General features: G+C 43.4%; 7 protein-coding genes across 13 annotated transcripts in view; all 7 read left to right on the top strand.

Moving 5' to 3' along the window:
- The window catches only part of smad3a (SMAD family member 3a), a 16,708-nt gene extending 3,899 nt beyond the window's left edge, over window positions 1-12,809 (top strand). The window contains exons 2-8 of the mRNA XM_057019810.1: window positions 6,682-6,875; window positions 7,007-7,141; window positions 7,365-7,490; window positions 8,336-8,548; window positions 8,662-8,799; window positions 8,924-9,068; window positions 10,632-12,809. Coding sequence (XP_056875790.1) covers window positions 6,682-6,875; window positions 7,007-7,141; window positions 7,365-7,490; window positions 8,336-8,548; window positions 8,662-8,799; window positions 8,924-9,068; window positions 10,632-10,755 — 1,075 coding nt within the window. The 3' untranslated portion in view covers window positions 10,756-12,809. The remainder of the gene's footprint in view (window positions 1-6,681; window positions 6,876-7,006; window positions 7,142-7,364; window positions 7,491-8,335; window positions 8,549-8,661; window positions 8,800-8,923; window positions 9,069-10,631) is intronic.
- A 13,696-nt stretch (window positions 12,810-26,505) lies between these two features.
- On the top strand, window positions 26,506-56,122 carry map2k5 (mitogen-activated protein kinase kinase 5). Its single transcript, XM_057019341.1, has 22 exons — window positions 26,506-26,944; window positions 27,228-27,276; window positions 28,180-28,247; window positions 30,950-31,019; window positions 31,466-31,506; window positions 32,647-32,705; window positions 32,786-32,834; window positions 33,741-33,805; window positions 37,437-37,476; window positions 37,568-37,636; window positions 37,888-37,969; window positions 38,621-38,682; window positions 39,688-39,736; window positions 39,822-39,895; window positions 40,744-40,794; window positions 40,877-40,948; window positions 42,003-42,032; window positions 44,918-44,944; window positions 45,284-45,316; window positions 47,921-47,982; window positions 48,955-49,000; window positions 54,273-56,122. Exons 1-22 carry the CDS (start codon window positions 26,846-26,848, stop codon window positions 54,372-54,374), a joined length of 1,299 nt encoding a protein of 432 aa, XP_056875321.1. The 5' UTR covers window positions 26,506-26,845; the 3' UTR covers window positions 54,375-56,122.
- Window positions 56,123-59,596: 3,474 nt separating this feature from the next.
- LOC130516128 (SKI family transcriptional corepressor 1 homolog-B-like) lies at window positions 59,597-67,516 on the top strand. Its single transcript, XM_057016940.1, is given in 10 exon segments — window positions 59,597-60,381; window positions 61,276-62,852; window positions 62,855-63,045; window positions 63,517-63,595; window positions 63,797-63,868; window positions 63,982-64,044; window positions 64,842-64,916; window positions 65,553-65,627; window positions 66,194-66,259; window positions 66,737-67,516. Coding segments are annotated over 9 exon segments (2,286 nt in total). The 5' UTR covers window positions 59,597-60,381; window positions 61,276-61,285; the 3' UTR covers window positions 66,835-67,516.
- A 3,118-nt stretch (window positions 67,517-70,634) lies between these two features.
- Window positions 70,635-99,912, top strand: LOC130516135 (E3 SUMO-protein ligase PIAS1-like). Of its 4 annotated transcripts, XM_057016976.1 has the most exons (14): window positions 83,492-83,647; window positions 85,068-85,554; window positions 91,611-91,695; window positions 91,804-91,942; window positions 92,038-92,172; window positions 92,691-92,796; window positions 93,047-93,120; window positions 93,310-93,470; window positions 93,678-93,814; window positions 94,095-94,320; window positions 94,971-95,110; window positions 95,357-95,397; window positions 96,050-96,113; window positions 96,305-96,417. In XM_057016976.1, the coding sequence occupies exons 1-13, from the start codon at window positions 83,540-83,542 to the stop codon at window positions 96,104-96,106; spliced, it is 1,896 nt and encodes a 631-aa protein (XP_056872956.1). In that variant the 5' UTR covers window positions 83,492-83,539; the 3' UTR covers window positions 96,107-96,113; window positions 96,305-96,417. The 4 variants fall into 4 exon arrangements, with proteins under 4 accessions (XP_056872941.1, XP_056872951.1, XP_056872956.1 ...); XM_057016961.1 differs by lacking the exons at window positions 83,492-83,647; window positions 96,050-96,113 and adding an exon at window positions 70,635-70,681 and having other exon boundaries at window positions 96,305-99,912; XM_057016971.1 differs by lacking the exons at window positions 83,492-83,647; window positions 96,050-96,113 and adding an exon at window positions 82,888-83,071 and having other exon boundaries at window positions 96,305-99,912.
- A 296-nt stretch (window positions 99,913-100,208) lies between these two features.
- rxfp3.3a1 (relaxin family peptide receptor 3.3a1) lies at window positions 100,209-102,305 on the top strand. The gene has a single exon (XM_057016988.1). The coding sequence runs from the start codon at window positions 100,358-100,360 to the stop codon at window positions 101,342-101,344; it is 987 nt and encodes a 328-aa protein (XP_056872968.1). The 5' UTR covers window positions 100,209-100,357; the 3' UTR covers window positions 101,345-102,305.
- A 2,061-nt stretch (window positions 102,306-104,366) lies between these two features.
- Window positions 104,367-108,770, top strand: LOC130521646 (mortality factor 4-like protein 1). Of its 3 annotated transcripts, none has more exons than XM_057025366.1 (12): window positions 104,367-104,564; window positions 104,983-105,029; window positions 105,121-105,188; window positions 105,292-105,378; window positions 105,464-105,544; window positions 105,691-105,716; window positions 105,919-106,007; window positions 106,393-106,518; window positions 106,655-106,743; window positions 107,067-107,239; window positions 107,563-107,669; window positions 108,354-108,770. In XM_057025366.1, the coding sequence occupies exons 1-11, from the start codon at window positions 104,525-104,527 to the stop codon at window positions 107,622-107,624; spliced, it is 888 nt and encodes a 295-aa protein (XP_056881346.1). In that variant the 5' UTR covers window positions 104,367-104,524; the 3' UTR covers window positions 107,625-107,669; window positions 108,354-108,770. The 3 variants fall into 3 exon arrangements, with proteins under 3 accessions (XP_056881346.1, XP_056881345.1, XP_056881344.1); XM_057025365.1 differs by having other exon boundaries at window positions 104,368-104,564; window positions 106,417-106,518; window positions 107,585-107,669; XM_057025364.1 differs by having other exon boundaries at window positions 104,368-104,564; window positions 107,585-107,669.
- Window positions 108,771-111,028: 2,258 nt separating this feature from the next.
- Window positions 111,029-135,183, top strand: uacab (uveal autoantigen with coiled-coil domains and ankyrin repeats b). Of its 2 annotated transcripts, none has more exons than XM_057020819.1 (19): window positions 111,029-111,262; window positions 121,597-121,727; window positions 124,296-124,384; window positions 124,847-124,911; window positions 126,386-126,443; window positions 126,624-126,694; window positions 126,881-126,987; window positions 127,595-127,776; window positions 128,107-128,144; window positions 128,546-128,602; window positions 128,781-128,888; window positions 129,054-129,086; window positions 129,526-129,618; window positions 129,744-129,774; window positions 129,864-129,913; window positions 130,037-132,733; window positions 132,883-133,035; window positions 133,151-133,216; window positions 133,325-135,183. In XM_057020819.1, exons 1-19 carry the CDS (start codon window positions 111,215-111,217, stop codon window positions 133,394-133,396), a joined length of 4,149 nt encoding a protein of 1,382 aa, XP_056876799.1. In that variant the 5' UTR covers window positions 111,029-111,214; the 3' UTR covers window positions 133,397-135,183. The 2 variants fall into 2 exon arrangements, with proteins under 2 accessions (XP_056876799.1, XP_056876808.1); XM_057020828.1 differs by lacking the exon at window positions 111,029-111,262 and adding an exon at window positions 120,443-121,106.
- Window positions 135,184-142,703: the final 7,520 nt, after the last annotated feature.

Below are 142,703 nucleotides of genomic sequence, written 5' to 3'. Positions count from 1 at the left end.
GATGTGAAAGGAAGGAGAAGACCAGAGAATCATCTGGAATGTAAAGGTTAGTCTGAGGTTAATGTGGCTTTTACATAAAGAAAATCCAAGTCTGGATGGAACTGGTTTGTTTGCAGCTGTATAACGTTGACAGAAGTGTGTCTGCATGTTAGCATGAGGGCTGGTAGCTGACCTTCTTTGATGCACAGTGTGGACACAAGGCTTTGCAAATTTATAAAAACAGAATGATTTTATTGCGTTGTTGAAATCACGTAAAGTACGATTGGTGCGACGCGAAACGAGCATTAAATACTCACATTAAACGAGACGCTGTGCTCAGCCGATTTAACCTTGTATAATAAAGGGCCGATAAAAGGACTAGAAACCAGAGCTGAAAGTGGGGTGTTATAGAGTGAAGCATGTGCAGAGTGTGTGTTGCGTGTGTGCCGTGTCCTGACGGAGCCGGGGGGAGCGGAGGCTTTAACTCTCTCGGAGGCTGAGCCCGTGCAGGGGAGCGCTTCTGTCTCGTCTGCACATTTCCCTCCTGGGAACAGTCTGATTCCAACGGCGACATGTCAGGGCAGGAAGGAGGAAGTGCTCAGTCCCAGCGAGGGAAATAAATCATTGGAATGTTTTTCAGCTTGACTAATCAGAACTGTCATTAACCTGCGCTGACTCTGATCTAATGACTCAGCATTCGTTTGAGTTTGATCATCTGTGATGTTGCAGTTCAATAAATCAGCTGTCACACATTCACATGAGTGTCAAAGCTCCTAATTTAATTTGGGGGATTTGAAGGGGAAGAACAGACTAGAAAACAAGATAATGATTGACTGTGTCTTGGAAGCTGAAGGTTATTAGACAGACTGTGGTTAATGCGGCTTTTTCACTAAAGGAAAGTCTAATACTCCTGAAAGAACTAGTTTGTTTAGTAGCCAGACAGCTGCTCAGCATCTGCAGAAGGTTGTCTGGCTGAGGGACGACGGCAGACATGACACTGCAGCTATTGTGTCCGGATCAGGACAGGAGCTGAGATTCTACCGCCTCACACGTGCGCGTGTGCTCTGATGTCATACCCCACATCTCCAGGACCAAACGGAGGACAGGCAGAGGAGGGCAAGTGCGTATGCTGCTATTTCCACCCCGTTAGCGCACCATAATTACACATCCTGAAAAAGTGTTGAGTCATCACATTGGACACTCGCTGTTATTTGCTCACGGTAGTTGTTTGGTGGAACGCTGGTGCAGCAGATTTGCTTAACTGTACGTGAAAATGTCAGGGTGAGGAGCCGAGTGTAAGAGGAGGCGTGAGCATTACACACACGCAACCGTCACCTCGGGTGAAGCCACTGCCATTTTCGGATTACTTTGGACTTTTACCTGCTTAAACCTTAAATAGAAGATGGTAAAAAAGCAAGATTTAACCCGACAATCAAGGTTTTCATGTCATTATCACAAACGTTTCAGTGAGCGTTTCAACAAGTGCTACATTTATTGTGCTGTTGTGCGGCTGTCTCTTCTTTTTTAATTGGTTTAAGCAAATGCACTCCCTCACCTCACTCCCTCGCCCGCTCACCCACCCAGGTAGGTGTCACACCTGAGTCATGCGAGACAGCATTGTTCTACAAGGACGTGCTGCGGATCAGAGAAACTATACGTGTCTGCGTGCTTGTCTGCTTTACCAATCAATAACCTAGATGCAGTGTTTGTCCCCCCCCTTTTACAACAACTCCATATTTAAAATTAAACAAGCTTTGCTCTCCTAAGTGCTTCAGGTCTGCACGGAGAAAAAAATGTGTTCATTTACCAGATGACAAAGGTTAGAAGGTCGCGCATATTATATATTTAGAAGATAGAGTTATTGATGTGTGTGTGTGTGTGTGGGCATGTGTGCATGTGCCTGTGGGTTAGAGAGAGAGAGATTAGTCAGCACAGAGGAATGTTCTCTCTGCCGGCTGGGGCCTTGAGGAGGGCGTCGGCTGCTGTTTGGTTTTCGGTGTGCATTGGGGTGGAGGAGTTTAGAGAGACGGCCCCGCTCCAGCCTGGCCCTCGTCTCCTCATTCTCTGCGGGGGAGTGAACATGCGTGCAAACACGCACGCTCATGTGTACACAGCCGACATGTTCAGCAGACAACAAGTCAGCCTTTGTACTCCTCTGGCCTCCACCAGCCACCGCTGCTGCTGCTGCTGCTGTGGGAAAATACCTTCATGTGAATGAGAGGATGAAGAAGGGGCTATATTGAGTCAGAAAGCTAGCTTTGTTGTTTAGAACCAGCTTTAGCTGCTGCTCAGCACCACCAGGTGCTTCAAGCTTGATGCACCGACATCAGCATGAAACCAGTTCTGATGCTGCTATGATCTTTATCGAGTATTTCACTTGGTTTGTGGTTGCGCTTTTTTCTAAATGGAAAGATTTCTGGTATCTGAACAGTGAACACTGTTCCTTTTATCTTTCTTCCTGCATGATCAAAGCAATCGCTCTGTTTCCAACCAATCATCTCCATCTTGCAACTTGGACCTGCTGGTTTTCACACGTGTCATTTGCAGCACATCTGCCTGCTGACACGCTTATAAAGAGCTGAATAAAAATCTGTTCAGAATTATTTAGGCTGCTCTTCCTGCTCAGCTGTGCTTTCATTTAGAGCTCATAACGTTCTGCTTTCTGTGTGATATAGGGTTTTCTTTTGAATGTATATCATGATCAGACTGACTGACCAGAGTGATGTTATTGACTGAATTGCCCAGAATGGTTGACTGTGCAATTTAATGGCGAATACTTGGGGCAAACATGTCAATAAATGACATCGGAACCCTCTGAGATTCTTGCCAAATACGCATTTAGGCTCAATCGTGCGCTTCCGTCAGGCGTCAGAGTTTTCATCAAATATTGTACAGAACAGCATGTGCAGAAACCAGAGGTTCTCCCCTTTACTTGTTTGTCTTTGAGAATTGTTGTTCACCTCTCTGCTGGTTTCTTATTCCACATCAGGCCTCTTCTTGGTCCTCACACTTGCCTTTTCTCTCTCTTGATTTTCTTCCTTCACCACCACCCCCGGCTTTTGTAAGGAAAAGTGAAGTCTGATGGCTTTTCCAGAGGTTTGTGTGTGTGTGTGTGTGTGTGTGTGTGTGTGTGTGTGTGTGTGTGTGTGTGTGTGTGTGCACTGGATAGAGAAATATTTAGACTTCTCCTTTCTCAAAATGCTGAATTCTATATATTAAAATGACAAAAGTCACAAATGAGCGATTAATTTACTCTTTTGAGATCGTATAAATGTATCTTAAGGATGGGATCCCATTAGAAGGCTGGTAGTTATTTATCCCCGACTGTATAGTGTCCTGGTTCATTTTAGAGAAAATAAATATCTAAATGAATATAGATTTTAGGCTAATACATCATAAACAATGCAGCTTAAGACCATTAAAGCTCTTGTCTCTTATTTCCCAAACGCTGGAAAAGTGACGTAAAGCCTGGAAGCTTAATAGGAACATCTAATAATATCTTGGCTCCAGTACACCTTTATCCCATTTTGTAGGTTTGTAATCTACAACAGAACCGTCGTCATTTTAAAAGTGAAAACCAAGCGTTTCCTCTGATTCCCTATACTGTGTTTACGTTAAACAACAACACAATAAGAGGTCAGCAAACCCAACAAAGGCATTCTGGGAGCGTTGAGTGCGTTGATATTAGATTAGATGGAGAACAAAGGAAATATCTGAACCCTTTATTGCTGCGTGCATCATGTTGCAGTTCTGTTAAAGTCTTCAAAACAGGACGGCAGCTCAAGGCTGGGTTTCAAATCTTCTGAAACGGATCTGAATCTCCACACAGTGTCTGAGGACTGCAGCTGTATGCTGCGCTAACGGTTGCTAATCTAACGGCCGTTAAGATCTAAGGACTCAATGAAGGCAGATATGGTCTGGTTACAACATACTGTACAGTGTTATTTTAAATGCCCAATAAAAATCTCAGCCAATTGGCTTAAACCTGAATGTACTTTAATCCGTCCAACACCTGGTGCTGTTTGAAAACCCGGAGCTGACAGGATAGGTTTCTGTCAAGACTCAGACTCAAACTTCATCAAACAATCCAGTTGAACCGGTTGGATGCTTGTCAGACAGACGCAGGGCCAGGTAGGTTAACCACTGCAATGCTGTGTGTTTATTATCTTTATTGCTGCGTATTTGAATGCCGAGATATCGTGTTCACTTGTCCATCGTCGCCCTCCTCCCCGCCCTGACTGTGCGTTCATTGACTGGGATGTTTTTCTCCCCTTCTGTGTCGTCACCAAGTCTCTGGACCGCAGCCTCGTTGGTCAAGTCCGGGTTGTTTGTAGTCTTCAGGACAGGCACAAAGGCCAGTTTGGCTCGACACTCCCACCCTCGCCCTTGGCTGGGATGGAGGCAGGGCAGCAGCATGGTGGGACAGACGGAGGAAGAGAAAAGGGGGGGTTGGAGGGCTGGTCGCAGACACTCTGAGCTGCCCTGAGCTGCTGAGAGTCTGCAGTGCCTATTGTCCAGCAGCACCCTCCTTTCTTTATCCATCGCCCACTTTGTCCTCCCCCTGCTGTTCTCCTATACAACAGATTGTGAGTGGGGGCCCTGATGTTGACATATTCCTCCAAGCACTTCATATGAACCTTTTGAGTTTTAGGTTTTATAAAAAAGGAAGTAAATTGCAACCTGAAGACAAAAACTGAAGCTCCCCTTGTTTCTCAGTTTCCTGGCACTTTCCTGTTTCATTTATTCTTAGTTTTAACTTTAATGTAATGCAGGATGGCCGCGGTTAAGAGTATCTAGATAAAAGTGTGTTTGTTCAGCACTTGTTGCCAGTCTGAACGTACACAGTATATATGCTGTGCGTCAGAGAGTAACGTGATGTTTGTTTTGACCCCACCCCCAACCCCGAGCTTTGTGAAGCTCAATCTGCTGTCTGTGTGTGTTTTATGAGTCAGCCTGACACACACGGGGGCCGTTTTCACCTCAACATCCATCTTGAGTGATACAAGCACACGTGCAAAGCTTTTAGGAGGCTTTTTTTAACCCAGACTTAATATACTTCTGCCAATGAGTTTCCTGTGAGTAGATCACATTTAGTGATGCGAGATGAGCCAAGGACTTGCACAGACGCACTAGAAATCTAGTTCTGCTTTTTCATGTTGACATGTGTTTCATATTTCTTATAAAACACCCTTTTTGCTAAGATGTTTGGTCAGATTAGCAAACATTTACCAGCTCTCCATGGTAGATTTGGCTTATCTCTGTCATGTGAAGTTCAGGTTTAGCCTCAGAAGAAAGAAGAAAGTGATGAGGGATAGCATAAGTCAGTATGTTTAAATCCACAGATAAATCACTCAGAATTGGACTTTGGTATCTTTTGGTCCTTGTCTCAGTTTGTCCAGGTATGACAGGAAGGTGTACTCCTCCTCAGCCCTAGGATCGGCATCTTTTTAGTGGGTTAATACGGCCCACTTTCAGGTTGACCTATTACCTCACGTAATAAACAACTGGAGTCAGGTGGGAGACCGGCATTCTGAAACAAGACGGTGAACACAACAAGCCCGATTACTAATCACGTGTAAAAGTACTGACTGATGTTTAAAAGCTTCAGAAGCTTTCCCACCTGGAATCTGGAAACAGAGGCTGTAGAGCCCACTGTGAGACCCTGGAGGTAGCACCATCATGTGTACATGAAGAACAGCGAATAATTGTTATTGAATTGGAAATGTGGCGTGATTAGATGATCAAATTCAAAGACTGCAAACAATTGTGGAGCTAATGGCTGATGCAGCAATAATTCGATTATAAACTGTGCAAAAATCTATTTATGTTTCATTTTCGTTACGTGATACTCGGGCTCCTCTGAAAACAGACGGGCTCAGAGACCGAGTGCACACACTTCAGAAAAGGAAGTCAGATACTTCTGAGTGCAGAGTGCAATAAGGCAAATGCATATATATGAGTGCTGCCTGTCGTGGGCACATCTTCATCTTAACCTCATGCACAGCTGAAGGGTTAAATTACCGAAGCTCTCGTTGTCGCACCATCCAAGTTGTTCATGTTTATTTGCCCATTTTGTGTCCTGTTAATCATGTGCAGTACACGAATAGATGGCAAGAATCTTTTTTTGTCACTAAACTGAAGGCTGTTATGTTTGTGTGTGAATGGGTCGACATATGTTAGGCAATCTTGATGACATGTAAAAACTAAGAAATCCCTTCTTCCAACATTTACTGTTTCACTCCAATTTTAATGTGCACACAAATAACTGAGTCACAAAAAGTTAAGTCATATGCTGCCTTCTGGATGTCCCAGGGTTGACCTCGAGGATGAGCCACTGAGCTCTCAGCTGAACTCTAAATGACCTTGTTTTTATTAATCAGACATTTATCCCCAATGGCCGTGTTGGGAGTATAACGCGTCCTAAAATAGTCACGATATAGCCTCCGGGTACCATTTCGTAAACATATAAGCATAGCTTGTGACATCATTGTTTGTTTGTTCCAGTGTGTAATTCCAGTGTACACAAAATAAGGACCATGCCACACTGTAGTGCAGTAAAAATATTGATTTTCATTTTAACAACAGCATGTCGGAAAGAAAAAACCATAAACATTAACTTCTAGAAATACAGTAGCAGCTACAAGTGAAACCATGGAATAAACAGACAAATCTATGCGGTCTGTCCCACATCCTTATCTGCAGGTCTCTAGATGGCCGTCTGCAGGTGTCCCACAGAAAAGGCCTTCCCCACGTCATCTACTGCCGTCTGTGGCGATGGCCGGACCTCCAGTCCCACCATGAGTTGCGGGCGGTGGAGCTGTGCGAGTACGCCTTCCACACAAAGAAGGATGAAGTGTGTGTTAACCCGTACCACTACCAAAGAGTAGAGACACCAGGTGAGGCCTCCCACAGTGGGTTACTTCTGTCTTGGGACATATTTTCTGGATTGATGTCGTGTTATTACATGATGATGCCTTTTAGAGGAGACTGCTAAAGGGATGTTTTTGTCTTCTAATCTACGTTATAGTGCTGCCACCAGTGTTGGTGCCCAGACACACAGAAATTCCCAGCGAGTTCCCAGTTCTGGACGACTACAGCCATTCAATCCCAGAAAATACCAATTTCCCTGCTGGCATCGAGCCACATAGCAACTACATCCCAGGTAGGATTCATTACAGGAGTCACCCACTGTCAGGTGCCCCTTTCTAATCATCATTTTTAGCTCGGCTTGCAGTTATTTCTATAGATCTGTTTATTTATTTTTTCTTATTTTCCTCTTTGTGTTTTTGTCAGCTAGCTTCTGTAGGATCCCACCCCCACATGCAACAGATGGAATCTTTCCACTAAAGTGTTTAACAGGATGTGTGTGTTTGCTTTTGTCTTAGAAACGCCACCACCAGGCTACCTCAGTGAGGATGGAGAGACCAGTGATCACCAGATGACTCACAGCATGGACACAAGCTCCCCGAATCTGTCACCCAATCCTGTTTCTCCCACACACAGCAACTTAGGTATGGACTCTGTGTTTGTGTGAACATTCCTCTCCCAGATAAATGTTTGTCTCTGTCCTGTGGGAATCTGCTCTTGGTTTAATTCCATTTTTGTAAGAGGAAATAACACGATGAAAGAAGCCTTTGTTGCCGTTGCACCATGTGTGCTGTATTAAAGGCCCAGACACTATTTTAGACCACACGGACATCACTGAAAACATCCTGATTCTGTTTTATCAGGGTTAGAAAACATGAAGGGGTTTTGGCCACAGATTAACTTGTGGGGGAAAAGATCACATTAGTGCCATTAGCTGTGCTGTCCAACCGCGGTCAGGACCTCAGTGCCAAGGACAGAGAGGAAAAAGAAAGAAAATTATTACCAGAACCAGTTGAAGTTACTGAAAATTATCATGGATAAATCTGCAATTTGACAATTTAGACCCTGGCGTTCCACCAGTGAGGTTCGAGTTTCCACGTTTTTTCTGGTAAAGGCTTCTGGGAAATAGATTTCTTATTCAAGCCTCTGCTGATATTTTCTTTGGTACAGCACCAGGACAGTCAACATTAGGTCCTTTTTTGATCCACGTTTTACCCATTTTATATCTTCCTTGGGTTTTTTTTTCCAATTGAGTTTTCTTTCTCCCCGTCCTGCAGTCGTATTTCACCCTGTTAATGTTGGCTCACATCCTCTTCTGCCTGTTTGATTTCTTCAGGCATTAGATTTATTATTGATTTGCACATTTAAGTCTTCTCACGTCTGTCTTGCCAGCCGTAGTGAAGCACTATATTCTTAAATTGTGGTTTTACTGTATATTTTTTCATTTGCTTAATAGAAATTGCATGTTTCTTTTTCCAATTTCTGCCAGACCTTCAACCGGTGACATACTGTGAGCCGGCCTTCTGGTGCTCCATTTCCTACTATGAGCTGAACCAGCGGGTTGGAGAGATCTTCCACGCCTCACAACCCTCGCTGACGGTGGACGGCTTTACAGACCCTTCCAACTCGGAGCGTTTCTGTCTGGGCCTGCTGTCCAATGTGAACCGCAACTCTGCTGTGGAGCTTACACGCAGACATATTGGTACGACTCCACTCATGTCACCTCTGCAAAAGTCATTTAAGCCCCATTTCAAAGTGCCTCGGTGTGACGTCAGTTTCTAACGAAGTGTTTGTCGTTATTGTGTTTTCCTCAAGGCCGTGGAGTGCGGCTGTATTACATCGGAGGAGAAGTGTTTGCCGAGTGTCTCAGTGACAGCGCCATATTTGTGCAGAGCCCCAACTGTAACCAGCGCTACGGCTGGCATCCTGCCACCGTCTGCAAAATCCCCCCAGGTGAGTCGAACACGAGTCGCAGTCCTTTTAGCCTCTGTGCAGCGTTCCCTCCCATGACTGCGTCTTCTTTGCACACGAGGGTGTGGCGTCATTTACAGTAACACGTGATGTTTGGTCCCCCCAGGATGTAACCTGAAGATCTTCAACAACCAGGAGTTTGCTGCTTTACTGGCACAGTCGGTCAACCAAGGCTTCGAGGCCGTGTACCAGCTCACCAGGATGTGCACAATCCGCATGAGCTTCGTCAAAGGCTGGGGAGCCGATTACAGGTGAGCTGCTGCCACAGGGGGCCTTTGTGTCAGTGACAGTGGTTTGGTTGGTAACTGTGAACGCGGGAGGAGCTACTGAGCTATTAAACCAGGACTCTCAGCAACGTTAGGCGTGTCAGGCAAGGATCCTTTTATTATGAAGATATTCACATAAACACAGACAATTTAAACAAGCAGAATGTGAGTCACATCCCACATCTGCTCACACTCCAACAATTCTGGCGCATGACATCAGCCGCTCCTCGTCAATAAAAGCAGGCCAGTGTTGGTACTGCCGACCTGTTTAAGCAAATACACATGTGCCCTGTCACGACGTGTCAGACTTTCCTTCTTCTGCCCCCTCCCGGTTTTCCATCTAGTCTGACTCACTGATAGTAAGAAAAAAACAGAGGTGGAATAAAAGTGGAGCAGAAAGTTGGCACGGCTCGGGAGAGTTTCCTCCCAAGGGAAAACCTTTGTGTGATTGCTCACCAGTCCTCTCCAGACCATATCCTCACATGTGGAGCCGTTTAAAAAGAGGATTTGGGTTATTGAACCAGCCAGTCTCTCCATCTCCATTTGTATACTCGACTCTTTATAGTCCAGTTATCCTCTGTGGTGTAACAGATTAGATGTGTGACAACAAGGAGGATACAATTTTCTCCTGTTTTTCTCCTCATTAGCTGAGGGATAACAATATGTTCCAGATCTGCTAAGCCTGAAATCTGCCGCCATGTCTACATATCAGTCTACGCGACTGTCTGGTGTCAGACCTGATTTGAACAAAAGCCGCCAGTGGCAGAGAACGCACATGGCCAAAAATGTCAAGGTTATCGTGGGTGAGGCTCACAAACCACAGGCTGTTGTGGAAATACCATCCAGCTTTTTTACAACGCACAACCTAGAATTTGCACTTTGTAAAACAGGTTTAACAGTGTTTTTATGCTGTTCAGCAGTAACTGGTGACGGCTTCAGTCCTTTTTGGAAAAAATGACATGAGGTTTTTCTGATGACTGTATTTAGTGAAGAACTATGGAAATCACTTGGTTGGAATCCTGGAACGTACTGCGTTTTCTATAGCTTTCCAAAAATCATCTGGAAAAAAAAATGCTTTATTCCCTGAAAGTGAACGACAAAAGGAAAGAACATTAGCAGCATTTTTGCACAGTCTGAACATTTTAGAGGACTGATTGCAAAAGAGTTTTGTACATTTGTACATCGAGGTTAAACACACTGATCAGCAACTTAGCTTTATAATTAGCTTCTCCATCGAGCGGTGTCTTCCTACCTGGAAGGTTTTTTAAGGAGGAAGCTGATACACGGATGCTTGTAGCCAAACGGAAGAGGAGGGTTTGCGTTAGCCTATAAAGCACACAGCCTGAGGGGCCGCTGCACCTTCTCTCTTTGATTGCTCCTATTAGCTTTGACTGGACGGAAAATGCTTCTGATTTTCAAACCGTTGCCTTTTTGATCTGAGCTTCACACACACAATGTGACAAGTTTGACCCATATGTATAAGGACAGTAGTGAATTAGTCCCAGAAACACCTGTGTCTGTAACTAACATCTGGTTCTGCTCTCCCAGGAGACAGACGGTAACCAGCACCCCCTGCTGGATCGAGCTGCACCTGAACGGCCCCCTGCAGTGGCTGGACAAGGTGCTCACACAAATGGGCTCCCCGAGCATTCGCTGCTCCAGCGTCTCTTAACCCTTTCGTCCACCTACTTCCTGTCTGTCTGAGATCTCCGTTGCTAAAAACACACAACCTGCAAACAAAACCGCTTCACCAGTACAGAAGATTTCCTCACTGCCCCTTCTCTCAGCCACTTCTCTTCCCTCCCACCCGTAGCACTTTTAAAACCTGTTGGTTGTGTAATAAGGGGACAAGTGCAGTAAAGCAGTGAAATGTTATTAAGATTTCTACAGTCTGTCCAAAAGTTTTCCCTTTTTTTATGTTCTTGCATTAAAAGGCAAGAGAGCCTGCAGCCCTGATCGGAGGCTCTTTTCATTTAAAATATTGTTATTTCATTTACTTTCATTTACATTTTTTATGTTTTTGTACAGATTTTTAGGTGTTTTTAAAAAAGTGTAAAGCATGTGTCAGATCATGTTAAATGCATTTCACATGACATTTTCTCTCTATAGTCGGGCATTTGATTCCTTATGAAGTAATTGAAAATGTGAGGCAGTGTTGATCTAATCATCTCTGCAACCCTGTGGAGAGAAACATGCGTCATGTTCAGGTTGCTGCTGTCGCGTGCAGCTGACGGCATTCTGACCAGACACTAATGTGTGCTGGAATCGGTTTTTATTGCAGGCAGAACTCAAAATACAGGAGATACTGCACATCTGTTGACACATATTTAAGTACTTAAACGTCAGATCTCATGAGGGGGGGGTGATGCACTTTGTGAAATGTTGCCGTTCAACAATAGCGTTGAACTACAGCAGCAGTTGTAGTTCCCAGCTGGAACCGTTCTTGTGTTTTTAATGCTTCTGCGTCAGTGTTATGATGCAGGGAGCTGGTTTTGTTTGGCATTTTCCTTGAAAACATCTCGTACAACTGCACTATTCTGCAAAGGTAGAGAGAAGAAGCTGCCAGAGGAGGGTGGGTCTTCTCTCCCTGCAGGTCATAGTATCAGTCTTACAGCAGCCATCGGGGATATAGACGGTTTTACTCAGGACAGTAAAAAATGCTGAATTATGTGCAGAAAGCTTTGAACAGGACAGATGCACGCGGGTCTTGAAAGGCTGTTTTGATACAGAGTATTTTTATAGGAAATGGAGGCGATAATGCGGCGGCGCCTTCATCCATTTTGAGTGTTTTTACTCGATGTGGCAGAGAGAATTCTGCTGGCGTGAGGAAATTTACCTTGTGTTCATCACCTGTAGATGCAGCGCAGCTTTTTACAAAGGGAAAGATTTAGATACTCGGAGGCATGTAAATAATTGCTAATGCCCTTTTTTTTAAAGCTCTGCGTATGTAGCCTACATACATGTATTATTAAGTGACCATTAGCCTTTATAATGTTAATGGTTTTCTACACAGACGAACAAAAGCTCCAAAATAAACCCCGAGGTTGAGTATTGAGAAAAGCTTTGTCTCAGCTTTGGTCCCGTTTCCTTTGAGCCACCCGCTGATTTCCTTCTGGTTCTGGAAGACCGGACAAAGACTCAGTGGCTGAACTTGGACCAGACCTGCGTTTGTCTCATTGTGCTTATTTACATTAACCGTTTTTTTTAATGCTAAAGCTAGCCCAGCGGTGCTAATCTTTAACATTTTAGGGACTCGAAAGAACCACAAAGCCATATATTTCCCTCTTTCTTTTTTTTTTTTTTTTTATTTTAATTTTGCGTGTGTATAGAATTCCGATCAAAGTTAAATAATTGTGGTGCGAGTTTGTTTCAGAAACAGTAGCATCTACAAATCTGAGACAAGGCGGCTCTGTTGAGCGCAGCACTCGTCATTATAATGGGCTCTTAAATCCTGTGGTCAAAGTAATTACCCAGTTGGGAATATTTGTCATTTTTATAAGCTCTCCAATTTATAATGCTTGCTCTTTCCCCCCTTTCTTTCCACCATCCTAGTCATTAGCTGTGATTAATGTTTCTCTGATCTCAGTTGGTCTTTTTAGATGTCTGCTATGAAATGACGCCCTTTCATTTTCTCTGCCTATGAAATATGATTGATGTGATGCTTTATATTTTTTGTTTATTGTTGTCGTCTATGAATAAAGTATATATCTGTGTGGTGATACCTGAGCCCCGACTGGCCGTGTGTCGCATTTGTTCCCTGAAATGAGTCGGATTCAAATCTCAACTTTCATTTTTGTTTTTGTCACAACAGCTTTTTATCACCTTGTGTACATGTGTATGAAGACGGTTATTACAGACCTCGCTGGAGACGTTTCACTAAGACTCTTCTTCTCTAGTTTGGGGTTTTCCAGGTCTGTGGTGGAGGGTTTGGAGGCGTCCTCGGGAGCAGACAGAAACGGTAATTACAGGCCTGAACCAGACGCGCTCTTGTTTCTAAGCGACCAGTTCATACAGACCATAACTCTCCGTGCTCCCGAGGAGGCTTGATGTGGCTTTGAATATGAATGAAGGCTTTATTGTCGTGTCCTGGAGGACAGGTTTTACATTCTGCAGGAGCGACAATGAAGGAGAACATCGATCGTTCAGAGGAAACAGTTCAAACTTTGTTCCACCTCGGGAAGAGAACGTCTGGATGGGTCTGCAGCCGTGCGCTACCCTTGCAGAGCGCCTCCGCCGTGCGCGAATACATTCAATGAAAGCCGGCTTTACATTACGTCTCCCGCTGAGTTGTGCATGAGCCCCGTTCCAGACGACTCTGGGACTGAATAATTAAATTTCCCGGTCAGCAGGGGAGTCAAACACGGGGCAAATATGAATCATTGATTTAAGTGTTGGAGCTGGTCCTGCTCACACCGACTCAAAGCCTCTCCACAGCAAGTGCGATCTGTCCCTGCTGATGCTATTTGAGTCATTTTTAAAATGTCGGTGCCATTGTAGAATAAAACCCAGAATCCCTGGCTGAAGAAAATTTAACTGGACTTCCTTTAGTGTATCTAAGAGGCTTTTTCAGTTCTAAATGAACTGGTTGGAATCCCACAGTTATAAGTACTGGGCTGGTTTACAGAATTTGGTCATTATTGGTCATTTGCATTATTAAATGTTCATGTTTTACCCAAAGAAGAAAGGTTTGGAAGAGGAGTAAAAGAACCATCACAGAACAGAGGAGGCTAAATAATAAATAATGTGTAAAGTAGAGCAAGGAAGCAACAGTTTAAGCCCAATGCTGCCCCCTGCTGGTCACACTAATCAACATCACTTCAGCCCTGTCAAACATACCAAAAATACAATTTGCGGAGTGTTTTTAAGCAAAGAAGCGTTGACTCCAAGACTAAGACATCAGTAACTCTTCACAGAGTTTGAGTTAAAGTGCATTTAATTAGGAAAGGTGACGAGCATCACCACTGGCCTATATATGTAATAACTATATATTTGTTAAGGAAGAGGTTATTTTAATGTTGGTGAGATCAAATGAAGTTCTGGGCTTTGTTTACACTTCATGCTGATCAGACCCCATCACTTGTGCTCCACTGATGGAACCCAGGGTTGAACGAACCATCATGTGTGAAGGTCACCCAGGAACAGGTGTTGACAGCCACAACGAATCCAACAAAGGTCACGTTAGTTACGTAACCTCCCCTCGTTTCACCTCGTCTTCATGTCTCTCCTCCAACTGTCGCCCTCCCAGCATTATTTGGCTGCAGGGTGATTTCGCCTCAACGTTACAGCTGTTTCTGCACAGCGGAAGCAACATCAAGATGGGCACCAAGCTTCCAAACTGGCTGCTGCTGGCCCTCTGCCTAAAACTCCTCTCTCTCTCACACACACACACACACACACACACACACACACACACACACACACACACACACACACTCTCTCTCACACACCCCTACACATCACCCACAAGTATATTGAGTCCTGTTCATCCATATTCAGTATTACAATGAGAATATTCTCCTCCGCATTCTTCTTGAAGTGGATCTGAAATGATCTCTTAAAAGTAAAGACCTCTGCGGAGAATGTCGACACTGAAGTCCAAACTAAGGGGAGGAAACGGAACGATCGCAAACTGAACAGAGAGGAAAAGAGAAGTGGCAGCGAGGGAAACATATTTACTGACATCCATGGGCTGTCAGCGCTCTGATTAATGGTGGTTGGAATCCCTGCCTGGTGAAAAGGTGTTGTTGGGGTGTAGAAAAAGCCCAGCCGCTGACCTAGAACTAATAGCATTCGACTTGAACAAGCTGTCCGACCTGGCAGAGAACAGGTTCTGCTGCTGCTGCTGCTGCTGCTGCTGCTGCTCTGAAGAGACAAGGAAATATGAAAAGTTAGAGTTTGGAAAAAAGCAAAGACAATTTACCTGCTGTAAACTTTGAACAACAAAGTGGAACACAAACTCCAGATAATGTACCTTCACTGGTTGACTCCAGTGGTCCCAGTAGGTTGAATAGCTTAACTAATCATTAACTGGCAATTATATATTTGCAAGTGAGTCCCAATGCAGTCCACTGTAGTTAGCCTCCCTGTCCCACTACAACAGATCCTCTCTGTCCCAGTATAAACAGAATATTTATCCTCTGTCCCACTAAAACCAGTCTTTTTACCCTTTCTGTCTCATTGTAACCAGTCTATATATCCTTAGCAGTCCCAGTATAACCAGTCCATCACTGCCAGGCTCTCTGAAGTCACCAGTAGAATCAATAATGTGACAAATTAAACAACTCACCATTTAGGATCCAACACTATTTTACCAGGAATCATCGACCAACCAGCGTTGTAAAGGATTGTTTCTGAATAAATAACTAAAACTTTAAAATTACAAAAGCAAACAATAAAAAAAAAACTTGCTTCATGCACAGCTGGTCAACGTGCAGTGAAAACAGAAAACCCCAAAATAAGCCTCAGCTCACATTTCCTGGCAACACATCAATAAAAAGGTCTTGCATCAAGTAATCTGCCGCCCGGCTGCCAGGAACATCATCCTGCCAAGGTAATTTCTGCTGAGGGCCACATCCAGCCCAACAGCTGGGACATAATGAGGCTTTCAGGCTCTTGTTGTCCGCCCGTGTAGTGCCAGCGCCTGTCTGCTTCCACCACATGTTCCTTGTTTTCCCTCCAAACGTCGGTGCCAAAAGTGGGAGGATCCCCCGGACGGCGAGAAGCAGCTCGCTCCACAGTTGATTTGTGATTAGTCGGGTTCATTCCTTTGCTCGTGTCCCGTTTACAGGGCCCTGCCGCGTCGCTCGCTGCCATTTTAGGAGAAAATCAGTTTGACAGTCACCATCTGAATCACACATCTGAGTCCAGTCAGAAGCTCTCCGCTCTCAGGGTCCAAGTCTTCAAGAAAGAGACTAAAAAAAGGAAAATTTAGATTAAAAGGAAATGTACGTTCAAACTAGACCATAAAAACACAAGTTGCTGGTTTCTTTTCCTTATTTTTTAGGTTGCCGTTGCAGAAATACCTCAAATGTTCTTCAAGTAACAGTTTGTTTTAGGTGTTTTTCTCTCCTTTAATTGTTTTGCTTGACAGTGGGGGAGTATTTTTATTGTTTCAAACATGAGGAACGCAGGCCACGACGTTATTTTTATTTATTTATTTTCCGGTAAAAGAGAAAACCACCACGGGCTCTCCTGTCACTGATCAATGCACATGAGGATGTCCTAACATCTGGCAAGCTACTGGATATCGGCTTCTATGGCAACATTGCATCGCCATCATCCTCCCGTCATTAGCTTTCACCATTGCTCCAGGGTTCATAACGTCGTTAGTCTACGCAGAGACGCAGTAAAGAGATGTGACATGACGTTCAGCTCCTTTTACTTGGCCGTGCAGCGCGCTCGTCCTCCTACATCTGCACCGGAGGAGATGATCAGAGCCAAGGCCTGATGACAACAGGGCTCACATTTCCTGCACTAAATGCCATTTAATTTGGAAAATGGGTAAATAAACACACACACACACACACACACACACACACACACACACACACACACACACACACCAGCAGGAAGTGCTTCCCAGCCTAGGTGCAATTCTGGGTGCTTGTGGAAAATTAGAAGTAATGGATTTGCCGTTGAGCCAGTTGGCCCACACAGGCTCCTGTACCCTCCCAGTCACCCCCATGCAGCCAGATATTAATTCATAATGTGTTTCACATAAATTCAAACTTGCAGCGTGTCTGCGCAGATTTAATCGAATGTGCAGTCAAAATGATTAGCTGCAATGACAGAAATTATGTAGTTGTAATTACAAACAGATGGAAGTCTTTATCTGCACTTAAGGCGACTGTGTGCATGGGAAATGCAGTGTGAACAGGAATAATTAAGAAGTTGGAGCCCCCCCCAACCCTCCAATTATTTAAGTTCAGCTTAAATAATAACCAGAGGGTGATGTCATTTTGTTTTAAATTAGCTGTGCGGTGACTTTGACCTTCAAGCATCAAGGTTGAGCGGATACAGAGATTCAACAGAGACAAAACCCATTCAAAAAGAAATATATATACATTCAAAAGAGGTGAAATATGCATGCAAAAGAAATCTGTGCATTTATATCAGGAATCTGAGCGAATTTGATGCATCATGAAATGATCAAACAACTAAGTATGTTAATTGACAAAATCATTTCATCCCAACATTCCCAAAAGAAATTAACTCCATTTTTAAACAAACCAACGGGTTTATATTTTACATAATGTGTTTCTTCTTCTTCATATATTATTAAATTATTATTACTAATACTGTCATACATACTGTCTGTATACCCCAATAATGAATAAATCAATACATAAATAGATTGGTAAATAAATAAATATGGTCTTAATTAAAATTCATTAAATAACATTCACCATCATCCTCTCTGACACTGACTCATATAGATAAATGAAACTATGTAACAAAATTATTTCTACCTAATATGATTCACATATTTTGATGGTGAAATAATGTTAAGTATTAATGTTATTATTTGTTAATAATTAATCAGTTACTGTATAAAGTGTGTCGTGACATTCAAGACCTCTAGAGGCCGCTATCGGGCTTTAAACGTTTATAGTTTACCTAATGAGAGAATTATCACGTTTTCATTAAAACAGGCGGCCGTCTTCTTTAAACTTTAACTGTGTCACACAGCAACAGAAATATGGTAATTTGATCTAAATTCTTGGTTGTGTGGTTGTGCATCTGTCAGCGCCTGCTTGTTAAGGTGGGATGAGCGGTCTTCTCTTCCCTCCTCAGAGGTCACCGCACGCTGCTGTGGCATGAAGCTGCTCCACCCTTCCTGCCTCCATCGGATGTGTCACACTGACCGATGTCGCCCGCTGAAGTTGTCCAAAATGGCTGCAGTGGTAAAACTCTGTCTTCAGGTCGCCATTACCAAACAGCTGGTCTCGCCCTCCCCACCCCATCTGATTCAGCAAACCTGCAAGCACGCGCGTGCGTTATTAATGCTGCTGCATTTAATGCATGACATTTTTGCTGAAAGGAAAAAAATAAGTTAAAAAAACCAAAACAGCTCCTCCTCCCTTCCTCCCCCATGCTTCCCCCATTGATTTTGGTGATACTTTCACGCGAATCTGCGCCAGAAGTGTCACTTAGATAAATCACTGTTAGGCCAAGCTGGCGTAGCTCCACGCTGGTGACAGAAGGAAGAATTCCACACGGATCAAATAAATACAGATGTGAAGTAATTAGTTGTATTCCCAAGGAGCCCTACTGCGGGCATGTTAAAGATGCTCGGGATCAGCTGCCTTCACCACGAGCAGCTTTTATCAATTTAAACAGGAAGAGGAACTACATGGGCCATGACCCATGTGGGATTTCATGAGTCAACAATGTGCAGGCGTAAAAATTAGACAAGGTGAGGAGTCTACCGGGCTCAAACAGGAGCTGAGCTGTGTGATTAGCATCAAACTGGCCCCTCGGAGGCAGTCGCCGCTGTATAAAAACATGACAATTATCAGTGCAACTGAGCATGTTCAGCAGATAAACACTGCGTTCCTGCTCCAACCTTCAGATGTATACAGCTGCTACCATAATACTGTCATTACCATGAATGCCACTTCCACGTAAGATTGAAACCTACCTTTTCTGCCCTCGCAATTACAGGCTCCTTCAGGAGGGGACGTATTTATGTGCAGCAGTTAGCAATGCATTGATTTAATATGTTTCTAATCAGGACATACAGCTCAGGGGCCTAAAATGTTAATTTTTCCCCCCGCTGCTTACGAAGTGGCCTTTGATTTTCTGTCATGGCAGTAATTACACTGTTTTGCCACTAGATAGACGGAGAGCTTTGTCTTGTCTAATTATGAGGTAATCATTGCTGTAGTGCCAGCGTGCCGTTCTCACCTTTTGTCAATTTTATTTTATTTTACAGCTTGTGTCTGATACCTTTCTTATTCACACTGCAGGCGTGTGTGTGTGTGCGTGTGTGTGTGTGTGTGCAGCAGTGATTGTAATTGTTGTGGTATGGGTGCTGTTAATTACTGGAATAAACCACTGAATCATGGCCAGGGCCCTTTGTGGCTGCAGAATGGTGGGCAGGAGAAGAGAGACAGAGGGCTGGGAAATTGTTTCCACCATCTGGGACCAGGGCAGAGAGAAGGGGAAGCTGAAAAGAGATAGAGGGAGAAGCGGCAGGCGAGAAGGCCCGATTGGTGGCCAGAGCCTAAGGGTCTGGGGGTCCATATGGAAGGCAACACTTTGCCTTGCGCTTTATTGCACACCTTGCTGTTTTAATCAATGGCAAGCCTGTTCACAGAGCCTGGAGCAGCGGCGCTTGTTTTTCATTGTCTCAATGCTACCTCCATTTTTCCTGCTCCACTACACCCTGACATTTCTCACCAAATCTCCAAAGAGCTGTACCCCACTTTCCAGCCTCCGTAGAAGCCAGGAGATAAGCCCCGCTGCAGCGATAAAAGAAAGCTTTAGCATGGAGCTAAATGCTTCCGTTTACTAATGATAATTTGATATCCTATTGGCTCCTTCCTGCGCTGTCCTTATTTCCCAGCAACGCGTGTGACAGCACGGATGCCTGCTGCGTTTGGAGTCGTTTCTTAAAATGGAGGACGCCATTCCATCTGAGGGGGATTCGGCGACAAAAGCCGTGTTAGCGTCGAGAGGCCGCGTGTGAGCAAATAACACTAAAAAAGTGGCAGATAGAGCCAGCAGTGGTCCAACTGCCTTGTAACCCCACCCTGGTTCAGGCAGTTCTGGTAATCACCCCCCTCGGTTTGAGCATTATGTGGAGGACTGAGGAACACTGCCCCAGCTATGTGGGAGGCTGACATTTGATTTTTATGACAAGACTCGTGCAAGGACGTTGATATTTCATTAAATTAAACCCATTTTGTTAAGAACACACAGAGCAGCTGCAGCTACCTGTTTGAAATGGAGGCCTGCTGTTTTTACTAGCATCCGTGACGAGGAGGGGATGAGCTGCATGTCTCTGATCTGATGATACATGTAATAACAATAATAATTCCATTTAAAACATATTCTCTACAAACAGAGACTCCGGTCATTCAAGAGCAGGTTTGCCATTTCTATGAATAAATTTGATCCTGAGCTTATAAATTAAAGGAGCTCTATGTACTGGCACAAGGCTGGTACTGCAAACACAGCGTAGATATCGTAAACCTGGTGTCCACCTCCCCACGAGCAGGATTAGGTTTGCCCCGCTTAGCTGTGTCCGAGCCCTTGCCTGTCCAGGAGAAAACTGCTAACTTGGTTTGTCTTCAGCTTCTTCTCCGCTGTCAGCCGTCTCCATCTTTGGTCTCTGACTGTGTCAGGACGTATTTGGGAATCATAGCGAGGCTCAGTGGTAACTGGCAACCTGGATGCCGACTTCGTGGTTGGGTTGGTGGGGGGGGCACAACAGACCAAAACACAAAATGACAATGTCAGCATTATTTGTGGGCTGCCACTTTGCTTATGAAATGTGAAAATTCTGGATGAACGACTGTTGTCAGTCATGTTAACTTCAAATTAACACGATTCCTTATTGTCTGTTGACATATCAGGCTATTTTAGAATTACTTGAGCTTAATTGCCTTTTTAAATTTAATCAACGTAGAGAGGGCTCAAAATACAACCTTGAGGAACCCCCCTGTTTAATTTCTTCTTTATTTTTAACTGCTTGTACTAATCTTTGGACCTGTTGTTCAAAATGAGCAAGAATCCAAACAAAATCTGTAAACACCTTTAAAAGCATGAAGCTTCATATGAAATTGTTTTCTACAGTTGGCCTGAATCATCAAAAATAAATGTAATAATCATGAATGACTTTAACTGAAGAGTTATTCCTCTATTCTTTGTACATATGTTCCCTTATATAAGCTGCTTTGGGCCTTTTATCAGAATATCAAGTGGTGAACTAATGGGACGATGGGAGCGTGTTGTTGTGTCACCCCTGAGTCATCAAAGTGAGCACCCACACACTCACCCTTGAATTACAGCCTTTGCCATTTGCTGGCTTTGTGATTAAATTTAGCAAACTGCAGCCGATAGCCGAATTGTCCAGCCACTCTCAATTACCTTCCAGGGAGGGTACCTGAGAAAGCTTAACACGGCAATTAACAACTTAATTAAGTGCCACAGTCACTGTGGCACTTCTGGAGCTGTACAACAAGGGCCGTATTGATTGCAGGGGATTGCCAGTTGGTCCCCAATTGATTGCCTAATTGATTGGCTTGGATGGGCATTCCTCAATGACCTGAGGTAGGAGTTGACGTGCGGTGTGTGTTGTCTCAGAGGAAGCAGCCGTCAAGCCACTGTGTGACACACTGATAATGACCTGCCAGACCGGCGACATGGCCGCTCCCAATTCCCTCAAGTGTGACACGCATGTTCGGTGTCAATCACTCACTCACCATCTATATCTTTCACATATGGACACAAACACACAGACCAGAGGTCCCAAGACAATACTAAACATGTGCCTGCGTGTTTGGTACACGTGCGGCAGATTACTGCGCATACAGATACAGGGCTGGAGACGTTATTAGAGTTTCATACTCAAATCAGAGGTCTTTTATTTTTAAATGTATTATTCATTACTATAAAGGCTGGGGTGTGTTATTGTGGTTTAGCCCCAGTTTCTAAATCTGAATTAGGTTTTAAGGTACTCAGACATTAAAATGGGAAAGTGAGCACTATGCAAGACACGGATGCACCCAAAACAGACGCACACAAAACTACACACAGTGCTCCCCAGGGAGCAGTTAGGATGCAGGGCTGTATTTAGGGGGAGGCAAGTCATGGTGAGACGTCACATAAACTGTCATCTCTTATTGTGTCAGTGAAGTAATTCCCTTTTAAAGGTTTGACCCCTCACCCCAAGCAGCCCAGCTGATTGAGCGGCGCGTCGGAGGAGCTGTAAGGTGATAACAAATGACTCGGTTGTGTGGGGGGGGTTGCAACGCCACTTTCACCCTGGACCATTTACACCACTTCAGCAGGTAAGGACGTGTCCAAATCAATTACTAACAGCCGGCACGCTGCAGGTCAAGTGTTTGTTTTAGGATGAAAATTTAAAGTTTCTTTATATGTCTGTTGAACTCTCACTGTGGTGATCAAACTAAACTGTGTCCGAACATTAAACAACTCTCTTGAATTTTCCAGTTAAAATGTTCATTGAAACGAGTATAAAATTCGGACTTGGCAGTTTCTCATTTAAACACTAGGGGGCAGTATCACATATATGGATTTTCCGGGTAGCTCAGACGGTCTCTGTGTTGTTATATACATTCAGTCTGTATAGTGTGTGTGTGTGTGTGTGTGTGTGTGTGGTGTGTGTGTGTGTGTGTGTGTGTGTGTGTGTGTGTGTGTGTGTTTTGGACACGTCAGATTTCCTGACAGCCTCAGCTCTCCGTGCACCTACTATGGTTCTTAGGTGGTCAACGTATGACCTGTAATTACATTCCTACTTTACTCTCACTCTCTTGGTGGAGCAAGTTGGGCTCAGACACTTCAATTACCTCCCTTCAATACCTCCGTTGCGCACACACACAAACACACACACTGAAACATCATAATGATCGTACAAGTTATGGACCAACACTAGAAAGAGTAAACTCTCCCCATGCAGAGGTATTTCAAAAAGAAAATGAATGTAAAAAAAAATTAAAAAAAATTAATTAATAATCAAAAGAAAGCCTTTATGATTATATCCCTTCACTGATGGGCTTGTAAATCCTTGTACACCCTTGAATGTGCAGATGTTTTGTTAGTTAAACAAGGATAAACCTGACTGAAGAAACGTAACAAGGCCACTGGCAATGCCAGACGAGTGTTTCAAACAGCATGAATCCATTTGCATTTAAACTTGTAAAATAGAGACGCGCAAAAGATCCATCTACTGGGCCATATTTGAAGGCTGAGTCCAGGTCGCATATGTTTGCCCTTGTGTGGCTCCGTCACATTGTGGTGTAACGGAGCCTCAGCTGCTGGATTGTGGTTTTTAATGAAAATGTGGGGGGCCTCCACATCCAGGTAAGACCCTGGAGCTTGTATTTCCAGGCCTTTGTTATGTCCCACAATGGGGCAGCGTGGACACACGCAACACACGTGCAGATTTAACCAAATAATGATGCCTAAAGTAATGTCTGATAGCGTACACACGCATTTCCATGTGAAAAGGAAACTCTTCAACATCCAAGAACCTTATGTAGATGGTGGATATTCAACTCTAACATTGATTATAGCAACTTTCTGTATCGGATTATTGTAGTTAAATCTGTAAATACAAACAAGCTATTAGTTTTTAGACATAGATGTAAAATTCTATGGTGATCTTTTTATGTAAAATATAAAAATGAGTTAGTTTTTGGTATTCAGAATGCATTAAAAGTCAGGAATTTAATGACAATTGTGATGGTAACCAAAAAGTACTGACTTTCAGTCAGCCTCCTATAATCACTGATTAAATTTATTGTATTATGTTTAAATTTACAGTATTATTCAGGCATACTGCACATTTCATGCCTCAGCAATCACCCACATTTATTGTTACACTGCATTCCTTCAAATAGTTTTCAAAATCACAATATCGGGTTGAAATTGCCTCCTCAGCAGTTCTGCCGCCCCACACACAGCGACTGGACAACTGACTAAATGACCAGCAGAGGAAATCATTGGCGGTTTTAGCGATTGTGTGCTGGGTCTTACATTTTATGATTAATGATGCTCAAACCTGTACTCTTATTTCCGGCCAGCTGTTTATTGCACTGCTGGATGTAGAGAGAGTGCCTCAGTTCCACGGGCTCCACTGAAAGCACCAAAAATAACTTCTGTGACAAACCAAACTGCACTAATAGGTGCATTTTCCATCCTCTCCTCGGTATTTCAATACCATACAGATGACAGAATTCTTTCTCCTTCCCGTTTTTATCATTACTTTCACTGTCAGGTCAGGCTCATACGCCACGAGAGCGCTGACCACGACGGGTTCTTGTCGGCTGCATCGGTTACAGAAAGAGAAGGCCGCCCAAACGCTCACTAAGTCTTTTACCTCATTCCTCATCCATTATTGACACGCAGTTGTCATTAGAAAAGGCAGCCAGACTTTCCGTTGATGTGTTTGATGAATATTTCAGCCGACAAACGGGCCACCCGACACTCAGCACCACACCGGTGTACGGTTACAGAAGTTACACATGCATACACATGAGGCCGTGTACCTACATGTGTATGAGCTAAAATAAATGTTTACCTCACTCTTACATACATTAACCCTCATCATCTTCTGTCTTAACTACAGCAGCGGTTAAAAATATACAGTAAAAGGTCAATCAGCTGCAGCTTTAACACTCAGACTGAGTCCTAACTGAGAATACGTGCAGTGAAATATCGGAGTGGAGAACACAGAAGCCACTGCGCTTCAGCTGAAATGCCATTACCACTGAAGGTCAAAGGTCATAGGCACGTTCAGACTGTTCTAAGGTACTGTAAGCAGTTTTTTTTTAAAATGCCTTGGGGATGTTCTTGCTGCTCTGCCGCATCACCCTCTAGGATAAACCTATTCAGCGCCAAGGTCAAAGGTCACTGGCTGCCGCCTGCAGTCCTGGAACCACCAGATTACCAAAGTTGCAGAAACAATACAATCACATCCTGTATTCAATAATGTTGCTTCACCGGAGGAGGAAAGAAGAGCCAACAGTGGACAGGTGCCTTGTTATTCATGTCAGGCTCAGCCCCGAACAATCCACACTCCATAAATTTTTCTATGGCCCCTCTATTAGCAGGTCAGGTAGACACCGATATTTCCTCTTTATTAGAAACTGCAGAAACAAGGTGTAGCAATAAAACAGACCTCAGCGGTTAATCAGAAATGCCTCAAAGAAAAGAGAAAGCGTGCTGTAAGCAGAGAAGCAGCCCCGCCGCCTACGTATGGGCGCAGTCGCTCATAACTCTCGACCGTGGCGACTCAAAAACTCTGTGCTTTTTCACAGGTCAACTCAAAGATGAACTTTAAAGGAAGGTGTAACAAATGATCACAACCTCTCAGGCAATTCATAACAGCTGAAGTGCCATAACCCACTACATATCCTGACCTCAATTTGGAGTCAGCGCTTTGAAGGCCCATCTGAGAGGAGATGGTATCGATCTGAGGAAGGAATCTGGCAGCAGCAATAAACAACAGGATTCAGACTTCAAGGATGAGGAGGCACATCTCTATTTTAGCCCAGGGGGGCTCACATCTGGAGACCTGAGTGGAGATTTGGACAGTGAGAAGGTCTCGCATCTTTCCTCTGTATTCTCCTCTTAATGTAACTAAAGCTTTCTAAACAGCGAGCTACCAAGTAACAGTCGATGTCTGTCTAAATGACCGGTGCTTAACCAGCAGATAAATAGTATTTCAAGAACTTCTATATCAGCACTACAGTGAAGAAGGATGGTGCTGACTTTGGATCCTTAATCATTAAACACAACAAGCAAGCCAATATATTGGACATGACATAATTAAATAATAATCATCAGAGGACAAGAAAAGGGGGGGATACATTTGATCACAAAACACACCAATAAATAAGAATTCATTAATACTCAGGCCATTGTTTGTTGCTGTCGTTACTGAATTTCCCCAGTTGTTGAGGAGGTTAAATAAGTGTGCCTCATATATTTAGAGCCAACCTGAGCTCACGTTACTCTAAGCAGCTTGTCGATAGCAAGAGGAGAGAAGGTCTGATAAAATAGGTTTTAATTACCAGACAGTGAATGCTGGCCTTCTTTTCCATTTCCCTCTTGCAGCAAAGTCAGGAGTTTGATTTCTGATAATGTGGATTGCTGACTGGGCTTCATCCCATCTGCCCCTAAAGCAGAAGGGCCTAACGTGGAGTCCAGGGAGAATATGTTTGACAAAGTGCCATATAGATCCTCTGCTCTTCATCAGAGGGCAGTGCTGGTGAAGGCATTAATCAGTTCTAGTAGTCTGGCTTTTTGTTTCCCTTTTACTGTTTTCAAAGAATTAAGCAAAAAGAAATAAAAAGTATATAATATATATATATATAAGATATAAAACAAAATGTGTTCAGCACAGGTCTGGGAGTTGCCATTCTAAAATCAATACAATTTATTTGAAGTCTAAATCACTTTAACTGTCATCTTTGTGGCCATAATAACGTTTATTTTTATAGTAATCAGATTTATTAGTCACCTGTTTCTACCTCTTTGCACTGGCATAAGACACTGATAGAAAACTCAATTGTGATCTAAGAAATGTCAACGAAAACGTAAGTGTATAACGATTTTCTTTTTTCAAGTAAATGTTTTTAATCCCGATGAAATATAATAACGATGAAATCCTCTCGGGGAGCCTGAAACAAAAACCAAATATCCGAAGCTTTTGTTTTGAAATGCCAAAAGCGGATGTTGTTGTTGGAGCCGTTTCCTCTCAACCAGCTTCCTGACTGCTCTCCGATAATTCTCTGTAAAACTTAACTTCAGACGTTGGCCAAAAACATTGTTTGTGTTTATTGTTTGTTGTTTGCCCTTTAACGGTGTATGATGTAACGTCAATGTCGGTATTATCAATGTTCTTTAAATCTCGGCGTCACTTTAAACAATGTGTGGACTGAAAAAGGTGCTAGCATGTTTCGTTAGCAAAACAGTGCAGGAAATTAGCTCATTATCGTAGACAGGCAGGTTAATGCTATGAGGGTTACTTTTTCTTCATTGTGATCATAACCGAATGAAAAAACTGGGAAATGGACGCAGTGCCAATTGTGATTCGTATCAAAACGCCGGCAGGAGACATGGACTCGTCCGTCGACTGTCCATTTCTTCTGAACTTCAATGATTTGCTGGTGAGTCCCCAAATGCTACAAGGCTAAAGCTATCTTTACTATCATATTTAACTTTGCTGGATGTTTTTACAGATGAAATAGCCCTACAGGGAAACGTGTCTTAATCTGATATATGTTGAAAATAAAATGTCTCTGTAAAACTGCTAGAGACCACACAGTAATGTAATGGGAAAACTCAACCGTGATATTCAGATGTGATTGGAGTCAGTTATGTCTTATTGCCTATAAATCAGTGTTTATTTGCAGAGGTAAACTTCTCCTCCAAATCTTTCAACCTTTTCAGGTCGCTATTCGAGATGTCATGCCTGAAGCCACTGTGACAGCCTTTGAGTGTAAGTTTGTGTCTGGAAATCGTTTTGTTCGAGAAATTCCTGATATGTTTAAGTCACTGCTTCAGTTTCAGAAGTCCCAATAGAATCTAGACAGTCTGAAGGCGTTGTGAGGACATATCTGTTCAAAAGGAATGTAGTTTTAGTTAACAGCATCCAAATCAATGGTTTGACATTATTTCTGCTCCTTTTCTAGTGCAAAACACACTATGATCCTTTAAAAACATGGCCATTTAACCCTTAATATTTCTACTTTAATGTATAGTCAATAATGGCAGTTGTAAAATACACACTGCACAAAAATGAAGGCAATCTTTATCATCAACGTGCAACTTCTAATCAGTTACACTATAAAAAATTAGGACTGCAAATTATTGGACTCTGATGGCTGTCAGACCGTCCAGGAACTGACTGACGCCTTATGCAGTCCTGGGGGCACATTTCTGATTGTCTTAAAGTAAATTCTCACACGTAGCAGCCTGTAATCTATTAATTCCTCTTTGATTTTGAATATGGTTTTGAATCCAGTCCCCACTGGGTTAACAATTAGAGTTTCCACTGATTGTTCTTACATTATTTTGTTCTCATTGAACTACACTAAGTAATCAATAACACTATGTCAAACTTGATTCTTTCATTTGGGGGCTGCAATGTTTGATTTACATGTTACCTTTATTTTCTGAGCAGTGTAATAAATTGCAACGTGTATAATTTATAGAAGTATTCACACCGTGGAAGGATCTTTTTGGTCACAGCTCAACATTAAAAAGAAAGCAAATCCTTCTGTATATTTACTACACTGCAAATATTAATCAGTGAGATACTATCATCTTAAAATTCAACTAACAGATTTGCTACTCTGAGTTGTTTCTTCTGAAATGATTCAGATCATAATTTATTTCTTAGATGAAGATGAGGTGGGAGACAGAATCACTGTAAGAAGCGATGAAGAGCTCAAAGCCATGGTGTCCTATGTGAGTACATAAATGACTTCTGTCAGTTTTTCTTTCGCACAGCTGACAGTATTAAAACAGTATTTTCGTACGTGATGGAGCCCAAACCGCATTTCCTAACAATGATGTAAGAAAAAAACACACACACTCAGAGGCACTCACACAGGCACGCACACACAAAGACACAATGACACAAAGCTCCCCCCTCCTACTGAAGTACGTTGTGATGTTCCACCATACTTACTGTTCATGCCAAGGACACTAAGAGTAATGGCCTGTAATGGGTTTCTCTATGAGGTACACTGAAAGCTAAATGAACTGTCAATTTTTATTATTTATTATTCAGTACTTAAAGTTTTGCCTCATTAAGGAGTGAGCCCCCCTGGGCTGCAAAATTGTTCAAAATCTACTTTCATCTGTGGATGTCTTTTACCCCCCATCAGCTCACAATGATGCTGTTAGAGCCATAGGCACAATTTACACTTCTTGTTTTTCAGTTCTTTTTTTTTCTTCATGGATTCACTTGCGGTTGCTTTTTAATCATTAAGTAGCGTTGGGCAGCGTGTGATTATGCAGGAAGAGACGTTTTTTGTTCTGGAACAGGGATGAAGATGTGTTATTTTAAAGCATCAGCAATCAGTGTTATGTCCTCAACGAGGAGTGGTCATTTTCCATTGAATATACACATTTGAAAACTGATCAACCCAGTTTTTATATGAGCACAGATGGAGCTATCTGCAAATCATTTGTGCACGGAGCAGGTCCAGCAGTGAACGCTTGGCTACTAGGGTGGTCAGCTGGGTGCCACCCTTCATTGATTTCACTTTTTGTAATCCAGAACACCCCTGGGTGGTAGAGCAGCAGCAGGGACGTCTCCCAGACGCCCAATACAACCAACCCTAGGACCTTTACTCCCCCCCCCCCCCATACCTTGTCCTTTCTTCAGAGCCAAAGCCAAATGCCTCCATGCTCAGCTTCCTCTGCCAAGTCTTTTGAGACCCTCCTTAGTTTGGAGATCCCAAGAGCCTTCAACCCACTTCCACTGGACAGTACTGTAATACTAAAAAAAATTAAATGACATGTTTAAATATTATTTGCTTTATTTATTTCTTAGTAATCCCAGTAATTTATTTCTGACCCTCCTGGGAGATTCAGGAGGCGAATACTATTCTTCCTATAATGTGAGTCTAAATATCTATGGAAGTGACATGAATTTCAGCTATAATTTGTGTTATTACTTATTATAATAAATTGCTGTGTTGCCTCTTTGGCCTTCAAGACCCCTGCAGAGCTGGCCCTCGTGCCTGCGCAGACAGCCACTATATGAAATGAACAAGACTTAAAAGGAGATCTGCTTGTTAAGTATCTGATGTAACCAGTGGAAAAAAAACATGTCCCCTTTTGCTAAAACAAACTCTTGTTCAGATTGAGCACTTAATTACCATCAGTCTGCAGAGGGCATTATTGGGAAAGGTATTCTCCTTCACTGAGAACACTGATTGCTACATGCCCCTGTGAGGCCCACTGGTCTTCCAGGCATCTCTAATCATTGTTCGACACGCTTGAAAGACAGACGCCCTCTTCAAAGTTAAAACCTGGCCCGTGTCAGGTTTTTTTTAAAAGCATGTGACCTCATCCTTTCCTTGCTGTGCTCTTCCTGGAGGTTGCATTTCTAATTCCACCATTCTTGCTCCTATTTCCCCTTGGTCTGCTAATGATGATGAGACCCTCTCTCTGCTCTCGCTCTCCCACTTGTCCCTTAAGGCTGAGCGATGGTATTTGGGATTGGACACTGTTTAGTTATTGGCCAACAATGGAGAATGTCTTTTAATAACACAGCTACTACAGATTAGGTGGTAATTGTGGTCTTAATCGATAAGCTAGCTGGGCGGAAAATTAAAGGTATTTGAAACCCAGTACCCCCCCCCCCCCCCCCCAACACACACACACACACACAAACGTACAAACACAAACCACAACACCGTTTTTGGTAACAGGCCCATTGTTCAGATGTGGCCTAGTGAGAATGCTGGAGGGTGAATGCAGAGGGCCAGAAGCGAGGCGGGACCTGACAGTGATAAATAGACCTTTTAATAACAGCTGTGCCACTTGGGTAGCCATTCTGATCCAGTCCCGTCCAAGCCCCCGCCAGCCCCCCTCCAACATTCAGAGGGGAAATTTACATACCATTGTGATGACTTGGTAGTTCACAGTGACTTCTGCATCAAACACATTAAATGTTTGTGAGACATTTTTAAACCGTTTTGGGAAGGTTCTGTCACTATTTCGGTGAATTTAAAGACTCAGAAAGGGGGGATGCTAAAGAACATTGTAGCCCCTTTCATACAAACACGGGCTCACAGTTTAACAGATGGTTTGGTTAACTGGAACATCAATTATTGCACTGCGTTGGCAAGTGTCTGGGAGGCTCCGGAGTCTGTGTGCACATGTTGGTCCTGAAGGATACGAGTGTTTGGTGAGCTGTTGACCTGCAGGAGAAAAGGGTTAATGTTACACTCCTTCAGAGCAGCCACAGAGGGCATTAGTCCTCATCGGCAACAGATATTAGCAGTCTGCTCACACTGCAGCATAATTGTGACATTTAAATCAACATTTATGTGCTGACCATGTGATGTCGGTTTATTAATTGGTTATTCTTTACTTCACAAAATCTTACTCCTAGTTATGTCTAATTATCACCTCAACTATATTTTCCCATTTAGTACTGCAATACCATGAATGAACAGCGCATGAATGGACTGCTCACAGACCCTCTTCAGATTTTTCCAAGAGGTAATTGACATCTTGCTGTTCAGTGACGCTAGAGGCTCAGCACATCGTCCTTTATTCTATATTTATTCTGTCTTTATTTGTTCTGAACTGGTTTTTGAAGATGTGTTTTGTAGGGATTCATATGTTTCTCTCACCACTTCAAAGTTGTACGTAATTGTTAGACGACCCAGAGGCCATGTAATGAGACTGTTTTCTCCATCTGTCTTACTCTCTGCCTCTTTAGTTGCTTTTCTTAACTGGAAGAAGAAACAGATTCTGTTTTTTTCTTTCTCTGCACACCACCAGCTGTCTCAGGAGCCCAACATCTCAATCACAACTGTACAACTAATTTCAGAATACCCGCTCCTTTCACTTGATCTTTTTCTTTTTAAAGAACTGATTCCTTTTCAGCACATTTGTAAATGGCCCGGTGATGTGTTCTACAATCTAGTCAATTACTGTTTCAGCCGGCAAGACTCCAGGGATCCGGAACATACATGGCCTGAAGGTACCTATCTCAATAATTGTTTCAGCTGCTGTACTCAGAGAACAAGGAAAGGGGAAGGAGGGGAGTTGAGGCAGATAGATTGGTAACGCTGTGTTCCACTTATTGAAATGTCAATTGAAGTCAACGCTCCCCTTTTCTTTCACTCATTTTGTTCTGCTCATGTATGATTGAATGTAGGAATGTCTAGATGTGCCTTTTCTGGAACCTCTTCTTTAAAATGCATCAATAGCCTTTTAGTATCAAGAGGGCGTTCTAAAAACCTCGATACTCACAATCCTCTTATTCTATAAGATAAGAGCTGTTGGAGCAGAATTTGTCATTCTCTGACCATGAAATTGCCATTACATGCCTCCTCCCTGCCGTTTACATATGGCCTCTCACAGACTCTCATTATAGGTCAGGCATATGTCGCTATTGCAGTGCCTCTCTAATTACCAAGGGTCAAATGACTTGACACGTCTGCCATCTCTTCACATTATCTATATTACAGTCATATCTCAATCTTTCCTGCATTAAAAGCCCTTCAATCAGTGCTTCTTCCACAGAGTGTTTGCTGCAAAGACTTATCTGAAGATGTTTTGCAAACTCTTTAACACTTTAGTAATTGTTTCTCTATTTTCTCCAGCTTTAATATAAAAGTAATTGGCTAATGGGAGTCTAGAGCACTTTGTAAATTAGGTCTTCCTGGGCACTAATTAAAGATAGAATCCTCTTGCTTTAGTGGACCCAACACACTGGCATTTTGACCTCAATTAGGAGCTATTTTTGGAATCCTATTTAGTGGGTCTTCTCTTTTGTGTACCGTATCTGGGTTAGGAACCAGGGTCTTTGGTGTAAACACAAGTACCACACAACAGATGTAAAGAACTTTGTCCAAACTTTTAAACTCTTATCTGTTTTGTCTTTTGAGAAACTGTGTTTAAACGCCATGTTTTCTGTATATTTTCAGCTGCTGCTCCAATCTCTGCTTTATTTTCTGTTGTCCTTCCTTTTGAGTGGACAACCTCTGTTTTCCCCACATAAACAAATTAACCTTCAAATTAAACCAAGAGGTTGGGGTTTATCCTTATTTATTAGGGCCTCTGCTGGCTTTGACCAGTATGTCTTAGTCTGTGTATCTGTGTGTTTGCTCTCTCTCAGGTGAACACAAGGCCTAATCCAGAGTGTAATGCTGTTCCAGAGTCCATAACCAACAACAGGTGAGTTCTTCTACTCCTCTGTAAAATTTCATCTTCACGATAACTCTGATTCTAATACCACTGTAACTGTGCTCCTCCAGTTTAAAAAAATCATCTGCTGAACTGAAGAGGATCCTTACAAATGGACAGGTGAACCTGCGCTCTCTGTTTAGAAATAATTTGACTTCTGCTTCACACCTGGTTCATGGTTTTCCCCGACAAGAGCTCATTCTCACTAATGGTCAGCTTCTCTATTGATTTCCTGTTCTGCCAAATTAGGGCAGGTGAAACAGAGTGTGTGTCTCTGCTTTATGCGGAACAGAGGCTTTTACTATCTCACTCTATCTGCCTCTCTCTAACACACACACACACACACACACACTTAGTGGCTTGTGTGTCAGAAAGACAATTAAGTGCAGTCTCTCAGGTTTCTGCTGGAACACAGTTAACTAATAGAGCTGTTCCTTCTCTGTTCTTCCCCACATTTCTTCTCATTCTCTCAGTCACCCTCATCTAACCATGTTATCCAATCAATTTATTGAAGCGTGGGTGTGGACCTCATTCGTGTTTGTTGTGTGCATGCCTGCCACTTTATAAAACCACAGACCATTTTCCCATCATCATTAAACAGACTTTTGTGTACACTTATGTAAACATGTTTTTGTGTTCCGTTAATAAATAAAAAAAATTCAAGCTCAAGAAATTTGACCTCCTTATTGACATTAAAGGCATTATAGTATAAGTTTGTGGCAACAGAAAAGTATAGCCTGTGCAGCAAATGAATGGCCATTAAACCCTCTATTACAGCCATTCTCCAGTTCAGGCCAGAATAAAGCCCTTTAATAAATTGGACAGCAAATATATTGATCCTGGTTCAGTTGTTTTCTCCTCTAATGCTGTTGAACTTGCACTGACCCGAATGCTTGCCTTGTTTATAGGCATCTGTGGCAGCTTACTCCACTGTATCTCTTTCACCTGTGTAGTTACACACATCAGCCTTCAATGGATCAGCTCTTACTCATAACAAGCACCTTTTTGTTGTTTGTGGCTCTGCAGATAAATGCACAAGATATCCACTACCAAGAGCAGCTCGGTCACGGGAATGGAGGAGCCGTTTACAAGTAGGTGGAAATGGTCTCACTGCCTCTTCTCGCTATAATTCTAAGCATTTATCCCTCTTTTTTTGGTGCAACATAAATCACTGGTTTTATCTGTCCCTGCATTTATTTATTTTAGCGTGAAGGTTGCAAACATATACGATATTGATTTGGGGCTGTACCTGACAGCACTGGGCTTAATCTGTCTATGGTATGGAATATTACCTGCCACGAGAGAGGCACTCTATTCTTTCTGGAAAAATATATTGTTGGACTGCCAAGGGTCTGACAATGTTGGCATTTGTGGTGTTTATTCTGACCCTCTTTTTCCCCATTTTGTGTTTCTGCCTCCCCATCGGATCTTCCCCTTTGAGCTGTTTTATTGAGATTGAAGTATTGATCACTGCTCAGGCTAACCTTGAGTTGACAGAGTGTCTGCGACATGGTATTCCCAGGAAACCCAGTAAATTTCCAATGAAATGCCCAAGACCGTTCCTCTTTTATTTCCTCAGTGTCTTTGCAACCACCTTTTATCATTTTATGATTCAGAAGAGAATCAGGACCTGAAAAACTTTTATAATTACCACTGATTCTCATGCTATATACATTACTATTTAGTATATGAATGAAACAGCCAATTAATGAAGTTAATTAAGCCTGTGATTCATGCAGAATTCAGTTTAACTCCCATCTTCATACAGGATCTCTGGAGCTCAGCTGTAGTAACTATTGGGTTCTCGGTCACGTCTTTTACCAGGGCCGTTTCCCCAAGATTGCTCATTTTGTAGACTCTGGGAATAGTCCTGGTCGTTCCAAAGTTCTTTTGCTCATTTTCCAGATCTGTGTCGTGCTAAGGTCCTGTCTGTGCCTCTGAGGGCAGTTGTCTTGATCTCATGGTTTGACCTTCAAGTGTAGACAAATCTCAAAGGTTATCAAGAGGAATAGAAGGCACACTTTATAGTCAAGTGTTTCAGGATGGCATTTTTCATTTCATTCATTTTTTTCATTCTGTCAGTCCAAGGTGTGAAACATGATTAAAATGCTGTAATCACACATACAAGTGACCAGCAAAGAGTTTCATTTTTTTCCCTTGGAAAAAATTCTGACCTCTTCATCCTCTACCCTGTGGTCCAGCTTATATTTGGCTTATCTCATATGGAGGCGCTACCACTCCCCACCTTTTAACCTCTTAGCCCATTTATGACCTACAGCCATTTAGACTCAATTGGATGTTAGCAACACCTCAGCTCTCCATAGCCGCACACTGACCCAGCAATCCATCACTGTCAGCCTTTGTTTTTTATTACACACTCTCTCAGAGGTCCATCTAGTCCACCGGTTTGTGTGACTCGGTGGCATACAAACAATTACAAGGACACACAGGCTACTTTTTTGAGCAAGATACATATTAAGACGACCACATTTGCTGTGTTGTGATATCTGTTTAATGCATCCACAATTGTTGGTTTCACATCAAATCATTTGGTCTTCAGTTGGTCTTGTTTTTTGGGGGTGGTTTAACCAAAATGTAGCAATGGTGAGCATCTTTGGCTGAAAAGGGATCAATAGTTATTTAATGCAATGAGCCAAAATAAAGGTAAATTACATGATCAGCAGCATGTCAGTAAAATGACTATTAAGGAGGGTCCATAAAATGGCATCATCAGATAAAGGATGAATCAATAATAATAATAATAAAATTATTTTTGTATTAAAATGTAATCAAAAACATTACACTTATCTGTATCATCTCCAACTAATGTTCCCAGACTAATATTACAAACACATCCTCAATTGTTGCTGCAAACTCGGATTTTTGGACCATTTCAGAGAACCACCCCTTTGTTTCAAAGGAGGGAAACCTTTCATTTTTAACAAGGCTTTTGTTCTGAAAGATTAAAAAACAAAGCCGTGGTCAGTGCAGCATTGTTTTAAAAAAAATCCTCTCCTGGTTTTCATTCAGTTACCGCAGTCGAAAATTAATTATTGGCCAAACTGCAGAATCACACGTGTCAGAATTTCTGCACTTGTGTCTCAGTATTCTGCAGGAGTCTAATTTATTCATTGAAGTGCGCAGTACACAGATTGTTTGGACTACAGTGAAAGGAGGGACTGCTGACATGACCAGTCCTGCTAAAACTTCACAAAATGGTTTGATTTAATTTGAAAAAAGAAAAGCCTTAGGCTGAGGCATGCTAGCACAACTGTGATTGTAATCCAGCTTGCTTATGCTTCAGGTTCTGCCTGCCTCTTTCATTAAGAAGGACCATTACAGCAGTTTCAGGTGACCGAGTCGCGGCTCTTCACCACCCGTCTTCCAAGTACGACGTTAGCCCTGATCTAAGAGGCCTGTGTCTCTAAACCTGCAGCCCTGGAGTCTGAGACAGAGAGAGGCCGTATGAATACTGCATGATGGAGCTTTTATTACAGAGTGAGCTGGAGTGTAAATAAGATCCAGGCAATGGGGCACGTTTACTGGGGTCACATCAGGGGGAAGTGGCTGGGGGGGTGGATACGTAACCTTGTTCCCATGTCTCCTGCCGTCACGGGCCTGTCATAGTAACTCATACGGCGATGCTCGGCCCTGGGGTGGTCAAGGGCAGTCTGAGAATAAAACTTTACCCAATCAGCAGTCCAAACATATCTTAATAAATATAAAATGGATGTAGGAAACACTGAAGAGTGTACTCATGTGTACATACACCTTGTATCCAGACACCTGCTTGTAACTGTCAGCTTATCTACAATTCCTATCTTTGCTTAGATTAGTACAGACTTGATTAAATCTTCTTCTGGACTGTTTGGCACTCACGACCTGCCCAGACACGGTTTGATATGTCCATCACGGAGATCTCCCCCCAATTAACATCCTCATCTTAATCAAGTGGTAACAGTCAGGCTTAACTGATATTGATTGTGTTTTAAAGGAAGGCAAAGAATTCAAAATGGAATCCAGACAGTCAGCCTTATGCAGAGATCTTTTACAGAGAAAATTAGACTTTAGCTTTACCAGGATAGTAACCTGGTAACTGTGCTTTTTGGGGTTAACCCCTGAAGGCCTGTTCTGGTTAGGAGAAAGTGGTGCAGAGTGAGCAAAGGCACAAGCGTCACACCTTACAGCACAGACATTTTTCTCTGAAGACTGACTGACAGGTGGGCAGCTGGTGTCACATTGTCTGAGGTTAGCACCAGCTGATGGTGTGCCATCCTCTGCCTCCGTCTCAGCCTCATCGGCACACAGCTGTTGGGCAGTATGCATCCTTCAGCGGTACAGGTTCAGTTCCTGAGGTAAACAAACCTCTGAGTGGCTGTAACTAAAGCCAAAGTTTGGCATCGAGCGGTTTGATAATTAAATCATTATGGGGCCGTATCTGATTGCTGCTTCACTTGCAACACCAAACTCCGTCTGAAACAAACTGTGATGGCCTGGTTTGATCTGGTTTGGGGTATTGACCTCTGACATTTTCACAAATGGCAACAGCATTTAGTCGAGGCTAAAAGCCAGCATTGCTCAGAGATGCAAAATATAGGCAGTCTTCTCAGTCAACATTCAGAACCATGGTTTCAGCAGATCAGAACTGTGTGTACACATATAATACCCATCATGATTTATTAAAAGCCCTTCAAACTTTATTTGTTTTTTCTGTCCCTTCAGAGCATACCATGTTCTTACTAGGCGGGTTTTAGCAGTCAAGGTAAGAGTTCTAGTATTTCATTAGGTGATCATCATTACAATATTGGATTAAACTTAATGATTGTTTGTTTTACAAATGTATTGAATTTCAGGTCATCCCTCTGGATATCACAGTGGAATTACAGAAGCAGATCATGTCTGAATTAGAAATCCTTTACAAGGTCAGTTTTGTGGTTGTTTCCTACAGTACACATGGTCCAGACCTGATTTCACTCAACTACAGATCAAAATATAAGATTAACTCTTTCCTGGCGAAATATTTTCAAAGCTCAAATCAATCTTTAATAGTTGTTTTTTTTTAATATATGGGTATTTTCTGCTGTAGTAGCACTTCTTAATGAGGCAACATTCCGACAAATTCCTCTTGAAGGATTTTCTCCTTCGTAATCATTATCTTTTCTTTTGATTGCAGTGTGATTCGCCGTACATCATCACTTTTTTCAGTGCCTTTTTTGTAGAGAACAGGATATCAATATGCACAGAATTTATGGATGGTGAGTTTTCTCTGTGTGTGTGTGTGTGTGTGTGTGAACACAAAATCATGTTGTTTTTTCTTTCCTAGCCAAAGCTGTGTAGCAGAGACTTGTGGGATCTCTCCTATGTCTCTCTGTCATCAAACCATTTACACTTCTACAGATCAACAAAATGTCTTACTGCTGTGTGCTGCTTAGAATGCTCATGTGCTAAAAGCTACAGGGGTGTGAGAAATCTTGACTTAAGTGCACATGTTTTTAAGTTTGAGTGTCGACATGTGTGTTGCAGTGATTCCAATGTCTCACACATTTGATAGCTTTTCTGAACTCTCTGAACTTCATAAAACTTATTTTGTGCAGTAAATTCCATTTATGTTTCATCATTGTGGTGGAAGAAATTACCACAGAAATGGCAAAAATGGGGCACTGGAGTTGGATTTTAGCATTTCTGTGATAATGGCGGTGTGTTTCAGTTCATAAACTGAGCACATGTGCTGTCATTTAATAATACTTTGGTTCGTGCATAAAGCAAATCTGCTCAGGATTAGGACTGCAGGTGCATTGTTAAAACCCTGTAACAACAAAAAAAAACATTCAAATGATATATGTAACATAATTAGAGCCTCATAGCAACCCAACAGTACTCTGAATAAATTATTTGTCCTATTTCAGGTGGGTCTCTGGACGTGTACAAAAGAATCCCAGAACACGTACTGGGGAGGATTGCAGTGGCAGTAAGTTTAAATCTGACGTGGTTTTAGACTTGCATACATAAACTCAAAGTCCTCGTCGCTACAGGACTGACTCTGTTGAAGATGAATAGCTTCAAATGTCCTTTTTTTCTGGGGTTTGCAGTATGACTTAAATCAAAAGACAGCAAATGAAACAACTTTTGTGGGGTTTTTTCACAAGTGTGTATAAAAAAACACGTTTTTTTTATATCTTGTTACTAATTTGGTAGACAAAGCACAGGTCTGTAGAGAAATGTCAATTTAATAAGTCGGTAAAAGTAAAGAGACCCACATGTGCAAATTTTTCAATTAGCTTCTTTTGAAAAAGTGACAAAGTCTGTGCTCCTCTTCTTTTATCCTCCCTCTGCTTACTCCTCTGTTTCTCCTCAGTTAAAACTAGTATCTTCACAACTGTAGCCTTGGCTTTGATAAATACGCGTATCTTTTAAACACCTATTATCCCTCCCCTGTCTCACCTTTAACTTTGTCTGTAAGCAAACAATGACAGCTATTTAGTCAGTGTTAATTCTAATTTGCAGCTTTTCCTCTTTTGTACCGTCACAGTTGTTAATTATCACAGACAGAACGCGCCCAAGAGGGTGTTAGTGAAGCTGCCTACTGTTGTTCCTCTCTCAGCGCCACCATTTTTGATTCAGCAGGGCTTCAGACAGCTTTTATGAATGCTTAATTTATCTCAAAGGGTAACGTGCATTACAGAATCACAAAAGGTGTGTGCAGGTTCAAATCAGCTCTTCCAGTTACACTTTGCAACATTACAGGGAGATTTGTAACACATGAAGGACACATTTGTGTGGTTTAAATGGTATTTACATGTAAAAAATATTTCCAATTTTTTTTTAACCACATTTTCAGCCTTATAAACTCTAGTTATTGTAATTTTATGACTCTCTACATACCTTTCCGTCACATTAAAGTGAATCTATAGCTTCAGATGCAGGTTAAAATGTGAGACTATGTTGCCAAGTTTATAATTATCTACATCTCCAGGTGGTCAAAGGCCTGACGTATCTGTGGAGCCTGAAAATACTTCATCGAGGTGAGTAAAGCGGCGTGCTGGTGTTGATAAATAATGGCTGCGCAGTGCTTGTGTTGCAGTTCTATCAAGCAGTTTGTCTCCGCAGATGTCAAACCATCCAATATGCTGGTGAACACCCGGGGACAAGTCAAGCTCTGTGACTTTGGTGTCAGCACGCAGGTACGCTGATTTGTTTGTGCGAGCATGACAGCGAGAGAGAGAGAGAAAGATGGAGAGAGGAGGCACAATTGTCTGGAGCTGCATCACAACAGCGCTGTGTGCGTGTGGTCAGCCTGTCAATCACCCTTTTCCTTTTCAAGTCAAAACATTAGCGCCCTCCCGAGGGTCTTCCACTCATATTAACTGCCTCCCCCCACCATTGTTCTGCAGCCTCAAAAAAAAATCAGTTATTATAATTATGGCCTACACACACAAGAGCAAAGCCTCATTGATATGTATTCAGTAGATATGGGAAGAGCGGGGGTAGCAGACAACTATTGTCGTGTGTTCGTGCATGCGAGCATGTGTAATGAAATCATTTGGGACAACCTTCAGCTCTTCCCAAAAACCTCAACCCTGCCCTTTCAGCACACACACGCACACATAAATAAATAACTACTGTGGCAAATAGTTTTTCTTTCTTAACCTCCATTTTCTCTGAGGCTCCAAGGTGATTTTTTTTTACACCTTGTCTGTGTTACACACTCGATTTTTCCAGTGTATCTCTCTGCTCCACATAGACCATCCTCCCCTCACTCTTCAGGGCGTTCTACTAAAAAAGCCATAAGGGAACAGGCACTCATTATCACGGTCCTGTCATTGATGGCATGTGCCATTGTAGACACACACGGACACACACCACCTTCTCCTTGTCTTACCCCTTTTCCCTTGTGTTGGGAGTAGCCCAGAGTAACATGACACAACAGTGGCTTTAGATAATATGTTATGGTTCAGCTCCTGGCTTGTTTTATTTCCATCGAACGACCTTATAACATTATTTATGCGACTGCATCTTATTTCATTTGCAGTTGGTGAATTCTATTGCCAAAACATACGTGGGGACAAATGCATACATGGCGGTGAGTCCTTCCTTTAAAAACTCCTCCGTGAGTTGTAGAATCTACCTTTACATGGGTTGACTTAATGGTTTTCACTTCCCAGCCTGAGAGGATATCAGGAGAGCAGTACGGCATCCACGCAGATGTCTGGAGCGTGGGAATCTCTTTCATGGAGGTTGGTTGTTCTTTAGCTTGTGCTACATCCACCTGTACGTGTTATGCACGGCCTTTTCTTATTGACAGAACGGAATAAGATGCATGCTTGCGTGCAGCAGCTGTATGACAACATGTGTTTCCAAATAAGGCTTTAATTTCAGTCTCACTTTTCCTGCTCTCTTGTCCTCCCACTGACATTATTGATTTCCCATCTGTTTCTGACTGCGGCTGTCTCTCCGCCGTCTAACAAATGATGTGGGCCTCTGCCTCAGCTCTGTTTGTCAATAATGTTTGATGTTTTTACAATTATAACAGTAATGGATGAGTTCATGTCAAAATTATTGACATGATCTTTAGGTGATAAAGAGAGACTTATGTAGCAATGGTCCCTCTGAGCCTGATCTCTTTATCTCTAGCTGTGGATATGTACATTAAGCTAAATGAAATGACCTGCACTTCCACTCCATTTGGATTGATCTGTACCCCACTAGTTGTTCTATTTGTGTTCAAGGAGAGACGTTGAACATTTTGACATTTTAATAATGTAATGTTGCCAATAATCTGCCCTTGACCAAGATGAAAATGCCCACCCCACCCGAACTGAATTGCCAAATGTCAGGGAAAGCTGTCACCCAACCCCCAACCCCATCCTAAACATGTAACCATCCCACAGTCTTGCCCTTCTCCTCCTGATCCATCCGTTTTGCTCTCCACGGGGGATTATCGTAGAGGGGTTACTAGCTAATCGCTGATGTTGTTTGATGAAGAAGTGCTGCTGGCAGGGGGGTGCTGAGCTTACCTCAGAGACTAAAAGTCTCAGGTTCTGCCAGGTTTGGGGCCTACAGCAGCTTTCCCATTCTTTGTCTGCTCTTGTTTTCCTTCCCTCATGCTGTGTGTGTACAGGTGCATGAGGTGTGCATGCACCTGAAATGTTCTGTAAGCCATTTTGACTCTTTCTGAAATGAGAATGTAACCGTATGTATGTATTTATTTGTTTACATTTTGTCTTATATAAACAGTTCAGAAAACTTTAAAAATGTGCCATAATATTCGTTCCTTCTTTCTTTTCACAGTTGGCCCTAGGCATGTTCCCGTATCCACAGGTGAGTCACAATTTTGTACCCTTTTTCCATCCGTCTGTCTTTTATTGGTTGGTTTAGCTTGATTAGCACTGCAGCATCAGATGGACTTGTTCCTTTTTTCATGTTTTCTTTGACGATTAAGGAACTTAACAACATTGAACATCGGTTTAGGAAAGATATTTTTCGTACCTTTAAATCTTTTTTTAAAGACAATTTTAATATACCGTTAAAAATTCTTGTGTAGTTTGTGGATCCCTTGATATATATTTTCCTCTCTCATTAAAAGGAATTCCACTCAAATGTAATTGCTGACAACAGAAATCACTTCCCAATCCAATCATGTCTTAATTGGCCTCTTAAAATGGGTTTATCTTGATAATCTGGAGCTGATCTAACTAAATCTGGTTACCTCATGTTACCTCCTGGCTGTTAACCTTCAGAGGAGCAGATATTGTTCTGGGAAGAAATAAACATGTCATATATGTAATTGTCCAATGTTAAACCAGCAATGTTTACCAATGGTCGTTGAATAAAATTGGTCATTTTCTGCAAAAGGTTTAAAATACATTATGTATTGTGGAGTTCACCATTTAATGAAACTGTTAATTAGATGAGTGTGATGTAACATGACCTGTCTGCTCAGACACGGTCTAAAGATCTTACTGCTGTCAGCCCTGGTCAGGAGAACTAGGTCATTAAATGTCAGGCTGGCATAATATGTAGAAAGTAAATGATAATCTTATAACAATCCACTGGTTTCTTGTGGCTGCCCTACTATCTCGTTCTGCCCCCCTTTCGTGAACTATCTTCAACCCTCGTCTGTCAGATCAGGGGCAAAACTCAGCTCTTCCATGAGCACCAGCTCTCCTAAAAGGACTTATCTTTCTTCTCCAATCCCTCTCTCCAATCTGTAGTTTTGGACTGTAAGGTAGTATTTAGTAAATAGGTCTCAATTGCATGGTGGCTTGATTGTGTTTCACTGTAACCATCTGCTAAATGACTAAAATGTCAATAAAATGTTCTACAGACGTTTCAAAGTTTTCTAAAGTCCATAAATTAACCAAGTGGAATTGTAGATGAAATGTTAGACGCTCTCCTCCATCGTAAGCTCTTCGGTGTCGTGCAGCATTCCTTACCTTAGTGTTAATTTTCCCCTGACTCCATATGGGACTGCAGACAGTTCACCTGGGGGCTGAATCCGAGCTGTATGGTGGGAGAGCTCGGATTCAGCTCGTCGGGCGCAGCCAGCCGGAGTCCTCGGGCAGAAACTGTCATTTTATGCAGACGCTGGCACAGCTGTCTGAGAAAGCCCCCCTGCTTCACTCTGCAGAGAGCATTTCAGTGCAGGCAGAGGGGCAGAACTTTCTGAAAACTAAAGAGATTTAAAGGAAATAATAGACGGAAGCCGGTATCTTTTAATTCAGCTCCAGTTGTTTAAGCTGAATTTACCATTGTTGACATTTTTACACCCCGGTTTTTGTCATGATTTGAGAAGGTCTCTTTAATTCCTCTTTGCCACATATCGAGATTCATTTGCATCCCGTGACAGGAGTTAATGAAGTTTTTGCACATCTCGCTTTGAAACTCTTTGGAGACGCCAGATCAGTGATGTGTGTTCAGCTCGCAGCTCTGCGATTATTTTTTTAAATGAATGGTAAAATTGCTTTTGAGTATTTGTTCCATCACATTTTCACAGTTCAGTTTGAAATTCTGGCAAAAACACAATCTCACTGTCCCAGTTATTTTATTTTCTAAATTCATCTACTTCATAGCTGCCGTCAAAAGCAAAGAAAATCAGGGATGCTGAGGAATAAAATAAAAAAATCATAAAAAGACAGTCATGAAATCATCTTATCCCCACTGGTTACATAGAGACCTTTCCTGTATCCTCACCACGAGTGTGCACATAAGGTCAGACCTGATCATCGGCCGACAGTAATGAGAGACCGTAAAAGAGAAAAGACAGTAATGGATTGTTTAACTTCTTTTTAATATGTGGTCACTTTAACTAGTAGAAGAAAATAAGTCCTCTACTAAGTCTCTGACTATCAGTCTCTGGAGCAGTGGGCAATATTGTTCTCCTAATTATTTCTGAACAAATTAGTTTCCCATAGTTGCTCTTAATGTGTTTGAATCATGCAAAAGTGGTTGTAGAGGCGGTTTAAAAGTCTCTTGATATTTGCATGAAAACCTTTATTTAATTGAGTGAATCAATAAGTGTTCTAATGCAGCGTCAAGGACGGGGAGAAATGAGCAATTTATTTATGCGCTTTATTCGACATCTTGCTAAGCTCCGCTTTAAGGGTTTACAGTCGTTAACTTTATGTGGGGAAGTTACAGATCGGTGTGCAAGAAGATAATGATAAATCTGTCGGGATGAGCATTTTCAGTCTTGGAAGGTTTAGTAAAAATGTTAACTTCCTTTTTTGGTAGATTATGTAATACAAACGCTTGTAGTTTTAGCTTGTTAGTTAACAATTTCTAAAGTAAAGTGACCATTTGTCTGCTCTTTAGTGGCTTCTTCCTTTTTCTCCACAGTCGAAAATGGGGATTGTTTGTGTTGGAAGCTAACGTCTCTTCACCTGCGTCACACTGATCCTCACAAATCTTTGTGTTTGCAAAAATTTATCCCGGCACATTTCCACAACCTGGAGGGCAGCAATAAAACGCTGCTCTGAAAAGCAGCATTAGTGCATCTTTTTACCCCCATTCTCCACAAATGAGAGCGGGACCATTAACATTTGTGTGTTTTCATTATGTAAATGGTGTTAGCGCATACTCACAAATTGCCAACAGGAAAGCAATCATTTTCTCAGAGTGTTCATAATGTGTCCAAGTGCATCATTTTGATTATGACACGCTAATTACATATCGCCTGATTCCCTTTTCTATGTCTTGCCCTACAGATTCAGAAAAACCAAGGATCTTTAATGGTAAGTTTTATTGCATTTGAATAGCAGAGAGGAAAATTGAGGTCTCCCACACTGTAGTCTGTTACTCTTGGCTGGCTCTCTCATTTAAAAAAACATTCAGATTGCATTTTTGCAATGAAATATTAGATCATGTTTAAACAGCTGGTATTACATTAGCAGCCATTATGGAATAGTAGGAACAAAGCTGAAAGAAGGATCGTATGCCAGACCTCACCACACTTGATTAATCTATGCATATATCATTTTATCACACTATTGATTGTCCTTATTGCTAAGAAATCTCATGCAGGCACTGTGTTTTTTTTATTTTTTAATCCCCCTATGTTTCTTCTCTTCCAGCCTCTCCAGTTACTGCAATGCATCGTTGATGAGGTGAGTCGTCGTCTTATGTGCTTTTGCATCTAAAGTCAGTCCTAATGGTCCGGAAAGCTTATATTTTGTTTCTTAATGAAGCAAACCACTCAGGCGGCTTTGTTCCCCACTCCCTCAACCCTCACCCTGTCTAACTGCCTTAGGGAAGTACACATATGCACACACACACGCGCACACGGCAGAGGTTAGACCTTCCATGAGTGAGACACATACGCAGCAACCTGGCTGCTGCACAATTTGGAATGTTTCTGAACTATAAAGGCAAAAAGTTTAATCAGGTTTTCTCCATCGTGGCTATAAGAGCACGAAGCTCTACAGCTTCGCTGCGCTCAAAATGACAACACAATTTAATCTCATCAAAGATTTCTTTTTGAGCAGACAGGTTGCCCAGATCATTTAAATTGACAGGGTTTATTGAATAACTTCAACAAGTCAGCAAATGGAACTCTCCAATCCAAGGTTTTACCCATAATCTGGGATTATTCTACAGTAGGAAATCCGTGCATGCAGACTAGTCACGTATGCTGTTGTGAAGTGTTGTCACACCTGGGTTGGTGCATGTGTCTGCTGTAGAGGCGTGTGTAGTGGGAAGAACAGGTTGTCCTTCACACACAGATTCAAAAGACCTTGGAAACACGGCTCCTGCGCGCTGCTAAAATTGCTGAGTGTGGTTTGAAGGTTTGGGGATTTACATGTGTCAGCTCACAATTATAGTTTCTACAATTGTGCTCCTAGTGCATTAACTGATGCCACTTCTTCTACATTTATTTGATAATTGCATTATTAACAAAATGCCACGTGATTGTAGTCCAAATTACCCCCCACCCCCAGTCCCATCATCATCATCATTACACATTAAACATGCGTCGCTTGTCCTTTTCCGCCTATTGATTGTCCGTAATTAATAATTAAGTGTTTTTGGTTGTAATGGATTGACCTGAGCTGAACTGTTCATTATTCCATTACATAGATTCATCAGTCACACTTTTTTTCTTGGGCTGTTTGCTTTTCCCTATGGAAAAAAAAAAAAAAAAGCACTTTCCCTCTCTTTTGTCTTGGTGAATGCTGCGATTTGGAGCAAAGGATAAGCAGAAAGATGTAAAACACAGAAGTCACTAGCCTGGGAATCTGTGGTAGAACACCTGAAAAAGCACCCATATGATGCTGAGTCAGTTCAAGGCTCGTCAAAGGATCAGGTTAAAATATTTACCGGTAATGGTTTAATTCCTTTTCTTTATAAAGTAAAAACAAATGAACTGCAGCTAAGAGAGGAGCCACTGCATCTTCCAATCTAAACGGACATTAGAGCTCAGGGATCTTCAGCAGGAAGTTTTCAGTAATGGTTCCTCCATCTGTTCACAGTGCACGCTCATTAATGTTCCTCTCTCTCCTCCATTTGTTGAATAGCAAGTGGTTTCACTAATAAAGAACTCCCACTTTGTTTTCAAGCCTGTAATTACTGCTCTAATTTTGCCTAATAATTACTTCATGGCAATCACATGTATATTTACTCGTAGCCCTGTACCCTGGCGGTGTGCGTTGTGTCTCCTAGCAAAGCAAGATGACGAGCGGAGGTCTAATTCACACAGACCAGCCACTTTCATCAGCCTGCTTGTCTTTTGTGCCCGTCGCCTGCTGCCACATCAAAGCTGCAGCAGCGCTCCTCTCAGCTGGAGACATGAATACATGCATAAACGTGTGTATTTGTGCTGCGTCCAGGAAGATGCATGCACATGCTAATATGTGAGGAAATTGCAGGGTGATTTTGTACCAGTCTTAGGCTGTGTAAGATGTAAATGTATTTGCACAGCCCATGGGCCTATCCCATCCTAAGTGTGTATAATACACTGTACTATAATAGGCTCTATACGAAAGGAATTACTTGGTACTCTCCTTCTGAATGGGGCGCACGCTGGTGCTGGTGCTGCTTGATGCTCAAGGGCATTTGTTTGTGCGTGCCTGTGTATGTGTACGTGCATGTGCTATGATATATTGCTCATCCGAGCGGTGGCGGTACAGCGAAGTGCAGTGAGATTAGGAAGGAACCCATTCCTTTGTTAATTTAAATGGGTTCATGCATCATGCTTTGCGGGAGCCCGCCGATCAGAACGCCGAGGAATGGCGAACACTGCCCAGAGGTGTTTTTAATGGCACAGCAGGACTTCAGATTTCACAAGGTTTAATTCTCTGCAGTTGAGTAAATTCCTGGTTGAGGGTTGTTGTTTTTTTTGTTTTTTTTAAATCTCTGTGTATCATTGGCCCACAGTGCTGTATACACTTAAGCCTTTACGTCATTTGGGTCTGATTTGATTCTTTTAAACATTGCTGTGTGTGTTAGTGTTGAATATTTTAAATGATCTACATGTTGCTAAGACCAAACTGTACAATATTAGATATGTGAGAGGGTGGAATTATTATTGTTTGAACAATAGCAGAACATGGTTCAAAGGTCAATGATAGCACACAGCATGTCTGGTTTACACACTTATCTTATGACCTTTGTGGACAACACATCGTCAGGAGTAACATGTACGCTTGATTTAAATGTTTACCAGAATGAAATCTTGTTTTTTTTTAATCTAACTGGTCTTGTGTTCTTCCCAGGATCCTCCAGTGCTCCCAGTCAGCCAGTTCAGTGACAAGTTTGTTCACTTCATCACTCAGTGGTGAGTCCAAATGACAAGCAGAAAAGCATCTCTGGGAGTTGATCCACTTCCTCCTCTGATCTAAAGGGACATCACTTTTATCAGTTTAGATCGCCAGCAGTTAGTTCTCTGCAGTGGTTCTTCCATCTTTTCACTGTGCACCTTCATTAATGTTAAAGAAATTAGATTTAATCGACATCAAATCAGAGTTTTGGATGTGGAGGCTGACAGCTTCTGGTTGCAGTATTTAACCGGACTGTGAATTACTGGTGCATATTTTAGTGAAAGTGTGACCTAATAACTTTATCCTCATCCACATCTCTCAATGGCGACGTGAACGAATGCATCCAGCACAATAACATCAAACAGGGTGAACTAAATGTAAATGAATCGGTGGCGAACAATAGCACCAGAGTGCATTTACAGTACCTGTGGACTGTGTATTAATGCCTTGTGGTCGCAGTGGTTTGAGAGAGAAATTTGAGTTTTACTGAAGCTGCATATAAAGGATTGATTTACCTATTGCAACAGGACAAAGACAGTATTTACTCTGCATTTTCCTCTGACTCATTAGCCTCTCGTGTCCCTTCTAAACGGCTGCCTACACCTCCGTGTGTGTCCGTGCGTTGGTCGCCAGCTGTTGTCTATCCCCCGCGGCAGCTTTATTTACTCACGTCTCTCAAAGGACGGGCTGAGGTGCTCGTTTCCCCCTCTGTCTCCTCACAGACTGAGCAGTGATGCGTGTCGCTGTTGCCATCGGTAACAGCAGAAAAGTCCCAGCTCAAGGCCTCAAAAATATGTAATACGTATAGTTTTTACAGACTGGGTCAAAGTCTACACAGAGGGCACTCTCACACATACTGTATGAGTATAATAAAGGTAATTTAAATTGAAAAAATCAGTTTAGTTTGCTGTGTTACTGGCTATGATGTTCATTCATCCATCAGAACTCAGAATTAGGTAGCTTAAACCGCTTTTATCGTCTTCTTTCAGTATGCGGCGACAACCCAAAGAAAGACCTGCCCCGAATAACCTCATGGTAAGTTAAAGCAATGCAATATAGATTACAAAAAAAGCTCCACTGAAGGTGATTGTCACATTCATGCATTTATAAATCTATTAAACTGTATTATGTTGCTAATGCATGGAATATACAATTTCTTTTAAGACTGAAGGGTGTTCAGGTCAGGGACCCTTGAAGTCGGCCTTACTTTTCAGTGAACAGCAGTAATGAACTTTCTGCAACCAATTTAAGATGGCAGGGAGGGTTGGCGAGGGACCTTGATGGGGGGATTGAAACCTCTTCAGTGATAATTTGTTAAATCTCGCCCATTGGAGCCAGGCTGAATAATTCAGGCCACTTTTTTGTCCAGGTGTCAAATAATTCCAGTCTGCAAATATGTATTTTTACAGCTTAATTAACAGAACAAAGGGGAATAAAAATGTGTGACTGCCTTTGTGCACAGAGCAGCAAAATTGTGCCCAATTGCAGATTCATTATTTTGTATGTTGATGCCCAAAACATAATTAATTCTGATATAAAATCAGCACCTTTGGATCCTTCAACCTAGAGACATTGAAATGGAATTTGAAAGAGCAGTTTTGTTTCTTTTTTATTCATAGACTTAAATCACTGAATTATTTTCAAAAAGATTTCCTTTTATATTGTCATGGCCACTTGGCTCAGAATGACCACAACATAAAAGGGGAGACCACACACGTTTTAAAGATTTTAACAAAATGGGATTTATTAAATAACTAAAGTGCAACATCAGTGCTGAAGGTGAACCGAAGGATGTAATGCAGTATCAGTAAGGGGAGAGTGTAAGGTGCAAAAAGGTCTAATGAAATTCCAAACAAAGGGGGAAGCCAACGAGGCTTTAGCAACCAGACTGGCGCTCTCAAGCACGGCCGCAGCTGACCCTCGCTCCGATCAGCCCGATCTCCGTCTCCATCACCACATCAGAACAGTGGTTTTAAGCCATCGCCTGGCTCATCGGGTCAACGAGCCGCACCTGGAGTGGTGACCTCCAGACAGCTCCAGACAGCTCCATCTGCACGCCATACACAACACAAGACCAAGCGCAGCCAAAAACACCATTCCCAAATATTGACCCAGACGTGAGGCCGCCTATCCATATTTAATTGGTTAGCAGTTACCATCAGTTACCATTTCAGGTTTGACTGGGCAGATTTCATACACTCTCCCTTGTTCCCTCTTATGGAATGTGGTCGTAGTAGCGGCGAAGCTTTGGCGGTTTGTACAAACGGGGTTTTAAAAGCTGCGACACGCTCCGGTCTGTGTCCCCGGATGGTGGACAGCAGGGTCGGGTCCACAGAGAGAGGACGGAAGGTGTAAATGCAGAGCTGCTCACACTCGGCATGTTCTCGGTCTCTCACCAGGCAGGAGGCGCACAGGGCAGCGCCGTTTAAAGACCGGTTTAGGAAAAAAGCTGGTCCTGAGGGAGAGGACACTCATTTTATTTTGAGAAAGTTTTTGCTTGGAACGCTGCTTTTATGTTCTATGACTTCAAGTCAAATGTGTTTGTTCTTTTATTTAGAAATGGGTTTGGTTTCTCCTCTCCTGTCCTGCTAGACCTTTTGAACAGATGAGCAGGCACGTACGGACCCCTGCTGATTGTCTTTGCTCCCCACCTCTCAGCCTACCTTCAGCTACCCGAGTACATTAAAGCTCTTTACCTTTTCGGTCTGTATGTTAACGTGCCGAGCCGCCGGTTTTGCCTCTTTATTTCCTCTCTGTGCTCTACAGAAAATGCCACCATTTTGAAACTGCAGGCAACGAAAGCCAGTGACATTTTTCTGCAGCCATGTAAACTTTCCTGCAGTTTGAGGGGTTTAGGGTGTGTTTTTCTCACCGCAGAAGTGATCAGAATTCGACAGGAATGTCGCACAAGTGGCATGAAATGATCTTTTATCAAGCGATTCGACCCTGGAATTGAACAAGATTTAATTTGAACATTTCTAGACAGAAAAGTAACACCTATACCCAGGATCTGTCCTCTTTTCACCACATTTTGTCTGAATTAAACTTACTAAGCTTAGTGGTTTGGTTATGGTCTGTCTTATAAAAAAAAACAACACTGACATTATTTTGAACCAATTTCATATCCAAAAATTCCTCTTTATTTTGTCTGTTCTATTTAAACTGCACAATCTGTGTCTACTTCAGAGAAAACAGTGATGACCCTCACTTTAATTTTCTTTGACTAAGATTTGATGGACATTTGGCCCCCGTCCTGCTGCCCATCCCCGTTCCCCCGCCCCTCTCCGTCCCTCACTCCCCAGCCAGCAGCCTTCACGCAGCCTTTTAGCACCCTTGTCAGCACCCTTGTCAGCACAGCCTTCCTATTCTGCTTCTCTATTCATAGGCACAGATACAGACATTTTTACCCCCTCCCAAAACACACACACACACACACACACACACACACACACACACACAGAGGCACCAGATGAGCCCCATGGATCCTGACAAAGGAACCCCTCCCTTTTCACCCCTAACCTGCGTTGCTTAGACAGATTAGTGTTGCAGAACTCCTCATCATGCCTGTATCAGCTAATGTGGATAAAGGAATTTGTTACCTTTGCTTTTCCCACCTCTCCTTCTTCTCTTCTGTCCTGCCTTCCTTCTCTTTGTCCACTCAGAAGTCCATGTCTCCTTTAGAACTCCTTGTGTGCTAAAAGCCTGTTGGGGCTCTGGTCAGTCTCTCCTCAGACTTCTGTCTGATCTCTTTGTCTCTCTTTCCATCACTCAACATCTGCACCTTTCTCTCGAATAATCTCGACCCTTGAGCTTCACGTTTTGGAACCGATGGCCCGTTTGGTCGTGGTTTGTACAATTTGAGTGTTTGGATATTGAAGTTTGGGCACTTGGGGTTGTCTCTTCTGTCCATAATCTGCAGTTCATCAGGCTCCCTGGAGGTCACTGCAGCCCAGGAGATGGTGTGTGTGGCCTAATCTGCCACCAAAGGCCATAACAGGGCAGCACAGAGAGAAATATAGGAAGGCAGCCATGTGGTTGCTTTGTTTTTGTATTGCTGCTGTGGCTTTGCTTGAGATAACTGATAGTACCACTCACCGCCAGGGTCGGGCTTTGGATCTGTGACCAACAGTCTGTTGAACAACATGTTATGTTGTATTGTGACAGTGGTTCTACAGAACTACCAGGTCCCTCTCACACCGCCGTCAGAATTATGTCAGCAGGATCTTCTTCTGAGTTATCCTGCAGAAACCAACAGGTTTCCAGAGGTAACAAGTGATTGGCATGATCATCTTTAAAGACCCCCTTTTTCTATCCATCCTCAAACACACACAGTGACAAACACACTGCATTTCCTCCAACACTATTCAAATGAGGAGACGGCCATTCTCTTGTTTTAATTGCCTCTAACTCGTTTTAATTCCTTCTGAGCATATTAATCATACACTGAGTTATTTAAAATCGCATAAATTAATCTTGGATTAAACAGAGCCACACAGGCTTCAAACAATTAAAGACTGGGATAGAATTTCCCCTGGGTTCAGGCCCTTTCTCTTAAAGCGGTGCAGTTTCAGGTGATTATCCGGTTTTGATGCGGTCAGACAGTGATTAATGTAACTTCATCTCACGTCTGTCCACCTTCCCCTGCAGCAGGAAGACACGACACCTTCAATGACCCCCGCTACGGGACAGTTATTCATACTTCACAGGCTCCGCCCTCTTCAAGTTCCCAGTAATTGAATTATCAGTTGAATGCAGGTTTCAGCAGGCAAAACCTGTGTACATCTGCGCTTTGATTGTTGGTGTGATAGAAGGGGTGAAGAGGAGTGGTGCGGTTTGAGTGAGGCCCTTTTATGCCCGTCAGTTTCCAACAGAAGCCTCTGGCCAGGCTGGGTCTAATTCTGGAGCAGCAGCACCAAGTTGAAATTAAAATAACGCCACTCAGGACGTCCTTTTTTATTTCTCTTATTCCCTCTCTGCTGAAGAGGCAGAGAATGATTGATTAGATGGGGTTCAGGACAGAGGGGCACCCAGGAGTGTCCACATCTAAAACGCACACACACACACACACACACACACACACACACACACGGATATGAGAGTAATTAACCTCAGACTGTTTTAACCCAAAGTGCCTGTTAGAAGGACAACAGGATTGATGGAACTCCCTCAGCCTTTAAAAATCTCTGTAGTTTCTGGAAGATTGAATATCTTATATATATAAGATATATATAATATATCTTTTTTAAATATTTAAACCAAATTTTTAGTATTTACAGTGAATCTGAATTCTGAATGTTTCAATATCTGATCCATTACCAAATGACTTAAGTTGAGGACTTACTAACTAAAAGAGCAGCACCTTTAGTTCTTAATGTATTAGCGCCCTAATCAGGCTAAGCTAGCTGGGCTAATCAGTTAGTTAAATGCTCCAGGCTAATGATTAACCAGGTTAATTACTGGCACTCCTGCCGTAAATACACAGAAGATGACATCATGACATAATCTGATTAAGGATTTATGACGAACAGGCTTGAGAAGGATTCAGTTTTCATTTCTTGTCAGATGTGGAGATGAGTGTCGAAGGGTTGGTCTAGCCGGCCTCAGTTTGTTCTTTATGGAATTGGACGACAGAATCAGTTTGTTTGAGGTGTCTCATTTACCCCCCCCCCCACACACACTCACACACACCCCCGCCGCGGAGACCTCACCAGCCTCCTTGACCCCCAGCTCTATCTGGAGGATCCCCCAGATGAGCCTCCTGACTGAGAGTGTTGTCGCTCAGACGTCACGTGGGCGCGACAACGTATGATAATAAACTTTACGAGCTAACTGTTGGTAAAGTATCAGAACCTTCCCGTTTTATTACAGGGGCCATTTTACAACCTGTGAATATTCATGTTGATCATTAAGAACACTTATTAAAACATCGCTGATCTGGAGAACGTAAACATTTAAAGACATCCCCGTTTAGTTTATTTGTATTTTATTATTATTTCCTCGACCATGTTTAGAATAATTGTAGAAGATGAATGCTTTTTATAGAATCCACATTCAAATGTGATAATGTTTGTGGCTCCAATCTGTTTGATAATAAAAAATGATATTGTGGATGAGTTAAAAAATCTTGTAATGGCCTTTCAAATGTCGCCTTGTTGTTTTTACGAGAGCTCGTTACGCCGGCTTTTACGTCGTTTCAGCCTTATTTTCCATCCTGAAGGTCACACGTCTGACGACTCAACTGCTGCAAATAAACACATAAAAACGCCTATGAAATATTGATTATTTTCCTGTTTGTTTGGCTTTTTAGGATCATTCCTTCATCGTGCAGTACAACGACGGTAACGCGGAGGTGGTGTCCATGTGGGTGTGTCGCTGTCTGGAGGAGAGGCGCGCTCAGGGACATGCCTGACGGCGACCACGGCCACGCCTGGAAGAGCGCCCCCAGAGGCTCCAGAGTGAACTCCATCTGTATGCACTGCTCCAAACACGGGCTCAGAAATCACTAGATGTTGAAAACTTTATGGGAGGAACTCTCCCATAAAGTTTGGCTGTTTTGTTGTGTGAAACCAGGAGCCAACTTCCTCCAGATTATCTGATCCAGATTATCTGATCCAGATTATCTGATCCAGATTATCTCCATCCAGTAAAGTTTGTTTCAGGACTGAGCAGAACTGTGAAGGTTCTCGCCTGTGAGTTGATGTGTGTCCATTCATGTGTAGAAACGTAGATCACAAGTGAACATGTGCCGTTTGAAGCAGCTCTTCCCGATATAATCCTCAAAAATATCTTCTTTTTTTTCCCATCTCTTGAGTAATTTGATCATTGAAAAGTTTCTTCAGCAAAAACCACAGTTCCTGGATTATATTTATCAACTTTTTCCACTTTTACTCACAGTAAATCTGAATAGTATTGCACTTTTTAAAAAAAAAAAATTGCCAAATAATGAGTTGTAGCGATGAGACACGAGTCCCCACCAAAGACAGCGGCGCCGTCTAACACGCGCACAGACTACATCCTAACCTAAATCTACATTATATGAAGAATTTCTTGGACAACAGTAGCATCTTCAAAAGTATTCGAAAGTCAGAGCCCTTAATTCAAGTTCAGGTTCATGTCTCTGCTTAGTGATGGTTGCCAGCGGCGTCCCTTCACTTCCTGTTGCACACTTCAGCCTCGTTTCATAACAGTTCAAATTCCATCGTGTAAGATTTTCAATTTATAGTCTATTATGTGTAAAATAGAATGTGCAATAATCTCAGAATACCAATGCCCATTAATCATCACTCGGGGCGTTTCTATGGTAACCTGAAATGGACAAACTGATTTGAATGCTTAAGTATTCATTAATGTCACATCCGCAGTTGAAAATCTAAATTTAAAATTCTGACCTCTGAACGTCCAGATGTGGGACATTGTGTTGGTCCCCCGGCAGATGTTGTCGTTCCTCTGACAGCTCGCTTCCTGCGATACACATTTCCACCACTAGATGCTGCCAAATCTTACACACTGGACGTAAAATGACCGACAGCCTGAATTTACTGCGGTCTGTAGATGAACATGGAGAGAGATCCGGTGTGATCCCCTCGTCACGGAGGGTAACGGTGAGGCGTCACCATCGAAGCGCCCTCTGCTGGAGGTTGCCAGAACTCTCCGCAATACACTTTGACCAAATTTGCAAGGTTCCAGCGCCGGTCAGAAACACGTACACGCTTCTCTCTTCAGGTTGTCTGAGACATTCGTTTGACCTTAAATGGAACTGATATCAGCGTAATTTTCAACAAAACCCAACCAAAAACACGCGTTGTTCTTTAGATGCCTTATTGTTTTGTTTTTTTAACCTATGTATCTGCAGTATGGACTGAAATATTTATTACCTTTTGTTTGTTGCATCTCTAGTCTTTAACAGTTGATTCCTGTGGTCTGTCCTTTCTTTATTTTTTTTTAATGTTTTTCTCTTTTTTTTTCAAAAAAAAAAAAAAACCACAAAAGAAAAGTCGGCGAGGACCCGTCAGAAATATCGAGGTGTGACATTTCTGACTGGATCGCCCCCTTTTTTGTAATTGTCTGTGTGGGCTCATATTCCAAACATACGCCAAAATAAGAATTTAAAAGTGCTTAAAGTGATCATGTGATTAAATTCTGAATTCATCACATAAACGTTGCAGAATCGTTTTGTCGGCCTCTTCGTGAGTTTCTGAGGAGCGTTTAAACACATCCAGCAACCGCGAGCGGGTTTTTAGTTTTAAGTTACCGCAACAAGATCTCGACAACTTCAAACCTTTGTGTGTCCATAAATGCACACCAGCCATGTCTTTTGGTCTAACATTTCCCCATTTTCCCCCAGAACCTGGAAGCAGCTCGTTATCCTCACTCCAGTAATGATTTGCTTTATTAATCATAGTCAACCTTTAATTAACACCAGCCTTTATTAGTTGAGCATTAAAATGTGAAAAGTTCAAAGTGCAACTGGAGTATATGTTTTTATTCCAACAGGTTAATGCAGAAGTAATTGTGTACATTAATTTAGAGGAGCTGAGGTTGAGATTCAACCTCAATCTAATTTGCTAACTGACTGTTCATCATAGCATAACGTGCCAAATTAGTTTTTTAATGTAAAAATGGTATTTTTTAAAATTATTTTTACTGCAGTATATAAGCTCGCCCAAATGATGTTGCTGGATATTTGGATTTAATTTAAAGTGGTATATTGATGTTTTCACCTCACCAGATCCAATTTATTATGAATTTTTAACCGACCCTCATATTTACTCGTGTTTTGAGGAGCCTCACTTTATGTCAGACCCATTTAATTAGAGTCCCACAAAGCTGTTATTTAAATTTTTTTTTACATGTGCGCGGCCCACACTGTGATTCAATGCTTTGCTTTGTGTTCATATCTTTTTTCCAAAGGGGGATTAAGGACACACTTTGAATCCAAAGGTTGTTTAGCTTCATCCTGAATTTCAGCGCGGTGATGTGAAGGGCCCTGCAGCGGATTGTTGGCTGTGGCAAATGAAGGAGTTTGAGCACCAATTATTCTTCTGAGGGACATCCAGGTATTAATACAGCACATAAGCACAGAACGCTGTGCGTCCTTGTGTACATTTTTTGAAAGATAAGTCTCTGCCACAGCGTGAGCTGCTCTTTACTCCATGAACCTTGTGGCAGCAATGTTCTGAATAAGCGTCTCAGAAAGTTTGATAGAAGTTGAGAGACGGACTGTAGCACACCACCTACAGGCTGCTTTCTGGTGTCCATTTCTGGGGGAGGAGATGCCCGTGAGAAGGGCATCACCTGCCCTACTGAAGGCCTTCATACTCCAACCCAGCGATGTCATCAATGAGAGCCATCGAAACCAGTCGGGATCTTGGGTCAGCGATAGTTTTACTGATATAACTTGCAGGAGATTCTGAGTACTTGGCTGTTTAGCTTTAGCACAAAAAGGCAAGAAAGAGATACCAACGTGGCAAAATAATTAAAATGATGGTTGCGCACATGTGCACGAAAGTCATATTCAGTTATGGATGAAATGGCCAGTGGAGACCTTTACAAGCTTGTTTTTAACGACATGTGCCGCCTAGTGGCCGTGTCTATAATTACAGCCTTGTTGACTTTAACCACATTAGCGTGCAAAAAAGTCAGTTGGTGGAGCTCTTTAAATGTGAGAGGTGAGCTGCTCCAGCAGGGAACACATGGCCAGAAACTGGACCTTTTTCTTTTCATGTCAAATGTCCGTTAACCCCAACCCATCCATCGGAGGCGCTAATGTAGAACAATTACCCCTACGGCTTCACCAATGAATTTATGGAATATATCAATTTTACTATCAGTGACACGACAATGAGACCACAAGAACCAGAAATTTCTAATGCTCTTGTGAAAAAGTGAAACTTGCTTTCCGAGCCAGTGTGACGACAGAAACTCACCCGTTTTACCTCTCAAACATTATTGTGTCCATTTGATTGCTGATAGCCTATTTCAAATCATTTTGAGGGCTCCGAGGTTCGTCTGTGATTTGACCTGTGTCAGGTGCAGATTTGGATCTTCTCCCCTCAGCCAGGGCTGCTGCAGCCCGCTCTGACTCTTCTTAGTGGCGTCCGATGATCTATGGCCACGCTTCCTGACCTATACTGATAATATGTTTGGAATGAAAACCCGGCCGCTCCATGATCTCATCTGGCGGGGCTCCCCTCGGGATATTGAGCGCGCTTTGTTTGGAGATGTGTCTTCATTTCTACCAGTCCGGGACATCCATATTCCCAAATTCCCACCGAGCTGCGTCTCCTCTTTGTGTCGGCCCGGTGACCTTTCCCCCCTAGAGCAGTCCCACTTGATTAGCACATCAGGCGGGACAATGAGTGGTGGCCATGTACACAGCCATTACCCAGAAGCCTTTATCAATGTCAAATATCAATTTAAACCAAGGTTTAAAAAAAATCACCTGAAAACTTGAAATAAAATAGAGATTTTCGTCATTTTTAACAGCTGAATAGAAATTCCGTAAATTCGCCCGTTTTCTCCTCAGCCGGTGATTTTTAGACAGTCAGGTCATCCTTTAAACTTGAATGAGTATAAAGATAAAAGGCGTGGATGTCCTCGTGTTCAACTTCATCTAAACAATTCAATGCACATCAGTGAGGCTGCGGGGAGCTCGTATCCCGCACTAATAACGCACAGCTCGCCTGAAATTACCGCTGAAATGTCTCATTAGAAATGCGGGCACGTCAGCTCACGTTTCCCGCGGAATCAGTCGCGACAATGGCTGCTTTCAGTCGGGGGGGGTCTAAATAATTAAAAAGCGAGAAATAATTACAGTATAAAATTGTAATTATTGGCGGGGGCTGCGGGGGAAGCCTCTCCGTGCTGAAAGGAGAGAGGTTGCGTTCAGGATCGGGTTCAGCATCAATATTGCAGGGAGGTAAAACTGGCGAGAGCAGGTTGCTGACGGGCTGATGATGCTCCCACACACACACACACACACACACCACCTCAGCTGTTCGGTCGTTAGTAGACGAAAAGGAATTGATATGACGTTTCATTATTACCATTAGCTTTTGTTTTTGTTTATTCATATCTGTTTATTTGCGAAATTATAATGACCCATCAGTTCCAAGACTTTTTAGGCATTTTACGCAGCGCCTCCTATCGGCCTTTTTTCAAAGCCGTCATAACTCTCCGTCTGGCGGCCACATTCCCGCACTGAGTGAAAGGCAGTGGTTTCAATATTTCACTGTAACTATTAGTGAATATTCACAAACGTGTTTGAGTCGAGTCTTCGGAAGCTAAAGTGCCCACATCACCGGCAGATTTGTTGTGTCCTGAACACAAGCACGTCCTTTTAAAATGCGATATAATGCAGAAAAAAGGATTTTTAAATTGTTCTTCCTCATCAACCTCTTTATTCGGGTAACGAGAGATGCCGCAAACGTCACTCACCCAAATCACAAAGAGATTTTACGCAACAACATCCAAACACCTTAAACCCAATAATGAATCCCCATCTCTCTCTCTCTCTCTCTCTCTCTCTCTCTCTCTCTCTCTCTCTCTCTCTCTCTCTCTCTTCTCTCTCCCCCTCTCTCATCTTTCTGTGCCTCCCTCTCTTCCTCCATCGTGTTCTGTCGTTCAGGTCTCCGATTGATTTGCGTGAGCTGCGTGGAAGCCTAACAGATGGCGGTGTAACTTGATAAATGAGTCCGGGCCTTTTGTTGTTCTTGCTGCCCTCTGAAGTGCCATCGCTGCTCGGCAGCTGCGGGAGCATCATCCAACCAGCACAGCTGAACTTTGAAAACACACAAGACCGGTTCGGGCAGCGCTCTACACGATGCGTGCGTGCGTCCGAGCCCGAACCCCCACCCAGACCGTTTTTTTAAACATTATTATTGTTGTTATGTTTGCAGACACCTTCAGAGTTTGACTCTTGATTCAACCTCCATGATCACAGATATTATTATTCATCACAGGACCCTGGACCACCAGCCTGCCTCTCAATTTGGGGTCAGCGGGGACCTAATTGTGCGTTTTATTTTTCTGCTCCTGTTTTTGCGCACCGCAATATTTCTCCACTCTTTGTGTGTGTGTGTGTGTGTGTGTGTGTGTGTGTGTGTGTGTGTGTGTGTGTGTGTGTGTGGGGCGAGAGAGGGGAGGGGAAAAGAGAGAGAGGTGCCATGTGCTTCCTGTCACGCCATTCACCTCCTCGACATGTAACGGGATGGAGGTCCTGTTGTCTGCTGCCGCCCGCGCTCACATAAAGTGAAATAAAAGACTCCACCGAGGAGTTCTAATCCTGACACACCGTCTTCTTCGTGGGATCTCTGCTTGGACTGGCAGTCTCTGTGTTTTTGGCCTCTTTTTCTTAATATTTACATTTTTTTCAGATTAAACAGGTTTTGGAGAGCGCCGCCTTTTAATCAGAGAAGGTAAGTAAGCTTTTGAATAACTCTTGGATCCAAAATGCCCCAGCAGGATCTTTTGGTTTTATTTTTATTTTTTCTCCTCATCATATAACACTAATAATTGTGTGGTTATCACCCGTTGGAACTCGTCATTTATTAACAATGGTCTTTCCGTGAATTTACTTGGAATAAAATTCACGCCAGCGGCTCCAGGCTGCGCTGCTGAAGTAAATATGCGCAGGTGAACGTGAGATAGGCCCTCTCAAACCTAATTCCGAGCAACTGTCCCAGGTTAATCTGGGCAGAAGCTTTAATTATATATAGGGCTAGTCTTTTATTAACAATGGGAGGACGCACGGTTAGCTCTGTGTAATTAGCAGCAAAGCTGCTTACAGTTGTTCTTTTCCTCTGTAAGCGCATTGGCGCAGCTCAGGCTGAGTTTTCCTTCTGTCATTATCCGCGTCTAAGAATCTTACGGGACTCTTAAGCATTCGGCCCAGAAGTGCAGATCCGATTTGCAGATAAGAGGAGCAGGTCCACCTCCGCAGGAGCCCGGATAACCTGAGAGAGGAGGCCGAGAGCAGGGAGACGTAATTAACGAAACCCCTAATTGAGTTCACTTTTCAAGAAAGCATAATAATAATAATTATTGTTATTATTATTATTATTATTATTATTATTATTATTATTATTATTAGTAGTAGTAGTAGTAGTAGTAGTAGTAATAGTAGTAGTAGTATATGACGTGCGTAAAATATCGTATAATTAGCATCGTATTCATTAATATATTTTTTTTACTCGACCATCAAAAAAAAAAAAATCCGCCCTGATTTTTCTGCATAGTTTCGCGCTGATGTCTCTGTCTCTCTGCCTTTCTGTGCGCCCACGCGTGACTCCACTTTCCGTTTTGATTGACAGGTCTCCCGGGATGGAGTCGGTGTCCGGACAGCATCGAGACGCGGGACGAGACCCCAGCACACCCCCCGGTTCAAAGCAGGACGCGCAGGGTTTCTCCAGCCCCAGTTCCCTCAAACCAAATCAAGTGAGTGAGACCTCCCTGTACGGAGTGCCCATCGTGTGTTTGGTCATCGACGGTAAGGAGAGGCTGTGCCTGGCGCAGATCTCCAACACGCTCCTGAAAAACTACAGTTACAACGAGATCCATAACCGCCGCGTCGCTTTAGGCATTACCTGCGTGCAGTGCACCCCGGTCCAGCTGGAGCTCCTGCGGCGCGCAGGAGCCATGCCGATCTCCTCCAGGCGCTGCGGCATGATCACCAAACGGGAGGCCGAGAGGCTGTGCAAGTCCTTCCTGGGGGCGCACAGCCCCCCGAAGCTGCCAGAAAATTTCGCTTTCGATGTCTTCCACGAGTGCGCCTGGGGCTCCAGGGGCAGCTTCATACCCGCCAGATACAACAGCTCCAGAGCCAAGTGCATCAAGTGCAGCTTCTGCAACATGTATTTCTCCCCAAACAAATTCATTTTTCACTCCCACCGCACCTCAGAGTCCAAGTATCAGCAGCCGGACGCGGCCAACTTCAACTCGTGGAGGCGCCACCTGAGACTGACAGACGTGAAGTCTGATGATGTGACCCACGCGTGGGAGGATGTAAAGGCTATGTTCAACGGGGGTAGCAGGAAAAGGACTGTGCCCATGGGCGGCTCGGGGATGCCCTCGTCCATGAAATCGCAGTCCTCCCCCAGACTGAGCCAGACGAGCTCCCCGGAGGTCCCCCTCAAAACTTTACGCTGCGAGGAGGATCAGGGCAACAATAACCTGAGTTTGGCAAGCGGCGCACGGACCTACCCAGTCATCCCGGTGCCCAGCAAGAAATTTGGCATGCTCCAGAAAATCCCCCCTCCCCTGTTCCCTCACCACCCCTATGGCTTCCCCACCTATGGACTGTGTCAGAAAAAGAGCGACGGCGCGCTCGACGCCAACAAAACCAACGTGCCTGGCCTGTTTTGGCCTGGCGCGAAAGACACCCTCTACCCCGCTTTCTCCATGTTCTGGCCCGCAGCCGGCGGCCTGCCAATGCCCCCCTACCCGGCGTCTCCGCCAAAACCTCCCCCGGAGCTGTCGGGCGTTCGGCAGAGTGAGCTCGACCTGTCTGACCAAAGCGAGCGCAGCGCAAACACCCCCAAAGAGAGCAGCCAGCACCCGCACCACCAGCAGGAGGGCGGGGAGCGCTGCCCCAGCTCCCACTCCTCCACCGCCAGGAACGACGAGGACAATTTCGGGGACGAGACCCCCCAGAGAAAAATTAACTATATTTCTGCCTTCAGACCAGTGGTCAAAGACGCGGAGACCATCGCAAAACTATACGGCAACCGGGACAGTTTCGGGGTGCGCTCCGGCTACATGTCCCCGGATTTCATCAGCGAGAGTTCCAGCTATAGATCCATGTCACCGGAAAGAGAGAGCGTGGTGGACGAGGACGACGACGACGATCCGGACGTGGATGTGGAGTCCCACCGAGGGCAGGACGAGGATGAACGATCCACATCCGGACTGGGGGGAGCTACCGGGCCTCTCCCGTACCGGAACGGATCTCCGTCGGTGCCGAGGAGGGCCAGGAGCAGTCTGACGCCCCGAGCCCCAGAGCGACGGCATTGGCAGCATCTCCGGAGCGCGCTGGGTCACCAGAAGATGACCGGCGGATGCGTAATGGCTCCCCTCTTCATGAAGTAAGATTAGGTTAAATGAAACTTTAATGATCCCCGCAGGGAAAGCTGAATTCGCAGCGGTGGTGAAGATGATTTCGTGGAAGAGAGGAGAACAATAAGGATAATCAGGATCAACTAGCCTATCATTGTTATTATTATTGCTTTAACGTCCCAATATTCATGAAAATGTGGGATAAATAAGCTGCCGCAGCGAGACCGAGATAGTAGGAGAGAAATGTATCATTTTCTTTACGAGAGCTCTATTGAAAATAATTTAACCTAATTGGTTTCTTTATTCTCAATGAAATATCCTAAATTTGACCTGCTTTTGAACCGAAACCACTCAGGCTCCTTCTCGGACTCAACATCTCCACCTATAGAACAGCAGCGCTTTGAAGGAAGAGAAGAGGCATTAATTACAGGAGAAATTGCAGTAAATGACACATAATTGATCTGCGGTATTAAACACGAAATTTTTGCTTCGTTTTACAGGTGTACGCGCATGAAAAGGGCGCCCTTGTGCTTCTGACAGAGCCTCCGTTTGAGACCAAACAATCGACCAGATCTGAGGGTGACTGGATCCGTTTCTGATATGTTTATTAATGTTAATGTGAACAGTTTTTAACAAGCCGTGTTTGCGTCTGTGTGTGTGTGTGTGTGTGTGTGTGTGTGTGTGTGTGTGTTTGTGTGTGTGGTGTGTGTGTGTGTGTGTGTGTGGGGGTGGGGGGGGGGGGGGGGGGGGGGTGTTGTTGCGCGCGTCCGTGGTGTTCAGGTGTCCATCACTTGTCTGAACCACAGAATCAACGCAATTTGCCGTCTCAGCAGGAGCCAAATGACAGACCAGGTTTATAAATTTAATCCTTAATAGATTTAATCTTTACTTGCTGAGTTCAGCTCGTCAGAAGCTTCTAATAATAATAATTTACAAAAGATGATTTTTCTCGTCCTTTTGTGCAGCTGATGGATCTTTACGCATCGATATCAGCGTGCACGAACGAGATCTGGAGAATATGGCCAAAGGTGAGAGATTTTATTTTTCAGCATTTAAACATGTTAAAAAATATTATAATAATTTTCTCATCTCTTAAAAATGAAATGATCACCACGGAAATCTCGTCAACCTTTTGGTTACCGCATTTAATTCTGTCATATTTATTCTCTCGAAACGAGGCGACTTTGTTTTTCTTTTAAATGTTCACATGCAATTCAAAACCGATTCGGATCCGTCCTTGAAATAAACTTGAATTTACCTCGTGCTTTCGAGTAGTTAAATACCCGATTTTCAATTAGATATCCTGCACCATTTCAAACGCTAAAGATGAAAATGCGAATTTACATTTGTTCAGGCCTACAGTGTTTCCCCAATTTGTTAACCACTTAATCACGAGATGTGGGTGTTTTGGCTTATTATTGTAAGAGGAAATCGTTTAGAGGCTATTAATATTTTAACGAACTGAGCCATAACCCCGAGGCGCAGCAGCTAATTATTTTACAACGCTTGGAAAAACCCTGGGACTCCATTATTATCGTCTCAGGCTCCGGGCGATGCATGGCAATTACTGTGGCAGCGGCGAGAGGAAAGCGGTTAAATGGCTGTTATCGCGGGTGTAAACGCACCTGAAGTCGGTTTACTGAGCTGACATCAATCTCAGAAACTCAGTGTTTCACTGACGGATGTGAAGCAGCGGAGGGAGGGAGGGAGGGAGGCGCTGAGGCTCGGCAGCATCCTCCTCTCCTGCCTGCTCCTCAGCGCTGCTGGGATGGAGCGACTCCTGCAGATGAAAATAATGTCCTGTTTTTGGTTGTGGCGCCGCCAGAGGAACTGCAGAAGCAGCTCGTGGAACAAGTTGAGCTGAGGAAAAAGCTGGAGCGAGAATTTCAGCATCTGAAAGGTAAGGCTAGCATTCATGTGTTCATTTATTTATGCAGCGTTCACGCAGTAGAATGTCTCTGTGGAACCGGAAAGAAAAGATTTCCACACACAACTTTCTTGGATAGAATGGAAATTTAATACAGAGTGTGCAGCTTAGAATATCAGAGATGGTCAAAAGATCCAATATGAGCAGTAAAATATGGGTCTGAAATTAAAAAAGGCTCATAGAAATAGAGGAGAAATGGGGTCATGATAGCCAGGGTGTGTGTGTGTGTGTGTGTGTGTGTGTGTGGTGTGTGTGTGTGTGTGTGTGTGTAAGAGAGAGAGAGACCAAAATTCCGATCCTAAATCAAACAACCTTTTGTAAGTTTCACCACCTAAAAAATTCCTCCTGTTCATCATCTTGTTGATTCCCTTTTTCTTTGCCAGCCGACAGATTCATGATCTGTTCCTCTCACTAAAGGATCAGAACCTCGTGGTGCCTTATTCAACCCTATTTTAGCTGAGGATCTAAAAAAAAGGATAATTGTTTTCACGTTTAGTTTAGTTCTGCGCCCAGTTCTGCAGCTTAAAGCTTCAGAAAAGACACATTCTGTTAATGGTGACTTGTGTCTTTGAAAAGCCTCCATCTGATGTGGCCTTTGCTACTCTTCAGATAATTTTCAGGATCAAATGAAGCGTGAGCTGTCCTACAGAGAGGAAATGGTCCAGCAGCTGCAGATCGTTCGAGGTTAGTCTCTCTGTCTGTCTCTCTTTCGGTTTTTAAAGCAGATGTAGATCGATGCTCTTCAAAGATCTGCCCCAAAAACAGTTTCAGTAACACAGACTTCATCAATCGGCCGTAACCAACGAGCTTCTAAACTGTGGGAGCAAAAAAGAAAAGTGACACTTGCATATTGAGACATTGGCCATTGGTGTCCAGCCTGCTTCCTGGAAACGCCACATTTCTTTCCCTCCTGCAGCCGAGTGGATTATTAGATATCAAACGGTGAAACTGAAGCTGTGCTGTTTTGTTTGCAAAGGTTATTTTCTCCTAAATCATCCTCTGGAAAATTGAATAGACAGACCATAATGCAGGGCTGTATCGGTTACATGCAGTAGACAGCAACTAATGCCACCGGCTAAAGGGCCGGTGTAACGTTACAGTAGTTTAAATACAGGGTTCAAGTACACGCAGGGGTCAGTCTGAATACCACAGGGCACAGGGCGTGCACGCTACACTCCTCCACCTACTCACACTCACCCTTTTTATCCCCTCTTTTAACCAATTGTCATTATTATTTTATTTTTGGATAGACACTTTGTGCAGCGAGTTGGATCAAGAGAGAAAGGCTCGTTATGCAATACAGCAGAAGCTAAAAGGTAACATTTATCTGCTACCGCCTGGCAAAACCCCCCCAAAACATAACACACGCCCCCAAAAACACGTATGCAAGTGCTACTTTTTAAACACGGAGCCGTTCAGTGTGTGTGCAGAGGAGTGATAGATCCCCTGATGCTGAGCAGAGCCGGTGAAAGACTCCGGCTCTGGTTCTTCCATCTGGACGTTCTGGCGTTACGCAAAGATGCAGCAGACAGAGATGAATGAGTGCAGGTTCCGATCAGACAGTGAAGCTGCAGCACACGTTAGCGTTGTGCTCAGCGCTCTGTGGCCACGCTTCATTCCTGATCTCTCTGGGTCAACAGTGTTTTTTCACCCCTTTCATGGGGCGTCCACTCACCAGCACCGGCACCGGGCCCACGTTCCACTGTGGGCTGTTGTTTTACCCTGAGTGATTGTGCGTCAGTCGTTGTTTGTGTCTTGTGCACGTTCTCACTGATGGATCCGCTCCTCCCCAGAAGCTCACGACGCCCTTCACCATTTCTCTTGCAAGATGCTCACCCCTCGCCAGTGCAGCGGAGCCTGCGCCTTCAAACCGCCGCTGCTGCCTCCGTAGCCATCCGGCACGACGCTGCGTCTGACCCCAACACAGCCAAAAAATACACACGCGCACACACACACACACACACACACACACACACACACACACACACACACACATGCATAGCAGCATGGAGAGTTCAGGAGTAATATGAAAGATTATTCTGTAAAAACACACTAAGCACTTGAAATAACACTGGACCAAAAAAAACTAAAATAAAAAACAGGATTTGACTGCTGTTAATTTGATGTGTTGAGTCAAAGGAAGGTGAAGGTGCAGAGCTGGAACCAAGAAGTCTCTTCAAATCAAAGTTCCCTGATTTTTAGCTAAAAAAACACTGAATACATATGCGTATATATGCTGTATATCCTGTGACGATGTGCAATGACTTGTATAATTGTGATATTGAGTTAAAAATCCTCATTATTTAGATTCATTTGCTTGTTTGAATGTCTGAGTTTTTGCAAATATCGCTTGTTTCTCTGTCCCTGCTTTAATTTATTGTTTAGAGTACTGATTCCAATGTTGTGTTTGTTGTTAAGCACTTTAAACGGGCGACCTTTCTAAATTGGATCATGCCGTGTTAAACCAAATTCCTTGTCAAAAATGTTTAAAGGTAGAGGAAATTATTAATTAAGCACTTGCTTCAACAAATGTGCAGGTTTGACATCAAGAATAAAAGCTTCTTTTTTCCGCCCCTGCTATTGTTGTTATTTTGAACCTGTCTTAAGCCATTTATCAATGTACATTTTAAATGTCTGACCTAAATCCCACAGCATAATTTTCCCTGTCACGTTCCTGTCCATCACTCTGTGTATCTGTGAGTCCAGAACTCTTTATCACGCACAACGATCTGATATAATTAGCTTTGTAAATCCACACCCAAGTACTCACAAACCCCGAACAGTTGTTAAAGAAATAAAAAGATTTCTTACACAATCCACCCGTTCCTGTATGTATCCAGGTCAATAATAAAACGTGAAAGCTATTTTTCTGCCTCGTTTTTGGGTCCCCCGGCGAGCGACCGCCGCCTATCGGTTGAATCCGGTAATGCGCCTGCTTAGCCTGCTCATATTTCATCTTATTGTATTTTAGTCCAACATGATCTCTTTCATTAGGCGGTTCCATCAGTGGATGACATGTCCAGTCAACTTATAACGTTTGATGTGGAGTCAGGGGAGCGAGCTGATCTAATTGTGAAATCTAATTCTTCTGATGGGAGGACTAATAGATATTGATCACGCGGCTCTTGCTCCATACTGATGCACACATAATGCCACTGCTGCACAATGAATGTTAATTTTCTGTGAATGTTATTGCCCTCTTCGACAAAGCTGCTTCTCTTCCAATATTAACAAGAAGCTCGAAGCCTGAAAACAACTGAAATGTGCTGGCAATAGGGGTTTGGTGTTTTTATTTAGCTGAGAATGGAGGCAGCGATAGGAACCATTGTGTAGGCACAACTGTGTTCCACCATTTGTGGTTATTTCTGTGGTTTTATGGTGGTTTTGTTGATTTGAGCTAGAACTTTTATTTATTTATTTATTTTTTTGCAGCGTCCTTGGATTTTATACCATTTTAATTTTGTTTTATTAATATGTTGCTCTTTCTATCCCAGCTCTGCAACCCTTTTAGTTCATTTTTTGGTGATTTTTATTTGTTTGTTTTATTTAATCTCATTATCCTCTTGGCTACTGTCTCCTTTTGATTTTATTATGGTCAGATTTGACATTTAGCAACATTTGACATTTTCGTGTAGATTTCTGTTGCTGTGGATTGCATCCAGAAATAATAATAAGTTTGTTTTATTCACTTTGGGATTGTTTCTGCTTCCTTCTTTGGTCACTTTCTGCTCTTTTGTGTCTCCAGGTTGTCATTTTGTCTCGTTGTGGTTAGATGTGTGTTGTATTTTTGTACCTTATGTGTGAGTATAGGTTTCGTTTGGGTGATTCATGATATATTTCAGTGAAATTAGAAGCTTTTATTCTCAGTGTTTTGGGGGTTTTGTGCCCATTTTTTGTAAATTCTGTCATAATCTAGTGGTCACACAGTAGCTCTGCACCCTTCAGTGAGTCTCTGTCCTGACTCATTATTTTGTGATAATATTAATTTCATGCCACGTTGTGAAATCCAAGAAGGTGAAATCCATGCATTGCGATATCAGGCCTGTTTTAGTTTGCAGTTTCCACATTGTTCTGCAGTATTTGCATCACTACTTCATGCCTTGTGTGGTCAGACAACACCTGTCCCATCGACAATACAACAGATGGTGGTGATACATAATGATAGCATAAAACCTCCATAATTCCCTCTGTATGTAACAAGCTGCAGAACTAGTTTGTCAATAGATTCTTTGTAGGAACCTCAAGGGATCATCCATTGTCCCATAATGGATTTGGGCCTGGAGCTTAATGTGTTTCTTGAAATAATGATTTTTGTCCCCTTTTTAATTCTGTATAAAAGCAAGATACCAGTGCTGAGGAAATAAATCAGCCTGCTTAAGATGAAAGATACAGGCTCTTAAAAGTGTGCTTGTAAGATTGGTAAATAATTTTATGAATAGATAAAAATGGATATATTTTTCTTCTGTGACTGTAAAGACCACATCTATTCACGATTGGGAGATTTTGTAAAACACCCCTTTTCGATCTGTTCTATTCCGTCGGATTTTTTTTAATCTGCGTGAAATGCTGCATTTCTTTCTGGCTTCATTTGAAGTGAAATGCTGCCACCTACCGGCAGTGTGTGCACACTGTTGTCCTAAACGCAGGAGTGCTCCACAGTCACGTCACATTTTACAATGAATTTACCTTTTGACAACAAAATAAAAAATAAATGGAATCAGAGAAAAATAATTCACATTTAATGTTGTTCTGTATATGGTTAGTGTGAGTGTTAAATGGTTTCCTTTTTAACTAAACATTTAGTAATAAGAAGTAACATGACGTCAGGACTTACCATGTGTGAAGTGTTATGCCTGTTAATTGTCTTAAAACGACACAAATGAGTACTGATTATGATGGTATTGTTTTTGTTTTTAAATTTAATTTAAATTTGAAGCCTACAGGTACAACATACAGTACTGTGTCTCCATGTTTAATACTCGAGTCTCAGGTCAGTTTTAGTATTTGGAAATAGAACGATTGAAGACTTTTTGGTATGACCGGTCTTTTAAATTACCTTTTCCACAGAATAAAGAATGTATTCAGTCGGTCAGCTGCCTGACTATGAGCCATGATGACCTTAACTCTAATCTGGATCTGCTTTGGAGAAAGTAGGGCTTCCAGTCTGACCTGGGTTCATTACCAAGTTCGCCATTTAGGCAGAAAATACAATATCTGTTTATTTGTCATGTCAATTGAGATGATGAGTAGAAACAAAGAACAGACATTAATTATGTGCGATAGTGTGTTATAAATATATTAGTTCAAACTGCAACATGCAAACAATTGAATTTAATTAAAAGACTATTTTACTTTTGCGACAAGAAACTGGAATTATTGTGAAAATCGCTCAATCGCAAGTGAAAAAACCGACATTTTTAAATGAATGGATTCTAGAATTATAGAGAAAGAGCTAGAAAACGTCGTTGCATGTGGAAATAATACGAAAAGAAGTTACTGAAAGAAGACATACATTCAAATAATGGACTGGGGGTTCATTCTATTCAGTTCCTTTCTATGACTTTCCGTCACATTCTCGGACGTTCTACATTCTGTAGCTTTATTTTCCAATCATCGCTAATGCAATTGAACGCACCCGGTGCGCGTTCTCGCGGCCCTCCGCTCGTCCCAGTCATGTGACAAGTCCTCAGCACGCCTGCGCAAAGAAATACAAGATGGCGGAGAGTGCGGAACTGAAGGTAAGGCGCAGCCCGAAATCATTACAAATTTCTCGGTTACCGAGGCTTTGGGTGTCATGTCGCACAGCCCGTCAATGATTTAAACGTCAGGGCACAGAGATGTTGTCGGAGCTGGAGTTTATTGCTTCAACAAAGCAGCAACTTTGTTGAATACGGGATCGCCGAAGCTGGCGCGGGCATGTTTATGTTGATATTGAGACGCGCTGGTTTGGTGGAACGGACCGTTTGCTTCACTCCAGCCGCTCCTGACAGGACGGGGTCCGCTTTGAAACCACCCAGCGCAGTTGGTTTAAAGGCGGAGGCAGGTTTTTCCTCCGCGGCATGTCATTTGTGTCCGTGCTGGCTGTGGGGAGATGTTTTAGGCTGCTTTTGGACTGTCGCATCGTGGGTCCTCAGCCTGTCGGGTGGTTCGCTTCTGACAGCAGCATCAGGCGCGCTGCCCCAGGTGTGACAACCCTCCCGCTGGATGCTGGAGCTTGTTGACACCTGGAGAAATTGATGTCTGACAATCTCGCCCTTTTCCGAGCCACATCTGGATTAGTATGCGTTGAAATGACGTTACGGGGCTGTTCTGTGAGGACCCGCTTACCTGTTGATATATTCTTGATGAAGATGCGGCGCTTCTGTCAGTGCATGATTCCCGTATCTGAATTAATTAGATCAGTTTAACAACCCGACCACCGCCTCAGTGTTTAAACGGAGACCCGGTCACATTAATCCAAAGATGCGTAATTGCGCATGGTCGCTGATATTGATGGATCGGTCTGGCGCTATTTTTAGCCTTTTCCCTGGTGCGTCTCCCACCCAGGATCTGTGGATCTATACGTGCTGCTTCTGCCAGCTGCTGCTCAACAGCCTGTAATAAAGAGATTTTTAGCTGCACCTCTTTTGAAGAGCCAGATGTGGTCTTACAATACACCCACTTGCATGTATCATGCACATCTTTACTTAAGGTTTAACTACGTTTAACGTTGGTGGAGAACAATTACAGAAGCAAACACTTTATATATTTACAGTTTCCTTTGCATATATGCATATCTGTGTATGCCCTTGGATAGTGAAACAACAAAGGATATAAAGCAGATTTGGATAATGTGCTGCGTTTTAAGTAAATGTCACATGTTCCTTTTGCAGCTCAGTGGGTTTTAGTTTTTACTCATAGAGCAACAGCAAACCTCTAAAGATAGTTTCCACACTCTCACTTTGAATAAGCGCGACTAGAGTCCTCCCTCATTTTGCATTCCACCGACACCTTCGCTGGAGCACGATCTCGAAAACAGGTGTGAAAATTACATTTTCTATAGACGATAAACCCGCTGATTTTGTTTCGGGCCATTTGAAAAGTGTTGGTGTGCATGTGAATTGTGTGTGCCCTGCATGGGACTGGGGCGATCTGTCTGGGGTGCCCAGAAAAAGCTGCACAAAGGCTCCAGTGTCCCAGGACTCTGATTAGAATTAGTTTTTGCATTTAACAGAAATTGCATGGATGCATGACGCATGTATCTGGAGACTCATACTGGAGCCCTCTGAATAAAGCATTACTTTGAAGGGAGGAGAATACAGCAGAGCAAAACTTTTTAACTAGAATAAGAGCATTCAAATTGATAGTTAAGCCCGTCTGGGTTGTACTACCAATAAACACTGTATTTTGGGACCACCACCTTAGCAATACTCAAACAATTTCAAGAATAAAAGCATCTCGAGTCCAGAGAAAACTCAGTGTTGGCATTTCCTCAATATGCAAAGCTTCTCTGTAAATATTTAGGCTTTAATAATAAAATCTCCTCTCCAAAGCTTCTAGGATCTGGAAAAAACTGGAATATCTCCCTTTTCTGGTTTCAGACATGCACGCCCTTCCTCACTTTAAAATCATGCCATAAGCCTAATGTTCCTTTTTTGATGTAGTGTCACTGTCGTGTTTCTTGTCATTACTGTCACCCTTCCTCCTCATCCATGTCTATCTCAGGGTGTGCAATGTGAAAATTACACAATCAAAAATTCATTATCAAGCTTCAAATTTCTATTGTCTGAGATTACGGAGCTGCAACACAATAGTGCACCCGGTTGTGCCAAAACTCCCCCACTGATAATATCAGTCTTTATTCTATAACAAAGTCTTTATTTTTAAAGCGTTTGTTTCCAAAAAAGCTTGTTTCCTTCGTTACATGTTTCAAGTATTGTAATAACCAGCGTTTATTAAAAAACGGTCTCAACCCACAAGTATAGAACACATTAAATCCTGAGGTCAGAAATAGGTCCTGACCTGGAAATGTAGCCTGTTGGCCATCGCAGCGCAGCATCACGAGTTAAATGTGGACGCAAATTTGGAAAAGTTTTATTCAAATTTCGGTATTTCAGCCACACTGTGCAGATATTCAACACCCTGCAGCTCCCTCCTGTCACGGACGTAACACATTCATATCTGCTCAGTTTGGTTCATCAGACTGAGAAACATGAGCAAATGTTGGTAATTCTTTTGGTGCTGCTATAATTGCTAATATTTTATGCCTCCTTAATTATGATTTGACAGGATGGGAGTGACATCAGCTGGCTGCACAGTGTAATGAAGTGGTTTAATTATTCCATACATGGATGCAGGCAGGCATGGATAGGAACCCCGGAATGACGGGCTTCGACCAACACACGTGAGGTAGAACATGCCGCTGAAAATAGGAAACCGTGTTTGTCAGCATCTCAGGTTGGTGAAGAAGCAAAATCCGAATGAGGTGAAGCTATTTGGGGGAAGCTGTGGGCCTTGTGTTACAGCATTGTGTTGCCATGGGACACCAACACCAGTTCAACATTTCAGCGCTGACAAAATAGCCAATAATAGCTGCCATCCACAAAGGTGGTAACAGAAAGGCGTGCTCCATGCCGACAAGGCCCGGCCACTCTCGCTCAGGCCAGATGGCTGCTTTCTGGGTTACTGCCTACCCCGCTCAAAAGAAAACCATCTTTATGATGCTGCAAACTTTTGGCTCAACACGCCCGGCTGACCCATTATTCTCACTCCCTGGTGCACGCCTGAGGGCATGAATTAGTGTTTGAGAAGCGCAGGGTGGTGCCAGAAAATGTTGTGCATGTGAGAGGGAAAAAGGGGCAGCTGTTGAGATATTTGTGATATGGTGCCAAGGGATGTAACACTGGAGACGGCGGAGGAGTGAGAAAGGGAAAAAATGTCAATGAGCATTAATTGTCAGCGTGGAGACGACTGGATGCTCGTGGTTCGCCGTGTGGATCAGTACCTGCCTGCAGGCTCTGGCCTGCTTCGTTGTGGGCTGCAGGGCCCACGTGGCTTCATCCTGCTTCACTCCAACTACTCTCTTCCTGTCACTCACCTACTTCATCCATTTTGTTAAGCTCTTATAGCGCATTAAAGATTGGACGTGTTCAGTCCCCGGCTGTTATGGTTGGTTAAAGGGGAACGATGTTTGGAAGAGTTCCTTCTCCACACAGATCATCAAGAGAAGATAAACAAGGAGATGACTGTAAACACAACGGGCACTATCTACACACTCTGAGGAATAATTTACCCGCATGTTTAAAGAAGACAAACACTCCAGTTTGGCATGGATCACAGTGGGGAATTAAACATTTCCTAATCTACCAGGCTTGCACATAACTTCAGACCAATGAACGTAGACACACAAACTATTGTAATTTGTTTGATAGTCTTAGTGTTGCAGCCTTTCACTTAAAAGAACACGTTTGGAGTGTAGGTTCAGCTCAAACGGGCTGCAGAAACTGACCTTTTTATATTTCTAATGAGTATTATGCTTCTAAACGTGTGTATGGATGTTTTGCAGACATATAATAATAATGAGTTGATACAAAGTTATTGATCAGGCCTTTTGTTAATCCCTCCCATCAGGTTTAGTTATGTTAAATATGCTTCATAACACATTTACAGAAGATGGTATTTTCCTTTACAAACTCAAGTCTGATAATAAAAGAGACAAAGTCTGATATACATTCTGTTAACTTGCTCTCATGCTGCAGGTAAAATACAGTAGTTTGCATTTGTTTGCACTTAATCGTATTCTTTTAGTTTTTTTTCAGGCTTTAGATTGTGGTGTAGTTAACATTAAAAACTATTTTAAATAGACCTTAAACTCATGCTGCACAGAGACAGAATAAAGATTATTGTAATGTTCTTAAATCAATGAATGGCTTTTGATGATTCTGTCTCAAGTTGAACTCACACTGGTCCCCAAACTGGGCTTTGGGGATGGAATTTGGCCTGGTGGGTGAAGGCCACTGTAGCCAGCCCCCCGAGTGTGTCCCGTTACACTGAATTTCACTTCAGTTCAGTTCCAGTCCTCTTCGCTTCCTTTGAACTGTCTTTTGTTCTGCGTGGAGCTGCAGCAGCGGCAGCCTGGCAGAGCCAATAACGGTGTGTGTGCTGGCAGCTTATAGGCAGAGACAGTCTATTTGTAGAGCCTGTGGCTAGGTTAATCCCTAATGATACAGGTCCTGTCCTCTGCCCCCCCACGGCCTCTCTGCACCTGCCTATTTGTCCTATTGTAAGTGCTATTATCGCTGCATTTAATAACCAGTTCAAATTGAAATGTTCCACAGGAAAGTAGCCAACTCAATGATGATGTTTCTCTCTCTCAGATATTCAGGCTGTTGTCTCAGATTCCCAGCTGTGGGCTGAGGTATATGTTTCAGTTTAAATTTGGGAACAGATGCTTCATCTTTCGATATCGGAGGTGTTTCAGAACCAGATCCCCATCTGGGAGTGTTTATTGGCTTGTTCTCTGCATTCATTTCAAATGTATTTATAAGAGATACAAGCACCGGCGCAGGATGCTGCGTCCATCAGCGCTCCATCTTCAGAACCATGAATCTTCTCTCAACTGCTGTGTGGGGAATCCTGGTTGCCAGGATGGTTGTCTGGTTGCCGTAGAAACGTCACATTTGAGGTGAACCTGGGTAGGTAGTTATCGAAGGTCAAATGTAGGTTTTTGCCAAAAGGCAGATTCCACCTTCCTCCCTCCGGCAAGATGTTTTCACATAGTTTCAGTGTTCCAAAACCAGTGTGAACGCCATAATTCCAACAGGTACGGGCCCATGTGGCTAAAAGCACCTTTGTTTAAAAAACATTCCTACTTTTACCTGCAGTTTATTCCAGTTTATAGTCCTGTACTGTATTTTGACAGTGAAAATCAAGGTAATATTTATAGTCTGCAGCTGTGTGTCTATATATTACTCATATTAGCTCACAGGAGTTTGGATTTTTCAAGAAATGAAATATATGTATTATGTTTTATGTTGTGTAACACGCGACTCAAACAGGCTTTTGCCGCGTTACTGCAGATCTAACAGAAGTCCAACTTTAATTGTCATACAGCCTATAAATGAAACGCGCTTAGAAGAGTCCGCAGCCGTAAACACGGCCTCCTGGAGGATTCCCCAGTGAGACATCTTCACTGGACAACAAACCTGAAGCAGGTCTGGCTTAATGAGTTACACGGGGAGGCTCGCTCTCCAGCACGGCTGACTCAGTGCTGCAGGAAGCAGGTTTCTTCCATTAAAAATTACCCCTCATCACCAGTTACCACTGGGACGGGGTCAAAACCTCAGTGTCAGGCTACGGCCCCTTCAGGGCCCTTTCATCAGGAATAAAAGCTTAAAGAGGACAACTTCCTCTTCCTTTTCTCACTGGTGCAAAGGAATTTTGGTGTCCGGTGTCTTTATCGCTGTGGCTTCCAGGGTCTGCGACCACGTCCTCTGTCCAGCTCAGGTGGGGACAGCGATTCAGGGAGAAGCGGCAACATTTTGCTCCTGCACATTTTGCCTCCGTGCTTTTCCATCACAGGGTTATTTGGCTGCTACCGAGAAGCAGCCACATGCCAGTAAAATCTGGTGTTTGGTTGCAGCTGCCGGCACTGCCAGCGCTTTGGCACGGGATTGCGAAACGCTTTTGTCATCACAGTTCTGCGCCGTTCAGCACTGAAAGGCGCTGGATCGGATTCACGATCTGCCTGTGGCAAGCTCAGACTAGAACCATGGAGCACACATGTCAACCTGGAGACCCGGAGGCTTATCTGTCCTCCCAGATAATACTACGTTTCTGTCCGAACTGGCACCCATTGTATAGCATCTAACAAATTAATTCACATAAATAATAGAATGTTTAGCTGAATATTGTTGGCCAAATGTACTGGAAGTCACAGAAAGGTTATTGTGGTAATATCAGCTGTTTTTGTGTTTCATTCATGGAAAACTATCATGTTGATTTTAGTGGTTATTTAAAGTAGACGTTTTTTTTATTTTAGATGTAAATTATAGTTAATTTGTTGTTAAATAGCTAAGAAATTATGTGACAGCGCTGCATGTTTTCTGCATCAAGTCATCTTCAGGGAATGACTAATGTCATCGGTATTTCAGGGTTTTTTTGTTTTATCCGTCATGTATACTGTGATTTTGATACTACAGCTGCAGGAGGAAGCAACAAAAACACCTTAAAACAACAGGCGCACAGCTGAGCTGGAGTCAGTATAGCTGGAAGGCTAATAGGTTGGGGGATGGGAGGACAGAGGGGGAGGAGGGCTGGGCGGGCGCTGGCACTCAGTACAGAGACCTCTAGCAGAGAGTGGGAGCTTTATATAATGGCCAGGTAGTGTGCAAGTTCCCCCTCCATCCGCCTACACGACTTCCAGCCGCCCACAGACAAACACACATCTGAAACGGGCTGTCACAGCATTATTAGCCTCACTGTCTGCAGGTCCCAGAGGACCAGAAGAACCGCACTCAACTCTGTTAAAAAAGCAGATTTTTTCACACCAAGCGGCTCAAATGGTGTTGGCTGCTCAGATGTGATCCTTTGGCCTGGTGTAAAGGCCAGCACGTCCTCCTCTGGACATTATTTCCTTCAAACTACCGTGGTCTCTGCAGGACTCAGCGTGCCGCATCACTGACATGAGAAACAAGAGTAGCATTTCAAACTAATTTGAAAGATATTGAAATATTATTCTAAAAAAACGGAGCTGAAATAGTTGAGGTCCTTTTTCACTTCGACCCAGTTAAAAAATGATGAGACACTTCTGCAGACTTTGTCACTAAACAGTCCTTGTCTCACGAGGAAAGGTTTCTAAACTGGGATCCTGTCGAGGGACTTAGCATTAGCAGCACCCTCAACCTCACTCCAGCAGCGAAGATAAGTGGCAACTGCTCACTGACAGCACGACCTGTTCTTTGCTCAAGGCAACTGGGCCATTTCCTGCCGTTCAGAAACAAGAACAAATGTATAGCATCGGCTAGCTCTTAGCTTCTCATATGTGCTTCCTCTGACGCAGACTCTGCTTTCTGGCCAATTCCATTAGCTTCAAAGGCCAAGGACATCCTGTTTGACACCTGGCATAAATTAGCAGCAGGGGCTGGGGTCTGAGTGGCACTGCCTTTGTGCTTTGAGACTTAAATTGGTATGTATGTAGGTATTGTATAAATTGGGCAAGAGTGGACACTGAAATACTGTTAGCAACTGTCAGCCATGTTGTGGGGGGGGGGGGCTGAAGAGTGCCGGTGGTCGGTGCACGTGTGTGACTACGCCGGTACGTTTGAGATGAATTCTTTAGACGTCATTGAGCAACATACTGACCCCCAGTGTTGCTTCCAGTGGTGCATCTTTGGTGCATGATCCGTTACTCCTTAAGAGCAAGGTGCATCCTGGGAGTTTCACAAGGGTACAACCGTGCACTGTCTAAGTCACACATTCTTGCCAACAGGTAGACCAGGCTGCCCACTGATCACATGGCTGGTATTTTAATATCCAGCTGGAGTCGTGTCCTTAGGCACCACATTGATGCCCTAATTGGTTCCAGTGACCACAGCAGTGCCTTACATGCTAGTGAACTGCATTATACGTGTGTGATATATGTTCATACAGTAATAAATGTTGGTCCTTTTTGCTAATAGACGGTTCATTTTGCCCACGTCTGATGTATTCATACTTTTCACTACTGTAAACAATTAAAAAGCTCATCAGGAACATTTGTTGTGCACATTGTTTGATTCAGAAGACCTGTGAGAATCTCTAAAAATCTTTTCACACGCTAGAGATCTCACATGATGGTCGTGTGAGCAAACAGTGCAGTTGAGGTTTGATTCAGGCAGCCATTTGGTCAGCACGTGATCACTTAAGATCTGAGCTGTGGCACCCGATGCTTTGTGCAAATGTGTGAGTGTGTGCAAATCTGCTTCCCCTTGCATGCTAGAACTTTTGTGTGCAAGAGCTCCGGCATGTATACACAGTCGAGGGCTGCAGTTGTCATGCAACTGAGGCATCTTGCATGGTAACTGTTAAGTGTGTTTGTGTCTGTGTGTGTGATTAATTTCTGAAATGTCTAAAAAAAAAAGTCATTTTCGACTTCCCATTGGTTGTTGTGCTTGTGCTTTTTTGGTGATTCAAGAAAAGAAAGGCTTTTTTCCTCCTACAGAGGACGTGTAAGGAGAAGGGGCTGTAAATAATGTAGAGATGCAGCTCCTCTCTGCAGCTGTAGTGGGCTTCAAGACTCCCGTCTGGCTGCATTGACCATGCTGTGTATTGTTATTATTTTTTTAAATGCTGAAACAATGCTGCATCCAATGTATTAGCAGAAGAGAAGAGAAGAAAATGCCACAATCACTGTATCATTTCAAGCAACAAGCAGTGTTTAATGTCTCCTGATTCATCAGAGGCTGAATAAAACAGGCGATGCTGCGGGAGTTTTCCTTACTCAGGAAAAACAGCCCACTCAGCCACTCACACACAGCCCACAAACAGCTCAGCCACTGGCCAGTTCCAACTTGTCCATGCTGCCTGTTTCCTTTTATTAAATCCAACTTTCTGTGCGATCATTAAAAATGTTTTTAGATCTCACAATATGTCCACACAGATGCACTTTAGCAAGCTTATGTGAACTAATTTGAATTATGGGGAGAATTGGTTCATTCCAAACACACAATTTTTGACCTGTTTCAATTCTGTCTCATTTAAAAATAGATTTTTAAAAAAACAATTAAACATGTCCACAAATTAAAAATGTGATGTGCAGTTAGAAAGAAAAGTATGGTCATTTCTGCCTTAATTGGTCATAAAATGTGTCTGATGGGGGCGCTGGTCATGGGGGAAGGTGCCAGAACAGGTGAGAAGGTGGACAGGGGAAGGTGGCACAACACAGCCTGCCTAAATCAAATCAAATCAAATCAATCTTTATTTATATCGCGTCTTTTACAATCAAAATTGTTTCAAGGCGCTTTACAGAATCCCAGGGCCCAACTCCAGACAAGCAACAGTGGCAAGGAAAAACTCCCCTTTAACAGGAAGAAACCTTGAGCAGGACCAGGCTCATGTAGGGGGACCCTCCTGCTGATGGCCGGCTGGGAGAGGAGAGGAGAAGGAGGAGGAGGAGGAAGAGGAGAGGAGAGGAGAAGGAGGGGGAGAGAGGAGAAGGAGAAGGAGAAGGAGAAGGAGAAGGAGAAGGAGGAGGGAGAGGAGAGGAGAAGGAGAAGGAGAAGGAGAAGAGGAGAGGAGAAGGAGGGGGAGAGAGGAGAAGGAGAGGAGAGGAGGAGAGGAGAGGAGAGAAGAGAAGAGGAGAGGAGAAGGAGAGGAGAGGAGAAGAGGAGAGGAGAAGGAGGGGGAAGAGGAGAGGAGAGGAGAGGAGAGGAGAGGAGAGGAGAGGAGAGGAGAGGAGAGGCACAGAGCACAGAAACACATACAAAAATACACCATTTTTGCCTAAACCAATCCAGGTACCAGAAATGATGTGTTTTAATGTTTTTATTAAACACAACATGAACATTTAAGTGCAGGGTGGAAAATGTACATGAACCCCGAGGCTGATGTTGTAAATTATCCAGGAGATGCTTCGATTTGAGCATAGAATGCCTTTTTATCTTCATACTTAAGGGAAAACTATTACAACCCCCCTCCTTCTCTCCTGTGGAGCTGTGGAGGCTGTGCTGCTCCGTCTCCCCATCCCCCCTCCCTTTATCCCTCTATCAGTCATTCTCAGCAGCCCTGGATGCTGCAAATTATTACCCTGCTTTTCTACTGTAGTCTGAGTGTAGTCACAGAATTCTACACTGATCTGACTTGTGCTGAAAACATGCTGTTGTCTGTATTCACACTGGAAGAAAACCATTTCACCAGGAAACAAACATTCTGGGGTATGTTAACTAGTCTTTGTGTGTGTGGCCAGTGGGTTTTTTATGTTTGGGCCAGTTTGAGAGCACATCAACGACCCTAATGAGAGCGAGATGTGGCAGCGCTGCGTCTAAGGAGCTTTTACCGACTGTAGTTAGACCAGAAATCAGAGGATTTTGTCTCCTTTTTAAGGTTTTTTGTTTGCTGCGGCTGTAGTTGATTCACAATATTGTTTGTTTTCACCAAGTTTCATTTTCTCATCTCTGCTTTTATGAGTAGTTGCACACAAGGTTTCAGACCTGTTTTTACTGCCTGCATCACTTTAGAAGGTGAAATACTTCCCCCAAATATTAACACATTCATGCTGATAAGGTAATTATCATAATGTTCTGTAAATAAGTGAGTAACTGGAAATTCCGAATGCAGACCATAAAAACAATCTCTGAGTAATCTAGTGCTACAAGCTCATGGCACTATTGGTCACACCCACCCAACCCAAGTCTGGAAAATAAGGACAGCAAGACTTGGCTTAACTTCACAAAAGAGCACTTCCGAAGACTCGGGGCTCTTTTCTAGTCCTTTATTTTAAACCGTGGCTTCGATCAAGCAGTAATCAGCAGGTGTCTCTTTGTACATGGTCTGCACAGCTCATTTCCTGGACAATAAAGTAGTTCTTGATAAGCATCCATAGAGCAAAAATGAATATTATGGTTAAGATTTTAATTAAATTAAAAGAAGAAACACCTGCTATTAGCAGAGATGATTGAGAGGGCTTGGCTCTAGTGGTGGTTCTCCTGTTGGATGGTGGCTGGTGACCTCGGTGACCCACAGGCACATCGAGCGAATGACTTTTATAGTGGAAAACAGCATAAAAAAGCAGATAAATGCAGTGCTAGTCTGTGCACTAGCTTCATTAAAAACATCCCATTACCTTCAAAATATAATCACACACTTTAATATACAATTAATCACTTATAAAGGATTAGTGACAGTTGGTTAACGGGGTGTTTTTGTGAGTTAGATCATGACACGAAGCCATTTAACCTGCTTGAGTCTCTGGTGACGACGTTGATTTGTAGTCAGCGCACGGAGCCGTGATGTGGAAGTTAAAAGTTAGACAGGCTTAAGACAGCAGGAACTGTAACCCCAGGACGCGCTTTTTAAAGGGGCTTTGCAAACTCCTGCTGTGGATGTGGACAGGAAGATAAAATTCCGGTGTTCTTGGCAGCAACTGACTGGTGACAAATATTTATTTGCATGTTTTTGTTAGTTGGGTTTGTTCTTCTCTAATTTGGAAATAAAACCAGCACCAGCAACTCTTCCTTCTCATCCTCGTCACCTGTGTCCTTCCTCTGTCACAGCGTCCCTTTGCACCCCCACCTCAAGTTAAACAATACAGAAGAAGCTGAATGAGGACACAATAATACTATGCCAAATTTGTATGATTAAAGCCCTAAAGAAATCCCTTAATGTCCTAATCAAGCCCACTAATAACAGTTATTTCATCTTTAATATCGTAACAACGTGGCAAATCTCATTGCACCTATTTAAATGTGAGGAGTTTATAGTGTTTCCTTGGTTCAGAAATGTCGTCCTCTCTTTACTGTGGACTGAAGATGGAGGCTGCAAAGGAATGATTGACGTTTGGACAGGAGGACAGAACATCTGTCCTCATCTGTCTCACCTCCAACACCACCTATGCTTGCTTTCTTTTTTGGAAGCTAGAGGAATGTTACACATCTGCATTATAGGGAGAGGGAGAGAGACAGGCAGGCAGACCGACAGACAGGCAGGCAGGCAGACAGGCAGGCAGACCGACAGGCCAAGTGTGTTTGGTTCTGCCAGCGTTTGTGTATCTTATCAGTCTCTCTTCATTGTGTATATTTCCCCAAATGTGCGTTTGTGTGAGCTCAGTGGTCTCAGCTGTCCAGCTCATCACCGTTTTATGGTCTGTGGCTCCGCCCACCTCTGAAATAAAACACTTGTTCTGTGACTTTGGTGCGACACGTTTTTACACGTTCCATGACAACGTATTGCTGAAGCCCCTTTGAACTCATTCACAAGCTCAGGCAGCAGGCTGGAGAGTTTAGCTGAAGCACAGAAGATGTGTTCGATTCATCCCGCCATCGCCCATAGCAACCTTAACCAGGGAGCACTTCTGACAGCTGGACCCACTCGCACAACAGCCACAAATAACCGGACATCCATCTTCAGCTGGGCAGGCTGGTAACGTCGGGTCACCCTTGTCTCTTCTCTGTCACGTAAGAACCTAAAACAGAAACTGCACCACAGCGTTTGTTTAATCCGGCCAACTTAGTTCCTCATCAACAGCATTGTTGTAAATGACATGTTGCACTGTTGTGTTGCCATAGCAACGTTTCCCAGAAATGCTCAATTACGTTAACCAGCACAAATGTTTGTCAGCCATACTGAAAACTGTGTGTGTGTGTGTGTGTGTGTGTGTGTGGTGTGTGTGTGTGTGTGTGTGTGTGTGTGGTGTGTGTGTGTGTGTGCACGTACCCTGGCCGCGCTGAGGGATTCTGATGAATGGGTATTATGGGATTATATCGAAATGATTGCTTTCTTGAAATTAGTGAGACAGCTGTTGTCTCCCTGCCGGCCCTGATTGTGGTTCTTGCTGTAAAATCAAGTCTGACCAGCGTTTTTATGTAATTGCAGAGTGATTGAGGCTGAGGCGTTCTATCAACATGTGGGTTTGCCACCTGTGAATGCGTTCCCATGCACGCGTGAGCCGTCCACACGCCTGCACATCTGTGGCAGCAGTGCAGAAGGAGCTGTGTCTGGTACTTTTGCTAGCATTGGTCAAGGTGTTGGAGGTAGTTACTACAGCAGCCTTCTCCTCTTCCTTTTAGAACCGAGCTCTTCCACATGAACCGACGTTTGATTCGCTTGAATTTAAACACCAGGAGATCACTGCTGGACTATGTGTATTTGCATTATTAATGTCAAAGTGGATCAAGATCTTTAGGTCCAACCCACTGATATCAGGTGCTGGCCTGATGCTGAGGAGTGAGCATTAGCGATTTATTACTCTTCTCTGCTCGTCTCATTCATAATGTAGTCGCTCCATCGATTGTTGTTATACTGTACAGCGGGACTTCCTCCGAGCATTAGACAATCTGGATGTGCATGTTCACCTATTCTGGGGTGTCATTTATATGTTTTAAAGGGGATGGAGATGAAGGTGAAAATGAAATATTCGCTTAAATATAAGGTGAAAAAGAGCTCAAAAAATAAACCGAATGCTCGAAGGTGACAGATTTCCACTTGTCTATGAATCCGCATTTGCTTTGATAATTCATTTGTTGCTTCTCCAACAGATAATCTCTTGTAAAAAGCTGAATCGTTGAGGAAAATTGACGGTGCGGGGTTGCTAATGCTAATGCTAAAGCTGATGCTTTGTTCAGGTCACACAGGATCGGTCATTTTAAATGTCAGTTGAATGCGATACCACATTGTTCGCTCAAAAATGGCCTCATTAGAAGGAAAAATAATGATTTCACAAACATTGAAGCCTTTGCAGAGAATTGCTGAGGAAAACATCAGATCTATTTTCTTTAAAAGGTCACCATTAAACATCTTTGTACAGGTGGATATGTGGGGTAGTAAGATTATCACTCAGAACTATATTTTCCAGGTCCCTAACCTTATGATAGGAAGTTAATGATCTTTTATAAAGAGTTTACACCTCTACCTCAACATAAAGAACTTTTGACTTTAATTATGTCCCTTTTCTTAAAGTTTCTGCTGCAGCTAAAACATGTCTTTTTTCAATTTTGCCCAACATAATGCTGTTTATACATAAAAGCTCAGTCTGCTTAGGTAAATTTTGATGTAGGCTGGGGTAATTCTGCTCCATTTGCTCCTGGGAGGTTTTATTTGATCCTCCTTGTGTGCTGAGCAGCATTTGCTAGAGTCAGTCCCAGCAAACTGCACGTGGACAGATAGTCTAGACAGTGTTTAATTTAAAGGCTGTGTGCACATTATAGTCAACAAAGTTGCTAAATAACCAAAATAATTGTCATGGCTTTGAGTCCCATATGGAACGTTAGTTGTTGATGCTATATCTTCAGGGTGAAGCTATTGTTCTTGCTCTGGTTAATGGGTTAGTGTCATCACTGGGTTAAGGCATAAAATGCTTTGTAACTACATTCGGTTTACTGTTAAAGATTTTAAAGTGGCAGCAATATTGCATAAAGTTTTGATTTTCCTCTGTTTTATTTCTCTCCATCACAGCAAATGGTGATGAGCTTGCGCGTGTCGGAGCTGCAGGTGTTGCTTGGCTACGCTGGGCGCAACAAACACGGACGCAAGCACGAGTTGCTCACCAAGGCGCTGCATTTGCTAAAGACGGGCTGCAGCCCTGACGTCCATATGAAGATCAAAGAGCTGTACCGACGACGCTTCCCCGCCAAGATGGTGTCTCACTCCGAGCTGGGCATGCCTGGCCCGCACCACCCAGCTACAGTAGGAATGGTCGGAGGGGGCGGCGCGGCGCTGCCCGCCGGGCTGACGCAGCTGACCTACGAGGGCCACGGTGGGGCGCCTTCGCCTGCTGCACTGCTACCACTATCACTGCTTGGCCCCGGGAAACACGAGCTGACAGGGCTGACGCACCATCTGTCCACCTCGGCCACGCTGCACCCCGTCCATCCAGATGTGAAGCTGCAGAGGCTTCCGTTCTACGACATGCTGGACGAGCTCATCAAGCCAACCAGTCTAGGTGAGCCAAGGTGTGAGTGTGTTGTTCGGAGGGAATTAATGTGGAATTTCAATTCTCCAATAATGAAATATCTCCAAATTTGGTGCAGACGGAATGTATTATTATTGTTGTTGTTGTTGTTGGTGAAGTGTGTGGGTGCTCCAGTACCATAGAATCCATATATAAATAATACACACTACCAATACACACACTTTTTCTCTTGTTTATCTCCCTTAAATAGAGATGGCATCTGCTTTACGTTGACGCAGAAGACGAATCATTTGCATCAAGTGTTGCAGTTTTGTGGGTCTAAAATGAATTTTAAGAGGGACATTCAGGCAGTGAACCAGTTCCAGTTATTTCACAGATGACTAGTTGCTTTTATTTTGATAATTATACTGTTACATATGATCTGCCATGCTGGAATTTGTTTTGGATGGGCCCAGGATTGCTGTCACGAGATGAAATATAATGTTTCCCCCATCGCCATGAGACTAATTTTACATCATTGACAGGCGAAGAGATAAACAAATTCTTGTAGATCTGAAATCCTAAATATGTATTCAGCTTTGCCTCCTTTTAATAACATCAAGATATTAGACAAAATGACATAATAAAGCAAACTTGTAGTGGTTGGGTGCACAGTAGTGGTGTGTATATTGTGCTTGAACTGGAACATATAGCCACCAGCCGTTTAATCACAATTCAAATGCAGCGTAATAGTGATGAAAATGTAGGAGGCATCCCCTGTTTTTTATTGGGTTCCACTGAATTTACAGCTTGTGAAATGAAAATAAACTGCACAATACATTTTTTTGTAACAGATTACTACTGAAAGACACTAAGAAAAGAGCAATACTCTAACAGTTAATAGACTTTTGGGCTTTTTCCTTGATCCAAACAGCGGTTTTATTTGGTGTGCAGTCAAGATCCAGCTGCATTTAGCACTGAAACACTCTGGGACTTGGGATGTATTGCAAATATATGGAAATGTCTAGATTTTCCTACATTAGCATTTTAATGGAGTGGGAGACCATCTTGCGATTAATTTGCCTTCAGACGCATGTACAAACACAGCGCCTTCAGCTCTGTCATCACACCTTTTCCTCTTCTTCCTTCTCCCTTTCTCACTCTGTCCATTTCCTGCCCCCCCAACCCTCCATCCCCCCAACCTTCCAACCCTCCATCCCCCCAACCCTCCAACCCTCCATCCCCCCAACCTTCCAACCTTCCAACCTTCCAACCTTCCAACCTTCCAACCCTCCAACCCTCCAACCTTCCAACCTTCCAACCTTCCAACCTTCCATGGAAATTAACATAAGATGTGATGAAATGGTGCAGGCATACATATACCTGTGTGTAGCACACTCCCTCCATCCATCCATACAGTAAATCTAAATTATACATTCATGTGCACACACTTGTACACATAATAGCTCACAAACATGCCTCTCCATAAATAATGCATATTGACTGCATTGTTCTGAGAAGTATACAGTATGGGGTGGGGGGGGTGGGGACTGGAGGATATTGTTGCTAAGCCTGAAAGCTAACTATAGCTTTAAGAATATAATTCTATAGTAGCCCAGCAATGAAGATACTTTTATACATCCTTAAAAGTAAAGATTGTGAGGCGTTTCTCCCATTTTGAAAATGTGGTAGTCTCCTTCCTCCGTGCTTCTCCCCTCTGATCTTTAACTGCTCACTGGCCTTTCTCTCCCACCTTCCCTCCATTTTTGTTGCCCTCAGTATTTTTTACTGCCTCCCTTCCCCCGCTCGCTCACTTACACTCCAGATTTGGTGGATTCGTTCTCATGCTGTGGCTGCAGAGAGCCACTGAGGCTTTTGTGAGTGCACGTGTGATTGGCAGGGTACTTTTAATAGACACCACAGCGTCGCGTTAACAGAATTAAAAACAGGATTTACCCTTTAAAACAGTCTGCCATAAATGTGTCTTTGTTAACTGTTCCTCATCAGTCCGGGTTGCAGCAGCTGCACTGTTTCAGTGTTTTTAGGTTCTCTTTGTCAGTCAAGGAACCTGTTATGCTTGTTAACATAGTTATCATTCCTCTCATCTACCCCCCCCCCTCCTGTTTTTATCTCTGTTCATTATATTTTCCTTCTTCTGCTGCAGAAGTGCTGTGCTGTCGGTATCCAGTTTGTGGCATAAAGGTTAGTCAGCCCAATTTTAGACAGCGTTCTACCAAACCCATTCACAGTCCAGACTGTAGCGGGCACATAGTTATTGCCATGGTGACCTCACTGGAACTCCAGCGCCATCTCCATCATTATCTGTCCTTCACAGAGAACTCTCGCTCTGTCCTCATTATGTATATCATTATGTGGTGCATCCATTATACAGTACATGATTTGATGATCATATCTTCTGGAAATGGATAGAAGTCCATTTTGCATTTGTGTTTGATGAGCTTTTCACACATAATAGCGTCTTACTTTGGGTGGTTGCTGTGATATTCAGACCGCGGCTATCAGATGGAAAATCATGTGGTTCTGATCTAATCATGCTTTTGCAAAGATCACCTCATTCAAAGCGGGAACGTTCAGTCAGTCAGGGATTTTTGGTTGTGAATCTCAGCCAGTGAAATATGTGATTTTGTTCTACAGTGTATGAATGTGGCACATCATTCTTATAAACATGTAATGGATGAGACGTTTCAGCGGCGTTGCTGGTGTGCTCCTGTAGGTCTCTCTGTCCAGCAGTCAACTGATCTGGAAATCAGGGTCACCCACAGGTCCACTGATGGCAGCCTCTATCGACCCTGCTAGAGAATCCTTGAACAAGCACACTTAATCAGTACAAAGCACTGGCTCTGTTTGTTTTCTCTGCCCATGGCTCGACGACCAATCGTTTATCTCCATAGGGACCTGCAGATACACTGAAACATATCTCTCCTTTAATATGGGGGTTGATGTTTAAAGGTTGTTGTCCAAATGGCTCCTCTCTTATTTAGCCACAGCCAACAACAGTTTCCCTCAGCGCTGTTTGTTTGATTAGCTCCTTTGTGCGCTTCTCCTTTAATTCCGTTGCCCCTGGGGAGATTTGGTGTCTAAGCCTCCACCCAACCTTAACCCACAGTCGAAGAAGAGGGCTGGCTCAGAGGTTGGCGGGTGGTGGGCGACACAGCCTGTGCGCTGCAGTTTATGGTCGAACTGTTCCCACACGGGAGTGGCCCAAACCTGTCTGGCAAAGGCAGAAATGTCAGGAGCCAGGAGTGAATCAGCAGCCTGAAAATTGTTCTTGTGTCTGGAGTCAACTCAACATCCCAAAATAGCCAAGGTCAATCCGCCGGGGCAGGTCATACCTTCACAGGCCTTGCTGTGAGGCTGCTGTAGGGGCATCGATCTCATCATGGCTCATTATTTCTATTCTGAGACTCACAAGAATAAGACAGAGGTTGATTTAGCTCTTTTACCACCTCTGATCAGATTGTTCTCCTGAACAGGCAACTATGAACAGCACATGACAGAAAAGAAGCACAATGAAGTTTAGCATTTGTTTGCACCAGTTCTTTTTTGAAAATGACGTGGTTTTTGTTGTCACTCTCCCTGCTTATTTTTAATGTTGTACATGAATTGAATTTTGTGGTTTGTAATCAAAAAGATCCTTGAATTTGGGTGTTTTGAGTTCGGAGAAGGATTGGTTTGTTGGGCCTTTTTATACTTCCTGGCAATAGGAGATATAGGGGAGGATAAAACAGCAGTACAATACTGTATGTGTAGGAATTCTTTGCTTCTATTTAATATTTCAATTGGCAAGTAAAGTAAAAAAATCTAAATCTGGCAAAACCACTCAATGACTGTAACATTTCCCCATCTTTGACTTTACTCATGTCTGTCTTCCTTCATACTCTTGCCTTTATAAAACAATGTCACCTCCAGTATGTCTATACAGGGCTTCCATGCCAACGCCGAGCCAGTGCACCCTTCGAGGAGCGTGGTAACATTCTGCCTGGGTTCCCAACAGCCACAGCGTGGTAACGCTCAGCCTCAAAAACACCATCCACCCTAATCTGCCGAGAAGCGTGAGCCGTCCTCGGCGAGACTTTGGAGGGAATAGCAGTGTTAGAGCTGAGCTCGCCTGCACATTAAACCAGAAAACAAATTCTTATTAACCCTGATATTTACACGACTCGGGCCCTCCATGATGCATGGTCGGGGAGCTGGAAGAAGCAGCCGCTTATGGCGATTACACACGGTTCTCTAAATGATTGTCCCATTGATGCATCGCTCTCGCTCTTCTACGCATTACCACTGAGCAGAAATAAGATTACACGCAGCAGCAGAACTGTGTTTAATAATGGTAATTACAGCTCTGTTCATTGTGTCTTTATTCTCCCCACTGAAGTTTGATGGAGGCGTGTAAATGAAGTCACTGTGAAATGACTTTCTAAATGTGATCAGTTCAGCATCATCCTTTATATTGACTGGCTTCAACTAGCAGGTTCTCGCTTGAATGTGATTAATTCCAGAGTGGCACATTTCAGTTGGGTCACACTTCTGTGGGCTGATTTATGTTTACATTAGACTATTGAATAGAATAGAAACATTAGCTGGTTGGTTTCCCTCGCTGTGTAACCATATTTGTCCCTGGGCAACTGACAAGAGGATGTTTTGGGTTTTTGCGGGTCAACAGAATAAAACTATTTAGCAACACAGAGTAATGTCACTAAATCATTTTGTGTGGCAACACTTGGGGGATGTGATGAAACCCGATTATATCGGAAGGTAAAGAGAGGAAGTAAAACAGACTAAACAGGGACAAAGGATTACAAAATAAAAGAGGATATGACACAAGAAACCTGAAACAATAACACAGGAAGTAACACAGGCATGTAAACCAGACACTTAAATAACAGGAAATAACTGTAAACAGAAAAAGTGGTTTAGACAAAATATACAACAAAATATAAATATTTCATTGACCATAATGATGGTGGTCAAATCTGATGTTGAATGCTGCATTTAAACCTCTAAAGTTACAGAATCTACAATTAAGGTCGTGATTTAAGAAGTTGACAGAGCTTATCTGACACACACACACACACACACACACACACACACACACACACACTCACTGAAACACCAGAAACAAATCTGCTGCCAGGGAGAGGATGGGTTATAGAGTGATAGAGAGACAGGGCGAGAGTGAAAGAGGACGGGGTGAGAGAGTGAGTATTTTCTATTTATAGACTATGTGCCCGGAGAGGAAGAAGACTGTTGTTCGGTGCTCCGAGTGCTCTGATTTTACTGTGCTGAGCACTGGCAGTTTTTCAAACAATGAAAGAACGGAGACATACCATAAATACTTCAGGTTAAATTATATACTGTGTGGGTGGTAATGTGGGCCATTACAGGCAAAATGAATGAGGATTTGAAAGAGTGATGAGAGGAGGAGGTGCAGTAATCTGCAGCATCTGTGGACTTTGTCCCCGTCAACACCATACATGGAAAAAAACACAATACATGGAAAAAAAAGTCAATATGTTCTGGTCATATCGTGGTCATTATCCCGTGTGTGCACAGATTCTCTGCAAACAGCATTATCAAGTAATTAAAATCCCAAATCCTGATTCATTATGAGCGATTATGCACCCTAGTCCCCCACCCCCCCCCCCAACACAGGCACAGCCTCCAGACCAAATCACCCCCTCCAGATCCTGCAGTTACGTGACATGAATGATGTCGGGTATCCTGCTAGAGTGTTAGCACATAATAAGATGAGAACATGTCAGAATACCAGGTGGAGCCTGTGATTTTAGACTCCCGTTTTGTATTCTGGAAGATATTTCTGACATTATCTTACAGCCCCACACAGCTCAACCTTTAAACTTGGATGAACATATGTGAAACCTCAGGTCTCAATAACCAGGCCTTGGTTATCAGCACCATTTATTTTTGGCATTTCTCAGAGGGCCTATAAATAGTGCGCACATGTCTCCTCTACCTCTGTGTGAGGTGCTCTGGTGTGATAACCAGGTGCTGTCTGGTTTTTGTTGCATGGCTTTGCAGTGGAGCACCTCCCACCATTAAACATGTTGTCTCTCTCCCCCCTCCAGCATCAGACAACAGTCAACGATATCAAGAGACATGTTTGGCCTTTGCTTTAACGCCACAGCAAGTCCAGCAGATCAGCAGCTCCATGTAAGACGCAAGCGGGTGCTCGAAATGTGGGATACCGAATAGACAATGTATCAATTAGCACGGTTTGTTGAAAGAAGTGGTGATAAATGTTGTTTTCTATGCTCGCAGGGACATCTCGGGGACTAAATGTGACTTTTCAGTTCAGGTTCAGCTTCGATTTTGCCTGTCCGAGACGAGCTGTCCTCAGGAGGACCATTTTCCACCCAATTTGTGTGTGAAAGTCAACGGGAAGCCATGTAACCTGCCGGTGAGGAGCTTGTTTTCTGCCACAGATGAGGAGTGACCGACTGTGGAGTAGATCACTATTCCAGATTTACTGTGAGCTGTCGTTGTGCCGTCCAGGGTTACCTTCCTCCAACCAAAAATGGTGTCGAGCCCAAACGGCCCAGTCGACCCATCAACATTACCTCACTGGTCAGACTGTCCACCACAGTTCCCAACACCATTGTGGTGTCTTGGACTGCTGAGATTGGAAGGGTAAGAACCAAAATATCACGATCCGAGGTTTCAAAATCACTTCCTTTTAAGAAACCTGTTTTATAGGTTCATGTTTTAATTTACAAGGAGAGCATTTTAGGATTTGGGTCCTACTTTATGAGGTTCCTAATTCATCATATAAAGCTGCACAGTTACCCCTGGATAATGTGATGATGTGGCCACTGTTATTAGATCCAGACATGCAGTTTGGGCTAATTCAAAGACAAAGCTCGGAAAATAGATTTGAATCAGGACTTGAATTTGCTAATTTATTCATATTTGTTAGTTTTTCAGTAGTTTTTTCCTGGTTGTCTGCTTACTCTTCGTCAACCTCTTAAGTATGACAGACACATGAAAAATTGAGCCTTATGTTTTGAGTCATGATTAGAAGTTTCACTGAAGTTTCTGCTTTGATTTGTTCTTCACTTCAGAACCTAAAGACTTTCTCCGGCAGGTAAAAACAGATCTAAGAGTTTGTATTTTATTACATTGGCATGTGGATTCTGTTGTGCACGCAGAGTTACTCCATGGCCGTGTATTTGGTGAAGCAGCAGTCGTCCTCAGTGCTGTTACAGAGACTACGAGCAAAAGGCATCAGAAACCCAGACCACTCCCGGGCTCTCAGTAAGAACCGCCAGCAGCTGCATGAGCCACATGAAAAACAGATCATTTAGAAAAAGCTGCATTTTCCTCACAACTTAGGGGCAGGAATTGTGTCTCACTGTGTGTTGCTGATGAGCTCTGTGGAAGTGATGTTAGAAGTGATGCTAGTTGCTTTAACTATGGACAAATCAATCAGAAAATGAGCATATTTGTATGAAGAAATCCTTGAGTTTGCAATTATTTCATGTTGTGTGTTTGGTTTCATCCACAGTCAAAGAGAAGTTAACTGCAGATCCAGACAGTGAAATAGCCACGACCAGCCTGCGCGTGTCGCTGCTCTGCCCGGTAAAGAAGCCGTCTGTGAATTTAAGCCTGTCTTTACAGGCCGGCGCGTGCTGACACACGTCTTTGTACTTTTAATTTGAATTGTTGGCCCCCTTCGGGCGTTTTTCCAGGGGGGGCTTGACATGTTTGACCCTTATTTCCTGCATCTCTGATGCCTCTGCGTGTGTGCATGTGCGTGCGTGCTTGCAGCTAGGGAAGATGCGGCTGATGATCCCGTGTCGGGCCCTGACATGCTCCCACTTGCAGTGCTTTGATGCCACGCTCTACATCCAGATGAACGAGAAGAAGCCCACGTGGGTCTGCCCTGTGTGTGACAAGAAGGCGCCCTACGAACACCTCATCATCGACGGGTAAGCTGTCAAAGCCCCGAATCTCTGGGGAGTGGTATAAAAAGATCTGTGTATCATTTATTTGGCCTTAATGTTTTAGATCTTACCACACTTGGAAGGCATCTGTTGTTTTTTCAGTGGACCTCCTGCTCTTATTTTGCGTAGCTGCACATCCCCGTGTGTACATTTTTAGGTGCTTTGGAGCATGACATGGGCATGTGTTTGCAGGCTTTTTGTGGAGATCCTCAACAGCTGCACAGACTGTGATGAGATCCAGTTTAAAGAAGACGGCAGCTGGGCCCCAATGAAATCCAAGAAGGAAGTGCAGGAGGTCTCCACTGCTTCCTATAACAACGGGCTGGACGGTGAGACATGTCATGATGGGTGAAGGTCGGCTCAGACATAAAATGGAAAGTAATAAAATTAGGATTAAAGCGACGTGGCAGGGTAGAGACAGTGAACATGTCACCCGCCTCCCTTTTGTTTATCTACTGTCAGTTTCCATTTGATAAGCCATCATTCACTGTGGCGCTGAGCAAACTGTCACCATAGTAACAGTATTTCACTGAGGAAATATGCATTCTATCACGCTCCTTCCTTGGCCATGTTGTTTAGTCATAAAAGTCGTAATCACTGTCTACGCAGACTCGTGTCAGACGTCCACGGGCCCTGATCACCGGAGCCCCTTGTCATCCAGCCACAGCAACAGCAGCAACGGCAAAAAGGTGGAGGTGATCGACCTGACGCTGGACAGCTCGTCCGAGGACGAAGGACAAGAATCCCCGCAGCCGCCTCCTCCGCCGCTGCCGCCTCCACCTAAACGAGCATGTCCCTCCATGTCGCCGACCTCCCCACCTGTCATCAACAAAGGGTCAGACATTGGCGCTAGTTAAATGGAAAACTGGAAAAATAATTGACTTAAAATGAAAAACTGTCATTTGCAGCGAACAGAAATGTGCTCGAAGGTGTGAGGCACTGAAGACACACACAGCACAAATACTAGAAATTACATGTCACTTTGAAGCTACAAGCTTTTAAGCATTTTGCTTCAAACCGCTGAAATTTCTTCTCGTGCTCTGCGTCTTCATGGTCCTACACTTGCAGCAGGATTTCCAATTCCTCAGAAATAAGTAAATCAAAAGGTTCATTCCTGTTTCAAGCTAGATCCGTCCAATCTGTGCAGACTGGAACTTTCTCGTATTCAAGTTCATGTGAAGATCGTCAGGCTTTAATGAAGACCTAAAACTTTTAACAGTTCCATTTTCTCTCACATTAAAATTCACGATGTTAAAAACTGCTGCGGCACTATTGGACATTAATGAAGCTGTCGCGCGGCGTTCAGGTTCAGCAGAGGAGACGCCGCAACGCGTGACCGAGCAGATAAATAAGTCATGAAATCAAAGTCTAATTATTGAAGTGACCCATCTAAATAATCTCAGAGTAGATCTGAACTATAATCTGTGAGGCTTCAAACACATTCATGCACTTTGTTGAATCCTCTGCTCGTGTTTCTGCCTACAGAGTGTTAAACATGCACCACCAGGCTTCTCCTGTCAGCCGCACCCCCAGCATGCCCACCGTGGACACCAGCTACATCCCTCCTGTCCCTCCGCTTATCCAGGACTATAGACCCTACTATCACACCCCCAACGACCTGTCAGGTAACGAGGAAACCCGTCACTTTGATACATCAGATTTAAATACTGCGCCGCCACGTTTTCCATAAAGATAATTCAGAAATGAGTTCTATGTGCCCGTATAATGAGCCGTCTTCTGGCTCGGCCAGGCTTCGCTGTATGGACGTGTCAAAAAGACATTTCCTGTCTGATTTTTCACACTTTTTTACGGCTTGTTTGTGACACTGAAGTTGATTTGTGTTGTTAATGGCTGCCTGTTCTGCTTTACAGAGTTGAACTTCTTCTCTTTCCTTCAAGGTGACAATCATCAGGTACGTAAATTACAAGGAGGTTCTGAGTTTAATTTATCGGGACTATTTTAAACGTTCACTCCGGCTTGAATGTAAACAAACTTCGGCCTGTGTGAACGGTGATTCGAGCTCACGCATGCTCACAGCTGGGTTTATTTATTTATTTATTTTGCCAACATTAACCCTAATAAAAGGTTCTGCAGCGTGAGGGCGGAATGCTGTGTGGTTTACACAGTATTCCAAAAATTCAGGAACAACCACTTTTGCGGCATCGCCACCCCCGATGCTCTGTAGAGTCTGTGGAAACCACCGTGGGATCGGTTTCTCATGAAGGAACAGTCACAGTCAACAGGAGTCTGGTGCATTTACGGCAGCTGCTGAATATTTTAAATCCTAGTTTAAGAGTGCTGAGAACAGAACTGGTTCAGTGTCTTGTCTTTAGGACAGAGCACCCTCCACCTCACAATATGCCTCTGAAGCATTTACGCAGTTGGCGAAGGCAGAAGGGGTCAGTGAACAGGCTGCGTGGAAGAGGGATGTGTTATTTTCCAGCCCATTAAACAAATGTTTGATTAAATCTACCTGTTCCCTCATGCCTGTCGAAATATTTTAAGTTACAGCTAAATAGGCTCATTAATGCAAGACTTAAATTCACGTTGCTCTTATTTAATAGATGAAACATCTCCACCCATCCCATGACCTATCTTCAAAAGTGCAATTCCGCCGATGACCACTAGGTGGCAATAGAGTCCACACACTGGAACACTGTGTTCCAGACAAACTTACAACAAAAGTTGATCATTTGTTGCTACTTGGTATTTACACTCCTTAAATAGTGTTAAACGTGGGGGAGAATACATTCATAGTGACCTGGTGATTTTATTTGGCTGGTTTTGCTCATGAAAACTTCTAATTTCTTTGACGTCAGCATTATAACATGGTGATGGCGGCGGCGGCGGCGGCAGCAGCTTCATCCTCCGACGACCACGAGTTGCTCCTCAACCGCTTCCTGCCCTACAGTGCCACATCCTCCTCTTCTTCCTCCCAGCTGTACCTCAACCAAACGGGGGGTTCCTCGGGCACTTCGCTGAATGCGCCCACCAATGGGGCGGGCAGCTCGGGCGGCGGCGGCCTGGTGTCTTCCGGGAACCTCCGCGACGCTCACTCCGCGTACTCGTCCCTGCACTCGGGCTCACACTCGGTGCACACACACCCTGGAGTGGTGGCCAGCAGGAGCAGTGCCGAAGCAGCCGTAGCAGCTATTTACGGTGGAATACCCGACGTTATATCGTTGGACTGACTCAGCAAGTTTCGAGATTACACTTCAGCAACTCTCCTGTAGGAGGTTTTGACCCCAGGGTAACCCGTGACCCGGCAAACCGAGCACCCACAAACCCCCAAACTGGGAGAGACGATTTTTTTAAATGGTTTTCTTCACCAGAAGTGACAGGAGAAGAATTTAAAGCGATGACTTAAAGGGAACAGCTGTCGACGTTGTGTTTGGAAAAACTAGTTTTGGACGGGTAACCGGCCCAGCGCCTGAACCTACTGGTGTACTGGTACCAACGCAGCACAAGCAGCAGAGACGCTGCCTGAGCAAAAACACAGGACGAAGGTTTTTTTATACAGACACGAGGAGCGACGCCATGTACAGAGAACAAAATCTATTTTCCTCTTTTACTTTTATATGTAAAATTGGAACATTTTCAGTCAAGTGAGCTGCTTCAGTCGCTGTTTCGAAGTGCAAAACTGGAGGGTTTGTTTTCCACAGAAGCTTCAACATACGCCTGTTGCCATGTGGAAATCTCCTCTTTGTGCTCTGTCCTGACCAAGGTTTCTAGCTGCACTTCCTGTTTCTCTCTGTTGCTCAGACCTCTTTATAAACTTGTGTTGTATCTTAGAGGCTGAATTTACCCTTGAAATTCTGTTTACTTGTACTGACAAATTTATTGTGCTTTTAAGGGTTTTAAATGGATGCTTATTTATACTTATCGAAGCAGAATCTTGAGCTGGAGACTTTTCTTTTTTGCTCGATGCCAAATATCCCAGCAGTCTGAGTGCAGTTCCGTCTGTGCCAGCATGCATTCACTCTCGTCTTTGGGTCTCTGCTGGTGTTTCAGTCTCCGTCTTCTGTTTTGTTTTCCCTTTCATCACATTGACAGTTTCAAAGGGAATCGTAGAGGAAGTGGAGCTGTAGCAGCATCCCGTTGTAGCTTCTCAGTGTGACCGCGTCTGTACCAGTGCCTGTTTGCGTGCACACGTGTCGCGCCGTGTGTGGAGAGAATGTCTTAATGTCACCTATGAAAATCTCCCTCTCCAGCGACCGTTATCAGACATGAAGCAATCATTGGCGCGTGTCGGAAGTCGTTCTGCACCCTGGACAAGGCATTATCCTGACCGGGGGGGGGGTCACTTGGTGGTAGCCTTCACAATACCTCAAGTCTGTCGCCGTTCAGCCGAACTTTCCTCATGAATGTATCGCACAGTTGTATATTTGCTTTTAGCCTTCAGTGTCATACGAAGGACCTGAGACGGTCTGGACATGTAATAATGCCCTCTGACAGCAGGTTGGCTCTCCTGACATGTCCTGTCCTGTCCTGTCCTGTCCTTCAGCAGCTCATAGGACACCCAGACCTAAACTCACCCCCCTTCCTCACCCCTCCGCCTCCTCTTCGCTTTTCTTTCGCCGTCTTGGTCTGGAGTTTCTGCTCTCCTCTCGGGAAACCATCCTCAGCTCTAAAACAGACTGTCAGAAAGAAAAAACCTTGTATATTTCCTGTGTTGTGCAGTATTTTATTTATTCTGTATCTTTATTTCTATTATATATTATATTTTTACATGGATGAGTGTATGAGAGTCATTGTCACTTGGGATTTTATTTAATATGCATTTATTATCCTCTCAAATCGCTTTCATGAAAGGTACCATTTAGTTATTTAACATGAGATGCGTGTGTGTATTTTATTGGGAGCCAACAGACATTTTTAAGGCACACATTCACGATAAGGGGGACAACTTCTTGTTTGCTACTCAGTCATGTTTTAGCCCTTTTACTCATTTGTCATTTGATGATAGTTATTAACTCGTGTTAGCTGGAATTCAGTGACATTAATCCAGAAAAAATAAATAAGGTGACGCTTAAAGGCTTTATCATATGATGTCATAAGCCACCCTTATTTATTTTTATATTTAATTGAGGAAAATAGTGCAAATATGCTTACATGAAGGTGTTTTTTATTTCCAACTAGTAATCAGCTGCAAACTGACTGAGACATCAGTTGACTCAAGTTCTGCTGTAGGTGGAAGGTGGTGAAACAAGTCTGCCCATCACTGTCAGCATTTCCACTTTACCACTTGACCAAAGATTCTACATAAATATTAAGATTTGTTTGATTTTTTTTTTAATCATTCTGAAATAATCTTTACCGGGTACATTTATTCTGACAAGGCTCAAGAATAATAATAATAAAAAACAACTTACCTCTTAAATTAAATAAATCCCCGTTTGAGTATTCAACAGGAGAGGCATAGAAATGACAACATACGAATGTACAGTTGCATTCAAGGCAACTTCATTCAGAAAGCCTGGTGATCAAGTGTGAACTAATCATTTAAACTGTTTGAGTTAACCAGATCTGTTCGATGTAATGATAACGGTTGTCTCCACTTACTCATGAAGATTTTTCCTCCATGTTAATCTGGATTATTGGTCAGGGTGAGGGTCGGGTCACAACTGGTACAGTAAGGAGTAGTTTGGTTTCCGGTTGACAGGAAACTACCATGTGGATTTGATGTGTCCTATTGTTGAAATGTCACCTGTCTGCAGCTGCACACGGTGCATTTCCTTCTCAACGTGTCATTATTCCCTCCTCATTTTGAGGTGTAAAGGTCAGACAGCGCTCAGCAGAGGGTTCCAGAACAGCTTCACAGGTGATTAACAGGATTTCGTTCTATTCAGTGTATTTGCTGCAGATGTGTTTGCTGGTAGATGAAACTGGGCCAAAAACCAGCATGTGCTGGTGTTACACTGCCACATTCGTCCCCAGTGTTTCCATTTAAACACACTCAGCTCCCTGTCATGTCTTTGCTTTAAAAGGGAAAAGTTAACAGTGACATCTAGTATGTCTGTATGAAACAGTGCAAACTGAGATCCAGATGTGGCTGTTTGATGTTCGTCTCTATGTTTTGTTTTGTTTTTTGTCGGTTCAGAGTGAAAGAATAACTTAATTTATATATTTTTCAGAAAAGTTGAACTATTCTTTAAAAAAAAAGTGCGACCAATAAAGAAATAATCTCAAATTCAGACTCCTGCACTCGCTGCCTTAAAACATTCACAGGTTTTGTTTTACTTTTGAAAAAGTCATTAAAACAAGGCTTTTCATGCAAGGAGACATTGTACCATGAATATTCATCAATTTGTATAAAACTGATAAGTAAAAAAAATATTTATTACCTGCATTGGAAGAAATTGTCTACTTATTGAATGTTACCTGTTTATGTAGAAATTTTAGATGTAATAAAAAACATTCTCTTGCATCCTTGTGTTTGTTTTGGTTTTGTTTTTATAAAAAATCTGTTGGCTGAATTGTGATAAACTGCAGATCTTCGGTGTTTCCACGTGGTGGCAGCAGAGACAAACTTGAGCGTGTTGACTCTAAAAAGACAAAATATTTATTTTCTGAGCACGTTTTTCTGTCCAAACCGAATTGTTTATTTGACCATTTATACTGTGACCAGCCTCCGATGCGCATTAAATATTTTCTGGAAAATATAAAGCTTGGGAGGCGCCGTTCCTGAGAGCCGTGATGTTGGATGGTGGTGTTTTGGGGAGGAGGGAGGTGGCGGGAGGATGGGGTGGATTCAGACCAGCTTGAGGAGTTGCTGTAGCATCATGTTCCTCTCATCTCTAACGCGATGCTCTTATAGCTACTCTCAATGCACTTAGCACGTCCTGTTTATGACTCCGTGAACTTCTGAGAGAATGGATGACAACAACGGGAGCGTTTATTGGAACTGGTCGCTGATGGACGTGGACATCTTCAGAGAACTGGAGGACATCGACGTGACAGCTGACGGGAACCCGATTTTGAGGTTCCTTATCTGCGTTGTTTATTCTGTGGTTTGCGCTGCGGGGTTAGTTGGAAACCTGCTGGTGCTCTTCTTCATCAGGGTTAAACAAAAAAGGAAAAAGTCCAAGGTGGACTTCTTCGTGCTTAACTTGGCAGTGACGGACCTTCAGTTCGTGCTCACTCTGCCCTTCTGGGCCGTGGACATCGCGCAGGACTTCAGCTGGCCGTTCGGGAACGCCATGTGTAAAATCATCCTGTCGGTCACCGTGATGAACATGTACGCCAGCGTCTTCTTCCTCACTGCCATGAGCGTGACCCGCTACTGCTCAGTCGCCTTTGCCCTGAAAAGCAGAGCCCCGCATAAGCTCTGCTCCACCAAGTGGGTCTGCGCCATCATTTGGACCCTTGCGACCTTGGCCACTGCGCCAACCCCGATTTTCTCAACTGTTGGAAACGTATCGGGAGAGAAACTCTGCCTGCTGAGGTTCCCCGGAGGGCAGTACTGGTTAGCAGTTTATCACATCCAGAAAATCCTGGTGGGATTCGTCATGCCAATGTCCATCGTGTCCGTCAGCTACATAATGCTGCTGCGTTTTATCCGGAAACGGAGCATGAAAACAAGCAACCGTAAGCGCAAATCCCGCGTCACAAAATCCATCACCATCGTCGTGTTGTCATTCTTCCTGTGCTGGATGCCAAACCACGCCATCACCTTGTGGAGCGTATTGGTCAAACTCAACGCTGCCAACTGGGACAAAGCCTACTACATAGTGCACACGTACGTGTTCCCACTGACCGTCTGTCTGGCGCACACCAACAGTTGTCTGAACCCCATTATTTACTGTCTGATGAGGAAAGAGTTCAGAAACAAACTTAAAGAGCTGCTTCGCAGGGAATAGTTGGCTCCGAATGATGTGACGCAAAAATAACGCAGCCGAATCGCAAGAATCGTTGAACCAACTTACGACCTTTTACGCTTCTGATGTGTGGACAAACTGTTTTGAAGTGTTTAGTCCGTGTTACCGTGCCACCTCCGTGTTTTCTTTGGCGTCGCGTGGTGAAAAAGTGACCGCTGGTCACACAATTACATGGAGACCTCGTGCGTAATTACGCATAAAAATAATCGCTTGGTCCAAATGTATCGATGGAGCAGCTTCGAGCGTCTTTAAAAAAAAAAAAAAAAACTAAAAAAAAACAACTGTCAACAAGAAAATCAACGCAACAGAGACTGGCTTTATCGCGACATATGTGAATGACTAAATGTGCAAAAGAGGAAAATAATAATAATGTAAGAATATCGTGTGTAAATAATGTTCCGTTTTATGTCATGAACTCTGAGTGCCGCCCTGATGTTAATTGCAACCTTATACTTCAAACTGTGACGTTCTTGATAAGTTGCCTCACGCATGCTTACGCGCAGAACCACTGCGCGCGTCGTAAGATGCACCACAAACTCTCCAGTAGAGCCGTCAGCCTTGGTACCTGAACGTCACCTTCAGTCAGGATGGAGCTGGCTTCTGTCACATGTCATCCAGTGCGGAGATAATGTGATGCGGAGATAATGTGATGCACTGAGACAGAACAATCTGAGCTATTTAATGCTGGTGTGTCACAAATGTTGATGAGAAGCAGCCAGCATCCTCCCGAGGTCCCGTGGATGATTGATTGTTTGTTCCCGTCAGCTCTCAGTGGGTTTACTGTCGATGTTGATTAGTGAAGCTTTATTGGTATTTTGCATTATAGGTGATTTGACCATTCGTCGTGCCATTGCTTTTTGTAACAGGTTACCCTGGAAAAAAATGCTTGGAACTTAATATATCTAACGCTGCCAAATAAAATTCAATTGAGAAAAATGCAAAACAGCTCTCCATTTTTTAATCTTCCAGTTGACTTGGCTGTGTCTCTTTTGTTCCTTTTAATAACTCGTGTTTTACAGAGCTGCAGAACCCTTTGTCCTTTTTTCTGTGTCCGCGTCAGCAGCGCTTTGCTCTGGACCCGCGCACAGGTTTTTTCCAAGGAAAACGCACATGTTGAGCTTCCACAAGGTAATTATTGAACACCAACAACACTTATTTTAATCAATATTGGCTCGTAATATTTTTTTCTAAGGATGTATAAAAATCTATATCTATATCGATCCATCACTATCTATAAAATCTTGCTATTTATCTTTTTAAAGCTCTTCTTCCTCTTTCATTCTTTTAGTCCATTAGTGCAGTCCCCCATTTCCCCTAATTCCTTAAACAGTGTTTTTCATTTTAATTTTAAATGCTGGCGCAGCTGACACGCATTATTTAAACAGCTGAAAGATGTGTATTCGAGTTGAAAGGATAATACTTTACCATGATGTTAGTAGACAGCTTGAAGTGACTTTTTAAAACTTTCCTGCGTAAATATAGCCCACCACAGCAGACTGAAACCACATCTTTAACCGCTGCAGTGCTGACTTCACATCGTGAGCTGCGCCTGTGACTATCTTGACTTTATTTGTCCCAAAATGGGAGAAAAATGTGGAATAAAGAGGAAAATGCAATGCGGCGCTATTTAAGATTGGAGATTCTCAAGCATCAGTTTGAGATAATAGAAGATAAATACCCCAGTACCACGCAGATGTCCCAGATGAGTGAAAACTGGTAAATTGTGATGGACGCAAAGACATAAATGTCACACGACGATGCTGACCGCTCTCTGGGTTCAGAGTCCATGAGAAATGTGTGACCTAAAAATACGGCCAGAGAACGGCTGAGAAACTCGGGCAGAGGGAGTCCAGGAAAAAAAAAGCTTGTACACTTTATTTTTCAAAAAAGTGGTCAGACCTCTGACACGGAGAATTTGCATGACAGATCTAATGGATGGATGGATGAACGAATGGGCGGATGGATACATGGATGGATGGATGGATGGATGATGGATGGATGGATGGATGGATGGATGGGTTGGTTGGTGGATGGATGGTTGGTGGATGGATGGATGGATGGGTGCTGGATGGATGGATGGATGGGTGGGTGGGTGGGTGGGTGATGGATGGATGGATGGTGGGTGGGGATGATGGATGGATGATGGATGAATGGATGGATGATGGATGGTTGGTGGATGGATGGTGGATGGATGGATGGTTGGTGTGGATGGATGGATGGATGGCTGGATGTGATTGCTGGGGTGGTGGGTGGGTGGGTGGGTGGATGGATGGATCCATGATGGATGATTGATGAATGATAATGGGCGGATGGACATACATGGATGGATGGATGGATGGCTGGATGGATGGATGGTGGCTGGATGGCTGGATGGGGGGTGGGTGGTGGATGGATGGATGGATGGATGGTTGATGGATGGATGGATGGATGGATGGATGGATGGATGGATGAACGAATGGGTGGATGGATACATGGATGGATGGTGGATGGATGGATGGATGGATGGATTGATGGTGGATGTGTGTTGGTTGTGATGGCTGATGATACATGATGGATGGATGAATGAATGAATGGGCGGATGGACATGGATGGATACATGGATGGGTTGGTGGATGGATACATACATGGATGGATGGATGGATGGATGGATGGATGGATGGATGGATGGATAAATGAATGAATGAATGGGCGGATGGATACATGGATGGATACATACATGGATGGATGAGTGGATGTGTATCAGTTTCCATGAGATACAGGCAAATATGAATGGCTGTCAACATTCAAAGTTGCTCGTTTCTCTTTTAGTTGCGTCAATGGTTTCCTTCGGGATTGGCCCTACACTCCTTCTAATAAACTATTAAAAAAAACTAATAACGAAGTTGTTTGAATATGTCACATTAATTTAAAAACAATCATATTAAATTCCCGCGCGTAAGTGTCGCAAAGGCATTCAATGATCTATCTTTTTCGAGGTTTTGGGAGCCCTTTGAACGCACCGCAGCGCTGGATATGTCGGTCACGTGACGCAGAAGGAGGCAGGCCATACTCGGTTCCTCCACCGTTTTGGCTCCGATGTCGGAGGGGTTCCTGTCTGGAAGAAATGGGCACTGGCAATGAACGGATTTGATCATTCAGGGATCCGATCAGCTGAGTCTGTGAATGGCGCCAAAACAGGACCCTAAACCTAAATTTCAAGAAGGTCTGTGGGGTAAAAATGAGCTGGCCATCGCCTGGAAGGGGGCGGTTTTGTTGTTGTTGTTGTTGACGCTGCTGCTGCTGAACCTCGAATATAGTCTCACCATTGGAGCAGACTGAGTCCCGTTGACTGCATAAACATTAGAGTTTTTAGAGGAAATATGTATACGTTGCCCCAAATTCTTACATGTTAGAGCTAATGGCCACAAAACAGAGAGGGGCGGGTTGGAGAGGCGTTAGCGCCAAGCTAGCCATCATTGCTACACGTGTGAACTGTCATGCACACAAAAGAGTGGCCGCAAACCCATCTGCAGACGTTTGGATTGGACAAACAAAGCTCAACAACAAACAACATTAAACATTCACGACGATAAATGTTCTGTGTAGGTGTATTTGGGGGTTGATTGTTCATGTATTTCCAGGTGAAAGAGTCCTGTGCTTTCATGGGCCATTGCTCTATGAGGCAAAGGTGAGTGTTCACAGGCGGCCTGCGTGGAAACCTTTGAATTGTAAGTAAATCTGGAAAGGTAAAATGATCTTTATGTTTTCATTTTTTACAGTGTGTCAAGATTAATATAAAGGAGAAGCAGATTAAATACTTCATTCATTACAGCGGATGGAACAAAAAGTAAGCAGTTTTACCAGTATTCTGTGTGTGTGTGTGTATGTGTGTGTGAGAGAGCGAGTGTGATAGATTGTCATTTAACAGTGTTGTGTTGTCTCTATCACAGCTGGGATGAATGGGTTCCTGAAAGCAGAGTTCTTAAATATGTGGACAGCAACCTTGCAAAACAAAAAGAGCTTCAAAAGGCTAATCAGTAAGTTTGATATTTCTGGTAACGTCATAAAAACATATAAATCTAAGTTTAAATTCAAGTTCCTAATTTTTTCCTTCTTGCACAGGGATCATTATGTTGAGGGAAAGATGAGGGGTTTAGCACCGAGCAAGAAGATGGCTGCTGTGCAGCAAAAAAATGTTGATCTGTAAGTACCACAGTCTTTAATGGTTTATATAATATTGGCCCAATAATATGTTGTTTGGATCATTGAACACATTAAGGCATCCACCATGGAGGTATATAACACAGCCATCTTGGGATTTAATTTCATCTTATCTGCTTGTATTCCAGGAAAGTGAAAAAGGCAAAGCAGAAAAGTGAGTAAAACTACAAGAATCTTAAAAGTTTACAGAGACTGAATGTAAAACATATGTTCTTCGATTTGTCCTCTCATTTTTGTTTGCCAGATGAAAATATTGTGATAATATGTGTGGCCTAAAACAACTCCACACTGTTGAGCAATTTGCTGTGGTATTTGAATCAGGCAGTATTTGTAAGCCTCACTGGACATGTCTTTAGCTCCAGGGCCGGGTGAAGGAACCAGCAGTGGAGAAACGCCGCAGGGACCTCGGAAGAAGAGAGCCCGAGTCGATCCCACAGTGGAGAGTGTATGTATCATCCTTAACTGGTCCAAACCAAAGATGGAAACACAGCTGTCTAATTTGTAGCTTGAAGCTCCAAAATCTGTGTAGTTTGCATACAAGAACATCAGGATAGACCATAGCCATCTTGTCTTTAGAAGATCTGATCTCAAGAACTGACCCTTGAGTTTTAGGCTCTCCGTCTAGTGGTGAAGCAAGGAACTGCACCCTTTCGTTGCTCGTTCCTTTGGTGATTTTCCCCTCCAGGTTAAAGCATTCCTCTGCCCAGTTCTTGTGTCCAGTTTATGTGTGCAAACAGAGCAAAAAGAGTGTTAATGATGTGATTGTCTCTAACACCATATGCAGTCCAATCAGTGTGACAGAAATAATGCCATAATATCTCGTTTTAGAGAGTACAATAATCATGTGTGTCCAGGAGGAAATGTTCGCCAATCGTGTAGAAGTAAAGGTGAAGATCCCCGAAGAGCTGAAACCCTGGCTGGTGGACGACTGGGACCTCGTCACCAGACAAAAACAGGTAGAACAAAGACCCCACGCACCTGAAGCCACTAAAGCTTTTGCTCACCTCAACTTTTGCACCCTGTGAAAGATCAAAACAGAAAATAGAAGTGTTTAAAATTCACATCACTCTTTGCCTTGGCTTTCTCTTGCAGTTATTTCATCTGCCTGCCAAGAAGAATATCGAGACAGTCTTAGAGGATTATGCAAACTATAAGAAATCAAAAGGAAACTCTGACAATAAGTAAGAAAAAGACTTTAGCTCAAGCAAAGTTAATATCCGTCCAAGGTGCCCTGTATCCATATGACTCAAAGCTACCTCAGCCATTATTGACGTTTGAAAACAGTATTTAATTGACTCTCTTTTTAAAGATGTTTTAAACTATTTGATTAATCTGCATGAATTGTTATAATTAAAAGCAGTTATATTAAAATTTGCATTTATCAGCGTAACGCAGCGCTACATAGTGGCATTCTAAACCTTATTACCTCCCTGCATTCTCTGTACACTTGACAGTTCTAAAAGCTGTGATGGCTCCCATGTCTGTGTGTTTACTCCCAATACAGAGAGTACGCGGTAAACGAGGTGGTAGCAGGGATCCGGGAGTATTTCAATGTCATGCTGGGCACTCAGCTGCTCTATAAGTTCGAGCGGCCGCAGTACGCAGAGGTCTTGACTGAACATCCAGAAATGCCGATGTCTCAGGTGTACGGCGCTCCACACCTGCTGCGGCTGTTTGGTAGGGAGACAAACGCTCATGTCATACCCTCAGTTCACAATCAGAGGCTAAAGATGTTATGCTGTGTTAAAATGAACATTAACGCAGGTTGCTTAATAATTTTAGACTAACTGTATCAATATGTGATCTGTGTTTGGTATTTCTGTTAACCTTTTACTGGACTTTGTCTGTAAATGTATACGTAACGGATACGATATTTGATCCATATTCTCACATTAAACTGCCAGTAAGAACAATTTTGGTTTAAAAATTTTACATTATCTGGAACTTTGACTTGTAAATAGATATTGTCTTTGCTTTGTTTGGTAAATTTCCACCTGTAGTTAGTTTGTCCCTGTCCGACAGTTCGTATCGGAGCCATGCTCGCCTACACTCCACTGGATGAGAAAAGTCTGGCCCTGCTGCTGAGTTATCTCGAAGATTTCCTCCAGTAAGTTTTAGCATTATTGCGCTGCCTTGAACCACATTTGGCTCAGAATTTCACACCACATCAGCCTGCGTTTGGTGCAGCCGAGCTTACTGCAAATACTCCAAAACAAGAGCCAGCAAATTGGTTTTCTGCTCCGGCTGGCCAGCGTTCGTGTAGAATAAAGCTGGCTGACAGCTGATTTGTGTGGGATGATTGACGGACACGTCGGCCTCTCGGGGAGTTGAATGGAAAATTGCTGGGCTGGATAAATATAAGAATTTAAATTGGCTCACTGCAGGAGAGGTGCTAATAACACACTACAAAAACACAGTGTCACATTTTTAAACAATTCTAATGCGGGAAAAAAACGAAAGCAAGCAAATTTTCATTCAGAACTAGTAATTTAACTTTACTGATAATACATTTACGATGGAAGATACATTTTCACGCGATACATTTTGAACGAAAGAACAAAACTGTGATTTCAAAAGTAATTTCAGTGTTTTTTAACACACTGATATGAGGATATGGTCTTTTCTTGTCTCGTTTGTGCGTGTGTGTATGTGTTTGCTGTAAAGCTGACAGTTTGTAAGAAGTCCAGAACAAATAACGTTTAATTCCTCATGTTGGATTGAAGCTGGAACAGTGGAATTTTCAAACCATATCCAATTTCCAGTCTCACGGTCGCTCCCATGTTTCCCTCAGGTACCTCGTGAAGCATTCATCCACGCTCTTCAGCTCCATTGACTATGAGGTTGCCCCCCCTGAGTACCACCGCAAGGCTGTGTGAGACATCTCGCCTGAATTACCGATCTCCACCCATTTTTGGGGTCAAGGCTGTGATTAAATCTTTCACATGAACTGACAAAAGGCCCCTTCGGAAGCTCTTAAGAGTCCCAGCTGAGAAGAAAACAACATTCTGCTCTTTTCCTCTCACTTCTGCTCTTTTGTGTCCTTCTTTTTTACATTCTGTCTAATATGTTGCATGTGTGTATTTATTAGTACTTCTTTTGCTCAACTGCATCGTCACCACATAGCGGAAATGTTTTTTGTTACTGTATCTTGTGTATTTGTATGAGTTTGTAAAAAAAAGATAAAAACAAATAAAATGTTTCTACAGTCTGTTTACTATCTTTGGTTTTTCTGAGGGGGCTTTGTCTGAAACTTCCCTCAATAATAAAATAATGAAACTTACCAGTTGAAAGCCTGGGTGGATGACTATCACGCAGCAGAGGGGACGCTGTCACAATTGCCCGACAAGACATCATTCATGCGCGTGCATGTCAAGAATAGGAATAATTGAAAATTGCAGCGCTGCCTGAATGAGCGAGAGTGAAGACAATTTTGTCTGGTAATAACTATAATGGTCGTATTTTCAGGAACAGATTAATTTTAAATTCAACTTTTGAAGCATGAAAACATGATTTGCAGGGAGTTGCGCACACAGACGCATTACTGAAATATCCCACAGCTAAATAAACCTGTAGCACTAAGGACTATGATAATAAGTACCATATTCACTATCATACGCATTCATCCTGGATGCAGCAGGTATTCTGGGAGTACTGTGGACGTTATCTACCGCTCTGCTTAAAGTTCTCATGTTTGGCTCGAGAACAGACAGTGACTTTCACATCATGTATGATTTATCAACATTTTATCTTATTCTAGATTTTAAGAAGCTTTAGATGGAACAACCACTGATTTAAGTACATCTGAGATTAGATTATTCTGCCTACATTACTCACATTTTGACTCCTGCTCATCCGGGCCTGTGACTCAAGCAGGCAGCAGATTACAGAATGTTCTTTTTACTCTCTGTGCACGTCTGACTATACAATCTCACAGTTCCCTGAGTATTTGTAGTTTAGTGGTTCTCACTGCCTGGAGCTGGAACAGCCAGCAGTGATATCGTTAACGTTGCCATGGAGACATTACGATGCTGACAGTCCGTTGGAAGGTGTTATACACTAATGGCCAGGAACAGTGTGTGAGTCTTCTTTAGGGAAGAGATCTCGAATCAGATTCCCATCTGGTCACATGACTACAACTAACGGTGTCCAACACGCGCACCAGCATGTCCCTGCATGTGGGGACACGCACAGACGCCCAGGTTGGCTGTCAAAGCACATAACAGAAACACAAAGAACAGAACGCTGTAAAAGGGTGTGACTTTAACGTCCCTTTCTCCACCAGGATAGTAAATAACTGTTTTCTGCTATGTCATATTCCAAAATCAGGCACTTTTGTAGTTATTGCTGTGTCCAGAGAACTGATGGTGGCTGAACATTGTTGAACTGATAAAGATTTACTCTCTATTGTGATAAAAGCCCATCAGAGGGCAGCACTTACCCCTCTCCTTTACTCCATTTGTTATCATGACATACAACTTCTTCACTGTGTTTGATTTGGAAGACAAAGTGGCTACATTTTGTTATGACTTTAAGACCACTCAAAAACTAAAACCTAGTCATGTTCACTATTCCTAAAGTAAAATAAAAGTTGTTTTTTGGTTTTCTTTTGGTGAATCATGACATTAGTAAATTGTGTTTTAGATTTTTGATGTTTTCTGCATTTTACCTACTTCTGAACATTGGATTTGAGCCTTTCATAGGAAAGAACATTAGAAATACTTCAAAAGACCAAAATGAATGGAGTCTACTCTGTGTATTCACGCTTTCAGAAAATCCTAGTTTAAATTGGCTGTGTAGTCCCACATCCCTTTGTGGAGGTTGTGTTTGAAGCTACACATGTTACTCACTGGATAAGCAGGGTGGATCCATTATAAACACTCAAAGAACTGTGGAAATGTTCTCTCCACATGTTCTGCAAAACACAGCCAGGCTCCCAAAATGGTACAGATTGTTCTGAATTTATGAAATGGAACAAGTTCACTTGCTGGTTAGTCTGTTTGTGATATAATGTAGGGAGTTATGACACTTTCCCCTTTAATATGACTCTTTTTCTGGCTTGAGGGCAGACGTCGGGTCGTGCACTGTACACCTTTAACATCCTGGCCCGTCTACACTCCAGACCAATCATTTCTTGGACCTTCATGACTTATAATTAACCTGCAAACAGAGTATAAGGAAGTCCAAAACTTAATGGGTGGATTTGATGTGAGTTTCACCTAGAGATAGTACAATTACATAAGCAGTTTCTCTCTATTTCGAATCTGATCCAGATTAATGCTATACTTTCTGTATTAATCCCTGCCTCCAGGTGTTTCAGTCTTCAGGTATGTCTGTCGTCACGCCAGGTTTTCCTGCCCTGTCTCAGGACTTCACCCAGTGAGCCTTTTCAAGGAAGTCCCGCCCTCTGAGGCCTACTATTGGACCACGAACCGTCCGGTGCGCGCATATTTCAATCTGATTGGCTGAGGTAGCTGTCCGTCCAACAGTGGCAGCAGACTTTGTGGTGAGGCGTCAGGTGAAACTCGCCTTGTGAAGAAAAAGGGGGCAGAAAAAGGAAAAAAATCTTAGTTTGAATTTTCTGGAATGACTGTTCAAACTCTATCCACTTTTATCAGAGGAAACCTTTGACAAGAGAATCCGACACCTAAGAAAATGAAGAGCCTCAAGTATCGACTGAAAAAGCACGAAGTTACCATCACGGTAAGTGAATTACCACGAGTTTTGGTTTTAAAGTTGCGCTGATTCGGCATTTATTATTGCCACCTGCTGCTGCTAATGCTGTGATATTGTGATATAGATATTGTGGCCCTGCCTTCCGTCTTCCATAACATTTTAACCTCACTCATGTCCGCTCGGCGCTGTTGCGTCGGGAATTTCACCGCCACCCAGTTTGAGCACCTGCTGGACGTCCCGACTCGGCCCGATGAGTCCCGACGAGCTCAGCTTCAGCCCTTTCCCACGTCCTGGCCTAAACCCAGAGCAGTTTCGACTCTGTTAGTCACTTTCCCCATAAAATCCACCATAATCAGTGCAGCGGACTGGGATTTGGCCCCGGGACACTGCAGGGCTCCTGTGATGCCTTGTGATGGAGTTTCCTTCTATTTCTTTAAACTTTTGGATTCACACATGTGGGTTGAATACACTTGTCAATGCACACAGTTGGTGTTTACACCGTTATAATGGGTCTGCTTTTATTGAGCTTTTTGGTGCAGATGCTGCACAGCCTTGTTGCTTCATTCAGAAATGTTTTCAAACTCTGATCAATAATTTTAGTTTATTGGTGAAGCCAGTGAAGTAAATGACAATGCTCTAAATGCATTTTAGCTTGATCAATCCCTTAGTGAATTCTAAAGCAACTGTATTTGTGTTTTTAGATCACGCGCTTATCTTCATCCTTTATAATAATAAAATAATAATGATCTCTTTTGATAGGTTGGATAATAGGTGGTGAAAACTTAAAGTTGAATAACACAGATAGTTCCCTCATATCCTTTATTATTTCTCCAGCTTAAGTCAAAGGTCATTTAATGTTATCTAGGAGAAAGAAGCTGACACCTCAAGTGTGACAAATACCAGCCTGTTCACTATCAATATATGACTAAATCAATTCACTCTCTTCCAGACGCCAGTCATGACCTCAAACATGAGCAATAAACAATAAATGTGTTACACAACAAATAGTTTAAGCTAACCTTACCAAAGGTCTGATTTATTCCAGGCAGTTGCTCTGTGGTCACGTCCATTGTGTACCTAATGAACTGGTGTGGCCTTACTTTAAAGAAGAGCAGCAATCCTGCATCCAAGAAGGTTATAGAAGGTTAATGGGCAAATATTACAGTAAAGAGTCTGATACGAATTGTGTGTCAAGCTGAATTTGTACCATTAATAATAGTTAGCAGTTAAAATTGCTCACTACATCTTAGTGTTTTCTGCCCCTGGTGTTTGTGTTTATTAAATTCAGTCTCAAACTAGTGCCTTTCATGGTTCTCCATAGCCGTGCACACACTTGCTTTCAGTCCTTGCTGGCACCATGGAGACAGCTCAAGTCAAAGCAGGAATGTTTCGCGTTCACAGGCTTAGTCTAAATGTGCCATTACCAAGATTGCTGAAAGAATAGAGTGGCTAAATGGCAGCAATTGATGTAGCACGCCATAGGTGGTAATATTAAAGTAAATACTGGCTCATCTCGCAGCAACCTCTGAACTTCTCTTACATTCCTGCACAGTTCCACACACAATGGGTGTTTGGCACAGTGCTTTGTATTCAGGATTCAACCATTACCATGTGAAAGGCACAAAGCCAGAGAAGCAGTGTGTGTTTAAAAAAAAAAACCAAACCCAACCCTTCAGTAAAGAAATATCATTGATGGTTGCCTCACCTTTAAGCCTGAGGTGGGGGACGAGCCTTTAAAATTCAAGCTAAAGACTGCTTGAGATTTTGTCTTTGCCTCGCAGCAGCATTCGTTTTCATCTCCAACTAATGCAGTCTCCCGAGGAGTCCTCGAGCAAGATTCTGATCTATGAATATACTGTATGTCTGACTCAGTCTTGGTGAGGAGCAGGTCATTTTTTTTCCTTCTAAGAATCTTCTTTTTATTCTTCAGTAATATTTGTTACAGAAAAGGTCACCAGTGCACATCTGAGTGATGGTTCTTGTTGCATTACTCTGCTGTTTCATATCAAAGAATGTTTGACAAATGTCTGTTCTTCTGCATCCAGCAGCAGGCCTAAGAGTCTCCCATTAAATGCTGAGAACATATGATGCTTATGCTTGTATGTTGCCAGCAGAAAAGCAGAGCTACCAATCATGACATGTCTGCCCATCACCGCCTGCTTCCAGATGATCCTGAAACCTTTGATGATAAACACAGAGCCCAGTCAAAGCAACGGTGATTGCTCAGTGTGGTGAACACAAATGATGTCTTTTTCTGTGCAGTGGGGGGAGGCTTTAAAAGAAATGTTCCTGCATTATATGAACAACGGAGAAAAGGTTTAACCTTTTGCTCTCTGTTCACTGCGTGAATCTGTAGTTGAAACGTTTATGTCCTCACAAGAATGCATTAAATGGAGCTGAAATAGCAACTAACTGACTAAGAAGCAGTTGAAGAATGCCATCAAGCAGTTAAGTCACCTTAAGGCAATGCAGCAGAACATTAAAGTGATCCATCATCTACAAAGATGTGATGTCAGTTGTTTGTTGTCTCAGTAAAACCTTAGTAATGCTATAGCATGGGCGTAAGCTGCCTTTAAAAGGCATATTTACAGATGTATGGACCTGGAAAATGAGAACTAGGTGATCAAACGTGTTGCACATTGTGACCTGCTGGAATACAGTGAAAAAACTAGTAGAAAACTGATCTAGAGGCACCTTGCAGAGGTGAGAAGAACAGAGGCTCCTCCCCGGTCCATTCAAGATCAGTCAGTGTTGTTGGTAAATATGAGACTTTATTGTCATGTGGGTGTGCTGAAGCCAGGGTCACGGGTTCACACACTGGCCGAGCCACTGCTGCACAGGCTCCATCCCTTTCTGATTGAATAGTTAGACACAAAACATTTTAAACTTCTTGAGGATTTTCAAGTGCAGCTCAGCCACTTAATACAAATGGGATGTGCAGGCTCACTGGAACAGGACACACTACGTGATAGTGTTTCTCTTCAACTAGACAGGAGGCCTGGGAGTGTCTGGGTCCCAGTACTTCCTCCCAGATAATCTCACCGCCCAGTGGGAGCTGGTGGAAAAGACTTTGTCCGAGCTCCGTTTGAGGAATAAACGCCAAAAATAAGCCCCCCCGATTAACTAATGTCATTCATTTTGACCCTCTGAAACCTCTAAAGTAACAACAGAAACACAACAGAAGGTCTAATGGCAGTCACATGACTTTAAAAATTTAAAACGCCTAAGCTGTGTGCAATTCCAAATATATTCTTTTTTTTTTTTTTAATTGTTTTTACATAAAAGTGCTGTTGGCTCAGGGATGATTAACAGGGCAGCAGGAAGATGAGAAAGAAACCCAAACTTACTGGTTATTTTTGGAACTAACCTGACCACAGGGAGGAACGTGACTGATCTCTGACGTGTTCTGAATGTAAAAGTCCAAGAAATAACAGCTACTGTAAGGTTGTGAGTGCTAGAGGTCTTTGGCCATGAGCTCTTCTACATAGGGTTAACATGTATTATTATAGAAAATGAAGAAATAAAACACTTGAGCGAAGATAATGTGATGTTTTCTTCACTGATTAAGGTGATTCGATGGACTTAAAGTGTTCTGCAACTATTTCAATCAGTGCTGTTCATTTCTCCACCTGCTGAGACCTTTTTAGCGCCAGGAAAAAAAACCAACCCACCAACTCGGTGCAATCACATAACCCACTCCAGGATTTTCAAGCACTGGTGGAAAATGGTGACCTCAGTATGAAAGTGCCATTTCTGTAACTTGTTTTTCTTTTGGTGCTTACCTCTGCGGATTTGCTTTATTTGGGGAGCGGTACTGCTGACTATTGTCAATAAAACTAGCATCAAATTTCCTTCTCAGGAACAGGGCGTCATTGTGATTGAGGTGAGGGTAAGATGATTCCTTGTCTAGGTTGTTTTCTGCCTCCCCATTATATCCCTGCAGCCTTGTGCTGAAGTGTTATTATGCTGTTAGTCTTACCAGCACAATGAACATTAATCTGCACCCCTTCAGTATTCCATATTCTTCTCCCACGCACATGTCGAATCCATCCTATCCTTCCTATCAGAGAAAATGTGCTTTTACAATGAAATAGTTGAGCCTCATTCTCATTACAACACTGCACAAGTCCCCCAAGACCTGCATTAGAATCTGGGAAAGAACACCGGCTCGGGTGAAGGACTATTGATGTCAGGGGCAGGTCTTGTCCACATAGCACTTTAGAATTTTCAAAATGGCAGGAAAGCTGGGAAATTAGACGTATACAGTCCAATAGGAAATGTAGCGGTGTGGTGTGCTTTTACAGCTTCACAAGCCCTTCAGGGTGCTTCATTAATCTGTTGAGCAGCCATCAGGGGTTGATTAACTGTTTCAGCTTCTTGATACCCAGCAGGAGTCCTTACCCCTCCTCAGACGAGAGGATTTATCATTTGAATTATCCTGGTTTTTCTCCCTTCTGTCATGGTCAGAGGGTTTCTGGCTAGACTTTTGGGTTTAGTTTGGACAGACCTAAATTAAAGCTGCGTCATGAATGTGTGAGACATGGTGATCTGGAGCGTTGATGAATCAATGCAGGATGACCTGATGCTTGTAGCTTGTGTGTAAATGGACACAAATTTCAGCGGCTTATGGTAATGGGCACAAATCAAGGTGCACTCATTATGATGATTATAGGCCTACAACATTACAATGACTCAGATACACTGTCAAGAAATTACACTGTTCAGTCTTCCTGACAAAGAACAGCAAATAATAATAGAGTCCCAGCAGTCCTGTAAACTTCCTCGTTTAATATCCGATCATAAACTGTCTAATCTTATATAATGGTAATTTTCTGCCTCGTTAGCAAAACTTCTGACCAACGTGAAGCATATTGTAGCCAGGTATGACATAAATATTCACACAGAGACACACAGCCGTGTATTTGGAAAGTTTCTCCTTTCTGCTTCTGGTTTTCTGAAAACATACATTGTGTCTTCTTCACCCTGTGTTTGCGTCACAGATATTGAAGTGCTTTTCACTGCAGGAGGCCAACTATCAGGCCGGATCAGCACAGTGTGTTTTGGGCTGTCGTGTTGGCTGTGAAGTAGATGTTAGCGTGACTGGCTGTGTTTATAGGATTAACGTCTGGCCCCACGGGGGCAGCCATGAGGTCATCGCAGCATATTTGTTCCCATGCTGCACCAGCAACAATCTGCATGCAGAAGGGTGATCAGGTTTGTCCTGTGAGCTGGGCAGCCCATGTAGGTACTGTGGTCTGACGTAACAAGACGGTCAGGTCAGTGATCGAAGAATTACCGTGTTCATGGGCACTTAATCATAATTATTATGGATGATCTGGTGGTGCAGGCGACATCATGCATGCGCGCACACAAGCAACCTACTGAGCAACAGGAGCTCAAAGATTCTGCTGAAGAGACAAACTGCTGTGAAATGGCTCCGACCAAGCTCTTCCTGCCAAATGCAGCAAGATCTCGTCATCCCGTTCCATCTAATCTTTTCCTTGCCAGGAATGTATAGATTTGCATAAGTTTAGGTTGAACGCCATACTGAATTTAGACGTTTCACTGTGAATCACGGAATTATCTGACTTGTTGAAGGTGAAGAAAAAGATTGTGGACTTGTTTTGTCATTTTAAAGCCATTTTTTAGTGATCCTTCCCACTACGTTCCTGGCTCTGTGTGGGGTGTGGCCTGCAGCAACATCAGCAACTATATCTACACAGGTTTAATTCTGGGTGTCGGAGCATATTTTATCTTGCATCATTCTAATTGTTGCGCCCAAAGAAACCTTTGCACCCTTCTGTTTCTATAATATTTACTCTTGTTTTAGCCAACAACATAATGATATTACAGACTGATCTGATGATTATCCTTATAGCCAAGTCCCCATTATGGCTGAATTGAAGTCAGCCTGATGTTTTTATTGTTTTTACCTAAATGACCATTGCTCTTTTTTTTTTTTTTTATACATAACTTTTTTCTACTGATCCGAATTCCTTTTTTTTTTTTTTTTTTTAAATGGTGCAAACCATAAGCAGCCTGATTGATTTAAACAGGTTCTAGAGAATTGGATTATCCAGGAATTCTTTTTAATTAAATATTGGTTCCTCAATCCTGAACAAATGAGTCATGTAGTCATTATTGATGTCAGACCACCTCGTCTCTTTTCTCTTTCCTTGTCGAAGCTTTGTCAGCTCCCAGTCGACACCAGTTATCATAATTTTTTTTTTGAGCATCTCTGCCAACCTTAGGTGACAGATAATAGTGTTTCTGAGAGGTTTTCTCTTGGCCTGTCAATAATTGTCTGAAGTAGAGAAAAACAGATGGCAGCTTTGCGTTCTGGGTCAGAGGTCTTCAGAAATGGTGTGAAACTGCAGTGTGATGAGAAATGCTGCAATAATGGCGCTTCATTCAGACGAAATAACTGGCACCATTAGCTGTCCGAAATTTGCCTTTGCACAAGGGATTTATTATGATTTTGTGTTCAGTTGTAGCTCCAATCTTCTTGCCATTTAGAAATGATTTTATCATCATCAGATTTCATTAAAAACATTGAAATTCAAAAATTTCTGGTGTCTTATCCTTCTTGCTAATAAGTAATATTTCTCACTAATGCGTCTTGGGTAATTATTAAAAGCCCAAAATATGTACAAATGGATTTTGTAGGTCACGGGTCAAGGTCACGTCATTGCATTGTGATTCATAATTTTTCAGTCCTAAATGCATCAAAAATGCTGCTTCACCTTCCCAGGCATCAGTCGTTTGGATTTGCGCTAAAATGAACAGTGCTAACAACAGGGGTCACTGTTCCCTCTGAACTGTCATGACTCCCTTCACCACTAGTGTGTGTGCGTGTGTGAGTGTGCGCGGCTGTGCATGTGTGTGGTCTGCCCTCCATACGGTCCACATTCTGCCCAGCAAGAGTTGACCTGTGTTTAGCAGCAGAGCAGATATGCCAGGACTGCCTCGTGTACATACCAAAACCAGAGCGCCTCCACACCTGGTCTCAGCCGTCAGTGAAAGCTCAGCTGACTCCAGGCAGCACTTCTGGAACGAAGCATCAACTTACCTGTGGTGACCTCTTATGACCTGCTGACCACGAGCACCATGTAGACTGTCCATATGTTCTTTATATTCCCACTCTGGTCTCTTAAGTTTCTCTCTATCCTCTTTTCTGGCTTTGGTTCTCAAGGATTTGTTTTGTAGTCTACGTGCTCAGACGGTTGCACAATTTAGAATTACATGCACTGAGCTGTGGTCGCCTATTAAAGAAGGGCTATGAATCAGGGAGGATCTTCAGATGCTTCTGCATCCAGCAGTCATGGTAAATGAACCCCCTGAATCTAAGGAGTTGCTGTGTTGTAATCCATGAAGGCTTTATTATGAGTCAAGGATGATATGATATATAGGATTACTGCACTATATCAGCATAATTTTGTTCTCCCTGTCTTGTTATTGACTTTCAATCTCTGTTCCAAGCCGCCCCTCATGGAATTCTCTAGAAATTCTGTGGCAGCCTCACTGGTAATTCAGCTGATTCCTAATATTTGCTCCACAAGAACACAGCAAATGTTCTGGCCTTTCGTGTCCACATTATATTTCACCAATAAAACTGGATACTGTGATATTCTTGCCACATTTGAAGTCACAGCATTACCACATCATTACACTCTTAGGGATAAGGAAAATTGTTTTTGATGGTAGGCTGACCTGAATTTGAGTTTTTGTCTGGCTGGGGCTGCACTGGCCACCAAACCTATTATTATCTATCTATTATCTTTATATTGTGCCTTTTGTCTTCACCTCTCTTTGTTCAGTGTTCATCATAGATAGTGAGGCTTCAAATATATGGAGTGGTCAAATCTGACTGCTAGGAACACTAGCATTTAGTGCAGATCACAGCATTTTCAAGTGTGGGCTAACCCCTTTCAGATGGTCATGATTGAATATATTGACTGTCTGTTGCACTTCCTTTTCTGTTGTGCACTGCTTACCTAAAACTGAACAGCCCGTCATTGATCACGCCACCACGACCTGGGCTAGTGACACGTTTCATCCCTCAGAAACAAGTCCAACCCATCCTGGCACCCTGCTGTGTTGAGGCTCCTGATGCATCACCTTATACTATTAGCTCCTCTCTCATTTGGAGACTCTCAAATACGTCAGAGGTTTATATTTCATGACTCCGTGTCTGTGTTCTAATGTGTCTGACCGTACAATCGCAATCAGCTGAAATCACGCAAGTGAGAGGCATCATCTTTCAGCCATATTGTAAGCACATCTAATCATCATTATTCTTGTTTAATAGAGACGTTACATATATTTTTATCCAGCTATATTGTTGGCAAACATCGTTGGTAACTATTGTGGTAAATCCTGCACCCTAACAGCTCCCACATTAACTAGGACATTAACAGATTCACAAACAAATACACACAGCAGTTTGCACATGGCATTTATGTGAGTGCTGTTCACCTTCTATGTGGCTGGATGCCATTTTGGCGCCTTTGTCTCCATGCTAGCAGGAGCAGCTTTCGTAAGTCGACACCTGCTTCTTCATATGACATGTCATTCGGAGAAGGTCTTCTTGTGTATTTGAGGTGATCGTTGCTGCTCGGTAAGCAACAGCATGGTAACAGTCACCCGGGTGCAGACGTGCACCTAAATTATCCTTGGATTTAATTCATTTGCCTAATTATTGGTGTACTGTGGCGAAGTTGGAATACAGATTAATGATAGTTGTTTTTCTGGAACATAAGAATCACTAGAAGAGCATATTAACTTGCAACATTATGGTAGCGTCCATGTAAACAGGAGCCCCCATGGCCCGACCCTCTTGAGGATCATTGCCATGAGCATTTTAAATGTGCAAACCGTAATCCAAATCCTCCTCTAAACATAATATTTTCTGATGGAGGCAAGTGGGGAACACTGCGAGGGAGTAGCTATGTAAGCAAGGTCTTTTTGGTTGGCCCGGTTTCATGCTGGCAGCGCTGATTGACACCAAATCCATTACTCACGGTACAGGAATGTCCAGAATGTATTCTTAGCCCCCGTCTTCCTATCAGTCACTACAGAAAGGTTGGCGGGTCAAAAAATAAAGAGGTAACTAGTCTGTACGGCTGTCTGCACCGCCACTGTTTACCAGGGAGGGGGGTGATATTTTAAAACTTGGAGAGCTCACATATTTACCCCGTGCAGCCTGCCTGACTGTCATTGGTGGGGTGAAGGCACTGAAGACCACTGAGAGAGCGCAGAAGCAAAGACATAAGCTCCTTATTGCTCCTTGGTAAATACCTTTTTTAGTTTTCCAGTTGAGATCGGGAATAAGAGGGAGAATTGGAGAAGACTGAGCTCAAAGAAGGTTTCTGGATAAAGGCAGGGGCCAGAGGTGAAGCAACTGGGGGGAGGTTGGAGGCAGCCAGGCTGAGCTGACTTTTCCTCCAGAGGAGGAGTTGCAGTTGCTGGCCAGGGCAGGTCCCAGGGCCAGCAGGGCTGGTCCTACTGCTTCTCCACCTCTTTCCCTTTATCCTTAGTTTTCCTTCTCCTCCCTTCAGCCATCAACCAAACTGCTGTGCAGTGATGAGCCTCCAGCCAGAGTTCAAGAGCCACACAGGAATGTGCAGAAAACCCTGCCAAACGAATCATTTCTGTCTTAAGTGAGGAAAAACATCTGCTGCAGAAGAGGCCGCCTCTGTTTTGTCGTCCTGTCCAGTTTTTGTCGCGCTCACCGGTTGAGTGCTTTGCTTATTTTCGCCAGATTTTTGCTTTGTAAGCCGCCACAGTGGCATCCTTTTCAGTAGCGCGGTGCAAGGACCAGCTCCACTCGCCCAAGATGAGCCGCTGGCTGAAATGCACCTCCATGCACTTTGTAGGTATTCCTCGTTAGTCATGAACCGTGTGTGCTAGCTGTCATGTTCTCATGCTTTAGGCTGTTGTTTCAATTTGGTGAATGATGAGAAATTCATCCTGAGACAACTTGCATTGGTCATAATTAGTTGAATGCTTGAATTACTGATTGTGTTGTAATTGTGATGTCTGGTCTTGGTAGCCTTCATTTATTCATTTTCGGTACAATGTGTGCATGTTAATCACATGTGTTTAGAATACTCGCTTCCTCATTATCTCTGCATCGTTGCCCTCAAGTGAGAAACTGGATTTAAAGGAACGTCCCTGAAATCTCAGCAGTCCTCTGTTCCCTTGATATGCAGCATCACTTAAGGACTCGTTAAACAGTAGAGCCAGGCAGCATATTCTTAACACATGTTTTAAGTCAGGTCTATTATTGCATCAGGAAAGTGTGTGTGTGCTCGTGTGTGTGTGCTCGTGTGTGTAATTGCTGTCACTTTTGTCCCTGCCAGAACACAGACTGGAACAAGTACGATGACCGGCTGATGAAAGCTGTGGAACGTGGTGAGGTGGATAAGGTGGCTGCTGTTCTAAGTAAGAAGGGTGTAATCCCCACCAAACTGGATGTGGAGGGACGCTCTGCGTAAGTACACACACAGAAATACACTGAGGCAGAGCTCTAAACCCTCTGTGTAATTGCATACATGCATTATTTTGTATACCTATTGTCTCTATCCTGGTTATTCCTAGTCTGTCTAGAATTGCTGAGCTTCACAAATTCCAAACATTGTGTTGGTCAGACATTCCTGAATGTTTCCCAGATAAGACAGAGACGGGGATTCTTTAACTATGAGGTCATTCTGCTCATGCACAAATGTTTCAGGGAAATTTAGTGCCAGTTCTTTCTGCGCAGCCCCTAAAACAATAAACACCTCCTGCCATTTTGAATGTCTGATGCACCATTTAATCCCAAACCTTCATTTACTTTCCTGGCATGTGTGAGACATTTCTGCACTGTGTTATTACACGTCTATTTTTCTATCCAATAATTTTCCTTTTTAAGCATCCAACTGACTGGAGGTCAGTGTGTGTGGGAGCTGGTATAAAGAATGCGACCTCCAAAGGGCTGGCCACTTTGTCCAGTCTGTTTATGTTGTCACACAGGAAATGACTCCCTGCAAACTCAGCTCAGATCCACTGTGGTGCTCCCAAAATCAGCTAATAAATTTAGGCCCTGCTGCAGAATATTATCAGAATCTACTCAAAGCTTAAAGGACTTGACTCGCACTCTTGCTTAGTAAATTTATGTTATTCTGTCTGCAGCATCCCCCCCCCCAGCAGCTCCTTCAGGTCTCTGCTACATACACTCCTTGACATGTAATCAGGTTAAACTCCAACATTTTTGTAGGCCAGACCCCCTCACTTTGTGTCTAAGTATATGAACAAATGCATTGTTAACGCACAAAACCAAGGTGAGAGTATTTTTAGAAGTGCATGAAATCCTCTTCTGGTGTTGACAACTTTGACTCCATATCTGCAGTGGGTGTAAATAAACATTACACACCCTTCTGACTTGTTGTTCTCGTAATAAGCTGCTCTAATTTGGATAAGTAGTGTTATGGTTGAGTAGTAGTGTTGTGTTTACAGGTTTGACAGTGACAGTGTTACACACCCAGTCATGCACATTGTGCACTTTTGTACTACAGGGCTGACGGGCTGCAATTAATTACCTATACTTATGCTATTAGGTTCCAGCCTTGATTTTATTATTCACATAAAAATGCTGAAAAACACAATGTTTTAATAAAAAGATTACGCTTATCATATATCATAGGTTCCGGTTTGTTTGTTTTTTGCTTTGCATTCTTAATGAATGCAGCATTGGACTTAACCTTAATGGCTACATCCCATAAAGGTTTTAGATCATGCTAAAGTTGAGTTGCTGTAAAAATTATGTCATTGGACCAGTGTAAAACCCTGCTACTGCATCAGTGGTCCACACACAGAATGAGAGCGTTTGCTGGTTTTGGCCTGTGCTGAGAGAGGAATGCTAAGTGACATTCTCTGGTAATCGTGGACGTCTGTGGGGGATGATAATTACAACATGTAATGTCATTGGGTGATTGGCTGCGTCTTATTGGATTATCATAATTGTGTTTGGCTAATGGATTCAGCTCTTGAATGTTGTGTTGGTGCTTGCAGCCTTATAAACAGTTTACATGTCTATATATATAAATATATAGATATATATCTGTAGATGGTACTTAATGGATGCCCATGAGGTAAGGCCATCCTTCATACCCACCATACTCTCGGTGTGACCATAAGTGGCTCAGGACTAAGCAGCAAAATATGTCCACGTGACTGGACGCATACTTGATGAACGGTCACTTGGCACTGAACTGGCACATGCTAAAGAGCAGCAACTTGTTGGTGAGGATTGGCAGCAATGAAGTTTATGCCGAAGCAACGGCAGCCACAAGAGTTAAACCGTATGTCTTATTTTGGAATCTAAATGCTGTTTTTAAGTCTTAGTCCATAATGTTTATTGCAAAAATGTGTGCTGACTAGAATGCCTTGACATTATTGTAAGGAAATAAACAGATTTGATTGTAGTTTACTTTTTCCAGTTTTCTTTGTGGGGAAAAGATGGCATTGAGTCACATCACTTTGCAATGCGTCTTTAAAGTGAAGCCCTTCGGTCTGCTTCCTGTCTGCAGTTTGGGCTTTGAGGTCACGACCCTCCAGCGAAGCAGTGTCTCCAGGCCATCAACACGGCTTTTAATACCCGCCACCGTGTTGAGGTGACAGCCTAGCTGTCTCCTTGGCAGATACTTCAGGCTTAGTATATAAACGGGTCCGTGTAGCCTGGCGGGTCAGAGACTGGGATTAGTTTACACACAAGTGCCTTCAGGCCTGCGTGGTTGGTGGCGACAGTGTTTCTGTGGGTTAAATCAGTGACGGGGAACTGGAATGTTCCCTGTGAAATTTAATGAGTAAATACAAACTCACAATAACATCCACAATGAAACTGCAGACTTAATTAAGCAGATAATGACGTGTATTAATTGGTCAAGTACTGAAATTTTCTTTCAGCAGATGCAGTTAATAAAATGCTGGTTGTGTTTTTACTTGTTGGTCTTGATGAACACGGATTCTCCTCTTGTTCTCTCCCATTTACTGCAATCATGTGGTGATCTGCCTTTTTCAGGTTTCATTTGGCTGCAACTCGGGGACACCTAGAGTGCCTTAATCTCATTCTGGGACATAATGTTGATGTCACTGCAACTGATGCGTCTGGTGAGTTCTGTTTGGATTAGAGCTGTAGCCTGAAACTCCATTTGGTGGTTTTACAGTGTGCAATCTTTCAAAGTAAGTCAGTCGTTAAGCGCTTGTTGGAAAAGGAAAAGGAGTAAGGAGTTAAATTAAATTTCAATGGGCTCTGAGTATTGTGTAATCGGCTTTTTGTTCTGAGAAGGCCAGTGAAAGCTGAGGTTAGAACGCATGCAGAAGTTCAGGTGCCACTAAATTAAGCACAGCTCCGACCAAATGCACTGCAGGGAGAGTGTGGGAGCAACAGCTGTCTGCACCTTCGTCTCTCCTCCACAGGAAAGTCCATTAAAGCCTCTTAGACACAGGGACCAATAAAGCAGACCTTTTTTAAGGTCATTTCTTCACTCACGATGCTCTAACCTTCATGGAGATGCTACTGTGCCGCTCCGTGCTTTTAATACCGGTAATTGCTGTAATTTTTCTTTGCAGGCAAAAATGCTCTTCATCTCTCCTCAAGAAATGGACATTCGCAGTGTGTTCAGAAACTTTTACAGGTGAGGTGCTACATTAATTCTCACGTTACCTTTTGTGCCTGGTAGATGTGCACGGACGCTGGCTGTGGTTTGGTGCTTCTGCTCAATGTCCTGATTTAAAACTCCTTTTTCCTTTTGACCAGCTCGTGACAGGAGAAGTTTCAGAATGAGCTCTTTTAAATTCTTAGTGTTAATCACTCGGCTCTGCTCAGCCATCAGAAACCACTGCAGGATTTATGTGTTGATAGGACTATCTTGGTAGTGATTTGCTCTGATAGGATCAGAGCCCTTCATCAGTCACGCTCACACATGGCAGTGATCTAATGGAAGGTGTCACTGTTGGCAGGGGCCTGGCAGGGACTTGTCAGTGGTGTTGACAAGCATACGCTCCTGCAATCCTGACAACCATTCTAGGTGCCGTCATCACGGCAGACATAGCAGCTGGATGCCCCCCAATCCGCCCCCTGGACAACCTCCACAATTTGACTCTCTTAGCCCAAACCCTCAAGGTATAGAATATCCCCCTAACTTGCTCTCCTGTTGCTCCTCTCCCCTCTCCCCTTCAGCTTTGTCATTTGAGTCTGCAGCTCATTTTTGGCCCTTGTTGCTAGAGAGAGTTTAGTTTTTATAGTGGGAGGCAACATTCACTGGCAAGCTTACCCAGCAACATCAGGCCCCTGTTAGCATTGAGTCCTCAAGGCCGACATAGCAGACCCTCATCACCACAGCGGTAAAGTCACTGGTGTCACAATCATATCAGCATCGCACTATTGAGCCTCCTTTGGTTTGTCCACACAGGTTTCAAGGCCAACTTGTTAGAAAATACTGTCAAAATGCATGCATATAAACATTGTGATGCTTCTTGGCCTACTTCTTTAAGGTGTGATCCGATTGTGTGTTTGTACAGAATTCTTGATCTTGGTTTACATGTCTTTATCAGTTCATGAGCACTAAGTGCTCACGATTGTGCTTTGTAAATTATTGTTAACGCACGAATCCCTAAATGCATCACACCATCACTTATGCATACATCAAACCGCACTCATTGTTATTTTATGTTTTTTTTTTTTTATTTTCTGACCTAAAGCTGCGTATAAACATCAGACATTTCCAAATATTAAGAGTTTTTTTTAAATCTAGAGACCCCACACATGACGATTAAATTAGGCCTGCTTGTTTTTATTTATGTTCATTTCCTTGTTCCTCAGTTAGCTCGATTCCTGACTGGCTAAATTCAATTCCACATCACAATTTATGGAGTCCTGACTCGGGAATTGTCAGCTTTCCTCGTACTTGAAGATTTTTAGTCGCAAATATCGAAAACGTTTGTATAACTTTAATTTATATTTACGATTGTCAGATATATACGATAACTTTATAAACTCTGACGTTTGCTGTCCTTGGTTGGGAAGGGAGAAATTCAGAAAAAAACACAACACAAAAACCACTCAATGATCTTTGCGCATACCCCTCTTAACATTTTATTACTTTACAGCACAACTGTCCTGTTGGAAATGTGGACCTACAGGGAAGAACAGCCTTGCACGATGCTGGTAGGATCAAATGAAACATTTCTTTTGACCCCTGCCTGGTCTGAAAATTAGAAACATGTGTTAAAGGCTTTCTTTTTTAAACTCCCTCTGCCCTTGTAGCTGAAGCACATGCAATTTGCAGTAATAGATGGGAAGAAATAATTGATTCGACCTCTTTTTTTTTTCTTCTTTCCATTTCAGTCATGGCCGGCTGCTCCTCTAGTGTGAAACTCCTTTGTGATGGCGGCGCTGCTGTGAATGCTAGTGATTTTGTGAGGATTGATCTTTCTATGTCCAATAATGTTCTCGTGTTCAGCCTGACAGTATGTTGTTCTAGTGGCGTTGGGTGAGAGTTCTGACAGTTCGTTTCTGGCCTAAGATGATAAATACGAAGAGTATGATGTGCATTTCTTGTAGGTGAATGTGTAGATTGAGGTAATTATTTGTCTTTTATGCAGGACGGCAGGACACCTCTGGTCTTGGCAACTCAGATGTGCCATCCACACATCTGCCAGCTGCTGCTGGAGCGAGGAGGCGATATCACAATCCGGGACAAACAAAATAAGTAAGGAACCATCAGTCTGTGAATGTGCCCCCGGCTCAGCTTTTCTCTAATGCCTTCGCCCGCTTTGATCGGTCCTGTATCACAGTGGGCTGCATTTGACTTGAGGCTATTCATCAAGAATGGGACGCAGTGGGAGCATATGGAAGAAAACAGTCATGATAGCTTCATCTTGTATGTAAATGCGCATCAATCATGACAAGGATACATGCATGAGTGAACAGACGCCCTTGTTCACATTATTGCCATCATTTTTCTTTCTACACATCATAAAATATTACTATAAAGACAACATTTTACACATGTTGGCTTTCATGTGTTATCCCTGTTCAGCTGTCACAAGAATATGACCTTCATGACACAATTTAAAGGCTATTTTTCATAAAGGTATTCAATGTTTTTCCCTTTTTTTTGTGAAATCTGGGTTAGGCATGAGAGGGAGGAAAAACAGATTTTCAACAGAGAAATCAGGAAAATTGAGCTGCTAGACCTCTGAGTGTTCAGCGGTCTGAAAAAGCAGCATAAATTGCTGAATTTGCCACCTTGTTGAAGCCCTCGCATTCAGTATTTGGAGTTCAGTTGCTAAAAGCCGCTTTTGTTGCCTTTTCAGGACGGCTCTTATTCTTGGCTGCGAGTATGGCTGTAAGGACGCTGTGGAGGTGCTACTAAAGAGCGGCGCTGATGTTAAGGCTGTTGACACTTTGGGTCACGATGCGTTTCATTACGCTCGCCTCAGCAAGAACCCAGAGCTCGTTGGAATGGTCAAAACACATTTGGAGAAAATGACCAGAGGTCAGTCCAGCACCATTTAATCCTGTATCAATATCTACACCTGCCCTTTCCCAAGAAGATGGAACTTTTGAAATACATTAAAATCACAGTGAAACTCTGGTCTGAAAAACTGTATTTGAAATCTAATTTTCCTATAAGTAATAATGTAATCACAGTGAACATATTTCCATTTTTAAACAAATTAACCAATAATTAAATAGTGTAACTACAAAAGTAGTAGAAAATTGGATTTGGGTGTATATGCTACAGTGTTTAGCATATAAACATAACATTTTCTCCAAAAAATACATGAATATAAGATTGATTTGACCAATTTGTTTTTAATGACAGATAAAGAAGCTGCAAAGATTGAGCAATGGAAGCGACAGGTAACCGTGTTTCACCAGCTCACAGCTATTAAATCTCAACTATTGTGATCAGCAACTGTTGTGACGCATTTTAGAAACGTCACTTGACATTTGCTGAACCATTGGCTGATAAAGGGAAAATTTGTTTACAGATTTTTTGTTTCATTCTCAAAGAAGAGTCTCTTCCACCATTCAGAAACCCTGAGCTGTGGTGTGCAAACAACCTTGAGATCATTATCAAGTCCTAGCAACTAATTTTATATTTGTTGTAGCATATTTTTAAACGATCTATGACTAACCTTTTATTGTTCTGCCCTCTTAGTCCATGACTGCCCTCTAGTGATTGCAAATGAGACTCTTTCTGTGTTTAAAACCTAGAAATGTTTTACCTTTTGCTGGAAATGATCCTGTGTTTTGTGCAGCATTCCGTGGAGCGATCAGAACCACCAGAGTCCAACAGAAGGGATCAGGTCATCTATGTAAGCATGAAATATTCACGCCAGCAACACACATTCACCTAGTTTTTTCATTTTTCATCAAAGACAGTTATTTTGTTTTAAGCTCCTTAAAGGTTCTTATATGTTTTATGGGTATTCATTAATTTATTATTGATTGGATGAAAAGCTTTAGGTTTTCATGCTGCTCTGTGTGTGTTAGGATTTAGAGAGGCAGAATGAGGTACTGCAGGAGAGCCTCAGGAAGTACCACCAGGAGCAGCGAGCCCTGGTGGATAAGGTCAACTTGCTACAACAGCAGCTTACACAGGTGAATAATGCTACGGTGACACATTATTAAAATGGACTCTCCAAGCATCAATGTTCAGGTTAAAGTCATCGGTGTGCTGCATTTAATGAACAAATTAAATTCTCAGGTGGCACTGACATTCCACTATTGACTAAAGGATCTTTTTGTATTTTCCTTTGTCCCCAGGAGAAGATTACTGTGGAAGAAGCTCAGAAAGAGGTATGAAGCAAGTCTGTTACTAAAATGTCTTGTAAGCTTTATATTGGCTTGCTGTTGTATACCACTGGTGACCCTGTTGCAAATGAAATTCTGCAGAACGCACATGCACAGTGTCAGACGCCACTAGTAAGAAATGTTTTTTATAAATGGGTTTCACTCCCATCACTGTATAAATGTTCTACACTGGAATTAGTCCAGGGTAAAGATTGGGGGAAGAAAACTAGATAACCAACTCACCTCTGAATCTCAGGGATTCTCTAGTGTGCTGGTGTAAAAGCAACAACGGCATCTTTATTCATATAGTAGTCTTTATGTGCCAGTTAAGCTGTTAGACAGGTAAAATGGTACAGTTACGCAAATGAACTGTGGCACAATGATGAGTGGAGGTGCTGAGTCTTTACTAACTCTGGACTGATTGCATTTCTTTGTGTTGGAGCAGAAAGAGCAACTGAAGGTGATAATTGGTGCCAAAGACAGAGAGGAAGGAGCTCGAGGCTCAGAGACTGTCAAGGTCCAGCTACGGAGCACCCTGGTCAGTGATTCCACTCTGAGTATTCCAGACTTTCGGTTAAAGATTTTTATGATCCTCTGCTAGGAGAGATATTTAGTGATTTTAATCCAATAGTAATAACGGTACTGGTCTACATGTATCCACAGGGAGACTATTCTGGCCAGTCTGTCATCAAAGGTTGGTTTCATGGTTTTTGAGACACAAAATTAGAGTCAACTATGTTCAGGAAGTGTGCGTGATGCCTTCAGTGTTTATTCTGTTTGCAGGTAAAGAAAATATTTTGGTCAAACAAGCTCACAGCCTGGATTCTGACCATGTAAGTTTTGTGTTGGTGTAATTTTATTAAAAATATAGCCACTCTTACCTCAGTAAATATAGCAGCATTTAATTGTTGCTAGCTTGAGCTCCAGCTTATTTTATTTTGCAACATTATGTGCAGATAATCCAGAAACCCGCCGTGGCCCGTTCAATGTCCAGACCCGGAGAGAAGAGTCAACCTGTTGTAGGCTGGGATATCTGTGGTGAACTAAACACACTCAGACATGAGCACGAAGTGGCCAAGAGAAGACACCATGCCATGGAGGAAGAAGTAGCACGCCTTCAGGCTGCCCTGAACCGTAAAACCCAAGAGTGCCAAGAGGTGGTTCGTAGTCGAGACACAATCCAAAAACAAGCTGACCAGCAAATTCATGAACTGGAGGAGGCCTTGGGTGATGTCCAAAAGAGGATGCTGGATTCGGAGTGTAAGGTCAAGCAGCTTCAAGCCCACGTAGTGGCTGTAAAAGAACACTTAGGGGGACAGGGCGTCGACGAAATGCGCATCCAGCTGCAGGACATCAAGGCCAAATATGAAGGTGCATCGGCTGAAGTGGGTCGAGTCCGTAATCGTCTCAAACAGAGTGAGAAAGCCTTGGAGGAGTACAAGAGCAGCGAGAATCAGCTCGCTGCTGAGGCAGAGAGACTCAATCAAGACCTGGATTTAGTGGTTGCTGAAAGGAACGAATTAGCCGAAGTCCTGGTCGAAATGGAAGCAAAGATGAAAGAGGCAGATACAAAACATGGCACCATGGTGCCCACTGAGAAGTTTGATAACATGAAAAACCTGCTGACTAATGCAGTTGACGAGAAAGAGCGTCAGCTGGCTGAGCTGAGGGAGGACTACGATCGCGTCCTGGAAGAGGTGGCTGATCTTAATCGAAAGATAGGCAGTCCTGTCTCCCAGGGAGAGGATCTGTCTGCTGAGGAGCAACAGAGGTTACGGGAAATCCTCGAAGAGCAAAACAAGTCTTTGAAACAGAAACTGGTTGATTTGACTGGCAAAAGCCAGGATCTCATTTGCGAGGTGAAGGAGAGTAATGAGGAACGAAACATTCTACGAGAACAGCTGGATGAGGTCAGAACTAGGATTCAGATTGACTTTATACCCATCCAGGACTACGAGGAAGCTCGGAAGAACATGGTAATGGCATTGGAGGAGTTGGAAGACAAGTTGGTAGAAGCCAGTGAGCGCTATGGGAAAGCAGAGGCACAGGTTCAGCAGCTTCAGACGGAGAGGTCGCAGCTGCAGGAGAACATCAGCAGCATCAAGAGCTCCAGCAAAACTCATCAGAGTCAACTGGATCAGCTGAGGTCTCACAATTCTGATCTGCTCCAGAAAATTGAACTCATGCAGGGTCAAAGTGAAGATGGGAAAAAAGAGCGTTTGCAGCTGAACACACAGATCCAAACTCTGGAAAAGAGCCTGGCGGGACAGCATGTTCCCAAGCAGCAGCACGAGGCCCTGAAGGCAGAGTTGAGCTCTACCTTAGACAGCGTCAGAGCTGAGATGTTAAAGTTGGAGAATGAGAAAAAAGAAAGTGAAGAAGAATTGAAGAAGGTGAGAGATGGAAATGAAGAGTTGGAAAAGGTCTTGGAAGAGATGAAAAAAGACTGTATACATGTGAAAGACCACAACGATGCCACAGACAAGTTAAATGCATCTGTGCTGGAGGCGGAGATGAAGGTAAAGGAAGTAACGGCGTTGTATTTATCTGCTCGGGAAGAAACGGTGAAGCTTACCCAAGAACTGCAGGCTCAGAAAAAAGAACTTGATACCATCCAGGAAGCAATCCAGTCCAAGTTCATCTCTGTCACAACCGCAGAGGAAAATCAAAGATCTTACATTGCTCAGGTGGAGGAACTGAAAGTCAAGCTGGTTGAAATGGAAGCAAAGTACAACAAAGAAAAGTCTGCAGGGCAGAGCAACATGCAGGAGCACGAGAAGCTCAAAGGTGAGATTGAGTCTGTTCAGCAGAGACTAGATTGGGCTCTAGTTAGCAGTAACAAGCACAAGGATGTAGAGGAAGAGTTCAGGAGTAAATGTGAAGAGCTGACGCACAAGTTGTCCAACTTGGAGCAGCAGCATCAGGAGTTGCAACAGCAGAAGGCTCATCTCCAAGACCAGAATGCACTGTGCAAGAGTCAGAACCAGAATCTGCAGGACCGCCTGAAGTCGGAGTTGACCCGGATAGCGACGTATGACACGGAGCTGAAAGCTCTTCATGATGCCATGCAGCAAGCCCAGACAGACTGCAAGAAAGCCAGAGAGGCTCAGCAGCAGGAGGCCCAGAAGGTTTGTGCCTTGCAGAAAGAGCTGCAGGAGTCTCGGAGGGATCAGGCTTCTCTGCTGCAACAACAGGCCCAGTCAAAGGAGGAGCTGGAGGCCCACATCTCTAAGCTACAGCTTGCACTCCGAGAAGAGGAGGAGAACAATGCCCAGAGGGCCGAAGACGTCTCTGCCCTGCAGTCTGAGCTCCTTCAGGCCACGCAGGCCCTGGAAACAGTCCGCTACAAGGAAGACCAGATGAGTCAGCTGCAGAAGGAGAAGCAGCAGCTGGAGAAAGAGGTCGGCAACCTCGGCAGCAAGCTGTTGTGCTTAGGCGAGGAGTGTAAAGAGGCCCGGCAGGAGTCTGTGAGGGCCAGGGAGAGCGAGGGCAAGGTCAGGGCGGAGATGGAGACGGTCCAGGAGAAAGGAAACGCTATAGAAGGAGAGATCGGGGAGCTGAAGAAGAGATACGATGAGTCACTCGGCACCATAGGCGACCTTCAGAGGAGGATTCAGACTTCAGCTCAACAGACCGAAGCCAAAGACAAGAAGGTAATACAATCTTGATGTTCTCATTATGTTTCGATTGCTTATTTTGGGGCTTTTTTATTCATGGGTTTTGCCTCATAGGTGTTCTTGCTTCCAGGGTCAGTTTTGTTTCTAGGGTTGGGAATTACGATATTTGTGTGATTGTGTTTCAGATCACAGAGTTGCTGACAGATGTTGAGCGACTGAAACAGGCTCTGAGTGGTCTCTCCCAGCTGGCTTACACCAGCAACACCCCCAGTAAGAGACAGACGCAGCACACAGAGGCGCTGCAGGCCCAGATCAAGAGCCTCCAGCAACAGCTGGCTGTAAGTACACGTGCAATTGTATACCTATTATATTTCATCGTGTTCAGACATAAAAACTGTGTGTAGCAGTTGCTGAAGTCTTTGCATCTTCCCTTCCTTCTTTCTGCTCAATAAGGAGGCTGAGAGACAACACAGGGAGGTGGTTTCAATTTACCGGACTCATCTGCTCAGCGCAGCACAGGTGAGGCTTGTGTTAAAAGTGAGAGCGGGTGGAAAGGAAATAAAATAAATAAACAAACAAAACCTAAAGTTATAAGTGCAGAATGAGGGATGTGCTGATCTCTGATAGGGCCACATGGACGAGGACGTGCAGGCCGCCTTACTGCAGATCATCCGCATGAGACGGGAGCTGGTGTGTTAGAGCCTGGCTGGACAGAAGAAAGGCTTCCTGCCGCCTCTGGTTCCCTGTTCTCCACATCCACCAGCGCAGAGTTCTCCTGCTGCCTTCGTGTAATGGGCCTCCACTTTGTTCTGTCACATTTAAACTCGCGCTTCACAAGTCAAAGTAAAGCGAATATGTAATTTTAGTCGCAGGTACATCTAGTACAAATTAAACTCGGTTAGCAAACGCGTTTGTAGCAAAATACTATGTTAATTCATCGCCCCGCCATCCAGGTATCCAGAACTAGTGTTCACTGCTCAGTCAGAGCTGATGATGCTGAATGGTCCCGTTCGCTGACACGTAGGTTTTAAATTCTCAAAATCTGTCAAAACTGACACAAACGCAGTCGTCACATTCCCACCTGACAGTTGGTCTGTTGTTCAACGATTACCAGGTTTTAAAACTTTTAAGACTCTTTCCACAGTCGTCCTGTTCAACCCTGAAGGACTTGGCTCGTTCATCCTTGTTGTGTTGTGTCAGTGATTTCAGTAGACATCAGTTTTCAGTGTGCGTGTGGACTGTTGTTATTATAGGAATTATGTAAATTTGCCCTTCAGGATTCAGCAGCTGTCTCCTCTCTATTAGACTAAAAGTGTCCCATGCAAATGTGCGCCTCAAATTAAGCATCGAGCTGTTTCCTCACTGAGCTGAAGGGTTGCATTATAAAAACAATCTTTTTTCCCAGGTCCACGTGAGCCCATATTTCAGAGTTTATTAATCAGCAGGTTGTTTCTCCTCTAGCTGAACCACTTTTACATTGTTGGCTCCTTTTTTAAAATTGTTCTTTGGTGATCATTGGTGGAAGTTCGTAGTAACATATGTACTTTCAGTTTAATCCAGATACCAAAGACGTTGAGGAGGGTAAGATCATCCTGATATAATACTTCCAAAAATGGTGGGTGGTGTTGTAAAAGAGTTTAATGAACCTCTTCTCCAAATTTGAGTCACGGGTGTGTGAAGTGGAAAATTGCTGTGTCCTGTTTGCAGTGGTACATCTCTTTTTTTTTTAAACTAGAGCGCCCTCTTGTGGCGGAACTTGGCAGGCCAAGTTTATAGACGTTGTAGTACCCACTGTGGCCCAGAGGGGGCAGCATTTGTTTATGGAAGCTGCAGCATCTGCCTGCTTGTGCGTAACACCATGGAAACTTGATAGGTGAGAAAATGTGAATTTAACAAAAAAACACAAAAAACCCTCTCATTGTTGGAATTCTATGCAGTTGCAGCTCTTAGCACAGAGGTTGCACGTTGCCGAGCCGGCTCTTTGTGACTGTTGTGGTGTTGTGATGATGGAGCGAGTCTCTCGTGCTTTTACACTGATATATTTTTCTTAGCTTTGTATGATCAAGATTACTACAGTGACAATTCAGCAGGTCTGGAAGTAGAAAGGCACAAAAACTGTATTCAGGGTAACATTAAACACACGGATGCCACTTGATGATATTAGAACAGAATTTATGGCTTTGTAAACCTTTTAATTACAGTTTGAAGCACTCTTGTCTTTTCAGCCAAGACATGAACACAGGATTCTTGCTGTTTTCATATTGTTCAAATGAAATGTTCTCCCTGGCTTGGAAAACAATTCACCTTGTGTTTGCAGATGTACAAAGAAAAAATTCCAATATTTTCATTTTCACTCAACATTTAACTTTGCTATTAACTATTGATCACATTTCCTGTCCGTGTTGAATTTCTTGTTTTCTTTGGCAATAATATTTGTTTGTGAAATTGTAATACAGAATCAATAAAGTGCCTAACATAGAAAACGACATGATACTTCAGGGGTTTTTGTCATCAATGGAGAAGTTTGTGTCACTTTTTCCACATAAATGTTAGTTTCTCATTGTGGGTTGTTTATTTTTGTAGCATTATATGAAAATTCTGAGCGCGCTGAATGAATTTTGCACACCCTCCTAGTCCAAGATGCCTTCAAGGACTCTTATTGAATAATATTTGGTTAGGTGTTTTTTTTTTCCTATTTTACCACCAATCAAATCTGAAATTAGCTCATAATCTGATGGATGATCTGAAGTTTGTTTTGAAGTTTAAATTGTTGCTCATTTGCTGGATAAACCAAAGCTGACCCATATAATTCATAAAGTTTTGTGTGTTTTCACACACACACACACACTGCGGCTCCTGTTGTGGGAACTTTTGAGTTCATGTGGTTTCACTTTAAGTACAATCAACCCTGGAATGAGCCAGTAGCTCTTTGGCACAGCACTGGCTTTTATCTATGAGCCTGCATTGATTTGTCCGTTGGTCTTTTTTTTCTCCTCACAAGATTCATTTTTCATTAAAGATCTTTGAAGAGGGAATGGTGAGAACAGGGGTCACGGCTGTTTCACTTATCTCACTTCTGATAAATTTGTGGCATGCGGTCACCGAGAGCCATACGCAAAAACAGTGATTAAACTGGCCCTAAATCGCGCCCATTTTCCAGGATAAATAATTATTGCACGCACCGAGCAGCGCTGGAGATTTACGACCGACGGCTAATTAACCTGAACACACAAACACACCCAACACAGACCCTCTAATTGATACAAGACTTGTCCTGAGATTGATTTCTTTGAGAAAACCCCCTCTGGTTTCAAGTGGCAGCCATCCTTCACCCTCCTCCTCCTCCTTCCTTGGTTTTATGATTCTCTTTCTTGCGGTCTGCACTGAATAAGCTGTTCTCAGCAATTATGGCAAAAACAATTCAATCTGGTTCTGGATCTCTCTTTAATCTCATTTCCAGGATCCTAATCAGTCCCATATATCTACTTGAGGCCATTTGGTTTACCATCCTAACCCCTTTTCTGGCCACAGAGGAATCCCATCTTTATAAAATTCGTCATCCCGAGAAGGATCAGAGGCCTTATTTATGTTGGAATCCGTCCCAGGCGTCCACCGCAGGCCTCACGAGTGGTAAACTGGCTGGTGGTTACGTCCACATCACACACACGCCCACGTCCTGGGCTGCAGCGCGTCCGCGTTAATAACACAAACTCGCAGGCGTCTTCTTGTGTTTTACAAGACGTGCGACTTGTTTTTGATTTCACTGCTCCACACGAGAAAGGGCTTCCTCCCAAGCCCCGCGCTCTCATGTGTGGTTATTTATTTTGTTCTTTCCATCCTTATTGAGGCCAGTTTAGCATTTACAGTAGGTTTAACCTTCAGTCTTGCTGGAGGACGCAGGAGCGACCGTTTTAACCTGAACACAACTGAACTAATGGGAACAATGTTTTTATTCATTTACAGGCACGAGCAGCATCTATAGCAAAATAGAGGAGGGCTTTAATTCTTTACTGAAGCCGACCACCAGGGGGTCGAGATGCTTTCAGAGAAACAGGGAGGAGGCCTGGGTTTGTTCAGGTCCAGCCGGAGCTGCTGAACGTGGGAGTTCTGGAACGGATTAGGTTTTCAGTGATTTCGGGCATCATGGTTCAACAGCAGGTGGCGCTTTTGCTTCCACTGAAGAGGCTGCTCCGTTTATCAGCACGAAACTGACTGTCACGGGACTTTTAAAAAACTGAAACGTCACGGTGCTGCATCCCTGCACGAGCACCAGGGGGCGCCACATTCAACGTTCGTGGCAGGTGAGTTGGACTGATGATCAAAAACGTGCAGAAGCTTCAACGCGTCAGCAAAATGTGAACTCAAATGATAGTTTCCCAGAGCTCACAGGACGCAGCTGGGATTGTACTTCAGTGGACCAAATTACGCTCAGAACTAATGGGATTACCCAAACGGAGGTCTGCGGCTCCCTTTGTCCCCTTTTACCATCCTAGCGTCTCATATTTCTCTGTCCCCTCCTGCTTCCTTCCTTCCGTCCTTCCTGCTGTTTCACATTTTGTCTGTCATCCTTCCTTTCCAGTTAATTCTCTAGGTCAGGTCAGGCAAGAATTCTGTCCCGTGTTTGTCTCCTTAGTGTAATTGCAAACTATTTCTGTGTGTAACAGGCCATTACTCAAGTACTAATAGCCAGCCGGCTAGTGAGGCTACACCAGGGGGCAGTGGGGCCAGGGGCCCTTCTTTTTTCATTAGTCCCCAGAGGAATTGGACCGTTCCTGGCTCCGGGCCGAGACAGGCGAGGCCCCTTTAATGTTTTTGCAGAGCTCCAAAGTACTTTGTTGCCTCAATAAAGTTCATTTATGGGATAATAAGGCTCTGGAGGACACATGGTGCTGATTTGAAGTGAATGGTTTCAACATGGCTCGCATTCCCTCACAAACCGAGCTCCATCTCCTCCATCCCTTTCATTTAGCTCGTCTCCTTCCTGCGTCTCTCCCTGAAGTATCACCTCTGGCTCTCTCCTCCTCTCCCACTCGTCTCCCTTTGCCACGGTTGACCTGGGATTCCACGCCAGGTGCGGAGCGGCGGCGGCGGGGGCGCGAGGGCCTTTCATTTCCCAGGATTTATTCCACCTGGAGCCCAGACTCCTGGCACGGCAGGAGGATCAAGCTTTACATGCCGCGTGAACGGCAGGGGCATGTGCGCGGACCTTTGCGTATCAAAGGTGTGGAAGTGCACGTTTACCCGAGTCCAACATCTGAGGTGGGGTTAACACGCGTGCACGGGTGGATCAGAAACAGGCCCTGCTTCAGTTTCTGCTTTATTCCTTTGGTTGTTACACGCGGGGATTATGTGAGTGTTGGCCGCGTTTCCCTGGAACCCAGCGCTGACATCGTACACCGCTGGATGCTAAACGCTTTCATCTGACTTCAGTGTTTTTCTTCTTCCCTCATTAGTAGTCGGTTAACCACTAATGCGTCGGGTATCTGCTCAGCTTTTCTTCCCTGCTCAGTAAGAACCAGATGGGCCCAGGCTGCCACATCGCCCTCCTCTCTAATCCTCCTCAACGCTCCTTTCACAATAATCTGGCCCTTTCACACGGAACACGGTGGCGGTTCTGCACATGGCGGAGCGAACGCCGCTCAACGGGATGGTGCTTCCGGGTGTCTTGAGCTGGCGGTGGGAACAGGCCGGGTCAGCCTCCTCGTGCACAGCCCTGCTAGACTGAGGAGGCAGCAGCCATCAGCTCAACCAGCACCAAACTTTTCTTTCCAAATCGCTCCCGTGGAGCCAAACTTTCTAAATCATTTAGTCCCCCCCAACATGAGATTGGACGCATGATTACACAACTTAGCTGATAATTCGGGAGCGATCCGGAGAAAACTCGGCCGCCGCCGCCGCCGCCGCCTCGTCCCTGCGGTTTAATCATCTCTCTCACTGTCGTGTCCACCGAAGGATATTAACAGAGTGACTTTGAATAAACTTTAAAGGACGGAGTTGGAGCTTTTATTCTGCGTTTGATCTTCAGCATGATTTAGGATCAAGAAAAGTTATTAATCACTCTTGGAATTTATATAGTGTTTTATAACCTTGCACAACTAATTGCTGTGTCTGGAGAAGCAAAGTGTGTGTGTGTGTGTGTGTGTGTGTGTGTGTGTGTGTGTGTGTGTGTGTGGTGTGTGGTGTGTGTGGTGTGTGTGTGTGTGTGTGTGTGTGTGTGTGTGTGGTGTGTGTGTGTGTGTACTATTTATAAACCATCCACACGTTCACAAATATTGAACTGACCCTGAGCGGTCGACGCCTTTGACCGATGCCTCGAAGAGGAACTGTCCAAACACGCCTCCACCTGCTGACCCACCAGCATCCCGACTCCACATCTTTGACCCACTTAGCCGACGTATATCACACACAGCCGTGTTGACACATTAATCTCGCCGTGCCCCCTCGGAGATGGCGAGCCTCCATTCCCAGAAGATCAATTGTAAACATGTGGCACTTCCTGGCAGCTGTGATTGGATTTTCAAAGCAGGGGCCTGTAAAGGTTGGACCAGGGTCCCGTTCAGAGCCAGTAAATCAGCCACGGCCCGTTTATCAACCCGCTTGGTCGCTGGTTTGGCTTCCTGTCGTGTTCAGGCTACACGATTCCCCTGATTTACACGTGAATTCCTAACTGTTGTAATTAGGATGTATTAAAACCTGCTTGATTTACAGCCACGTCTCACACTGAGAGGATGCCTTTTATGAATGTTGGCGTGCTCTTTGAATCAATCGGTGTGTGAGAGTAAAATAAGTGTTTGGTGATGCTGGTGTATAAAGGTCTTATGAAGGATAAACCTGCTGTTTGTTAACTCTGACATCGGTCCTGGGGGAGATCTGTGCTCTCTGACCACGGTCAGGTCAGATGAACCCAATATTGGTTGGGTTTATTAAAAATTCTAAAAAGTATGTTTAATGTTAATATTCAACTGTGCGTTTAGCACATATTTGGGAATTATTTGATTTAATGATGTGATGAAATAATTGTGGATTATTTTGGTATAGGTGTATAACGTGTTGTAGATGCATTCTCGTCTGTGACCAGCAGAGGGCAGAATATCCCCGCCTCTCCAGTTCTCTCGACAGGTCTCGGCTCTTCTCTCAGGGAACAGGATGAGTGACAACATCAACGCTTCTCCCCGCAAAGTTTATTTTGATGCGCGATAATTTGCGGTACGTGTAGGTACTGCATCATTTCCCCCCGATGATCTCCTCGTTTTGTGTTGCAACATAACCAGCCGTGTGCATGAATTTGCAATTTGCTTTGAAAGAATGCCTCCACTCTTTTTCTTTCTTTAAAAAAAACAAAAAACAATAAGGGTTGGCACTGACCTTTTATTTACTTTAGACGAGGATCAGACAATATCAGGATGATGTAGATGTTTGTGTGTGTGCAGGAGGCGTGTTGTTGTTGTACAAGGCCACCCTGTAGAGAAATTCACTGAATAAAATTGGAGAGGAGGGTTTGTAAGCAGGAAGGGGGGGGGGGGGGGGAAGTGTGGCTTCAGAGAGAAAATGAAATGAGAGTTCTCGTTCCAAGTGCTCTTGTTATTGCAGCCTGTTGTGGCTGTCAGAGGACCCGACTGAACCCTGACCTCTCTGCCAGCAGCATGAGGAAGTGGTTAGACAGCCTCATAACAAGACGGAGCCGAGTACTGAGAAAGAGGCTGAGGGGAAAGATGTGAACGCACCCTCTTAGTTTCTCTTTGTCTGTGCTGCAGAGAGAGACCGCTGCGGTTCCAGCACCTTGCAGACGCTCTGACGTCGTCTGCGTTTGCATGTCAGCCCCAACCCACACGTCCTCCTTTTCAGGACCAGCTTTGCCACCGTCTGACTGAAGACCGCTGCCATGAGAAAGGCAGTAGCCCCCCCCCCCCAGTCCCATTAACACAACCTCCCTCCGCTGGCCGTGCAGGTGAGGTGTGGAAGGAGAAACCAGGCTGCCGCTCCGCTGCACCAGGGCCGTTTCACGCTCATAAACGCAGTCAGGGCTCAGTAAAAGCACACTCATCATTGAACTCCCACCCTTCCAATCCCTTTGTGTTGTTGTACCAAATTACCTCTCGTGCTCTTACGTCTCTCTCTCTCTTACACACACACACACGCACACACACGCACTCAGCAGTCTGGAGGGGGCATGCCAGATGTCAGTGCTCCATCTTGGAGCAATTAAACTGGTTGTTAGAATGAAAGAATTTATTTGCCATTTGTTTCTGCTGCTCCAGACTAATTGAGTGATTGAGATCTTAATTAGGGCGACACTTATTTTTCACCTCCATTGTTTCTCCGTGTCTTTAATCCCTCATTTGTGTTTTAAGTGTTGAAGTTACACCAGGAAGCCTGAACACGGCTGAGTGCTGCCAGCAGACAGCAGCTTAGACGGTGCTAAGGTTTTTATTCTTGCTATGTAATTCTTGTCATCTTTAATTATTAATCGATTATTATTTGAGCCCAAATTTCTAATGCTCAGGTAAAGATGTCCTCGTCCCGGCCTGATCCAGCCCTGACGATGGTGCAGCGCTACCCTAGACAAGTGCTTCCTGTATTCTTGTGTAGTTTTTGGTGAGTCTCCTGTTCATATGCTAACGTTGCTTTTGCTGCTTGTGTCCATAAATAAATAAATCCTCTGTTTATGGCTAAATAAATCCATACCCAGCCTCTGTGAGAAGTTCTGGACATTTGGGGATCCTTTTGACTCTCCGATTCCTTTGAATTGGGGCAAATCCTCCTGTTTTTGGTGCAACTTTATCCGACAGCGCGGCTCTATTGCTGAAAACCTCATCGGCGCAGTTTGAAGGCAACGTTGGACTTGTTGCCTCACAACTCGCTTCCTCGGCCTTGAGCTCCACACGGTTGAGTCTGTCGTCATCCGTGTTGCATCAACTTCCTCAAAAACGTTGTGGATGTCAAACCAGACCCCCCCCCCCCCCACCTTCAAGGAGGAAGCCAGTGTTTGTTAGCTGGCCTGGTTAATTCCTGAGGTGCCCATCAGGAGGTTCTTGGAGCTGCTACCTGATTAAAAAACTGTTTTAATGATGCACCGTCTTCCCCTGACACAATATTAGACGCCTCAAATTGTCTCTGTGCTGCTACAAATTTGTTTTCTTGCTCCTGGAGTCTGTAAACAAGCCTCTGTTCCAGCCTCGCAGAGAAGCAGCCAACTTGTTTTGCATTCTTGTTCTGGCAAGGCAGCAGTTGGGTAAAAGCTATAAATTATTTATCCACTGGTTGTTAGCAGAGACACACTGGATGCTAATAAACTCCAAGATGTTTGTTCTCCTCGGCACCTTTGTGCTGAAAATAGCTGGATGTTGCTGCACTACAAAGGAGCCCCCTCATTTTCCGCCTGTTTGTGGCGACGGGGCCGCTGGAAAACCCGATTCAGGCGCCAACCAGTTCCCCTTTAGCGATGGGGCATATTTATACAGGTTTGTTGTTCCCCTCGTTTTGTGAACATTGGTTCCCTGGGAGTAAAATAGTTGTGAAAGAAGTTAGACAGTATGGAAAAAAAAACTAAAACACGTATGTGTACACAGAGTTTGACTTTTTGGGGAAAATCAAAATAATTTACTGGTGTTTTGTAAAAGCGGATGATTTTCAACAGCTCTTCCTCCATGTTTAAAGATCCCATTTTATTCTTGTGGTTTCCAATAAAACTTTGAGCAGAGCAGAACGAGGTTAATATAACCAGTTTGTGAAGAGGCTGGGATGGATTCACCAGTCACAGAAGGCTCAGACGATCACCAAACACTCCTCAGAATCCACTACAGCCTCACTGACGGTGTGGAAGTTCATACATCTACGAACTCGCCAGTTTTTCTCTGCAGTCCCGGCAGGCGTGCGTAGTTTTCTCTGTTACTTCTGAATTAGAAGGGAAGAGCTTCAGGAAATGAGGGGGAGACGTTTCTGGACTGAAGGCTACAGGTCATGGACAGTAGCGTTGCTACGCTAACCGCTAACCCCCCACAACAGT

The sequence above is a fragment of the Takifugu flavidus genome, chromosome 2 (assembly GCF_003711565.1).
Source record: "Takifugu flavidus isolate HTHZ2018 chromosome 2, ASM371156v2, whole genome shotgun sequence".
In the NCBI taxonomy this organism is placed as follows: domain Eukaryota; kingdom Metazoa; phylum Chordata; class Actinopteri; order Tetraodontiformes; family Tetraodontidae; genus Takifugu; species Takifugu flavidus.
The sequence above is the reverse complement of the archived record's forward strand: the minus strand, read 5'-3'. Positions and strand labels throughout refer to the sequence as shown.

Coding starts and splice junctions, on each gene's coding strand:
- map2k5 (XM_057019341.1), top strand. CDS start 26,846: ATGGACGCAGTGCCAATTGTGATTCGTATCAAAACGCCGGCAGGAGAC. Junction 28,248..30,949: donor TCAAAGCCATGGTGTCCTAT/GTGAGTACATAA, acceptor TTTCCCATTTAG/TACTGCAATACCATGAATGA. Junction 38,683..39,687: donor TGGGGAGGATTGCAGTGGCA/GTAAGTTTAAAT, acceptor CTACATCTCCAG/GTGGTCAAAGGCCTGACGTA.
- LOC130516135 (XM_057016952.1), top strand. CDS start 83,540: ATGCGTTCCCATGCACGCGTGAGCCGTCCACACGCCTGCACATCTGTG. Junction 85,555..91,610: donor CATCAAGCCAACCAGTCTAG/GTGAGCCAAGGT, acceptor TCCCCCCTCCAG/CATCAGACAACAGTCAACGA. Junction 93,121..93,309: donor GCGTGTCGCTGCTCTGCCCG/GTAAAGAAGCCG, acceptor GCGTGCTTGCAG/CTAGGGAAGATGCGGCTGAT.
- rxfp3.3a1 (XM_057016988.1), top strand. CDS start 100,358: ATGGATGACAACAACGGGAGCGTTTATTGGAACTGGTCGCTGATGGAC.
- LOC130521646 (XM_057025364.1), top strand. CDS start 104,525: ATGGCGCCAAAACAGGACCCTAAACCTAAATTTCAAGAAG. Junction 105,717..105,918: donor GAAAAAGGCAAAGCAGAAAA/GTGAGTAAAACT, acceptor ACATGTCTTTAG/CTCCAGGGCCGGGTGAAGGA. Junction 106,519..106,654: donor TCGTCACCAGACAAAAACAG/GTAGAACAAAGA, acceptor TTTCTCTTGCAG/TTATTTCATCTGCCTGCCAA.
- uacab (XM_057020819.1), top strand. CDS start 111,215: ATGAAGAGCCTCAAGTATCGACTGAAAAAGCACGAAGTTACCATCACG. Junction 128,889..129,053: donor TACAACAGCAGCTTACACAG/GTGAATAATGCT, acceptor CTTTGTCCCCAG/GAGAAGATTACTGTGGAAGA. Junction 129,619..129,743: donor TCCAGCTACGGAGCACCCTG/GTCAGTGATTCC, acceptor ATGTATCCACAG/GGAGACTATTCTGGCCAGTC.